Raw genomic sequence first — 102,982 nt, forward strand, 5'->3', positions numbered from 1 at the left:
TTTGTTGGAGAAACAAAACGGAACGAGGTACCTTTGAATATATTTGGTGGAGCTGTAAAATGATTGTTTATACTTGGAAAATTGTATTTGCTATGATTTCAGAACTTATAGATATTGACATTATACCTATCCCGCAAAGGCCTTCATTTGGATTTAGATTAGCCTATCTTTTAATAAGAAAGCGTTAGCAGTTCAATGCTTAATAGCCATGAAGATTGTTATCGCTAGGACATGGCTTCAATGTGAGACTATAAAAATCGAGCATGTTAGAAACCAGATAGGACAGCAAGTTGAGATCTCATAAATTTCACTAAAGTTGGAAGCCGTGGCTGGGGAAATATAGTACATTACTTTAAACAGGTCCGATTTAATAACTGTACAGCAACGTAGATTTAAGCTCCTCCGTAAGTATGAAAGGGTGGGATGAATGGTATGAATGCCACTTGCTAGTTTCTGTTGAATTGAATCGGGATCTATCCAAGTGGATTTTCTTGTTTGTATTTATTTAATTTGTTATTTAGTCCTTTTGTTCTTTTTTTTGATCAAATGTTCCATGTATGCACTCTTGTTTTTTTATGTTAATAAAAATTGCGTAATCAAGAGACCAGTAAATTTGACCAGCAGGGGGCAGACTGGCACTACTAATTCTAGTATTCCCACAGCCTTTCCACAGAATGAAAAGGTCAGTAACTGTAATTCATTATTTTCTTATTTTGTAGAAGAGCAGTCAAGTTTACAAATTATTAGATAGAAACATTTAAATACTTAAAGGTAATAAACATGACAAATAAAGAGAGTTTATTTAAAAGGAGAAATACTACCACAGCAAGAGGACATAGCCTTAAACTAGAGGGGGAAAGGTTTAAAAGTATCATCAGGAAATATTAAAGGGGATTACTTTTACTGAAAGAGTGGATGCATGGAATGGCAGATGCTAATACAGCGGAGGAGTTTAAGCAAACATGGGGTAGGCATAAGCTTGATATAAGATAAGGCCAGGGACTAAAGAAAGTATTCAAAGGTTGGGCAGACTGGATGGGCCGAATGATTCTTATCTACAGCCATTTTTATGTTTCTATGCTTCTATTATTGAAAAATGATTTTTAAGGGACAGTCATAGTTGAAAAAACAAAATTTAAGAAATGTTAAAAGCTCCTTTACAGATAAAGAATCTTCAAAAGTTTGAAGGAGGTTATCTTCGGGGGAAAATGGCGGAGCTTACATGTACACCCTCTCCACTGATCCTCCAGATTATCTTTAGGCAAAATGGAGATGTGGATGAAGAGAAGGTAGGGAGATATTCAGAAAGAAAGAATGAGAATGAGAGTGTGTGAGAACATGAATGAAAGTGCAAGAGAGAATGAGCCTACAAATTTGAATTAAAATATGAAGCATTTTGCTTAAGTTTGTATTTAGTGTGTCAGGAACCATGGGACTTGAACCTGCAACCCTGAGCCTGGAAGACAGTGTGTCAAGTGTGTGTCAGGATCCTGTCACACCTATGACGTGTCGGGCAATTAAGGGCCTTAATAATCACGGTTGCTCCCAGGGTTCCTTACTGAAGCATTGAATATCCTGGCTCCACTGTGAGTTTACCTGTGTTTCCTGGTTTTGACCTGTGGCTTTGTACTTGCACCTTGTTACTGTTTGGCCAGTGTTCCTCACCTGATTTTGGCTTGGACTGTGACTATTCATTTGATCATCCTTTTGATCACCGTTTTAAAAAAAGGTTTCTCCAGGTTACGGAAGGTCAAAGAGGTGCAGCAGTGGAAGTGGTAGGGCACAGACACTGGCAGATGCTAGGCACAGCAGGACTGATTTTCCACCACAATATTATATTTTTTTAAAAAAGGTTCTCCTAGAGTAAGAATGGTCAAAGAGGTGCAACAGCAGCAAGATTAGAGCATTGGGCCTGGGCAGGCAGACACTGGCAGATGATGGGCACATGCAGCCCTGTGGAGGAAGACTGAATTTCCCCAATATTATATATTATACTGCCCCCAATATTTATTTATAAATGCAGAATAAAAGATTATATGATCCAATCCACTCCACAACAGTACATTTTCTGCACTAAAATAAACTATTGCAGTATAGTAGGTGAGCAATGATCATTTATCTCAGCCTCTGCTAAGCTGTCACTGTCTAGTGCCCCAACTCTCATCAGTCTGTAAATGCTGCTACTGACAAGTTAAAATGGTGTCAGTATACTTGAATAATGCTTATCCCCTTCTTGTAAGGGCTGATTGGCCAGAGGGAAAAAAATAAGAAAAAACTCCCACAGGTTGTTTTACCAATCATTCACAGCCATTACCATCCACCCGTTTCCTTTGGCAACTTCTAACTATCGGTCATTGATATGTATCCTCCTATACATAATCCCTCTAATTTTACCTCATCAAGGAGCACCAAAATGGCGCAAATTCAGATTTAATTAGTTTCATCAGAGACGGCCCTCATTTTGTATGAACGCAAAAAACAGGCAATTTACATTAAAAATAAAGTTTGAACAAAAATGAGTGCACAATATGAATGTCTAATATGCATGCATGTGTGTGTCTGTATGTGTATATGCATTTGTGTGTGTATATATATAATATGTGTGTGTGTGTGTGTATAAATGGGTTGGGGCAGAATAGAGGTTAGAAAGATGGAAAAAGTAAAAGGCAGACATGATAGAAGGAAGTAGAGGAAAAAAGGGGAAAACAGCTTGCTAAGGGCAGAATCCAGAGAAGCACCCTCTCTGTATAATTGATCCAAGGCTCCTTAATCAGATCTTGCTTGAAGGTACCAGGTAGTAAGTACAGCCAAACTTGTGGTTGCATATAATTACATAGTAAGTTTGAAAGACAGACATGTGGGTTTACTCACTGTCAAGTGGTCAGTCAAGTTGATCAGACTCCACTGAGGTTGCATGCTCTCTCACACTAACTTTCACAAAACAAATTGCATATTCACTAATATACAACTTGTAAGCACTTGTGGATTTAGGTTTTTAGAGATTCAAGGAAAGGGCATGTGAGTCCCTCTACAAGACTGTATAGGGTGTTTTAGTAAATTTATTAGTAACCGGGTTGAGACCCTTAATAAGAACCATTTATACCTACCCCCCCCAGAGAACTCTGTATTTAAGGAGAAACCAGGAGAATGTGTGCGTGACAGAGTCGGCTCTCTATTATTACATATATACAGTATATATATATATATACAGTATATATATATTGTAACAAGGTGCAGGGTGTTGTTGCGTATAGCGTATACACCCCCCTCGATTTTTCAGGGTTTTGTATTAGGGAGTATGTATTGTGCCGTTTCTATATGGGCCTCTGGGGTGGAACATAGGGAGAGTAGGGCGGGCTGGTGCCCCCCCCCCGCAGTTTACATACACCTGGACTGACACCGGATCCAGGCCAGGAGTTTAGGCTGACTCCAATGTACTGGTCAGCTGCAAGTAATTAGCTGCACTTACTGCAATAAAGCCTTACCTGTTGGACAGAGGGGGAGAGAGAGTTTTGTTTGGAAGCAGCAGGGCTTGCTATGTACAAAAGAGACCATCAAAAAAGGTTGGTGAGATTACGTTCTGTTTAGTTGAAACCCGGATTAGTGAGGGACTTCTATGTTAGTAAGTGCTCAGACGAGGTAGGCTTTTGTTTATAGGGAATTTGTGTTCTGTATAATTCTGTTAATATCTGCATACATGGATTACAAATAAATTGTGGTTGATTACCTCACCAAGACTGTGGCTTTAATACCCTACAGCAGGGGTAGGCAATCTTCGGCTCTCCAGGTGTTGTAAACTACATTTCCCTTGATGCTTTGCCAGCATCAGGAGAGCTGAAGATTGCCTACCCCTGCCCTAGAGGACCGTGCTGTTTGCAAGGACTTGGTACCCTGTGTGGGTGCAGGATCACAATATATATATATATACATACATACATACATACATACACTATATGGACAAACGTATTGGGGGATGCCTCTTAACTATTGAATTCAGGTATTTCAATCAGATCCATTGCTACATGTGAATAAAATCAAGCACCTAGCCGTGCATTTACACACATTTGTCAAAAAATGTGTTGTCAAATTGAAGCGTGATGTCACCTTTGTAATAAATCAGTTGGTATAATTTTATCCTTGCTAAATGTTCCATGGTCAACTGTAAATGGTATTATCGGATTATTCTAAGCATTTAGAAACAGCAGCAAATCAGCCACAAAACAGAAGACCAGATTAAGTCACAGAGTGCTTAAGCGCATAGTACATAAAAGTTGTCAATGTACTGCTAATTTCTTAGCTGAAGAGTTCCAAACTTCCACTGGCATTAATATCGGCACAAAAAATATGTGGTGACAGCTTAATAAAATTGGTTTCTGTGCCCACGAACAACACCAAGTACAATGCCAAGCACTGGATTGAGTGGTGTAAAGCATACTGCAACTGGACTCTGGAGCAGTATAAACAAATTCTGTGGAGTGATGACTCACACGTCACTGTTTAGCAGTTTTCTGGGTGAGTCTGGGTTTGGCAAATGCCAGGAGAATATTACCCAGTGCACAAAGCAAGGTCCCTAAAGACATGGATGGATGATTTTGTGTGGAAGAACTTGAGTGGTCCACACGGAGCCCTGATCTCAACCACATCAAACACTTTTGGGATGAGCTGGAATGGAGATTGTGAGCCAGGCCTTCTTATCCAACATCAGTGCCTGGCCTCACAAATGCTCTACTGGATGAATGGGCAATAATTTCCACAGAAACACTTCAATATCTTGTGGAAAGCCTTTCAAGAAGAGTGGACGCTGTTATAGTTGCAAAGTGGGGACAAACTACATATTAATGTCTATGTATTTAGAATGCGATGTCATAAAAGTCCTATATATATACGGTCATATCCCCATGCATCAATAGCCATGATGAGCCGTGATGAGGGAGCAGTAAAGCGAGTGACAGACCTCCCACCAAAGGATGGAGGAAGAGGTAAGAGATGGGGAGAAAGGGCAGTGTATGTATGTGTGTGTGTGTGTATGGGCAGGTGTGTGTGTGAGAGCATTATAGGTATTTGTAAGTTGGTGTGTAAGTGCAGTGTATGTGTATGTGTGTGTGTAAGGGCAGTGTGTGTGTAAAGGCAGGTGTGTGTAAGGGCAATGTATGTGTGTGTAAGGGCAGTGTACGTGTATATGTGTGTATGTATATGTTTATGGGCAGTTGTGTGTAAAGGCAGTGTGTAAGAGTACTGGAAGGGAGGCTAATATTAGCCTTTTTTTTAATTAAAATAAAATCTCTGCTGCTGTTGACTACTCTTCCACTGATACTCAGCCAGCAACATGGTGGACACTTGCTGGCTGAGGATCATGGGAATTGTAGTTCACAGCTAGCATCTGCAGCTTTACTGTTAACAGCACTTCCCATGATACTCAGCCAGCATCATAGAAGTAGTATGTCTGGCTGAGCCTCATGTGAACTGTAGTTAGCAGCAGATGATGTGACAGGTGTTATTTGTGAATTACAACTCCCACAATGCCTAGTCATGGTGGACACCTGGCTGGCTGAGCCTCATGGGAATTCAATTCAATGGGTTATTTTTAATATGCATGACTGTGCTGATACAAATGAAGCATGTTTTAAGCATTGTAAAGAGCATTGGTGAGTCCCTCTTTCACATTTTGAAATGTTGGGAGATATGCATAGGTCTCATACATAAATTCGTTAGTATGATTTTAATTCTTTTATTCTTCTTTTTTGGTTTTCTTTTCCCCTTTTCTCTTACTCTCTTCTTTCTGTTCATATACTATTTCTTTATAAAATTCATGTAAATCATACCCATTGTATTAAATAATAACATAAAACAATTAATTATTGCCAAAAAAAACAAAACAAAAAAAAAACCAGTATGTTCAGGTGCGTCTATCTAAGGAATCTTAATATGTATAGCTTGGAGGGAAGATGTAACAGAAACTTAAAGGGATTTAACAAAGTACAGGAGGGAAGCTTATTTGAATGGAGGAGAAATGTCGGTACAAAAGGTCATTTTTTCAGGGTTTTCTTTACTCTAAGATAAATGGAACAGTCTCCCAGCAGAAGTGGTGGAGCCTAATACAGTGAGGCGATTTAAACATGTACAGGATAGGCTATGGGACCAAACTAGATGGGCTGAATGATTTTTATATGCCGCCAAATCCTATGTTTCTATTTGAAGAAATTAGTAGTAATTGTAGAAGGAGGCAAAATGCTGTTTTAATTCTAGGATAACTACAGTGAGATGGTGGCATGAGATGACAAGGGCATGAATGTGCGCTGCTTTCATGCATTGAGACAAGTTAGTGGGAAAAAAGGAAGTAGGCGAGTCTATTAAGAGAATTATGTTGGGGGAATAAAACATTCGTTGTCTATGTACAGTGTCATGTAACTAGCTGTTTAAAAAGTAATCGGGGTTTTAGGTCTCCCCATTCTGGGATATGTCCCCTTGTGGTGTTCCATTTTGGGGTCTGTCCAGATATTAAAGCCCCCTCCCAGGATCAGGTTGCCCTAGGTAAACTGTAGGTAAATGTACCTAAAGCAAAACTACAAAAATTTGCCAAACCTTCTAGGGATAAAAAAGTGTCAAATTAATACAATGGGTTAAATGAGGGCAACTAGGCTCAGTAATAGGTAATCCCCAGCTAGCAAGTTCATAATCATTTTCAGTAAATGCATTGTTTCACAGTTTCACCTATGTATACTGGTAGCTGAATAAATAAGTTTCTTATTGTGAAATCTAAAAGTTTAATAAAGGTTGAATTTTTTCTGACACTCGGTAGTTTTTTTTTTCTGCTTTATGCAATCTGATGTCATTCAAGTGGGAGAGCTGGATTTTTTTTTCTCTATGTGGACTCGTTCTTGACGTTCAGGAAAACCACAAGGGGTGTTTCTTATGTAAATGACTCTCTTTTACTTTACCTGCTCCAAGCATGGAAAGTGTAAGATATACACAGATGTCATTAGCGTACATACACTGAAAATTCTGATCCAGGTTGTTAAAAACTTAGTTCAACGTTGGATAATCAAGACAGATATATTAAAGAAGAAAACAACTTTAAGGTAAGATATATATGCCATGTGTAATGTGCCTGTTACTGGATATCCTACACTGAGGTTTCACAACGTAAATAACTCTAGATATTTAATTCTTACCTGTTTGAAATGGAAATAACTATGTACAAAGAATAGCAATTCAATAATTTAATTGATCTCACACAAATATTTACTAAACAAGCGGTTGTTTCACATCTCCCATTGCTGCCTGTGTTCCTGCACGATGTTAAACTATTTTCTATGAGTATTTTCTGTGGGTATTGAGATTTAGGAAGAAACATAATGGCGAACAAAGCTCACTTCCCCACAATTGTTTGCGTAGCCAACTTAATTTTCTAGTTTCCTTTATGGTCTTATTCCAAGTCTGATAGAAATATGTTCGCACCTATTTACAAAGAAAAATTGTCATAAAGCATGAGGCCAGAGTCTGGATGTTCCCAGGTATGGATAAGGAGTACCAAGCTAAATAAGTAAGGTATTCAACATACTCTGACACATCATAACGGTACCCAAACAAAGCAGGAACCCTCCAATCCCAGCACACTGCATACAATGTAACCAATTCATTTTACGTAAAGGCTCCCAGCACTGCACAGATCTATCTGCTCTTTCAGTCTGCCCCTGTTTGTAGTTTACAGGGATACTCCAACCTTCATATGCACTTTAATACATATGATAGCTGTCTGGTCCTTTTTCATTTTATGTGATTTGTTTTGCAAACGCATGAATCCCCTCAAACACATTTAGCCCTTTCCACACCTCCCTACAGTTACATAGTTACATAGTTAATAAGGTTGAAAAAAGACCTAAGCCCATCAAGTTCAACCCTTCTACCTAACCTACCTATTCTTAATTAAGCTACTTCGAATTCTGCCACCAGAGGAAAACAATTCTTTCTTGACTCCAAGAGGCAATCGGATTTCTCCTTGGATCAAGAAGTTCTAAAATATTAATTCTATTTATAGCCCTGTATGTCATGCCTTTCTAAAAAAAATATCCAGACCCCTTTTGAAGACATCTAGTGTATTTGATAACACCACCTTCCTTTGCAGTGAATTCCATACCTTTATTATCCTTACTGTAAAGAATTCCTTCCTTGTCTATGAAATCTCTGCTCTTCCAGTCTCAGAGGGTAACCTCTTGTTCTTTGTACATTTCTGTTAATGAACAGGTCACTGAAGAGCTCGTTATATTGAGATACAGTTGAGATACTCTCCTCCGTTCAGCTCCAGCTCTAGTTCGGGGAAAGCTGCAGGCGTGTGCCTCTTTGGACCCCCTTGCGTGTGTGTGGAAAGTCACCCCATTGATTTCAATGAGAATTTCCCTGCCACTGATAGACTGCTTCAAGCAACCAATCAATGGCAAGAATAGTTGAACCATGGAGAAGGGCAGCTGATCATTGAAATGATCAGTTCTTGGTTAAAATGGGAACAACATAAGCTGGAATGAGTGGCTAACATACCCATGCCCAGCAATCATTCTGACTTCTTAGTAAAGAAGAACACCAGTGGCGGGATAGAAGGATTTGGGTTAAAATGTGGGACTGTCCCTCCTAAAGAGGTACAGTTTGAAGTATGCTCCGGCGTTACGGGAAATCTGACACTGGTGGCACGTGGTGCACATAATGTGCTAGTACACTTCAAATGTAAATTTAGATGGGATTATATACTAGCTATCATCAGTAGGATTTCTACTTTTTTTTGTTTGTTCAGAAAAAGTAATTATTTTAAGCATTTGTAGTCCTGGACTCTGATAACCCTCTTCCCCTGCGTTATGCTAAGTGTTAAGAAATACCTGCTATTTTGAACTTGATAATTAAAATTCATGTGTTGTGTATTTGTCATTAGGCAAAGTGAAAGTATTTTATAGAGATGTTGCATTAACTAAACAACATAGAAGTATTCTTTTTTCCCCTCAGTAATTTAGTCTTGGTATTTGAACACTTAAATATGCAATATAAATTTTCTTTGTACTTACTTTTGGTAACCATGTGTCAGTTCATAAACTTTCATCCCTGCTAGATATTCCACAGTCAACTGTAAGTGATATTATTAAAAGGTGGAAGCACTTAGGAACAGCAGCAACTCGGTCATTAAGACTGAGCCACAGAGCGTGGTGCATAAAAATTGCCAATGCTCTGTTGATTCCATAGCTGAAGAGTTCCAAACTTCCGCTGGCATTGATATCAGCTCAAAAACTGTTCAGGACAGGCTTCATGGAATGGGTTTCCATTGCTGAGCAGCTTCATGCAAGCATCACATCACCAAGTACAATGTCAAGAGTCGGATCAAGTGAAGAAAAGCATGCTGCCACTGGACTCTGGAGCACTGGAAATTATGAAGGATCATGCTTCTCTGTTTGGCAGTCTAATGGTCTAGGTTTGGCGGATGCCAGGAGAATGTTGCCTGTCTGACCGCATTGTGCAAACTGTAAAGTTTATTAGAGGAGATTTAATGGTATGAGGCTGTTTTCAGGGGTTGGGCCCCTTACCTCTAGTGAAGAGAAGTCTTCACGCTTCAGCATACCAAGGCACTTTGGGCAATGCTATGCTTCTAACTTTGTGGGAAATTTTTGGGGAAGCGTTTTATGTATTTCAGCATGACTGTACCCCAGGGCACAAAGCCAGGTCCATAAAGACATGGTTGGATGAGTCTGGTGTGGAAGAACTTGACTGGGTCGCACGGAGACCGGTGGTGAGCTAAGCATACATTATATATATATATACTGTTAAGGTTTCGAGGCTGAGGTTTGGCAACTCGAACCTTCAGCTCCCTCCACAGATTTTTAGGATTAAGGTCTGGAAACTGGCTAGGCCGCTACAGGACCTTAATGAGCTTCTTCTTGAGCCACTCTTTTGTTGCCTTGGCCGTGTGTTTTGGGTCATTGTCATGCTGGAATACCCATCTACGACCCATTTTCAATGCCCTGGCGGAGGGAAGGAGGTTCTCACCCAAGATTTGACGGTACATGGCCTCATTCATCATCCCTTTGATGCGGTGAAGTTGTCCTGTCCCCTTAGCAGAAAAACATCCCCAAAGCATAATGTTTCCACCTACATGTTTGATAGTGGGGATGGTGTTTTTGGGGTCATAGGCAGCATTCCTCCTCCCCCAAACACGGCGAGTTGAGTTGATGCCAAATAGCTAACTTTTGGTCTAATCTGACCACAACACTTTCACCCAGTTCTCCTCTGAATCATTCAGATGTTGATTGGAAAAATTCAGACGGGCCTGTACATTTCTTGAGCAGGGGGACCTTGTGGGCACTGGATGATTTCAGTCCTTCACGGCATAGTGTGTTACCAATTGTTTTCTTGGTGACTATGGTCCCAGCTGCCTTGAGATCATTGACAAGATCTTCCCGTGTAGTTCTGGGCTGTTTCCTCACCATTCTCATGACCATTGAAACTCCACAAGGTGAGATCTTGCGTGGAGTCCTAGACCGAGGGAGATTGACAGTTATTTCGTGTTTCTTCCATTTGCAAATAATCGCACCACCTGTTGTCACCTTCTCACCAAGTTGCTTGATGATGGTCTTGTAGCCCATTCCAGCCTTGTGTAGGTCTATAATCTTGTCCCTGACATCCTTGGAAAGCTCTTTGGTCTTGGCCATGGTGGAGAATTTGGAATCTGATTGATTGATTGCTTTTGTGGACAGGTGTCTTTTATACAGGTAATAAACTGAGATTAGGAGCGCTCCCTTTAAGAGAGTGCTCCTAATCTCAGCTCGTTACCTGTATACAAGACACCTGGGAGCCAGACATCTTGCTGATTTATATGGGATCAAATACTTATTTCACTGAGTAAAATGCAAATCAATTCATAATTTATTTGAAATGCGTTTGAGCTGTATAACAAGTTTAACATACCTTTCCAAAGCAAGTACATACATGCATTTATTTTTAAAATTGGCCCCTTGGAGTTTTCATATTGCAATTTTCCTTTTACCGCAATTCAGAAATCACCAGAATATAAAATGCTCTAGAAACATTGCACTGGGCAGACTCAACTTCAACTTAAATAAATAATGACCAAAAAAGGTCCATCTTTCACTAGGCCTCCATAAATAGATTAGGCCGATATGATCAGCTTGGCCAATAGGCACTATATACCATCAGAAGGCTCTGCTCAGAAGAAATAAAAAATGAAAGAATTTAAGTAGCCTACATCATCAGTTCTTTACTGGTTATGTGGCACACATTGTATAAAGCGTGATGTCAAATCCCTTTTGAAAGATATACATGCCATCTTCCAGAATGATGTCATCAGGTTCAAATGCAACTTAAACATATTCTCTTTGCACATAATATGTACTCAAGATGTCTAAATTTGCAAGGTCCTGTGACGACATGGAAAGACTTAATTGTACAGCAGCAATACCAAATGACATGCCAAATAGATGAACAGAAATAATGTAGTGTAGCGTAGCATGATTACTACACTATATAATAAATCTATTTACCTTCCACTAACTAAAAAATACAGGAAATTATGACGGAAGGCCTATTTTGGGTTTGCAAGCCGACCACCTGTTGCAGCTGTGATTGTAAAACTCAACACCAATCATGTAAAGATCCAAGAACCTTTTATCTTTTTTGTCTTCCACCCAACTTATCTTGCACCATTATTGAGTGCAGGAGACCCATGTGGGTTCTTTTATACAATGTGAGATTCAAATGGGGGGCTCACAGACCTCCGTCTCTAGGTATTGACAATTTTGCACACAGTGGGCCTTCTTACATAATTTACATGCCCCCTCCGACAACTCAAAGGAAAAGAATCACAGCCTGCTGGAATATCCCACACTTGTACTGCTCATCACCCCAAAAACTAAAGTTATGCAGTCAAACTTGCTCCTTACTTTACTCTTTCTTCACAGTTTGTGTGACAGGGCCATGCTAGGTTACACCATATTTGAAAGTTCAGTTGGATTCTTGAAATTAGGTTTTCCCAATTGCAATTGTAGAAAATTGAATTAGACTTCTAAAATACTTTTTGTGATCTGTCATTTTACAATTTGGGATCTGGCATCCCATTCACTCATCCATGCGCCTATATCCACTATAATATGATCACTGTACATCTTTACTGTAGTTATCTCATTATGTTCATCAATCCGTCTCTGCAAGGAATAGCATGGCCTTCTGATACAGGACACCCACTTTTTTTAGCCATATTAGTTTCTTATTACTGAGGTCTTTTTTATGTTGCTTTACTCCATTCTTTCTTCTTCTGTCATTTTCATATTAGGTTCATATTGTAAAAGCAAACACCACAAACTTGTCATTAAGACTGGATAACACTTTGTACTTCCACAGCAAAAAAATCTCTTCCACACGCTTGATTTGTTATTTTCCCTGGCTTAGTCAATATCTCTTTGCACAGAAAAATACCCCTTGATCTTAATTGCCCTCCTCAAACCCATTTAGCCCTCTTCCTTAGCCTTAGTCCTCCTGAGACGTAATTCCTTTTAGTAAACATAAATCTCCCCTTTTCTTTCCCAGCTAAAATTTCTGTTTGCTAATCATAATGCCCCTTATTTCCGATTCCTATAATTCCTGTTCATTAACCTTAATTTATATATGATGCCAATGTACACTTATTCCCTGCATGAAGATGGGGATTTATTTCAATGGACCAGATATATAGGTCTCCACTGATAATCTGTCAGAACTCGTATGCAGTCCCAAGCGCTACATGTGGACTTGGAATTAGAGAAATCATACAGAACTCTGCATGTGTATATGGACAAATAGAAGTTTTACATTTGTTATGGTCCATATCTAAAGACAGGTGCTAATGGTAATTTGCACCCTGTTTGCTTTGCCAAGATGTTTAGTTATCTGAGATTTGTGTCCCTCTCACAAAGCCTTAATAAGACGAAGAGCTTCAGGTAACCTACCTTGGGAATTTCCCAGCATGGCCAGCCCTACCATGGGTTTGGTTGGGTCTATTGAACCCAGGAGGCACTTAGTGGGCAGCAGCACATTGGCGGATCCAGGGAGTGCACCTCCCTCCACTGAGAGCCGGAACATTCCCGGAATAAAGAGATAAATCCAGAGTCCAGCTTATGTCATGTTACTATAAAATGGATCCTTGAAGAAGTGCAATATTTGTGAATTGTGATTGAGGCAGCCTTGGTTTTCTATATATTCACTTGACTATAATACATCTGCTGAGAAAGTTAGAAGTCTGATGAAAACTGTGGAGGAATTGAATATACTGATATTACATCTTGTTTTTTTATGAGGACTTTGCTGCTACTATCTGCTTCATTTATTTTTGCTGTGTAAGTGCAATACTGTTTCCAAGTTATGGTTTGTGTGGTTTTACACTATGGAGTTTTGTGTCGCTCTCCTTTTTTGTGTGTTTGCTGCAATCTGGGAATCTGAATCTAATCACTGTAGAATCAACAAAGAACTCAATGAGCACTTAAGTATTCTATGTTTGTGTGTTTTTTTACACATCTATTATTAGTACACTATAAGATTTATTAAATACCACACCGATTTTCTTTCCCTCCCTGTAGAGTCCTGCATCTTCAAGTGTATGGCATACCCAGAGTAGTATAGAATAGAGGCTGCAATCCAAGGGGGGAGTAATTTAATTTTTTTATATAATTTTCACAGTGAGCACTAATTCACAACATTTTTTATATTTTCGTGTGTGTGTCTGGGTATGTTAGCTTGTGCATGTTGGAGGGGTTTGGGAATCGTTCTGGTGGATTTTGTGCTTTTTTTGTTTAGGGGAGCTTCAGTTAAATCTTGGTCCCAGGCAGCATAATGTCTTGGGCAAGCCATGGTTCCAGGGAAATCCAATATCATATAGAATAAAATATTTTTTGATACACATTTGTCCTTGCCCCTAAGCAATAGTATTTGGTTTCACTATATCTTAATGTTCAATGGAAATATATATGCCGTGATAATGTTCTAAGGTATTTTATATATATATATATATATATATATTATACCTTAGAACATTATCACGGTGGTAAAAAAAAATACCACAGTAATAAATCTACTATGTCTGGCCAAGGGGAGGCAACTGTTGTATTTAGTTTCCTCAGGAAACAAATGCAGCCACAACTTTTTTTCAGCTTTTGTTTCATTGCCTTTTTTGCATATTATAAATGATACAAATTTTTTGTTTGTTTTTGATTATTGCATAAAGAGCAATTGTGGGTAGTTCTAAAATCCTTTTACTTTTGCTGCATTGCAAAGCAGTTTATTTTTTATGTGCAGCCACCAATGCATTGTATTATTTCTTTTTGGATTTTAGTTTTAGCCATTTACTATTTTCGTCTTGATGTATCATGCAAAATCTCATTCCTCAGAACTGTCCAGAATTTACACAGGACAGCCTGGATTTTGCATTCTCAAGAAGCAGCATTCATTCCAACAATATAAGAGCATTCAGTACTAATCCACCTGTGAGGGAAGGTAGGAGCAAGTGAGAAGTTGTTTTTGGAGGGAGAGTTAAGTACAATTAGGAAGCAGATGTAGTGGATGAAGGGCTAAGAGGAAGTTGAAAATTTAGGTTAAACAGTCACATTTCCCAATCCTTCAATACAGTGGCGACTCTAGAAACAATATATAGGGGGGGGCACACAAGATACCACAGTCAAACTGGGGGGGCATTAATAATTTCCACCATTAAATCATACCACTGAAAAAACATATATATATATATATATATATATATATATATATTGCCAAAAGTAATGTGCTATGGAATGATACTTTTGTTATTGGACAATACAATACTTGATCATTCAACGTGGGAAGCCTGAAGCCACAATTTAGTACGACTAATCCTTGAAATCCTTTAAACAACACAATACCTTAACTTTTGCACTAAATGATTTCAGGGCCTAATATTAGATCCTGCTGCTGATATATATATATTAGCCCCTATTGCCCATATATATTAATATTAGCCCCAGTTGCTGATATATATTAATATTAGTCCCTGCTGACGATATATATATATATATATATAAATATATATATATAAATATTAGACCATGCTGCCGATAGCAGGTATAGATCAACACATTAATACACAAACCCAGCTTTGCATGTATAGATCAATTTAAATTCACTTGTGATCTCAGCACTGAAGGTATATATCAAATAAACAGAATCAGACAAATAAATCCTGTATTTGCAGGTATACAATAATAATATATGAAACGTAGCATCGCAGGTATAGATCAAATAAATACATGGAAACAGCATTGCAGATATTAATCAACTGAACAAGACATACAAACCCTGTATTTGCAGGTACACATAAATAATGTATGGAAACATAGCATAGCAGATATGGATCTACAGAATAACACAGAAACCCAGCTTTGCAGGTACAGGTCAATTGGAATTCACATAAAAACACGGCATTAAAGGTATATTTAAAACCCTCTAAATTACAGGCATAGATCACAGGTTGCACACCCCAAAGCAAGCCCTGGCGTCCACACTGCCCACATAGAACCTGGCCAGCACCCAGATAACACACATACGATTTGCCATCTTTGTCCCATATACACCCGGCCTGTGCCATCTCGGTCCCCAAGGCTCAAACATCCTGCTAGTGCCATCTTTGCCCTTCCACAATTATACATCTATGATACACACAAACACATTAACTCGTGCTCTCCCTCATTCAGACAATTCATCCACACATTAACTCATGCTCTCCCTCATTCAGACAATTCATCCATTTTAAGAAACTATGCCCCTTGGAGCTTCAAATGAGGGGCTACATGTATTTCTAGGACAAAAGTTGAGTGCACAAATAATGATGGAATATGTCGCTTTGGCTAGAAAATATGTTTTTTTCTATCCATAGCGACATGTTCATTTGTGTCTAGCACACTCCAGGTTTGTACTAGAAACACATACAGCCCCTCATTTGATGCGCCAAGGGGTGTAGTTCTTGCAAATGTGTACTTTTTGTGCCATAATTTAACTTCCTACATGAGCAGTAATGCCACGTCAAGGCTTCAACCCTAATTACTGATCATTCACACGCCTTTCATATCTCCATTCACTCGCAGAAGCACACACCATACTTTCCATACATTCATTCACAGAAGCACACACCATTCTTTCCCCTTACAATCCCAAAGAAATGATGGTAAAGGGAGAAAAAATAAGTTTTGCAGTAAAAATGCAAGGCGCTCCAGGGATGATATGGTTACTCACGTACTGCACAGGCTAAATGGCTTATTTTAATAATATTTGCAGTTCATCAGGATTTCAAAAATTGCCTCCCTCTACCGTTGGCTAAATTTAACCCCATGATCAAAGGGATCATGGGATTAAAAATTAGTTTCGGCCATTTTTAAAAAGGGAATGTGACTTTTTATAGCTATATGATCGCTGTGGTAACATTGGCTACCACAGTGATCATTTAGCTAGAATACTTAAACTTTTTTATTTTTTATTAAGTTTAACTACTTTATGTTTAAATCATTTTTTTAAAATTTTTCCAACTGTATATGTTGGAGGTCTGTAGCTGCTTAGATGCCTGAGATACAGGCATCTAAGCAGCATGCCCCCATACAGCTTTAACTGACAATTGTCAGTTATTCATAAAGTTGCGCGGTGACGTCATCGCGTCATTGCGCGTGCCGTCACCGGACGGATCGGGTGGCCCCGGTGATGCCCTTCAGTGTGAGGGGCAGATCGCCGGGGTAGGTGGTGATGGGGGTCCAGAGACCTCCATCAAGGTAAGGTAGTGCTAGTGACGGCATGGTGCCGTCGTTAGCAGTCAATGGGACTGTCCTGGGTGGCTCCAAATTCGGCGGGGGGGCAACAGGGGCAATTGCCCCCCCTTGCCCCCCTCTAGCGATGCCACTGCTTCAATATCACTGATGTTATTTAGCAATATAAATATTATTTAGTAATATCCAATATCATAAATTGCCTGGTGGATTTTCCTAACATAATTCATTGTGGTAAACAACTTGAATAATATTTAAAGTTGTTTTATGCTTGATATGACTTCAGTGACAAATAGAAACTGAGGAAAGAAGTTTCAAATCGGTGAAAAGGTTGGACTTTTTTTCTATACTTCCTTGACACACCACACATTTTCATTTATTCATTCCAGACAATTCTGATACGATGTATCAAGGACACTTTATTTTGTAAATTTTGATTATTTAAAAATGTAGTTTCCCTTTGACAAACGCATGTTATTGTAAACCAGGAAGTGCTAAAGCATGTGGGACATTATGTTTAGTTTTTTTTTTTTTACCTATAAGCCTTCCTGGGCTGTAACATAAGCTTACGTGTACATTTTAGAAGTGGTTTTGGGGAAACCCGTCCATCTTTACAAATGAGTATCTATGTGCCATATTGCATTGAAATTAAGATTTAACAAAAAGGTGCTTTGTAATGCCATGTATCTCATCGGAAATGTGTTTAAAGTGTGTGTTCAGGTTGGTAAGAAGACATTAGTTTGCTCAGTTAATTGTTATAATAACAAGTCAATTTAATGAACCAGCGCAGCAATTATACCAGAAAATGGCAAAACTGTCTTTTTAACTAAACTGAACTCAGTGTTGCAACAGAGTATTGGTTGTGTAACTAGTTGTGATGCAGGGGATGTTGCTGCAAAAGTGACACTAGCACCTATTGAGCCAGCTATTCCACACACCATGCTAGAGATGTATGGGATTGTGCATACACATCCTAACGTGGAAACATCAGTATGAATATTCCATATGTTCCATGCATTTATACTGGTCACAGGCTCTGCCCGGGCTCCCTAGAGTGGATGAAGCGGTCGCAGTTGTGACCCCGGCAACTGCGGTTGCTGCGGGCACAAGCAGCAGCTGCTATGGGCCCCCCAGGAATGACTTGGCTCGGGGGAGCGGCCCCTTTTGCCCTGCATTTAAGGCATCCTAGTTCTAGTTCGTTTTCTGTTTTTCCCCATTTACGGTAACATAGCTCTAAAAAGACAGAGAGGGACACTGAAACACTTAGCTAATCTAATCTATAGCTAATAAATATTGCTAATTTATGGGCTCCTTGTCGTAAACCTGATTATGTTCTTTAGTTTGCCTTCCAAAAAAAAAGTAACTCCTCTATTCCGACTAATTTTTTTCCAGTATGGCTCAGTGGAGTCAGGTCCAACAACTCGAACAGAGATTTCTGGAGCAAGTTGACCAGTTTTACGATGACACATTTCCTATGGAGGTACGACATCAGCTGGCAGGATGGATAGAGAGTCAGGATTGGCAAGTATTTTTATCTAAATTAAGTTGTACCTAATCTATATCTACATTATACTTCCAGGTCTGGTTGGTTCCACTTGCAGTTTGAAAGTAAATCTATGCTGCTTAAAAAGACAATCCAACCATTTTATTCACTGTTGCCCAGTTAAATAACAGTGAATAAAATGGGGTCTTAAAACAAACTAAAAATAACACAAGTTATCACAAAATCAGTTTCGAGTTACTGTGCAGGGTTAGGTTTCCCACTAGAGAGAGATTAACGATGGGTCAAGATAGCCATCAGGATTATATAAACATTTTAATTGAGATACTGCCTCTAAGATTCTAAAGAAAAATATTAACTTATCCAGTCGTGTGAAAAAGAAAGTATGCCATTTTTAAATTCTATGGTTTTACATATCAGGACGTAACAATTATCTGCAGGTCTAAACATTAGAGGAACACAGCAACACATGACATATTACACCGTGTCATGATTTATTCAAGAAAAATAAAGCCAAAATGGAAAAGCTCTGTGTGAAAAACTAAGTACATCCTTGTTGCTTCCATTGAAATGTAGATGCTAAGTAGGAGGTGTTCCTAATCAAATGCCCTGGATAAAATGATACTGCAAGTGTGATCACCTCTACAAAAGCTGACAGATTGTTATTATTATGTCCTGATATGTAAAACTATAGAGTTCAAAGAGAGTGTACTTTCTTTTTTAAATAACTGTAACAATAGTGTATAGTTTAAATATTATTCATATCATGTGCCTCATTGTGAGGCACATTATGTGTAGGTGCGATAAACACAGGGGAGCTCCTTCTTCATTTGTAAAGCAAATGTCACTGTCTGTTTCCCCAAGTTCAAAGTATCATTGCAGTGTGAAAATTTTGGTAAATTCTGCAGTTCGTACAAAGCCCTGAAAACGAGGCCAGACCTCCCCACGACGAAACCCCCCCACAAATGTCATAATTTTCTAACACCATTCGTGGGTCCACTGTCACTCTCTCACTCACTCTCTGCCATCACTTCCGCTTCTGCTGACCACTTCCCCTTGCAGATCTTCTTCTGCATCTTCATCTTCTATCATTTCTATTCTATCTTCAATCCTTAATCATAACAGTTTACATGAGAGAAAAATAACAGCGGTTGCAGTGACGTCCTCTCCTCTGATTGGATGATCAAGGAGGACATCGCCGCAGCACCGCCATTTTGGCAGAAGTTGCCAGCTTATGTCTGCCGAGATGCAGATGAAGAAAGAAGATGTGGAAGTGGTCAGAAGAGAAGGCAGGGAAACATTTAGAGAGCAGGAGAGAAGTAGTGAACGAGGGTGTGAGAGAGTGAGTAACAGTGTGAGAGAGTGAATGTGGACACTGGGCAAAGAATTTCTTCCCAAATTAAAAATGCCACCGAAATTTCGGCCGAACCGAATGACCAGGGAAAGACTTTTGTTGCACGAAAAAGAATGGGCCAAAAAACGAACCGGAGAATTTGTCAATCGTTTTTTGGCTCATTTAGACATGTCTAGTTGATATATACATAATTACATCTGTTGAGATAATACATAGTATTTGATTCACTGTGGTTAATTAATGCGTGATCATTACCGTTATTGTATGTTCTATATGTTGGAGTATTGATGTTGTTGACTATTTTAGGTGCTTTGATGATTGGCCAAAATATTCATATAGCTTTTTCTAATCTGAATATACCACATGAAACACCTTAATGAGAAAGAGCGTGGGTGCTCCAGATATTATATGTACTTTAATGTATGCGATAGCTAAGAGGTACATACAAATTCATCCAGTGTCCCTATCACAAATATATGAAGGAATTCTGCAGAATCTCCATATGCATTTGCCCCTTTCCGCAACCACCAGCTATTTACTTACTGCCATTAACGTGGCATGTGGAATGTTTTCGCATTGATTTTAATTGGAATGTTTTCCTGCCACTGAATGGCTGCTTCGAGCAACCAATCAGTGGAGAGACCTTTCAGACCATGGGGGAGGGGAGCTGCGGCTCTGCATTGATTTTATTAATTTAAAATACTTTAATAAGCATTATTTTTGGCAATGCTGTCTGTAATTTTTATAATAGCAACAATGTATGTACTCAGAATTGGGAAAAGAGTAATTATCTATAATTTTAGCATGGCATATAAATAGGATATGTAATATGGTGCTTTTCTTTCTTGTTGATATTTTCTATAGGGATGCTGCGTCTAACAGTGATTCATTGGCTGCTATTCTCCTCCAGAACCTTATGATTCAGATTGAAGACCAATTAAACCATGTTTCCCAGGAGAAAAATTTACTGTTAAGGCACAATCTTAAGAGAATCAAGCAACTACTTTTGGTAAGATTGGTACAATAATGTAAATAGGGAATGCTTGAGCTTGTCATTAACTGTATGACCAATGCTAAAATGGCAGAAAACAAAATACTCCAGAGAAGAAAAGAAGTGAAGTTAAACCAGGTTTCCCAGGATAAAATGTCTATATCCTGCATATTATTGGGACGTGCTGGGAGTGTAGATCAGCATGGAGAGCTAGGAGGCCAGCAGGTATTCATAGGAGTTGGAAAAGGTAAGGGCCAAAGGCAAAAGCGAAAGTCAGGTAGGTGATCAGGACAGGCGGCAGAGGTGCAAAATGGGTAACGAGCGGGGTCAGTATAGGGGATATACACAAAGTCCAGTAAACAAGCCAAGGTCGGATGACAGGAAGGACTTCAAGCAGAGTAAGTAGATCACAGGAGGAATTGGGACTGAGCAGAATAAAACCAGCTAGTCAGCTCAATAACTATAGGGGCTCAATAACTTATAGGGGCTGTCAGGTAAAGCCCTAGATTCTAGATTCAGAGTGATCCCGCCTCCTCCATACTAAACTATGCCATCCCCTAAGAGATTGCTAGCCTCTTTCCCTGCCTCCCCCGCATCTACCAATGCTGCAGCATCTACGGATGTCAGGACACGCCCCCTGCCGTCACTAACATGGAGGTGATCACGGATAGCGGCACTCGTGTTACTAGAGGCCGGGGACGCAGCCTAACTCGCGATGGAGCGGCAGCATGGAGTGTGGCTGAAGCAGCAAGGGGAACCACGGAAGATCGGTTACTCCGGAGAATTCACGGAGAAGGCCTGGGAGCCTGACACATATTGAAGCAATTTTAATTGTTTGTTTGCCCATTGAGTAGTTTAAGAAAATATAACAAAGTGTGGGTGTTCTGCCAACGCATGTAAAGTCCAATCCAATACTCCCATATGAAACATAATTATGCTTAGTGATATCTAACAAACATAAGCAGGTCTAGCATAAATGCATAGAAAACAACAATAGTACGTTCAGCATCATTTTGATGATTTTTTTTTCAAATTTTACGTAATTTCTTTATTTTTGAGTTTATGTAGACAATCATATCTTCTATATAAAAAAAACTTTCATGAAAGCGACAGAAGTGATAACTTGCTTAAACAGTTTTGAGCTGAGCTCTGACTATGTGTGAGAAACCTTTTCCATAATCCTTCAAAAGCAACTGATATTGCCTGATTATTCATGATTTACTCTGAAATCTCATGTCTAATACTCAAGCATTGGGGTTTATTCATTAACGTGGCAGTATTAATTTCAACTTTTTGATATGATTATGTATTATATTATTTTTCTCAAATACAAAATGCCATTACTGGTACTTCTTCATAAAGCTTTGCTGAAAATGTAGTTCTAAATTAAGCTTTCTAAAAAGACAGCTTAACAGCAGTATAAAAACGTAACATCATGCTTTGAAGCAGGGATATACTCCTGTTGATTACTGTTTATAAAGGGGCTCTTCCTGGAGTCAGTTTGTATAGCATTATATAATTTGGACTGCTTGATTTACATATCCTTTATTTTATTACTTCCTGAATCATTGTTTATTTTGTCATTATGTGGTGTGTTTTAAAACATATTTGGTACAATTCTATTCTGTTTCTAATTATGATACATAATAATGCATTTTCAAGTGGCAGGAGATAACAAAAAATGTCTAAAATGTGAAATGTGCCTGAACACAAATTAAGCAACTTTCCAAATACCGGTATATTATGTGATGAACACATAGTGGCATAGTACTTCCAATACAATAAGTGAAAACACCTTGGCAGACCTACTAACTTTGTTGACCAGCCACCTACTCCATGTTTTTGTACTTGAGCGCAGAGCTTTTTTAAATGCGAATTCAGAAATTATTTGAGTTATTTACCATTAGAATACAAGGTGCCAATTTAGAACATTCACTAATATCCTGTTCAAGAACAAAGAAAAGGAATCCCAGCACTCCAAACAGCTTCCAATCTTTAGGATACTTTATTTAGAGAAAGCAAAAAAAAAAGCAATGTTTCGGCCAAACAGGGCCTTTGTCAAGCTGCTGTCTGTACCAGTCTTTGTATCTTCTCCTGAATTAATGGGATGCAGAAGTTCTGACAGTGTGACTTCAGGTGGGCAATTCAAAGGCATACAATATAGATAACACTATTCTTATTTGTCCTGGTTTTTGCTTGATCAACCTTGATCGCTTAGGCCCATTAGCCATAAACATCCCACTACCCTAAAACCCAACACGATAATCCTCACTCAATAACAGCACAAAAGATATTTGTGGGAAGGCTTCGTGCATAGCTTTATTCAGGCCCGGACTGGCCATCGGGCACACCGGGCATTTGCCCGGTGGGCCGGGCCACGGCAGGGCCGCATTGACTTAGGGGCTGATGGAGCTGCAGCTCCAGGCCCCTACCCTATCGGGTTTTTGCCGCATTAACCGCCGCAAAAACCCGATGTTTTAATTTAAAACCTGTGCGCCCGCAGACCCCTAATGCCGGCCATGGTGGGGGCTTCCCGGCCCCTTAGAGCAGGGCCGGCCTTTGGGGTGTGCGATCGCACAGGGCGCCACACTCCAGGGGGGGGGGGCGGTCCGCACCGGGTGCCGCTCATCAGGGGGTGCCAACTTGCGGCACCCGGCACCCCTCCAGAGACGGACAGTAATGTCCGCCGCTGGAGGAGCAGACTCGCAAGGGAGGGGTATCGGAGGTCTTTAATAGACCTCCGGTTCCCTTGAGTGATTTTAAGCCGGGTTCAACCAGGCTTAAAATCACTCAAGGGAGCCGGAGGTCTGTTAAAGACCTCCGATACCGCTCCCTTGCGATCCGCGCGGCAACAGCTGCTGTGCGCCGGGGTTTGTTGTGAGATCCCGGCGCACAACACTGAAGCCGCGCCCACCGCTGTCCGTGCCCTCTGACCCGGAAGAAGACAGAGAAGACAGAAGACCTGAAGAAGAGGAGGAAAAGGAGCTGTAAGGAGAAAAAAGGAAAGGTAGGAAAACACTCAGTGAGAGTGGATTGGTATATGTGTGGCTTAGTATATATGTGGCTTAGTATATATGTGTGGATTGGTGTATACGTGTGGATTGGTGTATACGTGTGGATTGGTGTATGTGTGTGGATTGGTGTATACGTGTGGATTGGTGTATACGTGTGGATTGGTGTATACGTGTGGATTGGTCTATGTGTGTGGATTGGTATATGTGTGCATTCGTAAGTGCGTGAGAGTGATGGGTGTTATGCTGTACCATTTCCAATGTCTTTTTCATGATCTAATTATGCTCTAAAAGTACATCATAACTCCCATCACTCTATACTGTTCCATACAGTGGCAGAGCTGGGAGGCAGAGGCCTTGCACCCCCACCGCAGGACTCCTGAAAGGTAAGTGAACTTCAAAGAGGGAGAGGGTAGATAGTTAGGAGGGGGTAGTTGCGGCGGGCTTCAGGGGCTCTGCGTTAATGCAGCCATATAGGACCAGTCAGTCCGGTCCTGACTGGGCCTATTTTAAGGTGGGGGCCTGGAGCTGCAGCTCCATCAGCCCCTAAGTCAATCCTGCCCTGCCACAGGTGCGGTCACAGTTGCTGCTTGCTCCGGCAACAAGGTAAGTAGGGTGAGGGAGGGGGGTGCAGTGAGAAGGGGCAGAGGGGGGGTTAGATAGTGAGAAAGGGGGAGAGGGGATAGAGGCGGTACATATTGAGAAGTGGGGAAGGGGGTTACATAGTGAAAAGGGGGAACATAGTGAGAAGAGACAGATAAGATGAAGAGAGGAGGTAGTGTGAATGCGTATGAGAATGAATGAATAAATGTGTGGATGAATTGTGTGAATGCGTATGACAATTAATGAATTCATGTGAGGATGAATTGTGTGAATGATTTGTGAGACTGCATTAATGAATGTGTTAATGATTTACATGATGGTACATGTAAAGATGGTACATGAAGGGTGGGCTTTAACAATAAATAAATAAATATGGGCTGCTCAGGCTTAAATGCCCGGGCCTATTTTTTGTCCCAGTCCGGGCCTGGCTTTATTATACACCACCAGCCAATACAACCATGGACCAGCAGCCAGGGGGACCCGACAGGCAGATACACCGAACATAACCAAGAGCTTTTGTTCTGGGTACCATCAGCCTCCTCATAACTTGTCTCCCCAAGCCTTTTCAAGGCACCGGATCTTCCAATGAGAAGGGGCTGGCAACGAATATCTGCTGTGACTGAAAAAGAGGCATGCTGTCTGGAGGCAGTCCAGTCAGCACAGGTAGTGAATATGTATGAGGTATCGCCTTTAGGCATGCAAATCAGTGCTGACATAAAGAAAAAATGGTGGATGCTCTCTCTAGTTCCAGTGTATAAAGAGACAGTAGGATGATTGTGGCCACATGGCTGACCCTTTGAATCTCTGCCTTTTCACAATTTGAAGGTCTCACCGCTTGGTGTAGTCCCTAAAAAAGACCCAGGCAAATTTAGGATGATCCATCATCTATAATTCCTATTTGGATCATCTGTAAATGATGAAATTGCAAGAGAAGAGAGCAGAATTCACTACGCTTCATTTGACAGGGTGATAGAGGTAAAGCCCTGTATGTTACAGATGAAAACTACATAAAAAATGTATTTAAGGTGAAAAGTTGTGAGCTAGGGTTAAATTATACAGCAACCCAAAATACTCTAAAATGGAAAATATTAGTATAATAAAAATGTTTTATATTCAATTTTATATTAATATAAAATAGACCACAATTGAGAAATAGAAGATATACTAAAGTCTCAAAAAATATACGGTATATACCATAGACCAGATTTGTAGAACCAGGAGTATGTATTTGGTGGAATGAATATGATATAGATATCAATAATAAAGGATATATACAGTATATAGGTTGGCGGTGTTATGTGTGCTGGGTGGGTTGGAACCACTAAATAGTTATGTTCTGAATAGTGATAGTGTGTGGTGGGTAAGGAGGCACATAAAAGGAAGAAAAAGAGGAGATGAGAGGTGGAAAAGAAAGAAGGAAAGAAAGATATAATGGGAGAAAGAAGAAAAAGAGAGGAGTTCAAAGTATAGAAAGGGGTGGAAAAGAAGGGACAGAAAAGAAGGAGATGGGGCAGAGAACTAAGAAATCGAGGAGAAAAAAAGGGCCAAAAAAGGATCGAGGGAGGGATAAAAAAAAAGAGAGATGAGGAGATAAAAAAGAGAGTGGAAGAGAAATGAAGAGAAGAAAGAGTGTGAGAGAAAAAAGAGACGCAGAGATGAAGAGAGAGGATAGAGAGAGGAAACGGATGACAGAAGAAAGGAAGAAAGGGGGACAGGGAGAGAAGAAAAGGTGCATGTCATTTTTATGATTTGCATATACGCTAGCGTATGTGTGTGTGTGTGTGTATATATATATATATATATATATATATATATATATATATATATATATAATATACATATACTGTCACTCAAGCTGGGTGAGGCTTAATGCCAATGACTTACTGCACTATGATTGTACCTGTGTCTCTCAGCGTTCCAGCTCCCAGCTTTTGTTCTTTCTCCATGAGGCAAAGACTACGATAACCTGGCTAGAACATAAGCATATGCCATGCTTTTAATAAACACAAAACTCTCAATCCTATGGTTGTTTTAATATAGGCTATTGGAGTTGATCATGGCCAGTTGTACGGCTTATTAAAATGTGGTATATTGTTAGCAAAGTAGTATGAGCCTGTGATAAAGAAACGGTAGAAACATTAGCGTCATGGACTTCAGAGCGTTCTGGATATATATGTGTGTTAGTTATTAGTTTATTAGCATACTGACCTGTCATTAAAAAGACGTGCCAAAATAAGGTTTCAGAGAGCAGAAAACATGGTCTGAATGGGGGACTGTCCTTAAAACAAGAACATCATGTCATCCTGGTAACATATAAAAACTTTCTAAATCTTTCTAAATTCTAAATTTTTAATGACATCACAGAAAAGCCTACTCTTTGTCTTGCTGCTTTTCGTAACTGTAATTTCAAGAAAAAGAAAAATTGATAACAAACAAAAATAAGATGACTAACAATTTTCCCGAAAGGTCATAATGTTAACTTGTTTAGAATATAGTAAATATGGATGGCACCTACATTTCCAGACACAGATCTATAATATGAGAAATGACGGAACTTGTTTGTGGAAAAAAAAAACATGATGTCACTGTGTGTTTGTTATTAGTCTGCGGAATTTCCACATTTCTGAGATAGTAGGTACAGTCCCTTTTTACCAGTCGTATTTAGACTACATTGACACATGAAACACTTTTACTGTTATTGGCATATCTATAACTTGAGCTGCTTATTGTGTAATGATAAGATCCATCTCTTATGGAACTAACAAAAACGAAGTGCAAAAAAATCTTCATGGTTAGTCCATTCATCTCCAAGTGTAGCAGCCACCATTACAAGCTGTTTTTGCACCATTACAAGCCGCTTTGGGCTCATTGATGAGGTAAAGTAGGAGGGACTGTGTGTAGGAGGGTGCATATTAATGACTGATAGATAGACGTAGCCAAAAAAAGAAGTGGTCTCATTGAGTGATATGGTTGTGATTGGCCATTTATGCTACTAGCCAAACCTGTAATTTGTGTTTTTTATTATCTATCATATCTATTATTCTTCATTGATTAATACACATTGCTGGCAATAAGTATTGGTGACAATATAATATACTGTATAATATCGGGGAAATTCAGTCCAGCTCCGCTGGGATGCATGTGCCTTTCATTCTACTACTACTGCTGCTGCCGCGCCTCTTTGACCGTTCTAACTCTGGGAGAACCTTTTTTCCATTTCTATAATGAAAGGTGACTCCAGAAGGTGTCAGGGACCTCAGAATTTCATCCAAGCCGAATTGGCAGGAATTGGCAGCCTGTCCTTGTGTGTGTGTGTGTTTGGGTGTAGCTGTGGCAGAGCCTGTCCTGGTGTCTGTGTGTTTGGCTGTCTGTGTGGCAGAGCCTGTCCTGGTGTGTGTGTGTGTGTGTGTTTGGGTGTCGGTGTGGCAGAGCCTGTCCTGGTGTCTGTGTGTTTGTGTAAGGTACCTACCTTAAACAAGTCCCGGACGTCCTCTTCTCCTTCCCGGCAGAAACGCCGGCACTGCTCACTAGCACATGAAGCAGCGCGCGCGGCCGCTTCATGAATATTTATGAGGCTGACCGCCGACTGGATTCCGCTCCGTGTTTCAAGTTCTATATCCTGTTTATCCGGTATCTGACCCTGGTCTGCTTAACGGTTCTCTTGTACTTCTGGCATCCTGACTCTGGCTATTCTACGACTCTGTGTATCTCTGGCATCCCGGCTATCCCAACGACTCCATGTACTTCTGGCATCCTGACCCTGGCTATCCTTAACGACTCTGTGTACCTCTGGCTTCCTGACCCCGGCTATCTCAACGGCTCCTGCGTATCTCCGGCATCCCGACCCTGGTCTGCTAAACGGCTACATCCTGACCACCCGTGCTTACAGCTACACTGCCAAGCGCCCTGTTACCCTTACCAGGCCCTTTGTGCGTGTTCTGTACTGAGCAAGTGTGTTCCATTCCTGCATTCCGGATTCCTCCTGGTAAGACGAACCTCACAGGTTGTCTGTGTGGTAGGGCCTGTTCTGGTGTGTGTGTTTGACTGTATGTGTGGCAGGGCCTGTCCTGGTGTGTGTGTTTGGGTGTCGGTGTGGCAGAGCCTGTCCTGGTGTGTGTGTCTGGGTATTGGTGTGGTAGAGCCTGTCCTGGTGTGTGTGTTTGGGTGTTGGTGTTGCAGAGCTTGTACTGGTGTCAGGGTGGGCTGTTTGGGGACAAAATTGGCTCACGCTGGGCTGTTTGGGGACAACGGGCCACTTGACCAGACTTGCCCCCCAGGCCTTAGGCTGCCAGCCCTCCCCTGACTGCAGTGGTGGGAGCGTGAGTTGTCTGTCTCGGGTACTGGAGCTTCACGCTGAACGCCGGCATATGACGTCGTATGCCGGCGCTCAGCAGTGAAGCCGCGCGCACCGCGGCAGAGCTGTGAGACAGACGCCTCGCGGCCCCACCACAGGACTGCCGGGGGGGTAGGGAGAGGGTAGATAGTGAGAAGGGGGGGTAGGGAGATGGTAGATAGTGAGAAGGGGGGAGAGGGAGAGGTTAGATAGCCTGAGAAGGGGGTAGATGGGTTGGGGGTGTGGGGGGGCCCTAAACAGATTCTCGCACCAGGGCCCTGAGGCTTCTAGTTATGCCCCTGCCAAAGGGGGTAAGCAACATAATGCACGTATGTAAGGTGTGCAGGCGAGCATGACATCACTCATTCACTGGTTTAGGCGACCTCTGTATTTAATTACTGTGGAAGAATAATATTTTATTTCTATAGACTATTACTATGTTTCTCAATGTTCATTTACATACCAGCGCTAATTGTAATGCAAATGCCACTTTAACCACAGGTTAACATTGCTGCTTTTCTTGTGGTCAGTTTTATGTAGGTCACGAGAATGCATTTTTTTTTCTTGAAAAAGTGTGTCACACTTGGTCATTCAAAAATAAATACTCCATCAATTAAGTGTAAAGAAAATCTTAAATGTCAAAATGCTTCCTTAAATGTGATATATAGGTTAGATGTTAGCATATAAAATGTTAGACACAGACCATGTGGACCAGAATCTTAGGAATATATATATATATATTATATATTATATATTATATATATATATATATATTACACTGAGAAATAGAAGTGCTTATCTTTAATATTTATGACTGTTGAGGACAAAAGATCATAAATTTTTTTGTAAAGTAACATACTAAAAAAAGGTTTTCTTCTGTACTATTGGAAGGACACACTAAATGTGTATTCACTATTCAATGTTGTGTGTGTTTGTTACTTTTTAATATTTATGGAATTTAAACCTCTCAAGCAGGATCGTGCCAATTTTTAGATCCCAGATCCCACTCCTTCTAAACTTCAGCCTCAAATTCTGTAGCGCTGTACAATGGGTGGACAGGACATAACAAGTAGTACGTAACATAACAATTTGACAGAGACAACAGGTGAGGAGGGCCCTGCTCAAACGATTTTACAATCTAGAGGGATTAAGGGTGTATTACACAATAGGTAAAAGTGCCGTCGTTAGGGATGGTCCAACCACATAATAGTAAAAGTATTGCAGGAGAGGGACTAGGTAAGGTGAGCTAAAGGAATATGGGACGGTGTTAATGTGCTATGTTGTAAGCGTCCTTAAAGAAGTGGGTCTTGCGGGATTTTTTGAAGGACCGAAGGCAGATATGTTGGTAGGGAATGTGTAAGCAATGTCCTGAATAATGTAATCAATCGTATGCGAATGTGTAGGTGCCTTTTATAATTATTTGTCATGCAGCAAATAACCCCTCAGGTGCGAGAACCCTTCAAACACACCTACAACAATCAATGCAAAAAAGTGCGGGCGCACAAAGGTAGAGCCTATTACACCAAGGCTTATAAATATCAGGAAATGAAAGGGGCATGATTACAAATCCGGATTTTGGCAGAGCTATCTCCTGCGACTTGGGTGAAACAATGTCAGGAACGTTAGAAGCGAAAAAAAGGAGAAAGGATACCCAATATTAAATAACATGTTCGTTTTTACTAAAAATACATTAAAAGTAGTTACAACCCTGGAAAACTTAGCAGACTAGGAGCAGTCTCATCAGGTTCAAGATCCTTCAAGTAGCATGTCTTCAACGAAGTGTGTGGCATACTTTGTGTTTCTTCATTTGGCTCCTTCCACCCATGTTCTCACATTCCCATGTTAACGCGTTTCTCTACATGAGCTTCATCAATGGATTTTTAAGCTATGGTGTAGATTGATAGCTATTTACCACCACTATTAAAATCCAACAATTCCATATAAAGAATAAATCGTCTATATGGCGACGGTATGCCACTATATGATCCTTTCATTCCAGTTTCTCGTATGTATATACATCTATTCCTAATTTGACATAAAACATTTGCGTAACTTGGTGCTACTTTAGTGCCCATTGCTGTACCACTAGATTGCACATAGAAGCTGTCTAGAAACCAGAAATAGTTGTTTTCCGACACAAATCTTAAGCCTGCCAAAACATACTGTATCAGGTCTTCAGACATTCTTGCTTGTTTTATTAAAGAACATTGAATTGCTTGTATACCGTTTTCATGTTCTAAATTTATATATAATGACGTCGCTTGTGACTAAAATACAGTCTTGTTGCCACTGGACACATTCTAAAGCCTCTAGGATGATAAGAGAATCCTTCAGCTATGAAGGGCATTATTTTACATAGGAATACGAAATATAGTTTTCTTCGTGTGATATTATAAAGTGTTAAAAGGAAATAGCAAGTTAACAATAAGCTTATTTTTCGAATCGGTTGTTCTCAAATATGTAAAGAAGAAAAAAGAAAACAAAGGAAAGTCATAGTGTATGTATACTGTGTTTAAAGGTGTGCTCTAGGCTATGTTTTGTGGTTGCACAAAATGGTTCCTTGTAATCACATCCATGTGTTTGGAATCAAGTGTTTGGAGGAATATGGTCAACTTATTTTTCTCAGGGTGTAAGGAAATAATCATAACGTACACTGTGTATTCGGATATACTTTGTGGTATATTTGAAATTTCACTCACAATAAAAAAATGCAAAAAAAAGTAATATTGCAGATGCTTGGCACAGTCCTCTTACAGGTAGTATATGTTTTTGCCAAGGATTTGTTTTTGTTTAGTTGTCATCACTTAAAAATTAAGATTCAGTCCCTTATAGTGTGTCGCCCGCAGCGGCTTCCTCAGAGTGTTACACATTTGAGAACGAGAAATTAGGTTATTGTAAACTTGCTATTTCCTTTTAACACTTTTTTATACTAAGCCAACATGGACAATTTTGTATTTTGTATTTATTTGTATTTTTCAAGTGTGTTGATTGTGGGGAATTGCAGACTAGTCCTGATAGCAGCTGGTGTATTTCACTGGGTGCTGGGTTTTCACAATGTCTATTTCTCTGATTCTTTTATATAGGACTGAAGTAAAATATTAAGGTATTTTGATAATGGTGATAAAATGGAATTTAAGACTATTGGTCTACCAGATGGTTTGGATGGATTTTTGTGTAGTTTCGGATTATATAAAACATGTGATATTATATCACATGTGTTATCGGGTGTTGGATCTCCAAATAATGAATCTTTTTATAATTTAAGGACCTGTCTATATCCATAATAACTACACCTCAACCTTTATCAGCTATTTTGATTACTACACTATTGTCCTCTGAGATCAATAAGGGCTTGTTGTTTCACTCATTTAAGTTTTGTTTGAATGTATTTATATTTAGGACCTTGTTTATATCTTTCAAACTAATTTCCAAAGGCTCCCTTGGAGAAGTTTAGGGTAGAATTTAGATTTTTCTTTTAAGTTAATGAATGTATTTTGATGAAGTAGTGGAAATTACTTGTTTATTAGTGGGATCTATTAGAAAATATGTTTTAAGACATGGTGAGCATGTGAACCTATTTATATCTATCTATGCTATAGGATGATTGGTGAGTATTTTAAAACCTTATTTAAAAGACTCATTTGTGATGTCCGGAATAATGAAAAATCAGGAATGTGCATATTAGTTACAGGTTGTATATACATAGCCATTAGTTATTTTGCCACTTGAAGTGTTTGATACTGTATTCATTTCATATTCATTACAAATACAGAAAATACAAATATCAATATATATTTTAATAATGCTTTGGAAAACAATATGTTCTAATTGCTGCTTCGGTTTTTTAAAATATTTTTTCAATGTTAAACCAAATACATCTAAAAGTAAGACAATATCTTTCAGTAGCAGTCTTTCGAAATGTTTCAAGTGATCAAAAGTAAAACATTGTATGTGAGATTTATGCATGAGTGGAAATCAAAAGATGCAATCACCACCAGTGAGAGTGTGATAAACTGTGGGTAAGAGCAAGTGAAAATGAAAAAGCATCGGGATGGAAACAAAAATGATGATGATGGAGGATGTCACAACATCCTCCATAGGCTAGGCACTGCTGCAGTGCACATGGATGAAGCTTTTACTTTAGCAGGGAGGGGATGTCTTCATGACATCACTGGATGTCGTGTCAGTGGGTGTAATGGAGAGTGAGTGACAAAGTGCATGGCCAAAGCCTATGGCTGGGTGGTTGGCACTTCTCAGCTTAACCTGTGGATGACAGCTCAGCCTCTAGTTGGCTGGTTGGCAGCCTCCGGTTGGCAGGTACCGGCTCAGGCTCTAGTTGGTGGGTAGGAGCTCAGCCTCTGGTTGGCTGGTTGGCAGCTAATCCTCTAGTTGATTTTACATGTTAGCGGCTGGCTGCTTCAGAGCTGCACTGACCCACCAACCTCTGTGTGTTGAGGCCAAAATATTATTTGAGTAAATGTCCCAATAAACAATAAATAAAATTATAACAATAAACAAATATTGAGTAGCCTGTATTTGGAATAAAATTTTACTTTTGGTATACTTGCCAAATTACCTGGTTTTTTTTTTTGTGGGCCAGTCCCAATTTTGTGCAATCATAAGACCTTTTAGTAACAGCATCTGTCATAATAATAATAATAATAATAATAATAATAATAATAATAAAAATATATATTTATTTAGTCTCAAGCATAACTTTGATGCAATGTAGTCATGAAAGTAGGTGAGAAAGTTAGTGTCTCTTAATTGCAGTGAGGAAATGTGGTCAGCTTGTTGTGACCTTTTTGATTCTTACAAATGTTACATTTTTTAAATTTCCTTCATGGTAAGACTTAAGATGTTGTGAGATTGGTGTATCAAAAACGGTAGTCCCTGAACAGATGAAAGTGTGCTCCATAGTTCAATGTTTGAAAGGTCTAAAAGTATTCCCTATCCACTGTAGACCTCAGGAACATGCTAACATGTCGTGGGGCTGCAATTAATGAATGATTTAATTTCAGAAACCTGAGATTTAAATACCTTGGTAAGGGTAATATACTTGCATGCCTTACAGTATCCATATACATAAATACCTGACATTGATATTCTAGAGCTAGAATTCTTAGAACGTCTGTAGGTGACATTGGCCGCATGAGAAATTGTATTGGCCAGCACCAGTGTCTCTGATTTTAACATAGGCCAATGCTTCTCAAAGTCTACATACAGAGGAAAGTGCAGTCATTCTTTTTTGCCCTTTTTTGTTTTCAGTGCATTTTGTAATATTTTTCTCAATAGCCCCATATCGTTTTGTAGGGTCACTTGAAAGTATAGTGTATACCTTTAGGATTGTTCAGATGATCCATTTCTCTATCCATAACCTTTGTCACTTTGTTTAACTATTATATCAGATCTCGTTCTTAAATATTCTAATGCTGCCCGTTTGGAGGGAGTCAAGTTATTTAAACAGGTAATATCATATGTATAAATTATTTCCTGAGCAACCAGCCTCACAAAGGTTTCTATACTGGGCAAATAGTCAATGGAGGGGTAAATTGACTAGCCGTTTCAACTTTACTGATTTGTCTTCTCTTCTGGATCATCTAAAAGGTCCACTAGTGTTTGTAGCAAATGATTGAAAGAGGGTCTAGGTAGAAATGATAATTCCTTAGATAACAAAGAAATGTGGTTAATTTTCATAGGTTCAAAACCTAATTACTGTCAATTAATGTATGGCTCTTTTGTTGTATGACCGTTTTGTGCGTTTGCAAAGACCACAACATTCGATTGTGTTTCCACCCATACTTTAATCTAAAAAAAGTCACAATGCATTTCTTGGAGTGAAGGATGAAAGAGATTGTGGATGGGAATCTATTTCCGAGCTTGCTTGGTTAGTGTCAGATAACTCTGAGATAGATCTAGATGTAGCAGATCAACTCTTAAACTCCTTTAAACCAACTTATGTTTTTTATATAGGAAGACAAGTGTGGTTTCCTTTCAAAGGAAATTATGTCTTTCTTGCTTATTGATGAAATGTGTTTTTGAATAATTTCTTGGAAAGCAATACACTTGTGTTTTTGTGGTTTGCTTATGTATATGTTCTAGAGATCAACACTTTTTGATTTTACGGTTTTGTAAATGTCTTGTTAACATTAAAATTGAATAACTGGGAAGATTGCAGATTAGCTTTAATATTCCCAATGCATAGACAAATTAAGGAGTGAACTGTTGTAGTCATGCCATTTTGTTGCTTACTGAAAGATAAGGGATATATTTGGTCTATCATCTAAGATGTAGAGTGATTTGTTGACAAGCTAATCAATTTCGTTTGTGCCTTCGAACACATTACTCCTTTTTAGTGCATTTATTTGATGACTTAATACCTTGTGTTTCTAGGTATGTGTTTTTATGTATAAAATAGAATACAGCCACCTCATAATAGCTAAGTAACTCTTTTACTGACATGAGGCAGATTTTTGTGTGCTTTATGTTAAATACAGCACAAATGCTTAATCTTAAACTAAAAATTTGCAGTTTTGATTGCTGGTAATGTGTGGGATTTAAGTGGGTACTGCAATGTCCCAGGCATCATACTGGACAATAATACATATTAAAGTGCTTTGTAAGTTCCTTAATATGCATTCATCATACATATAAAAAAAATAAAGCACCAATGGTGCAGTGGATATTTGACACCTCTTATTGGCTGCAGGGAATTATGCCAACTGAAATAACTCGGAATGCATTCTGCTCGTGCACAAAAAGGGGTCTCATAAGACTCCTTCACAAATCTTCTTTTATGGAATTGCTGGAGGTGATACCTGGTTTTCGCCAGAGAACTAAAGAAGCGGCCCGTCTACGGTCCTTTGGTTCCACACCCAAATCCTCCGAGTCACGGGAGCAGGGTCTTGACATGCCCCACCCCCAGCCATTGCCCCTTAAAATAGGGGGGTCCCGAGACATCAGCGACATCCTGCCAGATATTGTGATAGGTATATCACTTGGCAGGAGATGTGTTAAGCCATCTACTACACAGCAATCAACTAGGGAACATGGAACAGGGCAACCCAAAAATTTAAAGGGACCATTCAGCTATAATATGTCTTAAAGTGTATGATGACTGGAGTATCTCATTAGCATCCTTGTTATACACTATAGCAGAAGTGTCCAACTATTAGCCACTTCAATAGCTGCCTCCATTTTGTCCCATCTTAACTGCTGTCTATAGATTATACGAAGTGTAGGTCAGCTAGAAGTATAATAAAAAGGCAAGAGGACAGCCTTCTTTCTACTGGACATTGCTTTTGTGCCTCTATAGAGAAGAATGCATATGAACATTTTTCAACCAGAAATGATTTCAAATGTTTAATGTTTCTTACAGGGGAAGTACCATGGAAATCCCATGCATATGGCAATGGTGGTTTCCAACTGCCTACGTGAAGAGAGGAGGATTTTGGCAGCAGCCAGTATGCCTATGCAGGTATTGTGATATATATGAATGCAAAAGATGTATTAATGTGGTGATAACAAAAAGAATGGAATTTATTAATACTCATCACAAATACTTACATGTGTTTTGTGTGTCCTAGAAAAAAAATTGTATATTACATTTAGTAAAATTGGTGCTGTCACTTGGCTATACTTTTCATGTTATATACGTGTCTGTGTGTGTGTGTATGTGTATATATATATATATATATATATATATATACACATTTTTTTTTTTAATATGGATTTTTCTTAAGGAGAGTTAACTCTTCCTTTAGTAAATAAACCCCAACGACATTAGTTGTTTCACCTATACCACACCTCAGGAATATTTATTCTGGAGTTCCCCTTATTAATTATAATAATACGTTTCTATTTTGCACAGTGTGATTGTCAGCATTGTTTAATATTCCATTTGAATTGGTGGGGGGGCTATGCAAATCAAAAGAGCAGGTAGTCCACGCGGTGGGTTCTAATACATATATATATTGCTTATTTTAATCTGTAAATACCAGTGCATTGTTTATTTAATGTACTGAAATATAGGATTTTAAAACTTAACAAATACACATTTGTCATGAAAGCCCCCCAAACAGCCGGGGAACCTACCTGCCAGCTCTCCCTGTTAACGCCGAAAGCTATGAGTTCAAAGACAGAACTAACTCATTTATTTTTAATCTGAGTGTGTCACAGTTCTTTTATAAAAAAAAAGTTCCACACACACAAATACACTGCCCTTACACAGACACATACATGTACACTGCCCTTAAACACACACATACATATACACGTACACTGCCCTTATACACACGCATACACGTACATATACATTGCCTTTACACACACACATATACACTGCTCTTACACACATGTACACTGCTCTTACACACGTACACTGCCCTTACATGCACATGTACACAGCCCTTACACACACACACATGTACACTGCCCTTACACACACATGTACACTGCCCTTACACACACTCATACATGTACACTGCCCTTACACACACACATACATGTACACAGCCCTTACACACACATATACACTGCCCTTACACACACACACACATATACATGTACACTGCCCTTACACACACACACACATATACTTGTACACTGCTCTTACACACACACACACACATCCACTGCCCTTACACCCCTTTCTCCCCATCTCTTACCTTTTCCTCCATCCTTTTTCCTCCCGCCTGTATCCTGCACCCTGTGGTGGAAGCGCGAGGTCTGTTACTGCTCCCACTACACTACGCGCTGGCTATTGCGGGATGACGTCATATCCCCGCGCTCGGCATTATTATGTTGAGCCGACTAGAGGGAGATCGTGATCTCCCAACTAGTCTGCAAGGTGAGTGTTGCTCTCGACTCACCCTTCCTCTGCCACTGCAAAGCGGGACAGAGGAAGGGAGAGTGGGACAGAGACAGGGGGAAATGGGGACTGTCCCGCCTAAATCAGGGCAGTTGGGAGGCATGTATTTGTCAAATCATAATTGTGAAAGATACTAGGTGCTGTCCCCCGTGTGACCCCAGTGCCTAGTCCGTAAAATTGTATGGCACCTAGGATAGGACATATGTAGCCTTTGAAGATGCCCTACTTGGATGCTCTTCCTGTTCCAGTAACTTTATAGTGAGGTCTGGCCAGGTGTCCAGATAATGGTATGATGTGAAAGTGATTAAATGACTACACTCAGTCTAACAAACCAGCAGGGGCATAACCACTGGGCCCTGGTGCAAAAATTGCCCTGGGGCCCAACTTCACCAAGCAACATGTCCCACAGTGCAAACCTTTGCCCCACAAACAGCTTGTGAGTACCTAATTTGCCCCCACAAATCCTGTGAGTTCCATCATTGCCCCAAGCAGCTTATCAGTGCCCCCAAAGAGCCTGCCTCTACAATCTTTGTTCCAGCTTACCAGTGCCCCCAAAAAACAGTGTACCTGTGCCATCTACGCCCCTAAACAGCTTGTCTGTGCCATACAAAATGCATCCATACTCGCACCTCTTTACCTCTCCTGCAGATTGCAGTCCTCGCAAGCAGCCTTGGTTTTACTGTGGAGGTAACATGACGTTATGTCTTACTCCATGCCAGCACGGTCCGTGCCAGAAGGAGCCTTTCTGAACAGTTTTCAAGCGTTACAGGGAGAGACAGTTACAAGTGTTCACAGGGGTTGCCTCGGCCCGCTATAGAAGCGGGCCAGGTAGGGTGACCACATATCCCGGATTGTTCCGCAACTTTAAGTCCTGGTTCCCGGGCAGCCTCAGTCCGGGCCAATGCATTGTCCCGGAATTGAAGTGCCGTCTTTTATTCTTTTTTGATGCGGAGGAGAGAGGTTTTCGCTCATGAAGTTTTCAGCAACCGCTCGGTGCCCCCTCAGTCTCCTCCGCGAGGCCTCTAGCTCGGTTGCGGTGCCGGCATATTCCGGGGCTCAGCAGTGAAGCAGCGCGCACCGCGACAGAGCAGAGAGACAGAGGCCTTGCGCTCTCACCACAGGACTTCTGGAAGGTAAGTGAACTACAAAGGGGGGAAGAGTAGATAATAGGGATGGAGGGAGAGGGGGGTAGATTGTGACAAGGGAGGGAGAGGGGGTATATAGTGAGAGAGGGGGGGAGAGGGGGTAGATAGTGAGAAAGAGGGACGAGGGGGCAAGATAATGATAAAAGGGAGAGAGGGGGCTAGATAGTGAGAAAGGGGAGAGAGGGGGCTAGATAGTGAGAGAGGGGGGCGAGAGTGAGAAAAGGGGGTAGTAAGAGTATTGAAATAAATAAAGAGTGAGATTGAGTGAGAGAATAAATGAATTAGTGTGTGGATGAATTGTCTGAGGGAGAGAATAAATGATTATGTGAATGAATTATGTGAATGAAAGTATGAATTAGTGAGTGACTGTAAAAGTGTTCTGTGTGTATCATAGATGTATAATTGATTTGTGGAAAGGCAAAGATGGCACAAGCAGGGTGCTTGAGCCTTGGGGACCAAGATGGCGCAGGCAGGGTGTTTGTCTGATTCTATGCCTTCAGCGCTGAGTTCACATATACACATACACTGCCTTTACACATACACATATACACTGCCATTACACACACACACTTATACACTGCCCTTACACACACATACATGTACACACACATACACGTACGTGTATGTGTGTGTGTAAGGGTGGTGTAGACATACATGTACACTACCCTTACACACACACATACACGTACATATACACTGCCCTTACACACACATGTACACTGCCCTTATACACACATGTACACTGCCCTTACACACACACATATACACTTCCCTTACACACACATATACATGTACACTGCCCTTACATGCACATATACATGTACACTGCCCTTACACGCACATATACACTGCCCTTACACACAATGCTATGTTTCCATACATTATTATTATTATATACCTGCAAATACAGGATTTGTTTGTCTGATTCTATGCCTTCAGCGCTGAGTTCACATGTGAATTTCAGTTGATCTATACATGCAAAGCTGGGTTTTTGTGTTAATGTGTTGCTCTATCCCTGCTATGCTATGTTTCCATACATCATGTATGTAGGTTTGCCTTACAGAATCCATATATGCCACTCTGTCTCCCTGACATGTACTTTAACCCCCTATTTGCCAATCCCCCAGGTATTCCTTATACCTCCTATATACCACTCTGCCTCCCTGATATGCCTTTTAACCCCCTATATGCCACTCTTCTTTCAGAAAACCATTGAACCCCCCCATGCTACTCTTAACCCCCATATCACTCTTAGCCCCCTCGACTTACCAGTGCATCCCTTTACTTGTGACCATTCTTTGGACTCCCTGGTGTCTAGTGGGGCAGCTGGTGGAGGTCTGTGCGATGCAGACCTCCGCTGCTGGTGGCCAATACTTCCGCCGGGGCTTCTATGACTGAGCGCTGGCATCACATTAACCGACTGCGGGATGCGCACAGACAACCTCCGCTGCTGGTGGCGGGTACTTCCGCCAAGGCTTCTATGGTGGAGCACCGGAAGGTCATGTGATGCTGGCGCTCCATCATAGATGCCCCCAAATGAAGTGCTGGCATATATATACATACACATCTGTGTGTGTGATCTCATGGGCTTCATAGTGTGTCCCTGAATGGCAGAAATAAAATGTGGTCACCCTAGGGCCAGGTTGCAGTTGCGACCGCTGTGACCCCTGTAGTTACACCACTGCAGATCAGGAAGCAATAGTGTATAACATACTTTTGTATTAGTTATTTATATAGTGGCATCCACAATTCTTTTTACTAATTCACCATCTAAGTGTTACATGAATCCTAACCAATACGTGTACCTAGTTATACTAACCAAACAGTCACACTTTAAGATTCATCAATCTGTTTGAATGGTTTGGGTACACTAACAGCTTTATGGTTCTATTTTGTAGAATAGCTCATTGCTTCAAAATGTGCTCTTTCTTCACATGAAGCTTTACTATTTTCGAGGCTGTGTTTTTGCTGGACATGTGCAGACTCTTTATTATTGTTTTAGACAGACTAGCAACAGAAGAAATAATCACAGGGAGTATGACTCACTTTATGAGGTTTTAATGCCTTTAGTTCAGGATCCTGTTTACTTAGTTATGTTCTGTAGAACTGGTTCCCCAAAATCAGATTAGCAAGGAGACAGGCATATAGATTCTGTAGAATCCAACCATGCATTTGCAAATAGAACACGGTGAAATTGTAAAGGAACCATGCAGCTATTATATGCATTAACATGCAGATGATGGATGGTGCACCCCTTGTAGTCCCTTGATGTAGTTACATCTCTTACACAATACTGTTTTACTTATGCTCCCATAATAGGTTCCACAAATAGATGGAGCATACATAGTGTGTTGGATACATCTCTTCATAAATTAATTATGAAATTATTATGAGTGTTGTTCATTACAACATTGTTTAAAGGGGTTACTAAGAAAAATGGATTTTTTTAAAAATAGGTTTGTTACTTTTAGGGGCCATTTGAGAAGTCGTTACAAGGTAATGCAGTTTCAGAAAGGCAGAGAGCAGTAGAAAGCAAAGTGGCAGCAATCAAGAACAGTGCACAGGTAAGTCCATAATAAAGTGGTTTAAATAAAGAAAGTTCAACTCCAACATATGTATCCTATTCATTAATTTTATTATTATTATAGGTTAATGTGAATGTCTATACTTGTTTTCCTCAACTTGCAATAGATGGAACCTGAAAGCACTCACATGGAAGAGTCAAAGCAATGCACTTTACAAATCATTTTAAAATAAATGATTATCCTTTGCACAAATGTCACATCTCATATGAAATGTGACTCAATGGAGAGACACAATAACATCTATGAATAATATATAAAGAAAACAAAAAGTATACATTTTCCAGCATTAACCCCAAATACATATGTAGTCATATATAAACATAGTCATAAAAGGCCAATTTGCTTCAATTCCTTGGTTCAGCACTGAGGTTTTTTTATTTTGTTTTATTTTATTTTTTATTTTTGTAGTATTTTTTTTATTATTTTTGTTGTTTTTCTCTTGCAATTTCTCAAAAATATTTGTAATATTGAAGCTGCAGAGCACTGCCTTCTGTTATGTTCAGGGTGGAAAACTAGAGTCATTGCTTATCTATGTGTGGTACTAAGTAAAAAGACTATAGAACTTTTATATGGTTAGGAGATGGAACATCTTTGAAATATATAACTAAAGGAAGTCTTTACTAGGAAAACGAGTTAAATGAAGCAAATGTATTCTTTCTTTTCTGAGAAAACCATTAGACTGTTTAATTTAAATATTTCCCATGACAAACACCCAAGCATATTTTGACTATCCATTCTACCAGTTATTTCCCTTTTGTAGAGTATATAATTTAACGTCCTTCGTGAGTAATATTACTTAATCATAAGCACACTTTACCAATGTCAAGTAAATTTAGCAGCTCTACTCAAAATGCTCTATCAGATAAATAATGTTTTAACAGTTTAATATAATGCTGATTAATTGTAATAATTGTTATTCTTGTTAATAACAGGTAACAGAGCAAGATGTGAAATATTTGGAGGATCTGCAAGATGAATTTGACTTCAGGTTTAAAACACTACAAAGTAAAGGTATAACATATCTATAGCGTCCAAAACAATGGGCATCTGGCTGGCAGTGGTAAGGCTGGGGCACAATAAAAATGCGTAGTTCCCTTTTGTAGGACCAAAGGTGAGTATTTACAAAGTGGAATTATGCAGAATTTAACACATTTGGAACTAAATAGAACATTATAAACACTACTCTTAGTACTGTTGAATGGATAAACCTCTCCCAGAAATAGCTTTGATCATGTAAAATTTAGCTCCATTCATAATTTCTGCCAGGATCACTTGTTATGTGACAAAAAAGCAGGTAGAGATAGGCTATTGCTGTTGGAACACATATTAAACGTTGGTTGCGTTGTTTTTATATGGTTAAACCTTAATTGGAAATAATAAAAATGAATGAATGCATGAATTTGCTTAACGTACTAGAGAGTGCAATTATTTTTTTTTGTTTAAGTACAACAGCACATTTAAGGAATGAGAAAGACTAGAAAGAAAAACAAAAACAAAAGATAAAGAAAAATGAATGTCTGAAAATGGATACGAGCAAATGAAACCTGGCTTTCATTTCCCCTGGAAAAAAATTATATGACATATCATGTGCACAGTTGAACTTCTCAAAGTATATCTTATTCACAAATGTATTCCCCAAAAGACATACTAGTCATGTGTATAGAGTGTGTATTTATTTAGAGATTACAGAAGAAGCAAAGGGCAGGAACTTAACCGTAACTGTTCCTACTCCAAACTTCCTCCAGCATTTTGATTTTTATGACACACTTGACATGTTATCAGTGAAGTACAATTTGCCTCTTGTAGTCATTTTTTTATGTGTTATTCCTATTTTAATAATTTAAGAGTCAAAGGGCCACTGTCATAGCTCAATCCAACCATAACTTATTGCGCTGGTCTGTTATTGTCTACCTAGTAAAGCAGGGCACCAAAATCACCTATTCACCCAAAAATATTCACTTGCCAACATTGGCTAACTTTTTCATTTAAAGATATACTAATACATCCAAAGCAAATAATCAAGGTAGGGCCTGTGACCTATATATTAATTCCATGCTAGAGTAACAAGCTATTAGTTTCCCTTTTTATATTTTAATCACAGTGATGACTTTTTTAGTTGATATTTAGTTTGTTTACTTTTAAACTCTATCTGAGCCTTTAGTGTTAAATAGACTCTGCAACATTGTTTTTTCTCTGTAAAGCTATTGTCACAAATAGGAGGGGGCAGCAGCCTAAAACATATAGCACAGAGGCAAGATGGCAGCTCCCACATACAGCATGAAACTAAACCCAGAGTTAATCTCTATAGTACTACTTAAGCAAAATGGAAAGACAACTTGATTAATATGGTGTTTGTAGGGGTAAGAATTCAGATCAGGAATAATCTGATAAGAGAAATGTTCTTATTGATGTTCTTTCATAACAGATATATGTGACAAGAATAATACTCTCATAGAACAAGAAAGTTTTACACTGCAACAAATGCTCAATACATTGGACCAAAAGAGGAAGGTCAGTAGATATTTTTTTGACCAAGAAACCAAAAAATATTGTGAGTTATTCATTATAAAAGTTTTGTGTATGTAACTCCATGCCTTTGCTTTTTACCAATCATCTCACTGGCCAGATGTGTTCCTCCGTCCTGCTTAACCAAACCCATCTGTCAGGCTTCATGTTTTGTAAGCACCGCCAGTAGGCATCCTGTACCCTGTATGTCTGTGCCTTGGTCTGTGTTCTCAGTTTCTAGTATTTATTCTGCTTCACCATGTACCTCTGGTTTCTGCTTGCTACAGGTAAGCACCTTGGTTCTGTTTCCCCTGTTTTAGTTTTTGTGTTCTGTTTTTTAGTTTAGGGCTAGTGTTAGGACATGCCTAATGTGAAGTACCATGGAGTGATGGCAAGCTTCCATCTTTTGGTCATACCATTAACTATATTTTCACGTGTTTCACATTAGTGCTCGGCCCTAGGACTAGACAGTATGTTTCTTTTCTATTTTTGTGTTATGCTTTCTGGATCCCTGTTCTTCCATTTGGTTTGTCAAGCTAAGGATCTTGTAGGTATTGCATGCACTTATCTTTGCTTTTGTACTGGATGCCTACTAACCCGTCTGCATACTGGACTCCCACTCACAACTTCCGACCACCCATGTGTCCTTACACGATCACTGATTGTTAGTATCTTTTATTTATTTAGCGCCAACGTAGCGCTTCATACAATACATATATTCAAGGGGTATGACAAAACTAGAATTGACAGACGAAGACAAACCGAAACATTAGGTGGAGACAGCCCTGCTCGCAAACTTACAAACTTGCATTATATCATTAATCTAATGTTGCCTGGCCCTCTCCCTTTGGTTACCAATTGTATTTATGCCTCCACTTATGGACAACACGGATTTAGGCCTCATGGTGTCACAAAAATACTATAATTTCCTAACATACATAGATTTCTGATTTAACAATTACAATTTTAAAAAAATCTCTCTGCATTCCCAATTGTTTACTTCCCCATATGTTTGACCAATCATCTCAGTCTGTTATTTGTTTTTTTTTTATGTTTGCACAGAATACATTTTAACTAGATTATCTTTATGTTGGTTTGATTACACCTATAAATTAGACACTGTAAAAAGATTTGAAATGACTATAAATTTAGAATGTTTTCGTTACAGGAAGCGCTTCGGAAAATAACACAGATTGTAAATGAAATTGATACTTTGATGAGTAATAAGTTGATGGAAGAACTGAGGGACTGGAAGAGGAGACAACAAATTGCATGCATTGGAGGGCCGCTGCACAGCAGTCTTGATCAGTTTCAGAACTGGTAAATACATACCTAAATACATATCAAAACTACAATCTATCAAAATCAGAACTTCATTTTTTAACTAAGGATTTGGCTTTATATTTCGAATATTTAGGATAGGAAGCTCTGTGTTGCTATCTAGGCGATTTCCTATTAAATATGAATCGGTGAAGGTGATGGTACCAAACCTTTTTAATTAGGTGCTTTTGAAACGTGATTCGTCAGCAAGGGGCCCTTGATGTTGAACAATGATTCTTACTTAGATGTTTTTATTTTGTTTTAAGGTTCACACTTCTAGCAGAAAGTTTATTCCAATTACGAAGACAAATTCAGAAACTTGACGAGCTGTGGACAAAGGTTACATATGATGGTGATCCAATCCCCCAGCAGAAGCAATATTTGATGGAACGTGTGATTTTCCTACTCTTGAGCCTTTTTCAAAGGTACATGTACCACTGTCTAACTACTCCTAAGTGTTGGCTTAGATCCAAAAATTACATTCACTAAATTCTGTACCATGTACTTTGATCTTTATATAAACGTGTTCTGCATGACTTGGGCATTAAAGCCTGCATACAGCTCGACAGCCAGTTGCATAGCATTAATATTAATGTAACAGTGACAACATAGTAGATTGTGAGGGCAAATAATTAAATAAATACCATATTTTTTAATCTTTTTATCTGTTTCACTCATTCTCTTTTCAGAAAAGTTTATAGAACCTCTTTAAACTTTAAAATAATACACTGTGTTATTGTTTTACAGCGCATTTATTGTGGAGAGGCAGCCATGCATGCCCACTCACCCACAGCGCCCTCTGGTGCTAAAAACTGAAATACAATTCACTGTTAAGTTAAGGTATGTGTAAACGCTAGCATGTATGTAAGCATGTAAGTACTTTTTTGGCTCTTAGCATTTTATTGCCCAGACATTCATAATATATGTCTCAGTGATATATGTCTCAACCTTTAAGATAATTGGCATTAAGCAGGTATTAAAAGCAGGTGCATATCACACGTCTTTCTATATCTGGTATTTGATTATATTAAGTATTTGATTAATTACTGTAATTAGAAATGTTATTCCATTACAATAGATTGCCTAGGTATTCATGATGTCACCAGCACTTTTATCAGCCATATTTGACTTAATTTAAAGGTTCAATAATCTATGTCATAATGCAATAATAAAACTTAATTAATCACAGATTTATTTTTACATCAGCATCAACAAGACAATATGATTGATGCTTTATACATAAAGATGATAATTTATTTAAATACAACCCTGTGTAAATGGCAGGGGAGTCCTGGTTGAAAGACCATACAATGTAAACCAACCCATAATTCATAAAATAAGATGCAATCTCATACAATTTCAATATAAATTTAACCTTAATTTACAGGCTCCTAGTAAAACTCCCAGAGCTGAATTATCAGTTGCGTGTTAAAGCAACCATTGACAAGTAAGTAGTTATTTGTAAACAATCTGATGACCCTATCTAGTCTTGTTACATGTCAATTTAAATGTGTAAAGACAACAGGGATACGCAGATTCCGTTTCGCATGTATATAATAAATTTGTTTGTGAATATAATACATTTGTGTGCTCATTCCTGTTTTTCTAACAACATATGCTGACACACACACACTCATGCTAACTTCATACACTAACATATACATATTCTAACACCAAGCGCTGATACATACACATGCTAACACCATATGCTCAGACACACGTGATAACAGCACGTACTAACACTATGCACACTCTACACCATACTGTGATACACACTCGCTTACCACCATACAAATGCACTCTGCAAACCATTCACTAACACACTCACTCACTCTAAAACCAAACACTTACACAAATTATCAATGTATACGAAATATGAATTATTATGTCTGAAAACAATTGGACCAAAAACTAAACAAAATATTTGTTCTACTCATTCTTGGTTCATTTGCACACAATATAGAGTACATACAGTATATTTGCCTGATATATATCTATAAGGACCTTATGTATATGTATATATACATGTACCTATGTATATATGTACCTATTATATGTAAAAAATGAAGCAGAATTTGTTTAATTTCATTGTTAATATTTTCTTTTATTTTTATTGTATGCTTCTTAAAATGATATATGTTATTTTTTTTTACCTAGGGATCCATCACAAAATTTAAGGTAAGGTATTGTAATTCTATTACCAGCATAAATAAATAAAAACATAAAATACACCTGTTTATAAAATATATATTGTGTTTCATTGCAGCAATCGTAAATTTTATCTCTTTGGAACACCTATCAAAGTTATGAGCATTGAAGAGTCTGCAAATGGAAGTCTTTCTGTGGAAATGAGACATTTGGTAGGTCCATTAACACATACTGAGCTTAGATAACATTCTCTGGGTACTCTTTATTAAGTTGCAGACAGTGTTGTATTCTGGCCAAAGCTGTAATTTTCATGGTGGTGACAGGCCCTCTGCTGCAAAACCAGGGTTCCTGGCATGGCACTGCTCCATGGGCTGGTTAGTCTCCATAGTTACTCAGTCCTGCTTGTCTTTAAAATTCAGTGTGGCGGGATATGTCTTATCATAGTGCTCAGCATAGAGTGTCAACCATTTTACAGAAGTTCATGGGCGGTCATCTTCGGGCAAAATGGCGGGGCACCTCTGGGCATCCCCCTTTTCCCAATCCTCCAATCAGGGAAGAGGATATTACTGGAAGTTCACCAGGAGGTCATGTCCACGGAGATGGGGACAGAAAACATAGGTGATAGACACATAAGAAGTTTCCAGAGAAAGTAGGGAGACATTCAGAGAGCGTGAGAGAGAGTGTAAATGAAAATGTTAGAAAATGTGAATGATAGTGTGAATGAATGAGCCCACAAAATGTAATGAAAATTAAGAGCTTTTTACTTAATTTTCATTCATTTTGTGGGGGTCCTGCCTCATTTTTAGGGATTCGTACGAATTTACAAAAAATGCAAATTGTTACATTTGCTCTTCGAATGAATCAGAATGCACACATCTACAAATGATGCTGCAAAGTATTTTGAACTACTTTTCACTGTAGTAAAGGAACCACACAGGTTATTCTCTTTCCATTACATGGCCTTGGTGGCCCCAAGGGGAAAGCGCCTGTTTGTGTTGTCAAAGGTAGAGCATAACTGCCAGTGAGTTCCTATTGTCTTTCATTCCATATTATCCTCCCTCTAAGGGCTGCATCAATATCAGAAATTACATTTATACTGATGATGTTCATTGAAAACAAAATTAAGCAAACACTGAAAATTACTAGCCATTATTTTTATTTACTTATGTGTGTTTTTTTTACATAGAAACCAAAAGAAAGCAAGTCAAGCAGTGGAAATAAAAGCCACGAGGTATGACAACCATGTTTTTACTCCTACATCTATGTTAATTGAGATGCATAATACATTGTTTTGGCTCCATGTATTGAAAAAGCAAAACAACATGGTGCTTTACGTTGTTCTTGAGCTTGCTGTACATATGTTTTTATTTACCTGGATAGTGAAATTTAAATCAGTGTGTATTAGTGTGTTTTTTCAGCTATACAGATTAGTCTTTTAAAAAAATGGAAACGTTTCTTGCACTTATTAGAGCGGTGGAGTAGGTTTTCGGCATGTTGCATATTCACATACTACACATTTACATAATATTACATAATATGTAGTACTTGTACCTACTGAAAAAAGTCAGTTTTCACCTAGGGAATGGATTCTTGTGATTGAGTAGCTTAAGGAAAAGTGTACCTTGCCATGCACAATGCAAAGCTGTTTAATAGCATATTGCTTCTGTATTAATCGAACTTCATATTTTATGTAACCTTAATATAGATAGATGGTAAGTTACTGTTGTTGACATTGGCTGAAGAAATGTATCTCAGCTGTTATTTCTTTAACATTTTATAACTAGCTAAGACCCTCTTTATTCTGTGGCTTTTTAAAATTGGAATTAGTGTCTGTGGATAAATAGTCAATTTTGTTAGCTCTCACGTGGATGCACTGAGCAGGCTAGATACTGAGCCATGAGGAGAGGATATAAAAGGATATAAAAAAATCTAAAGCCTTGAAAATGCCAGTCAATACTGTTCAATCACTTAATAAGAAGTGAAGAATTTGGGGATCTCTTAAAAGCAAGCCAAGGTCAAGTAGACCAAGAAAGATTTCAGCTACAACTGCCAGAAGAATTGAACAGAAAACCCCACAGGTAACCTCAGGAGAAATACAGACAGTGTGGTTGTTTCAAGAAGAACAATACGACGATACTTGAACAAAAATGAGCTGCATGGCCGAGTTGCCAGAAAGAAGCATTTACTGTGTGTAGGGAACAGCTCACGCATGGGGCGGCAATGACAGTCTTCACACCGGTTTCAAACGTGAAGCGGGTTTATTTAGATGCTGTAGGCACAGAGCACCGTATAAACAAAACAAACTCTAAGCCTGTCCGGCTCTAACTAAACATCCGGATACCTCTCTACAAGCCAAGGTCTGGCACAAAGCAAAATAACAGGTTTTGCATGGGTAAAGCTTCATACCTGGTGGGCTGCAGCGCTGGCTGTAGCTGCTCTTTCACTCAGTTTCTCCTCTCTCTCTGCAAACCTAACAGCCCTCTCTTTTAAGGCTTCCTCCCCAGTAACGAGCTTAGGAAGCCTCACCTGAGAGCACCTGGGTTTGCTACCATGCCTGGCTGAGGTAACCAGGTGAGATATATATCCCATCAACCACTCTCCCATACACTTTACCACATATCCCCCCCGTCGACTCCAGACCAGAGGTCTGGACAGCATCAGCAACCATACAGTACACCCTGGACAACGCATCCGCATTCCCATGTAACTTCCCTGGTCTATGCTCCACTGTAAATCTAAAATTTTGCAAGGAGAGAAACCATCTGGTCACTCTTGCATTCCTCTCCTTATTCTGTTTCATCCATGCCAGAGGAGCATGGTCAGTCACCAACACGAATTCCCTGCCCAGGAGATAATATCTCAGGGACTCCAACGCCCACTTGATGGCGAGACACTCCCTTTCCACTATGGCATAATTTTCCTCGGCTGGGGTCAGTTTCCTACTCAAGTACAGCACTGGGTGTTCTTCCCCATTAACCACTTGCGACAGAACTGCTCCCAAACCTGTAGCAGACGCGTCTGTCTGAACCAGAAATGGTTTCCTAAAATCTGGGGAAACGAGCACTGGCTGGTCACATAGGGCAGACTTCAGACTCTGAAAAGCCTTCTCTGCCTCGGGGTTCCACTTTACCATCACTGACTTATCACCCTTCGTTAAGTCTGTCAATGGTGTTGCCATTGAGGCAAAGTTGGGCACGAACCGACGGTAGTACCCGGTTATGCCAAGGAAAGCCCTCACTTGTTTCTTAGTTACTGGCCTAGGCCAGTTCTGTATCGCCTCAATCTTATTGATCTGGGGTTTAACCAGCCCCCTACCAATGATATAACCCAGGTACACTAGATCCCCATTCATGGCAAAATGTGGAAATTTCTGGTCAGCTTCGGGTTCCTGTGGTACCCCATTTACTACGGTAACATTTGACCGTGCAGTTCCCAGAGTGGGGTCTCTCACTTGCTCGGTCCCGAAGTTACCCCGAGACATTTCTAAATCTAAGACCTGTTGGCCGGGTAGGGAAGTTTCTTCTTCTTCCTCCCCAGCTAACACCTGGAAGGGGAAAGAACCTTCACTATACATTTCAGGTGGGCCTACATCCTTCTCATCATGCCCCTTACTGGTATCATTGTTTCCAATGGCCGTCTCACATGACCCATTATTTACAGGGAAGGGTACAGACTCTGCCGGAGTTTGTTCCCCAGCTGCAGAAACGTTCCCCCTTTTCCACAACTCCCAGAACAAGGGGAAATCGCGGCCTAATATAACCGGATGCATAAGTCTTTTTACAACTCCGACCTCGTAGGTCACAGTTCCAGATGGGGTCACCAACTTAATGGGGGCCACAGGGTAAGCGACAATATCCCCGTGGATGCATTGCACTCTTATGTGCTTGTTCGGCACGTAGTCCATAGCCACAAGGCCGGCCCGAACCAAAGTCACCAGGCTACCCGAGTCCAAAAGTGCCTTCACGGAGCAGTCATTTATTGTCACCATACAAAAATGTGGCTCAGTCTCTGACTCTGGAATGGCTGCACAAACAGGTTCTGCAAATAGGGACTGACGCCGACTAGCGTCACACACCATGGGTTCTGAGTTAAGAGGGCAATAGGCGGCTATGTGTCCCCACTCCTGGCACCTCCAGCACTGGGGGGTCCCTGGCCTCTTTAGTAGGGAGCCCTTTCTAGGACTGTGGGGCCCCAGGGGTTCAGGATCAGTCTTTTGCCCTCGCCCAAACTCTAGAGCCCTGCTCTCGCTCACATTTTTCCATACACCTCCAGCTGGAACTCTCTTACCCAAAGATGTCGCGGGTCTGACGGTCTTGGAAGGTGTTGGTGCTGCAGGGACCTCACGGAGGAAGTCCTCGGTTGCTATGAACCTTTCCACCATGTTGACAAGCTGCTCAGCAGTTCTGGGGTCTCCATGCCCAACCCACCGTTGTAGCTCTGCCGGGAGGGCGCGGAAGTAGTGGTCCACTACCACCTTTTCCACCATCTGGGCTGGTGTAGTGGATTCTGGTTCCAGCCACTTACGTACAAGATGAATAAGATCATACATTTGGGACCTGGCAGGCTTGTCCATGGTGTATTTCCAACAGTGGACTCTCTTGGCCCGAACAGCGGGCGTAACACCCAGGCGAGCAAGGATCTCCATTTTTAGTTTTGTAAAGTCCCGGACATCCTGCTCCCCGAGGTCATAGTAGGCCTTTTGCGGTTCACCAGTCAGAAAGGGTGCAATCACTTCTGCCCACTCTGCAACTGGCAGTCTCTCTCTCTCCGCCACTCTCTCAAATACGGTGAGGTAGGCCTCGACGTCATCGTCGGGCGTCATTTTTTGTAAGCCCCGCTGAACGGCCCTCCTCACATCCACAGTCTCAAGGGGGCTTGCCTCCACTCGTTGGGGCTGAGCCACAACAGTCTCTCTGAGCGCAGCAATCTGCTCCATTAACAGGCGATTCGTTTCCTGTTGTTGGGCCATAGTCTGCTGTTGCGCATGTTGCTGGGCTTCAAAAGCCTGCTCATGTCTCAGGTTAGCCTGTATCAGCTGCTTTATCACCTCCTCCATTGTGCCGGATGGGCCGTACAGTGCTGCAGCTTTCACTCAGGACATATGCTTCCGGCCCTTTAAATGTCCACAAATTTCAGATGCAGTGTTTTGTCATGCCGTTGCTCCTAGCACCACTATGCCCGCATTCTCCACCAATTGTAGGGAACAGCTCACGCATGGGGCGGCAATGACAGTCTTCACACCGGTTTCAAACGTGAAGCGGGTTTATTTAGATGCTGTAGGCACAGAGCACCGTATAAACAAAACAAACTCTAAGCCTGTCCGGCTCTAACTAAACATCCGGATACCTCTCTACAAGCCAAGGTCTGGCACAAAGCAAAATAACAGGTTTTGCATGGGTAAAGCTTCATACCTGGTGGGCTGCAGCGCTGGCTGTAGCTGCTCTTTCACTCAGTTTCTCCTCTCTCTCTGCAAACCTAACAGCCCTCTCTTTTAAGGCTTCCTCCCCAGTAACGAGCTTAGGAAGCCTCACCTGAGAGCACCTGGGTTTGCTACCATGCCTGGCTGAGGTAACCAGGTGAGATATATATCCCATCAACCACTCTCCCATACACTTTACCACATGTGCCAACGCCACAAAAAAAAGCTTGGTTACAATATGCCCGACAGCATCTTGACATCCCTCACAGCTTCTGGCACACTGTAATTTGGAGTGACGAGACCAAAATAAAGCTTTATGGTCACAACCAGAAACTCTGTGTTTAGAGAGGGGTCAACAAGGCCTATAGCAAAAAGAATACCATCCCCACTGTGAAACATGGTGGTGGCTCACTGATGTTTTTGGGGGGGTGAGCTCTAAAGTATGTTATCAGAAAACACTGGCAGACAATTTGCATTCTTCTGCATGAAAGCTGCGCATGGGACACTCTTGGACTTTCCCGCATTACAGTGACCCTAAGCACAAGGCCAAGTTGACCCTCCAGTGGTTACAGCAGAAAAAGGTGAAGGTTCTGGAGTGGCCATCACAGTCTCCTGACCTTAATATCATCGAGCCACTCTGGGGAGATCTCAAACGTGGGGTTCATGCAAGACAACCAAAGACTTTTCATGACCTGGAGGCATTTTGCCATGACAAATGGGCAGCTATACCACCTGCAAGAATGTGGGGCCTCATAGACAACCATTACAAATGACTGCACTCTGTCATTGATACTAAAGGGGGCAATACACAATATTAAAAGCTAAGAGTATGCAGACTTTTGAACAAGGGTCATTTAATTTTTTTCTTTGTTGACACATTTTGTTTTATGATTGTCGCATTCTGTTATAACCTACAGTTGAATATGAGTCCCATAAGAAATAAAAGAAACATGTTCTGCCTGCTCGGTTATGTTTTCTTTAAAAATGCTACATATATTAATAATTGGGTATGCAAACTTTTGATCACAATTGTGGGTGGGATAGGGTTTTGTATTCTTGTAGATTATCATTTAATTAAAAAGTACATTTTCTCTAGGGCTCTCACATGGTAACAGAAGAACTACATTCAATAAGTTTTGAAACTCAAGTATGCTTGTATGGATTAACTATGGATTTAGAAGTAAGTATTTATAGTAATTTTTAGTTCAGTTGACAAGACATTTCTAATTGATTAATGTTTTCTTATATTGCTTTTTATTATAGTATAATTTGTGGTATTTATACATACTTTCATTTGTGCAATGGTATATTGCTAACATGGTTGTTTTTTTTTTAATTGTGGTATTTGTGCATAAACAGATGGTGGCCCCACATGTGTAATAATTCCCACTCACTTCTTATTACATTTTACCAATAGTCCACAATCTCTTGTGGTTTAACATGTAAATTGCCTTGAATTGTAAAGATGTCTTCAGCTCTAACTGGCAGAACTAGTAATATCCCTATAGCCAGTACAACAAGCCACCACGGAAGCAGAGGGTGCCCTTGGATACATATTGCTGTACTCCCTTATGTTCAGCCACCATGAAGAAGTGGGTAAGACATGCATAATGAATGCCTGGTAGCAACTTCACCTCTTCTGACCCCACTGTTGCTCTTTTTGTTGAGTAAAAGTTTGGAGTTGCTGACTAAATACATGTCTTGTCTGCATATAGTTAGGAGATTTGTGCTGAGACTTATCAAAGTCCTAAGTGTTACTATTTGTTTCTTTGTTTGCTTGAATAATAGCTAAGGTCTGATTTCTTTCCCTTTGTTTGAATAGACCAACTCACTGCCTGTGGTGATGATTTCCAATGTAAGTCAGTTACCAAGTGCATGGGCTTCTATTATTTGGTACAACCTTTTTACAGCTGAGCCTCATATGTGGACACCAACACAACCTGTAAGTAGATTTCTCTGTGAAAACATGGTCTCCATCCACGGTACAATAAAAGTCGCTTAAAAAACAAGTCGCTATGTCTTAAAGGCACCTGACACCTTTTAAGAAGTCTATGGAGGCTATGGTGAGCTGACGGAGCTTCCATGGTGTAAATAGGCCAGTTAGGGAGACCTATGACCTTCCCTGAAACTGTCCCATTGAGGAACAACACACCGGGGGGCTTGATTGCGTGAGAGGGTGATCTGCCCCATAATCAGGCCAGGATACATCACTGCCCTAAAGTACAATGGCATAAACTCATTGTTTCAGTTGAAAGAAATGCAGCTGTACACCACTGCCATGCACATAGCAGTTAAAGCTACTGTACATGACACCTAATGAGAACAATAGGGAGGCTATCTAGAATGTGGTGCAGTCACCATAGTAACCCATAGAATTATACTGCTGTTTGCCTCATTATCATGACTTTGCCCTAGATTTGCTCTCTCTATGTATATATACCCCTACTGTTGTGGAAATACAGTTATGATAATGCAAATATCACTTTAATATTATTATTCATATATTGTATGCTTTTTTTAACCACTTTATCCATAATATCAAATTCAATTGTGGTAGCCCAGTGAGATTTTAAATCATCACAGTAGCTAGTCTCAGATTGTAATTTCCTGCTCAGTGGACCAAATGTAGTTTTGTTACTCTTGGGTAAAGTAGGCTGAGCCGAAACAAGGGTACAGGGGTAGGGGGACACTAGATCCTCTCAAAAGCCATGCCCCGCACCATTTCCTGCCTTCCTCTACTTCCAGAAGTGGATGTGATGTACCAAGAACCCTAGTTATGGCCCTGATAATAGGAATTTACTAGAAAATAGTCAATTGTTTTAGGTAGCATTACCTATATAAAACAGCTCTCAGCTATATTGTTATTATTATTAGCATTAGCATTATTACATTTTCTGAGGATCAAATGTATATACGTACAGAAATATACTACTGTTCCAATGATGTTTAACTTGTGGAAATGTATACATAATCAACTTATCTCCCAGTTACATCTTAGACTGTAGCAGAAGCATTATAGAGTAAACATTTTCATAGCCAATAGAATTGAATGATTAAAGAAAATAATTTTACTCTAAAAGCCCCCGTTCTTTATTTCCAGATGCACACACATTTATGTTTATATATTGGGTGTTATTTGTGTTTTCAGCAGAATCTTTCTTTCTTCGCTAACCCACCTTCAACCAATTTGAACCAGCTCCTGGAAGTGTTAAGCTGGCAGTTTTCATCTTATGTAGGACGGGGACTAAATTCTGAACAACTCGGCATGCTGGGAGAAAAACTTGTTGGTAAAAAGCCACTGAGCTGTAAAATGTTTAAGTTGTTACTTAATGGAACAACACAAAAAAGAAAGAAAAACACACCTAATACCACTCCATATTTTAAAAACAAATAAATGTACCCTAATGTCTACCTATGTTTTTCTGATAGTCCGTGCTTCAATATTTAGGCAGGTAAGACATTATATATACTGCCCTTTGTCACGAAGAGCAGAAGATCTTAGCAAAATCATGAGTTACTTTCAGACTCAATAAAGCTAACTAACTTCTCTATGTTCTTTTTTAGCTAGGGATTACCCTAATCCTTCATAAAGAGTGAGGTCTCAAATATGCTTAAAGCAGAACATTATAAAATATTTGGTCAAATTTTACAGTAAGATTTGTCAGAAAAGAAAGACAAACAAGGCCATATATACCACTGAAAATCACAGACGTTATCAGAGCTTTACTTACTTCTTGATTGGCAAAGGTAGATGTAAAACAAACAAAATTGAGAAATTGGCCTCTGAAGTTTCTGCAAAGGCTGTCTGAACCAATCAAGAAAAATGTGCATTTTAATCAAAAGAGAGCGATTACAAAACTAGAAATCTTGATAGGTGGTTTTGTGGTTAAAAACAATAGGCTTTTAGTGAACTGACATATGTTTTTTTTCTTACAGGACAGCCATTGAACAAAACTGACAATCAAATTTCCTGGGCTAGATTCTGTAAGGTATGCATTTCCATTGTATTACTAGTAAGTTCATTATGAGCGAATCACGAGCGGGGGCTCCGGGCTGCATAAAGGATCAATATATATATATATATATATATATATATATATATATATATATATATATATATGTGTGTGTGTGTGTGTATATATATATATATATATATATATATATATATAATTATTTTTTTATTGGGAAAAACTGCATAGCTTCTGTCGTTAGGCAACCATTGACAGGGGTGCAGCATAACACCTATCACTATATACTGAGGCACACATTGACTGGGGTACAGCATAACACCTATCACTATATACTGAGGCACACATTGACGGTGATGCAGCATAACTGCTATCATTATATACTGAGGCAAATATTGACAGTGGTGCAGCATAACTGTTATTATATACTGAGGCACTCATTGATGATGGTACAGCATAACTGCTATCATTATATATTGAGCCAGACATTGCCAATAATGTAGCATAACCCCTTTCACTATATACTAAGCGAAACATTGATGTGGTGTAGGCCTACCGCTAACAGCAATCACACTCCTATCATGCCCAGGCATCCAGTACATGCTGGAACCTGGGCATCATATTAATGTGATTACAGCCTCCCTATGCCATGCTACCCCCCCCACTTACACATCCATGCTATCACACACTCATTCACAAACATTAAGCATAAACTACAGCATAACACCCATCACTCTCACACACTTACTAATCCACTCTCACTTAATGTTTTCCTACCTTTCCTCTGTTAGTTACTTTTCCTCCTCCTCTTCGTTTTTCCTCTTGCCTCTTCTTCTTCTGTGTCCTGTCCTTCCGGTACAGTAAAGACGAAGTACTGAGGGAAGGGTATGAAAATGATGGAGAAATAATGCTGGGTGGGTATGGAGTTAATGAGAAGTTATGTAAGGGGGTATAAAGATAGAGGGGATGATTTTGATGCAATGTGGAGTGTAGGGGATAGAAGTTTTTGTGGTTGGAGGATAATGATTGTGGTAGGGGCAGTGCATGAATTATGTTAGGGGTCCTAAGCACAGTCTTCTAGGGCAATCAGAGTCAGAAACACCGGCTTGTAGCAAAAACAGTGCTTTATTTTAAACTGCTCAAACACAAAACCCCAAAACCAAATCATAAAAAGAAAAAACCTAGCTCCCAATTGGAGCTATGCTGGTCCAGACTGACCAGCCTAAACACCCACTAACCTGATATTCCAGCCAGACCCAGCTAAGCCAGGCTCTGGAAAACCTCCCCCAGACAGCACACAAAAGGTCCAGATAGGTGATGCCTCACCTGGCTCAGGGATGGTCTTCCTCAGGGCCTCTCCTTTCCCTTCTTCTTCCCCCAACAGTCTCTCTGATTATCAGGCTCCATAGGAATCCCGGACCGGATGCTGCAGACTTCTAGCCTCTTGGAAAAGCTGGCATGGCTTTTCCACAGAGTGGGGGAACGGAGCATTGGCCCACCCTGCTCTCCAATTGCTCCAGGGACCCATATGTATGATATGCATAGCACCTGCGCCCAAATGCCATGCTAATCATCTCCCTGGGGTTTACAGCCTCGCATTACATACATACACGTGTGCTTACTCCAACACACACTTATAACATACACATACAGGCATACTTAACCCCTTAAGGACAATGGGCGTTCCCTAAACCCATTGAAAAACAGTACATTTTGAGCCCGTACATGTACAGGTTTTGTCATTAAGGGGTTAAACATACAGCCACTGTAACATGCATTTACATTAAAGTTAATGGACATTGGGGGAACCTTCCTTGATGTTTTATTTAATGGAACAACAATCTGAACAAAGTAGATCAAACTTCAAAGTATAGAAGAAAGTCCTAACTAAATATGTAACCCCCCCCCAAAGTACACCACTGCATGAGTGAGAGACTGTTTCAAAATTATCTTGAAACAATTTCAGGTCTACATTTGTACAACAACATTCCTATACCTTTCTTAAGTGTCAACCAATTATGATTCTGAACTGTTTGTGCATCTGTGATAATCCAACTGTTTAAATCCTAGTTATCTGTTTTGCCAATGTACTTAACCAGGCTTTTTATGCTTTAGCATATCCTTAAGGATATGCACACATCTTTTCACCTGTTACAAACAAGGGAAAATCAAACATTTTGGGATAGACATAAAATAAAATCGACAATTGAGACCCATTTTGTATTTCAGATTAGGCAAGATTGATTGTCTGAATGGTTTTCTAACATCTATTTTTTCAGCGAAATATTTCTGATCCATTGCTGTTATTATTTGCAGGAACACTTACCTGGAAAGACATTTTCATTTTGGGCATGGCTTGAAGCAATACTAGAACTGATCAAGAAACACCTTCTTGCAATTTGGATTGATGGGTAGTTTTTTCCTCAGAAGATTACTCACTTGTGCACGGGAAAACACATTGTATCCTGGGGGAATTTACTTATTGCTATAGTAAATGTATCTGCTTTACGTTTGCATGAATAGATGTTCTTTAAGTATTAGTTTATTTTCAAACAGAATGGGAAACTGACGCAAACACAATTTTTGCTTTATTTTACTTATTTGTGCCTTTGATAATAGTTTGTATTATGTTCAAGTTAACTACGTGAATTCATAATTGGACTTGCAAGCATAAATGACATTTAATTATATATCACCAGTAGATTCCATAGTATAAAACGTTTTTATAAGCTATTCTGTTCTCTGTTTCAGGTTCATTATTGGATTTGTAAGCAAAGAGAGAGAGAGAATCTTATTAAAGGACAAGATGCCTGGGACTTTTCTTCTGAGATTCAGTGAAAGTCATCTAGGGAGTATTACATTTACATGGGTATTTCATTCGGAAAGTGGTGAGTGTAAACTTAAATCATTATATTTCTAATCATTATGGACAACATGCTTTTACTAAAGGCAGTCCACTCCCCACTCTCGCCTGCTGAAGTTGTACCACATCCCTCAACTCCTCACATTTCATGTCAGATTGGACTGCTATAAGCGACCAGTCATTAGCAGGAAAGTGCTACTGTTGAAATAAACATAAGCACTTTCTGTTCATATTGGTCTCATTAGAACCCCTGGAAATTATACACGAGCCACCTGTACAGGAATAACATATTACAGTGTCATGATTTATACAACTAAAATAAAGCCAACATGGAGAAGCCATGTGTGAAAAACTATACCTTATGATTCAATAACTTGTTGAACCATCTTTAGCAGCAATAACTTGAAGGTATTAATTTTCTGTACGACTTTCAGTCTCTCGCATTGTTGTGGAGGAATGTTGTCCCACTCTTCTTTACAACGTTGCTTCAGTTCATTGGGGTTTGTGGCCATTTGTTTATGCACTTCTTTATTATGGTCCCGCCACAGCATTTCAAGGTCTGGACTTTGACAGGGTAACACCTTGATTCTTTTAATTTCAGCCATTCTGTTGTAGATTTGCTGGTGTGCTTGGGATCATTGTCCTGTTGCATGACCCAAGCTTTAGCTGCAGGACAGATGGCCTCACATTTGACTCTAGAATACTTTGGTCAACTCAATGACTGCAAGGTTCCCAGGTCCTTTGGCTGCAAAACAAGATGGACAGCAACAATCGCTTCTCTAAAAGCATTGCTGGTGTCTTTCATGCTTGGCATTGTGTTAACACACACCTGAATGCTCCAGCCCAGCAAACTGCTAAAACTTCTGCTTTTATAGAGGTGGTCACACTTGCTAATGATCAAATAATCAAGGGCATTTAATTAGCAGCACCCGTCTGCTACTTAGCACACATGGCCTCTCTGTTTTGGCTTTTTATTTTGTTGAATAAATCATGGCATGGTGTAATATGTCATGTGTTGTTGTTCGTCTGAGATTGTATTCACCTAATTTTTAGACCTACTAAGGAACAGATTATTGTTATTATGTCCTGGTATGTAAAAACTTAAAGAGGGTGTGCTTTTCTTTTTCACACAACTTTATGTCCTGAAAGGACATCATCCATAGCTAAAGCCTAAACCAAAAACAAATCATCAAATCCATGTTCATGGTTCTATGTTTGGTGCGATTTGTATATTTACTTTCTCTTTTGTTTACATAACAGAAGTAAGATTCCACTCAGTGGAACCATACAATAAAGGACGATTAAATGCTCTTCCTTTTGCGGATATCCTCCGAAATTACAAAGTCATAGAGGCTGAGAATGCTCCTGAAAACCCACTGAAATATCTGTATCCAGACATCCCAAAAGACAAAGCTTTTGGAAAACATTACAATAGCCAGGAGACTGAAGGTAGGTCACTAAGGATATATATATACAAGCTCCCGAAAGCTTGTCATTCCAAAATTCTGTTAGTCCAATAAAAAAGGTATTATCACAAGATACTTAATCCATCTGTTATTTGATATTGATACCACTGGACTAGTACGGCTACAACCTCTACACTCTATATATATATATTGGTTATATAGTGGTAACTTGTTAAGGGGTTTATTTCTCTAATATCCACCATTTAAATAATTATTAGGGCCCTTTATCTTCTTCTGACTGGTTGGTAGCAGTGGCGGAACTACCGGGATCGCAGGGGTCGCGACTGCGACCGGGCCCTGGAGTTCTGCCAGTCAGGGGGGCCCAAGGGGTGCCAAGTGGTCGTTTTCAGCAACCGCTCGGCGCCCCTCTGTCTCCTCTGCTCCCTGCCGCCGCCTGCCTCAGTGCTCCCCCGACTGCAGTGGTGGGAGCGTGAGGTGTCTGTCTCGGGTGCCGGCGCTTCACGTCATATGCCGGCCCTCAGCAGTGAAGCAATGCGCACCTCGGCAGAGCAGCGAGACAGAGGCCTTGCGCCCCCACCACAGAACTGCATGGTAAGTGACCTACAAAGGGGGGTAAGGAGAGGGTAGATGGTGAGAAGGGGGAGGAGAGGGTAGATAGTGACAAGGGTGGGAGGGTAGATAGTGAGAAGGAGGGGAGAGGGTAGATAGTGAGAAGGGAGTAGGGAAAGGGTAGATAGTGAGAAGGGGGATAGGGAGATGGTAGATAGTGAGAAGGTGGATAGGGAGAGGGTAGATCGTGAGAAGGGGTAGGGAGAGGGTAGATCGTGAAAAGGGGGTAGGGAAAGGTTAGATAGTGAAAAGGGGGGTAGGGAGAGGGTAGATAGTGAAAGGGGGGTAGGAGAGGGTAGATAGTGAAAAGGGGGGTAGGGATAGGGTAGATAGTGAAAGGGGGGTAGGGAGAGGGTAGATAGTGAGAAGGGGGTAGGGAGAGGGTAGATGGTGAGAAGGGGGTAGGGAGAGGGTAGATGGTGAGAAAGGGGGTAGGGAGAGGGTAGATTGTGAGAAGGGGGATAGGGAGAGGGTAGATGGTGAGAAGGGGGATAGGGAGAGGGTAGATGGTGAGAAGGGGGGTAGGGAGAGGGTAGATGGTGAAAAGGGGGGGTGGGGAGAGGGTAGATAGTGAGGAGGGGGAGAGAGGGTAGATAGCCTGAGATGGGTTGGAGGCAGATGGGGTAGGGGGGCCCTTGACAGATTCTCGCACCGGGGGCCCTGAGGCTTCTAGTTACGCCCCTGGTTGGTAGGATTTTGGTCAATTGTAAATATATAAATTCTTGTATTGAAACTTAATGTACTTATTTTCTTTTGCTCCTAGCATCAAGACCCACAGAAAATAGAGACAAAGGTTATGTTCCATCAGTTTTCGTTCCTATGTCCACACTGTAAGTGAATAGCACCCGCTCATAACATGTATAAACATGTCTGTACTTCATATTAGGAACAAAAGGCATTCTGATTCAAATATGCCAGATTAATTGTCAGAGTATATATTTTTTATTTGTGGTTTATTATAGAAACATCTATGTATAACACGTGTTTCTAGTGCAATGTAAGAATAGTCTTATTAACCAATGTATTCTCTACCTAGATTCAAGGGTGCAGCAGTCCTTCTGCTGCAAAACCAGGGGGAAGATCACCCTCTTGGGCAATCAGCCCCTCTAGCGTGTTAATGCTCAATAGGCCTTGTGGTGACATAAGTATTGTTGTCAATGTTTTTGCCAGTTGAACTCTTCCTGTATCACATGTCTTTTGATATGTTAACGAGGGCACACCTACAGTGATTCAATATGCCTGTTGAATGCAAAATCTTAGTTCAGTCTCTCTCTGCCCATCATCCTGCATGGATGGGGTAATCGGTGGTGTGCTGGGTTATGTTGGACCTTTAGGTTGCAGGTTAGTCTTGGAATTTGTATGTTGTTGCATTGTATGTTGGGCTGTCACTCATTTATTGTATGTTACTGTGTTTTTGTCTCTTATTAAATATCTGTTAAAGTAGACGAACTTTTGTGAGATATATTTTTTATATTTGGTTTAAACACCACAGGCCTGTTACAGGGGTGATCTCTGATCAGAGCCAGCACCAGCCTCTGTAGTCTGTATTCAAAGATGTGGCACACCTTTGAGACACAAAGTGCCAGGATATGATTTCATATCCAGTAGCTCGATAGTAAGGATGGTGGTTACTAAGGGGGCTTAGAACAACCCCAGAGGTAAATGTATTTCTGTTATCACCATAGCAAAATATTGCATAATGTTCTGGTAATATGTCCCTTACATTAGTAGTTATGGTGATGTGACTCATTTTTCAGCAGAATAACTGCCATAGTACCAGAAATGTACCACCAGCTGGGCTGCCTCATTAGGCTTAGTTTCCACTTGTGAACATCTGTGTTGTCCAATTCCATCGCTTCTTTCATATCTAAATCTGCCCTCTTCCTTTTATTCCTTCTGTTCCCCTTGCCCTGCTTTGCACTGGCTACCTGGAAAATAGGCGTTGCATGGACATGAACTCCATGGGACACCCTTACTTGAGCCTGTAAAATCCACAGGCTTGGCCATATGTGTTATCTCTTGTTGTGACACCCGTCTTAATAATGCAATCTCTTGCAACGGGACCATTTCACCCTGTGGGATCCCAGGCAAAATGACCAGCTAATGGAGTCCTCATGGATGCTTTATTGGTTTATTGGTTTTGCTTTTATGTAGTGCCAGCTGCCATTTCTATGGAGATCCCTGTTCTGCCCCAATTTCCAAGCCATCATTGCTCCTTACTTCTTCAGTCCAACAAGATTTTGTGATACCTACCAAACGACTACAGTCGGTTCCAAGAAGTACTAAGTGTCTGCATATCTTTGTTTATTGTTATGCCATCTGTTACTTTCATCCGACCATGCATGTATGTTCTGCCCCTTTTTAAACATCTGTGAATCAACAACAACAAGCATTTATATAACTTTTCTCCCTGTGGGACTCAAAGCGCTTTACAGGGGTAAACATATCTATTAACTTTATGTAGTTATATAATTGGACATTAATGGGGAACAATACAAGTGAATTAGCTGAATGCATGGGAGATGAGTCTTAAGTCTTTTATTTAAAAGTTTCTAAAGTTGAGTCCTCTCTGACGGAATGTGGAAGAGAGTTCTGAAATGTTGAAGCAGCATGACAGAATGTGCTGGAGCTTGATTTTGTTCACTAAAAGAAGAGTGTAGAAAGAAGGGGCCGGTTTGGGGTGTAGGGTGATAAAGTTGAGGCCTCTCTCACTAAAACAAGAGACAGATGTGTAGAAAGAAGGGGCCGAGTTGGGATGTAGGGTGATAATAGCTATTTATTGCTTTAAATGCCAACAAGCCTATCTTAAAATATATTCTTCATTTAAGAGAACAGAGAATAGGTGTGATATGGCATAAGCAAGGCTGATTTGTTAATAGTCTGGCTGTTGCATTTTGGGCCATCTGTAGGTGATAAAATGCTTTATCCTGACTATGATTCTCAGGTGAAAGAAGGAAGATTTTGTTTAAGTGACAAACCACTGTCATGCACCACTCCAAGGTTTCGGATTAAATATGATTGGCCAAGTTATCCTTTTTCCTCCTTTTTACACCAGGACTTCTGTCTTGTCAGGGTTTACTTTTGCCCATCTCCTAAGCATCTGTTGATTAGAGATGTTGAATCCTTAGTTCCTGGTGCAAAGGAAAGATAATGTTTCATATCATCTGCATAATCCACATAGCAGTGATATCTTAAACAGTGACTAATTATGTCCCCCCAGCGGCAGTATGTATATGGAAAATAGAGTGGGAGATAGAATAGATCCCTGTGGTATTCCACACGTTAGTAGTGTGGGAGCTGAAGAGCATATTCCTGACGACACGCTGTTATCTCCCTGTAAGGAATAATTTACAACATTAGAACTGTACCTCCCAGACTGCATAGGCATCTGATGATTAATGGTGTAAAATGTAGATCTTAAAGAATTAGTATGAAGTAATCACTTTTGTCTCTTGCCATCAGGAGATCATTTAGAACATGTTTCAACATGATTGGGAAGATGTTGTTTCTTGAGAGATGGGCCTCAAGTTGAATTAACACACATTTTTCAATTATTTTTCCCACAAAAGGGAGGTTGGAGAAAGGCCTAAATTTCAAGAATACAGTCTGGGTCTAAGGAAGGCTTTTTAGAAGACGTCTCACCTCTGCATCACACTTCAATTTTGTCTTGTGTGTATCATATGTTAGTGTTTAGATACTTTGTCTTTCTCTTTTGATCTACACCCTAACTCACCTTGTTCCTTTTGGAGGGTGTGTGTAAGAAATCATTTGCATAATTTCTTTGGGTCTTGGCTCCATACTCCTTCCCTTGTTGCGTCTTCCTTGTTCAACCTGCCTTTTTGTATTTATTCTCTTTGGCTCTAACTATGTTCCTGTAAGTTCATCTGAGTAACCAGCTCCTCATTGCTTCCATAGTTTTGTCTTGTTTGTTTATTTGTCAAGGATTTGTGGTCTAGCGCCCTTCTTGAGGATGTTGTTTGTTCTTGTTCTTCACTCAGGACTACCTTATTTAGTCCATGCATGTTTCTTACTTCACCAGAGGTTGCTATTAAGAGGCTGGCACTGTCAGTGCAATTCTACTTTTGCCAATCACCGGTGTACATGCATGCAAACTGTGGTAGACAGGGTGTCGTTGTTCCTGCAGTGCTCCCATTCTATGGAGCCAAAGTATCATGTGTTCAGAGACCTTGGTGCTCCACCCTGTGGTTGCCTTGTCCCAGGCCATCTCAATATCTGAGCCTCACTTTCGAATCCCTGACACATAAACAGTACAGCTTTGCTGAAAATTATATCATAACTATATTATGTATACTCATATTTTACTTTTTTATGCTGACATACAGAAAAGCAGCTTTGTGTGTCATCACCAGAATATTATATGGGGCATTTCAATACCAGGTTCCTTTGAATCATTTTTTTCACCTCATTAGGCTTCCTTTCATTCTTCAGTCCTGTGTTGTCTTTTTACTTGCTAGTTTTAGGCTTACATTACATACGTACACCAAGGTTCTTAAACACAGTATAGAATGAATACGGATTATAACATTATTTTTGTTTACCATTTCCCAGCCCATCAAGTGGTACATCTCCACCTCCTTCTCCACTGGACCTTCCTATGTCTCCAAGCGTATTAGCAGCCCTACATGAGCATCTCACCCCAAAAGAAATAGAAATGGCTGTAAGTTAAGCCTTCTGACTTTGTTACTATAAAAAATTGTTTTCCACAATGTACATACCTGTGACAGAAAGGATGCCATTTTTGTTTTGACCATTCCTGGATTCCTATTGCAAAGCATTTCCTTGTCCCTACTTTCAACACACCTTCAACCCCTCCCATTTCTCCACATTCTGTAGTCTGTTATTTTTCCCTTCATGTACAATTAAATGGCTCAGCTCATTTATCTGCCCTTGAAGCTGCTCGACAACAACAGTTCTGCTATAAGCAAAGTTTCAAGGTGGACCCCCTTTGATCTTTTTTCCCTTGTACTGGCCACTTATGTTCAATAATGCATTGCTATTTACCAAGACTCCATAGAAGACAAATGAAAGCACAGAGATGATTTTTTTGGTGACTGGCATTTTACCGTAGTAAAAGCACGATGCACTTATAGTTCCCTGAATAGGTCAACTTGGGCAAAATTCACAATCAACAGTCATTTGACTGTCAACAGCTAGAGTACAGAGACTCAGCCGAGAAGATGCAGTATAGGGAATCAATCATTTCCACCAAGCTGTGAGTTGTAGTTGACTTATGATGAATTAAAACTACACACCTCATGTGCTTAATTAGTTATGTCTTTGCCAAGTTGCCCCTGCATAATCTGTAGAGTTTGATTCTTAGTAGAGTGCCAGATCAGCCTTTCATTATAAATAGAAATTGGTGAAAATAATTCACCTCAACTCATTGGTTTAGTAAATAAGTCATGTGGTAAAATATACCATACAATCTTAGTTATAGCACATATCCAGGAAAATTTTACATCCTCATATTTTTGTACATGTGCATAATATATACATACATATAGCAAGTAACACTGTAAGTCCTAGGGCAATGATTTGTTTGGATTTTCTGCATTGGTACTGTACAAATCATGTATATGGGTCCCTGATGTAAAGCAACTGGAGAGCAGGGTGCTCCATTCCCCTTGACATCGAAAAGTCCACGCCAAATTTTGAATGTCCAGTCTGGGATTTTCACAAGGAATGCAACAGATGCAGGACATGGACATTTAAACCCATTGAAGCCTCACAATCAGGGAGACTGTTTAGGGCAGAGGAAGTTCTCCTGTGCTCTCAGGGCAGGGAGAGGAGCTGAAGAAAGATCCACAAGATAAGTGTGGTATTACCTGCGTGGATTTGAGACTGCTGTCTGGGGAAAGTTCTCCAGACCCTGGTTTAGCTGGGTCTAGTAGGGAGAATAAGAGAGTTTTTAGTCTGGTCAGCTTGGACCAGCAAAATATGGGTGAGAGAGGGCTCCGACTGGGAGCTAGGTTTTCATTTGATTATTTTGCTGTAATTATGTTCCTAAGCCTTATTGCCCTAGAAGACCCTGCTCAAGATCCTTGGAAGTGACATTTATGGCCCTTAGCTATAGCATTCTACACAATTTATATTGTAGTTTTTTATTAGACTACTGCGGGTACATCTAAATATTTCTTTGGAGTTTACAAATTGTGTACCACCACTTACAAAATAGAATGCAAACATATAAAAATATCATATAAGAGCTTAGATGTCCGTGCGTTATTGTTTTGAAAATGAATTTGTATGCTTTAAAACATAATAATCCTATACTGACAGATGCGTGTCTTGGAGTAATATCTGTTTTCCTTAATATGACAGATTTCTTTTTCATTTGCATTCTAGATGAATTCATCCTGATCAGCTGATGGCAGAATTTCAAACTCTACAGAAGCAGAACTTTACATTATCAACACCTAAACGCTTCCTAATTCTTGTAAATATCGTATCCTGCCAGCCACATTTGATATATATATATATATATATATATATATATATATATATATATATATAATGTTTTTGTTGTACAAAACAGCAGTGTTTATTAAAATATTTTTTTTATTTTAGATATATTTGCTGTTGTACTTATGTAATTGTCATATAAAATGAGAATTTGTACAGATAGGCATATTGCAGCAATTACCACCCAACTTGGCTCTCAAGCCTTGCCAATTTTAACTAATGTCCAACTTTGCGTGTCCTACTTTAGCACAATTTAATTGGAAAGCATATCTTCCCACAGCTTAAACATACATTGATGTGTGTATTTCTGTAGAGCTGATACTCACACAAAAACAAATATCGAACCTCCTAGGAAATGAGGATGCTGGGGGATTCAAGTGCCAAAGAAGAATACGTGGAATGCATAATCTGTGATCTCAGAACTGGAATAATAAAATAAGGGGCTGACAAGAAATTACAATGTGATATATATATATATTACTTAATATATCATAATCTACATGGAAAATATCATACAAATACTGTATGTCAATGGTAGTATCTGGTTAAAACGGTGGTACTGATGGAAAGCCAATTGAATGCATAAAAAAGAGAATAATGTCCATAAGAAAGATGAATAGATAATGTTCTGCTAACATGAAGAAGAACATTTCTTATTTCAAGTAATGCTATTTGAAATTATTATTATTATTATTACTGTTATTTATAGTTCCATATAGCAGCATAATATTCTGCAACCCAGTACAGTGGGTAAATAGTGCATAACAAGTAGTGCATCACATAAAAATGTAAACTTGCAGTAAACAAGCTTACAGTCTAGAAAATTCTGGCTCAGTTATTGAAAGGACTCATTATACTCCTTGAATCCTTTTGGGGAGTATTAATCCAGGGATTTGAGACCATAAAACAAAATTGATGTTTTTGTGGTTGTCTTTTTATTTTGCTTTTTTTTAAAAAAAGGGGCAATTAATAACAGTCTCCACCCAGGTTCTTTTAGGAATCTGATGGGACAGTGATTTTAAGATTTTTGTTTGTATAATTACACTCACATTTACATAGATAGAATATTCGAAAAATATAAAATTAGTAATATGTACCTGTTATTATAGGTTTTGAACAATCCAAAGGGCTTCCCTTGTAACCTAAGGTTCCATTATCTCAACTACTAGTAGTAAAATAGGTCACTTTACTATCAGTAAAATGTAACTTATTTACAAAGCAGTAATGGCAACTTCATTTAAAACCTCACCATGCTTCACTTTTATTTGAATTACCGTATTTGCTCAATTATAAGACGACCCACAAAAATTTGAATATTAATTTAGGAAAAAAAGAAAAAGCCTGAATATAAGACTACCCTATAGGAAACAAAGTTTTTACTACTAAATATTAATTCACATGTAAACTATTTTTTCATATTTAATAAAAACTATGATTGATAAAAAATATATTTTTTATTTCTTTTTATTTGCCACTCTGTCCCAGTTATGCACATCTGTCCCCCAGATATGCCTTATACCCCCTTATATGTCACTCAGCCTCCCTTATAAGCCACTCTGACCCAGATATGCCTTTTAACCCCCTATTTGCCACTCTGCCCCAGATATGCCTTATACACCCATATATACCACTCTGCCTCCCTGACAAGCCTTTTAACCCCCTATTTGCCACCCCCCCGATATGCTTTTTAACCCCCTATGTGCCACTCTGCCTCCAGAAAATCATTATACCCCCCATGCCACTCTTACCCCCCCCCAATTTACCAGTGCATCCCTAGACTTGTCCCCCGTGCTTCAGACTCCCTGGAATTGCAGGCAGCAGTGGAGGTTGTCTGCGCGAAGAGAAGGCGTTTGCTCTGTCCAACTCCGCTACTGCGCAATAACTCCTGAACTCCATCTTTGGGTGCTCTGGGTCATTACAGTCGTCTGTATGGACCCAGTTCCTGACATGCAGCTTGATCCTTCTCCCTCCTAGCAGATTCAGAACTGGCTTAATCCAGCTAGAGCCCCTCCTACAGCTCCTGGCTGCCATGTGAGTGCAAACTCAGGAACATTCCCTTTGCTGGTTACTCACAGTGCACCGTTGTGGACCAGGTGTACAGATTGTCGGTAAGGCATGGTGATTAATCAGCAGTCATAGTCCACATTGGTACTAAGGACAAACTCTGTGGCAGGTGGGGGGGTCTTAGGGCATTGGGTGGCAAACTTGAGGAAAGGACCTCCAAGGTAATATTTTCAGAAACCACATGCTACACTAGGGAGGTGTTGAGAGTTTAGGAAGATAAATGTGTGGCTGCAAAAGTACTGTAGGAAGGAGGGATATGGGTTTTTAGAGAACTGGGAAGACCTTGGCATTAAAGACTTTGGGAAATTGGGAAATGAATGGTGGGATCAGCTTACAGTAAAAGCTGAATCACAACATGTACAACAGGTTTTAAAAAGGTAGTTTGAGAGTGATGTGTACAAATTCCCACAGTTTAGGGAATAAAATCCCTGCAATTACTGCATTGGTAAATGATAAGCAAATGGTTGGGGTGCAGGTACATGTAAGGGAAGAAAATAAATATACAGTGTAAAGAGTATAAATTATAATGGAATAAATGATGTTGTGGTTGCACTCACAAACGGATGAGATGCTTCAGGCCCTTCAGAATATGTTGAAAAAATCTTTAATGAGTCTTCGTACAGAATCTATAAAATGAGACTGAAAATAGTGCAGTATCTTCAATAAAACGGTTGGGGTTAAATAAAATGAGACTGAAAATAGTGCAGTTCATCCATGCACGAAGTGCATGTAAAAGCATAAGGTTAAAGTCCGCCAAAAAACTCGATCAAAGGGATGTCCCTTTGCAGAACATATTCTGAAGGGCCTACCGGGGTCTCAGGGGTTGCGACTGCGACCGGGCACCCTGGATGCCGGTGCTTCACGCTGAACGCCGGCATCCAGGGCCCGGTCGCAGTCGCGACCCCGGTAGTTCCGCCACTGCCCCCTGATATGCCACTCTGCGCCTCAGATATGCTTTATACCGTCATAGAAGTCCCAGCGGAAGTGCCTGGACCCTGCGCTAAACCCCAATTATAGGCCACATCCCTACTTTAAAGACTTAAATTAGGGGGAAAAGGGCCTATAATGGGGCCAATAGGTATTAACAAAACTACAGGAGTTAACCTTCCCAATGGTAGCGAGATCAAATCCACCAGAGATTGTATCCATACCTCCTGAGGTGCTGGATGAAGTCCTTGCAGAGGTGTGGGCCACCAGAGACCCGGGGCTTGCCCAATCAGGGCAGCCAGTGGTAACCTCAAACAAGGGAGTTGCCTGGTACAGGTTAAACAATACTCTAAAGCCCTAAAGTATCTAAATGATGGAGTTTTGGTCCTTTGTCAATCACCCTTTACTATACCTATATACTATTATATATACTCGACTAAGACTCTGTATAGTCAAAAATCACATGACTATGAAGTGCTCCCAGCAAAAATTATGAATTAGGCCAAATTTTACTCGATTGAAGAATTATTAACGGGGGTGTTTGTGAATTGACCCCAATTCTGTATTTATTTACAAACGTGTTAAATTCAATAGCACCTTGAAATCATTATATTAGTCATATTCTGCAAAGAATCACTTGTAGGTTTGGTTGACAAACATATGCTATTTCATAAAATACTTAATTGTATTGGTTTTTTTTAACCTGAAATGTACATTATAACAGTAACTATACAAACTGCTGATTGTATAGTCAACCCTCTAGGCTTGCCTGTACAGCCCTCTGCTTTAACTTTCGGTTTAGATTTCCTATCAATGCTTTGCAAGTTCATGAAGCTGATTTCCCAGAAACCACGTGTTATGGGCTCTTCTCACAGCTGTCCTCTACTCCCTCTGTATATTAGCTGACATGCTTTCCATTAAGGGAGAGCTGCAGAGCTGCAGCAGCTGCATCAGCTGCATCAGCTGCATCAGCTGCATCATTATGACAACCGTATATATGATTTTCTTTTCTTTTAACAGCCTTTTCTGATTTTTTTCTTTTCTTTTTTTTTCTTCCAAATATTAATATATAAAGCGGTGCTGCATTGGATGACTACAAAATAATGCAGGCATATGAAAATAAAAGAGCCCATACAGAATATGAGAATGAGTGAGGAACATGAATTAATGTTATTTATTGAAAATCCCTGGACTTTTTTCCCCAGCATTGTGCCAATTCACAAGTACCTCCAGTGAACTACTGCATACCTCCCAACAATTCCAGTTTTAACAGGGCAGTCCTGCTGTTGTGGGTAGCTGCCCCACTATTTTGATTATTTATGAGTAATCATATCGTACAGCACTACTGAATATGTTAGGACTAACTGAATAATCATAATAGTAATAAGAATATTGCTTGATTGAAAGGGTAATAGCAATTGTTTTTGCGATACTGTATATAGTGTATTACAAAGTGCAAAGTGTTCGCTCATTTTATGTGTTTTATATGTATGTAAATCATAAATTATGCCCTGTTTAGTTAAACATGAATAAATGTTAAATTAGCATTATTTCATTTTAGCCCTTAAATATATTACTCTTCATTATTAGGAACACATTGTACCTTATCGAAAAATATCTTAATTTGTCTTTAAAACAACATACATAGTTAAAACACATACCTTGTTCCTATGTTTGTAAATGGCTTCCTTACATAAATATAAAATACTCTTCAAATCAGAAATAATGTGCTAATGTTATCTAATGTTTCTTTCTAAAACTGTGTTACAGAGCTGTAGCTAGCTTTTTTGCGCCCAAGGCAAGAAAATTACACAGGGAACATGCTGCAGCTCTGAAGTGTTAACATAATAGAAATCTCTGCTCTTACACACACCTGCCCATACAAACACACATATACTGTATATATATATATATATATATATATATATATATATATATATATATAAAGCACTCTCAAAGGATGGTCAGCACTCCAGGTCTTTAAGTTAACAACTTCTCTGGAGTGCTGACCATCCTTTGAGAGTGCTTTGTATGGAAACTGCTGGTTACTAGCACCAGGCTTGGAATATTTGGAATGGTGTGCAATGGACTTTGTGAGTAAATATATATTTATATATATATATATATATATATATACCTACACTCCCCTTTCTCCACAATCTCATCTTCCATCCTCCATCCTATAACCTATAATGGGAGCACGAGGTCTATCATTTCAGACCTCTGCTAATCACTATGCGCCGGCTATTGATGCAGAGTGTGGGGATGATGTCAAATCCCGGCACGTAGTGATTAGGGAGCACGGAAGCCGGGATCTGAAGTGACAGGCCTCACGCTCCCTAATGCTGGGCCGGTTAGAGGGAGGTTGTGATCTCCCTAACCAGCCCTGCAGGCTGCTGATCGGGCGGCTGTGCGCCCCTTGGAGCTGCGCCCAAGGCGAGTGCCTTTCTCGCCTAACCCTTCCTACGGTCCTGCTATGTTATAATTAATTTAAGTAATTAATGTTGGGAATGTACAGTGCAGTTTAGCCTGTAAAGAAGGGGTTGACTACATTAATCCTTTGACCACAATGGCCCTGAAAATATTAGGTGCTTTCCATTCTTCATGTGTAGCCACCATTCCTCTGCACTGACATTACATTACATTTTACTTGTACAGTATGTCAAAGACAAACAAATTATGTTTTATTATTTAGCTTTGTACTCTGGGAGATATCAATTGATTTTTGTTCATTTTTTATGCACACATTGGATTGGAATATTTGGATCTCTATGCTTTGTAGGGTGTGATTCAACCGTGTTAGGGATCGATAGGACTTGCCAAAATTGGGGTTCTATGACACAGTGACAGACTAAGCAATATATTACTATATAATGTGAAGGAATACCTATATTTATGCCTGAGATAGTTGCCTCTAAATAGTGTTTGCTGGGAGTGTGCTAATTCCTTGCTTTGATTTAATTCTATGGCACCTTAGACCTTGAACATAACATTTACAGTGGATGTTACAAAAAGTATGTCCAACCTTTTAGAACAGAACCACTGTCAACAGTCCAAAATATACTGGGACAGTCCTGTCAATTGAGCTTATGTTAGGATGTCGGTTGTCCTGTCATCAGTGTCCCATTGACTGGGATTGCTGACAAGTTTGTATGCACAATGACAATTACATATATGATGTCCTGACTGTCTCCCATTTATTGTGGGCAGACACATGCATGACATCATACATGATGGGATGTGCCTGCACCACGATCTGAAGTTAGTAAATATGGAATTGAGTTCCTACTAACATTTTATAATTTTTCTGGAAGGATACACATAAATGTATTGGCATTAGCGCAGACATGCTTACTATATAGATCTTCTTAAGCATTGGCTTATGAGATGAAAATTAAATAGCTCCTCTATTACGATACAATATGAGATGAAATAACAAAAACAAGTACCAAATAAAAGTGGGAATTGATATAAAAAATCACATAGTTAAGTTAAAGCATTATATGCTTCCAATGGTTTTTAGTATTGTAAAATATATTCATGAATGTATATACAAAATTAAAATACATGTCAAAGGGATTGTTCCACCTACTTATAACTCAAGGCACCACTAAATTGTCAGTCCAAGTGTCATCAAATGCCCAATCCCTTTTAGGAATAATTGCCTAATCATGTCAAATTTAGTCTTGTTCATAATTCATTAGAGACATAAGTAAGTTTCTTTGGCGCCCCTATTGGCAAGCGTGGCCACACCCTCATGTCATGAAAACCACCCCTTCTGTTCCCACCTATTTCTGTTAATGTCCCTCCACTTCCGGGTTATACCCGTCCCTTCCTGTTTATAAATAATGCAAAAACATTACCAGCCCAAAGTTTTCAGGGAAAATGCAGAGAGTCCCCAGGTATGCACATGGGGTAGGCTTATGGCTTCTGAATCTAAGACAAGACCAAGGACTAATTAATGTTTGAGCCATGGAAATCGGGCAGACTAGATGGGCAGAATAGGTCTTATCTTCTAGGTTTTTATGTTTCTTGGGATTAAACCCTACAGGCACCTGTCCATGTTCAGTAGGCTAATGTGCCGTCAAGTAAGAATAGACTGTTAAAATACACACACATATACACATCCACTGCTCTTACAAATGCCCTCCCATAAACACATACCGTACCCTAAAAGTTTGGTGCTTTTTTAAAGAAAAAGTTTTTTCTTTAGAAAAGCACCAAAAACACATGCTGCCACTCTGTCTCCCTCCCCCTGAGATATGCTGCCACCCCCCCCTGAGATATGCTGCCACTGTCCCCCCCCGAGATATGCTGCCACTGCCCCCCCCCCCCCGAGATATGCTGCCACTGTCCTCTCTTTATTGATTGCTTAATGAAGATACATTAGTTTATTGGTTTATTTGTTCTGGTGCTTGATTTGAGCAATAAATAGTGTGCTTTATTTAGTCTTAAAGAAGCCTTTAGCCTTTCCACGCTAGTCTTTCATTTCAGAGCATCACAATATTTTTCTATGAAATTAGTAATAAAATTATTTGATTGGACTTCCCTTTTCAGTATGGTAGCAGCTACAGCTGAAGAAAGAAGGGAATAATGCAAATTAAACAGAAGTCTAATTTTATAACTTTGAGATGGGCCCCAAGGCAACTACTTAAGCCGTTATAACGCCACCTCTGTTATATGACATACATTTTATTTTTGTTTTTATTCCCTTTATTTATTTTTCATGATTTCTTTTGTTGCATGCTACTCCTACCTATAGTTTTGATAATAAATAGATAATACATAAATAAACAGATGCAATACTCTCCCAAAAGGCCTTATCTGTAATTATAACTTTTTCTTTTTAATGCAATTTGCTCAATAACTGTAAATGTGTTTATAATAAATAATAGTGAATACATTGATCTGCCCATCTATACCTAAGTTTTTAATATAAAGTCACTCTGTATTCTCTGATTATATTATATATCGGTGTCATATATGACTAAGTAATGTTTTTATTCAAGACAGGAGGGGATTGTGGCTTTGTATTTTAGTGATTGGATTCATGGGTTAATTCAAATTATTAAGAATGCATCATTGCTTATTTCTGGGATACATGAGAAACTAGACTATATTTCCTAGAAAATCCAATGTATCCCCTTTGACCCAGTTACAAAGAAAGATATGTACTGACAGTTCTATAGGGTTATATAAAAATGTATTTATTTTTCTGAATATTATTCACGTTTTCAAATATTTCTCTTCTGGCAGCCGCAATGCAAATAACCCCAGGGCTGCATTGAATAGCATTGTTATTTCCCTCTATAACGCTAAATCTGACTTGTGTGTCGCTTTAAAAATGCAGCGGAGGGGGGGAGACCACTAAATGTAACAGCGGACTCCCTATTGATTGGCTGATAGGGCGGTTGCTCTTGTGAATTACGAAAACTGATTGGCTGTCCAGTGAGACGCTGTATTCTTTATTTGTCAGCAGAGTTTCGCTTTTGATTGCATTCGGTTCAGAACCAGGAAGAGGCTCTGGAAGAATACATTACATTTATCCCATCGTTACACGTCAAATTACCTCTCAGCCAGCAGGTGAGCAGGACTTAATGACACAATAAAATAACACGTTTTATTATATAAAAGAATATATATATATATATATATATATATATATATATATATATATATATATATATATATATATGTATAGTTCTTATACTAACAGATGTGATCCGATCCATTACAGAAGGGGTTCTTTGCCTGCATGATGTACGTCTACCTGCCTCTATGTTCACTATTTCTAAAGCAAAAAAAAAAATTATGTAAATATGGTTCTATTTGTTAAATTGCCCTGATGATGATGATGAGCTTGATGTGATATGATGTTTTGAAAACATATTAATATTTACCATTCATATATCACCATAAATAGTGATCTCTTTCATAACTGAACTAAATTAACTTTCTTGCTGTATTCACAGCTGTCATTCACTAACCCTTTACTGAAAGATTTATGGTTTTTGGTACCCTCTTATCAATATGCATTATGAAGCTTAATTTAGGATTTTAACCCATCCTACTCCATAGTGTTATCATGGTGATTAAACATTTTCCTATCCTGCAAACTTATTAGTAAAATAAGGGTTTGCAACATCCTGGGGCACATCTAGTGCTATAGATAAAGACACAATAATCATCTAGTTTGAGAATATGCTGTGCAGAAATATTTATTATTAAACAGTGCATTCCCTGATCTGTAGATCTTTAGAGGTATACACACTTCGCCCGTGTATAAAAGAAGCACAAAGTTCCCTAAAATGCCACAAGCAGAAGGAAAAAATAGAAAATGGAGAAGTGAAGATGTGCTCTAAAAATTATGCTCAATAAATAATGTTCAATGATAAATGATAATATAAAGTAGGCACTCCAATCTTTATCTCAGCTTGTGTACCAAGATCAGTTCTTCTATATAAAGGATCAGGATTTCTAGGCAGATATTAGTAAAAGTATTGTAGCATCAAGTCAACAGAATGTATTATATAAAAGAAGTACCTAAAGTACCTTAGGATTTAAAAAAGTTAGGATACCCAGATCCCAACACCCAAGTCCTTCAAACCACCTCTGTATAGAAAACGTGGCTGTTCAATTTAGGATAGACTGTCCTTAATGTAGTGTGGAGAAGATTAAAGTTTGGGCAGCGTCATTACTGGGTCATTTAGCTGGACTTGTTCCATGTGCTGAATGTTATAAGTCTTAACCTGAACACACTCATTTTTTATATCAATAGCAAACTAATTATCGTTTTGTAATAATACTAAGGATGGCTCAGTGGTATGAGCTGCAACAGATTGACAACAAGTTTCTTGAACAAGTCCACCAGCTGTATGATGACAGCTTCCCAATGGAAATCCGGCAGTACCTGGCTCAGTGGATAGAAGCAAAAGACTGGTAAGAGACTATTATCACCTCTGTAGGGGTCAGTAAGTTACAGGGTGTAGTTGGTGCTTCTTAAATTCCTATATAAAAACGGTATAAAATATCTATTTTATAGTATTGCAGGCACACCATCAAACCCATTGCTTTATATATTTCAGCGTATTGACTTAACCTCATTAATAAAGATTACGACATGATGAAGCATTAACAGCGTTAATGTTTGGTTGCATAATCATTGCCTCACCAAAATAACATTGCAAGAGCATTTGCCCCAAAATGAATACGGGGGTGCATGAAGAACACATTAAATTGGTTAAACATATGTGTTTTGGCACCCAAGAACTGCTAGATAAACCAAGGGTCCTGTGATGTACGAGATTATGTACACTGCTTACTTTTCAAATTACTCTTATTAACCTGTATAACCAGACATAACAAAAAATTGGAAACATCAAGTAAGTTTATCTCATGTTTAGAGGTTATTTTCCATATTATATTTGAACAGCCCCTTCTAAGATCTTGGGTGACCCCCTACAGAGCCTTGCCAATGAAAAAGCAAATAAGTAAAACAATGAATACTACATAACATTAGTTTTAAAAAGTGATAAAATAAATACTTAAAAATAAAATGTATGTAAGACAAACTACACAAAATCTTGCACCTGGGACCAAAAATCCTTGAACCGGCCCAGAAAGTGTATAGAATGTGAGAAGACGTGAGAATTCCGGTTGGTTGTGCCCCTAACAAAGAGTTGCCCTACGAACACCAGATTAATGCATTAGGATGCCTCTGTTTGGTTATTTAAGTACTGCAAAAGTAAATAGCAAATTTGCACTGGAATATTTATTTTTTTTTCGCTCTCAAAAATGTTATAAAGATTATAAAAAAAATGGGGCAATTACCCCCGGGCCCCTGATGTCAAGGGCCCCCACTTGCAGGACAATTTGCATATTAACCTGCGCTTCAGAGCATGCATACAGTACTTGTGCTAGGAAAAAGAAAAAAAAGAAGCGTGAAAAGGGAGATTGAATGATTCGTTTAATGAATAGATTTACATCTTTGCCAGTAGCTGACATACTAGTAGTATGCGCTCACATCATGCTTACTGTTTGAGGCAAACATCGTCATATCATGCTCCTTACATTGCAAATCTCAAAAAGTATAACTTTAAACAAGCTTTATTTAAGACCGATGTCTCTGTTAATTATTTTGTTTTGTTATGTTGTTCTTTTATATCTTAGGGATCATGCTAGTAACAGTGCCTCGCTGGCCACAGTATTGTTCCATGAACTGCTTGCTCAGCTGGATGATCAGTATAGTAGATTTTCCTCTGAGTCCAACGTCTTACTGCAGCATAATATCCGTAAAAGCAAACGTAACTTCCAGGTAATTTTTCTTACTGGCGTATATTTTGACAATGATATGAAAAACAAAAAGGAGCTGCAAGCAACCAAATAAATGTGACATTCCTAGGTGTGATGAGAGGTGCCAAGTCACCAAATCAGTGAAATTTTGTTTACTGATGAGTATGTTGTGCAAAAAACTATCATGGTCCTCAGTGATGTTATGTGATTGTGCTACAGTCGTGGAAACACTAATGTGTCCTTTAGCTCTACCCGCTTTTACAAACTAGAAATATGTCGCAAAGTCTCGATAAAGCCCCCACCTGCTAGAAACACCCCCTAAAACCAAAATTAAAATGTATGAAGGTACGTGATACTCCTGTAACTTTCTTGTGAAACTGATAAATTGATAAAATTGTGAGAATTTGCGGAACTGGGTATGGGCAGAACGTCGATAGTGACTGGGCCCAACCGGTTCCTCATCTAGAGATCAAACATACTAACTGTAACCAGGTCAGCACTTATTTCCAGAGCCCCCAGCCAAGTCTACAGAGTTTCCAGGTGTGCTGCTGTATTTTATTATTATAAACAGTTTTATTTGCTCTAAATGATGTCTTGTTTTCTAGGAAAATTTTCAGGAAGACCCTCTAAAAATGGCAATGATAATAAACAACTGCTTAAAAGATGAACGTAAAATACTGGCCACTGCCAAGTTACATAATACGGTATGATCGTTTAGTTCTACAATGAGTCTCAAATTAAACGGACTGCTTTTTGTCTTCACCCTTCTGTTTCTGTCTTGGGCCTTTTTTATGTTCTGTCATCTTCTTCTTTATGGACAGTACTAAATTCTGCATTGTATTGACAAAAATACAATAAAACCACAAATTAGGTTACAATATGGAAGTTGCAATGAAGCAATCTCCTTTTAATAAAAATATATCCCACCAACCATTAAGAATGTGTACGCTCACATATGCACAAATAAATATGTGCGTGTATACACACAAAAACATGGATGGATATATATAGATATATAGATATATAGATATATAGATATAACAAGATTGTGAGCTTGCGAGCATTGCTCTCTCCACCTAATGTACTCCACCGGTTTGTCTTAGTCTGTCAATTCTCGTCTTGTCATAACCCTTGAATATTTGTATTAAGCTCTGCGTAAATTGTTGGCACTATATAAATAAAAGATAATATATATATATATATATACGTGCCCATGTACATATAGAAGGTTGTAAGTTTATTCTAAAAAAGTTTTGATACCAAAATTATTATTACTACCAATAAGATATAAAGTTCCTCAAATATCCATGTGGCCTCTATTCTATCTAATTTATTGATAAAACTCCAACCTTTCCAGTCTGGTTCAATCTTATCAATTATTAAAAATATTGGCTAGAATTATGGTATGATTTGAAATGACTTTATGAACACTATATGAATTGGCTCCCAGTTTTATATACCTAATAAGTTCAAATTAATCTATTCTTAAAATATCTTTTAGTGTGTCAAATATATTTCTTGCCGCAAGGGCACTCTAAAAGATAGATAAACCCTCTAGGTGAACAGTCCAGGGGATGGCAGATATGATCTTTGTGATCTGCAAACAGATTGTGTGAATTTCAGAAGAGAAGGATTATTATGGCGACCAACACAGTCCCTGCAACTATTAAATTCATTCTGCAAAAAAAGATTTTGAGACTGATACAACAAGTGCTTTACGCACAGTGGGACTATCGAATAGCTCGAATAGCAGAAATCAATCCATAGACTGATAGTACTAAAGAGGTCTGTGACCTCTAATCGTGATTAATAGATTAGGATTTCTACATTGGCCTGATCGCAACATTACCACCTCCTACTTTAAAAACGAACCAGTTCTCAGTGTCGGAGAGCTGATGTTAGACACAGGTTTACCTTTAAGTTATCGATGCAAGTGTCCCCTAGCATGGGTAAAGCACAATTGCACCTTACAATGGTCAATGCAAGATTCATGAGAAATGGCTACCTGAATGTTCTCATTGTTGTGCGATGCTCTAATCGGATGATAGCATGGAAGCACAAAAAAAAAATGGATCCTGAAAATAAACCTATTGTAAGTAAAGCTATCGGAATGAATGTGATGTCTCTAAACCAATGATCGCTGGTAAAAACCATAACAAGCATACTTTCAGAGACCTTCTCAGTGTGTGCCAAATGGAAACAGTTAGAGTTCAACACTATTTAACCTAAACTATTATCTTGTAGCTTAATGTCCTCCTTTGCTCATATAATTTATTTCCTAGCCTTAGAAGATCAAGGGAATTGACACTTCTAATTTGTAATTCCGTTGCAGAATCAAGTGGGCACCACCCAAACTAACATGATGTTGGACAAGCAGAAGGAGCTGGATAAAAGAGTGTCAGATGTGAAGAACAAGGCACTTGTAAGTATTGGCCTGTGATGTGTAAGTTTTATATAGGTATTGAGGCAATACTGGAGCAATTTGAGGTGAAATGGTAAATTTGTAGTGATAACAGCAGGAACCAGTGGAAAGATTCTGCATTAGTGTTATTAACTTTGTACACTAAACATTTTCTAAGGTTTGTGCTTTATGGCTACTCGTCTAGCCCTTTATGGTGCACTCAGTGCTTAAGAAAAATGGTCTCTATTGGAGAGCAAGGACAGAATGAGAAGAACCATGGTAAGGGTTTAATTTGTCTGTAGTATGACAGCAGACATATAATGGGGGGTATTGAGTGAGAGGTTGCCAACATATTTTTAAGGTCCCACTTCAACAGTGAACAACTGGCAGTCAGGGCAATTGAATAGGTCTACCTTATGTGAAATCCTGTCCTTTTTATTAAAACAAAGCTAAAACACACTCAGAAATAAAAAATAAAAAAATACATGTAATTTATTTTTCTCTGTTTTTACCATAGTGATTTAGTTTTAGGTACAGTTGCTGCCAGGTATATATACACTGGATATGTGTGCCATCTGGAAAGAATCCTGGTGGCTTTCAATGTTTTTTTTATTAATAGAAGTAGATAGAGAGAGGTCTATGCAAAGCAGGTACAGCCAAGAGATGGGAAGGGAGTGGGGGATTCTGAAAGACTAAAGTAGACACTATTGGCTAGACATTACTAGATTCTAAATAAGGTGAGGCTAGACTACACATCATACCGGATCACGTGACCATAGGTTAATGACATAGGGCAGGCGCGTATAGTTCACAGACTAGAGGCTAAAGTATATATCAGAAACTCCATTTGGGGATACCAATTGAAACACTCAGGACTTTAGCCCCCTCCCCATGACCCCCTTCTTTTGAATCATCTTGGACTGTTTTTAAAATCTTATACAAGGATAGTCTAGATTATTAGTACAAGGCACAGGCAAAATCAGTGGGCAACTCAAGTCAGCGAATCTCTTAGAGCCTTATCATACTGTGAATTCTCTTCTGCAGTGTTTATAACTTGATATGCATAGGCACTCTTAAAAGGAATCCACTGACATACCCATTTATATTCAATTTCATTCAATGTCATTTAGGGAATAGAAAAAGACATGAAAAGCTTGGAGGATCTGCAGGACGAATATGACTTCAAATACAAAACAGTGCTGAACAGAGGTGAGAGACATCCTGGTCCTAATGACAATGGCTTGTAGTGATTTCTTACTAGCGATAGTAGATTGTGATAATTAAAAATATATATTGAATTCTATACTGGTAATTAAACCAATACTTTTTTTAACCCCTTAAGGACAATGGGCGGTCCCTAAACCCATTGAAAACAATGCATTTTGAGCCCATACATGTACAGGCTTTGTCATTAAAGGGTTAAACAAACAATGTTTTGTATTTTGGTTTAAAAAAGGGCAGTAAGACTTGTAGTCCACGAACCACTGCTAGGCTTTCAGTATTTGAAAATTGGAAAATGTATTTGCTTATTAACATGTGGAATATACATTTTATATATATATATATATATATATATATATATATATATATATATATATATAAATAAATACTAGAAATCTTACGATATCATTCTAACCACCATTTTACAGAAAATGAATGTAATGGCATAGCACAGAAAGAACTTCAGCAAGAAAAGATGATTGTAACGACTATGTACATGAAGGTGGGGATAAAAAGGAAGGTACGTCTATATCTAGAAGTTACCATTGCCTAAAACTCATGCCAGCTATTAATTAAATATTAATTACCGTATTTGCTTGATTATAAGACGACCCCCCAAAATCTGAATATTAATTTAGGAAAAAAAGAAAAAGCCTGAATATAAGACGACCCTATAGGAAAAAAGTTTTACCGGTAAATGTTAATTCATGTAAACTATGTGAACAATTGTTTGTTAATAAAAGCTATGATTGTGAAAAATATTTAGTTTTTATTTCCTTTTTTTTCAGACTGCCCCCCTAGTTATGCACATTTGCCCCCAGGCTTGCCACTCTGCCCCAGAAATGCCTTATACCCCCTATATGCCACTGTGCCCCATGATATGTCTTTTAACCCTCTAAATGCCACTGTGCCCCATGATATGCCTTTTGATCCCCTATGTGCCACTCTGGCATTTAGGGGGTTAAAAGGCATATTACGGGGCAGAGTGGCATATAGGGAGGTATAAGGCATTTCAGGAGGCAGAGTGGCATTAAGGGGGTTAAAAGGCATTTCACAGAGCACTCTGCCTCCAGAAATGCCTTATGCCCCCCCCGTTAAACACTCCCTCCCCCTCCCTCCTCCAAATTTACCAGACTCAGAAGCACCGGTAAGTTGGGGGGGGCATAACACAGGAGGATCCAGGTCCTCTGCAGCGCTGCGGGGGATCTGGATCTTAGTCTCATAGTCAGACCTATTTGAGGTCTGATTATAAGACGACCCCGATTATAAGACGAGGGGTATTTTTCAGAGAATTCTAAACGAGCAAATACGGTATAAATACTTAAATTGGTCTTATCATCCACATGTGACATTTTTCTTTTGTGTGCGTATAATAATATTGATTAATTTGTTACGTTTTTGGCAGATCCATATTTCCAAATGTAAATAGAAATGATATTGTTGGATGTGTATATACATTCCTGCTAAAACATGGTGCGGCTTCAGTACCATAGATTCAGGTTTTAAAAAACGTTAATCCTGAAAGCAGATTACTTAAATCTGCAAGATTAATTTCTCAATTTTTCTCCCAAGGAAATTGTGCACCAAATTGCAGATTTCTTCAAAGCCGTAGAATTTACTCAAGGTGTCCTTATTAATGAAGAGCTGGTTGAATGGAAACACAGACAGCAGATAGCTTGCATTGGAGGTCCACCAAATGCTTGCCTTGACCAACTACAGGCCTGGTAAGGATTTCACAAAAGCACAGGGGTTTTCTGAACTACTGAGCAAAAACAGTAGATGTTTACATCTTGGAGATGCGTGAAATTTCAACATATTTATCTAGTTATATTGAAGCTCTGAGCAGAGCCGGCCTTAGGTGTTCTGGCGCCCTGTGCGGACTACTCGTCTGGCGCCCCCCCATCCCAAAAAAAGAAACTCAAAACTTGTAACAAAACCCCAATCACTATATACTACGCCAAACATTGATGTGGTGTAGGCCTACCACTTCATTGTCTGGCTTAGTAGTAGGGATGCACCGAAACGAATTCTGGACTGAAACCAAAAGTGCAGCATTTACCTGGCCGAAACCGAATATGACCCCCCCCCACACCATAACACATAACAAAACAATTAAATAACAATATTTATAGATATATATATATATGATTAACAGCAATCACATTCTTATCATGCCCGCAGATTCCAGGATGTACTCGTAGACTACTTGGCATGATAGGAGTATGATTGCCCTATGTACCCCGTCTCACTCCATTCTCCCTATCTACCCCCTCCTAACTATCTACCCTCTCCCTCTTTGAAGTTCACTTACCTTTCAGGAGTCCTGCGGTGGGGGTGCAAGGCCTCTGCCTCCCAGCTCTGCCACTGTATGGAACAGTATAGAGTGATGGGAGTTATGATGTACTTTAGAGCATAATTATATAATGAAAAATACATTGGAAATGGTACAGCATAACGCCCATCACTCTCACACATTTACCAATCCACACGTATACCAATCCACACATATACACCAATCCACACATATATACCAATCCACACACATACACCAATCCACACACATACACCAATCCACACATATACACCAATCCACACATATACACCAATCCACTCCACACATATACACCAATCCACACATATACACCAATCCACACACACATATACACCAATCCACATATATACACCAATCCACACACACATATACACCAATCCACACATATACACCAATCCACTCCACACATATACACCAATCCACATATATACACCAATCCACACATATACCAATCCACACATATACCAAACCACACATATACCAATCCACACATATACACCAATCCACACATATATACCAATCCACACATATACACCAATCCACACGCATACCAATCCACACACGTATACACCAATCCACACATATACACCAATCCACACATATATACCAATCCACACGCATACCAATCCACACATATACACCAATCCACACATATATACCAATCCACACATATACACCAATCCACACATACACCAATCCACACATATACACCAATCCACACATATACACCAAACCACACATATATACTAATCCACACATATACCAAACCACACATATATACCAAACCACACATATATACTAATCCACACATATACACCAATCCACTCTCACTGTCACTCTATGCTTTCCTACCTTTCCTCTTTCAGTTTCTTTGCCTCCTCTTCGCTCTTCTTCTTTGTTCTTCTGTCTTCTCTTCTTCCGGGTCAGAGGGCACGGAGACCGGTGGGCGCGGCTTCAGTGCTGTGCGCCGGGATCTGACAGCAAACCCCGGCGCACAACAGCTGTTGCCGCGGGGATCACAAGGGAGCGGTATCGGAGGTGTTTAACAGACCTCCGATACTGCTCCCTTGCGAGCCTGCTCCTCCAGCGGCGGACATTACTGTCCGTCTCTGGAGGGGTGCCGGGTGCCCCCATACTGGCGGCAGCGGACCCCGCGGCGGCAGGGGCGTCGGACCGCGCTGCGGCGGACCCCGCGTCGGCAGGGGCGTCGGACCGCGCTGCGGCGGCGTCGGACCCCGCGGCGGCGCCCCCTGGAGTGTGGCGCCCTGTGCGGTCGCACAGGTCGCACACCCCAAAGGCCGGCCCTGGCTCTGAGGCTGTGACATTAAGGAGATTATGTTGGTTAGGAAAAGACACACCTAAGGATTTTTAATTTGGACTGTGTTATTTTTCAGATTTTGAGCTCTCAAATCCTGTCCTTATATTAGCCCTTTATTGTGGTATATTTCCCATTTGGATTTCCATGATTTAAACCTCTTGCCAGACAGATGAACATGGAATTCGTGTTTTGGTCTATTATTTTTTCATTCAGTTACATTCACTATTATTCAATTTAAGGTGTTTTTCCATGGGATATACACTCATTGGCCGTTAATACTAAATGTTGATGATGATGATGATAATGTCTTTCTCGTCCTGACAGGTTTACCTCTATTGCCAAAGGTTTGCAGCAGGTTCTACAACAACTAAAGAAATTGGAGGAATTGGAACAGAAGTTGACTTATGAAGGCGATCCCATCACAAACAGCAAACAATTCTTTCAAGAACGCACTCAGAGTCTTTTTAAGCAGCTAATACAAAGGTATTGTACTACTGACTAGTGATTTCTAAAGGCTCCATGTTTGCATGCACTATAGGAGGATATGTACCAGCCTGTGGCAAATTATATGGATAACAGTTGTTAGTATGTAGAGCACTTAAGCATCTTGCTGCAAACTAGTGGGTCATGATGTAGGTACAATGGTCATTGTGTACAGAGTCTGTGATCTTGACTCTCATTGACCAACATAGACGAAGATACCAAAATGTATACTTCTCATTAAAGATATTCACTTATTTTCTCTACAGCTCCTTTGTAGTTGAAAGACAACCATGCATGCCAACCCATCCTCAGAGACCCTTGGTTTTAAAGACTGGAGTCCAGTTTACTGTGAAGCTAAGGTACAGTAGTTTTCCAGTAATTAAAACTGGTATTGGCTGCCAATTACGCTACACTACAACATAAGACAAGAATGGGCAAAAGTATTTACTATGCTAAACATCTATGTTCATATGAAGAATCTGAAAATTGATTGGATTCACTTGGCTGTTTCTAGTGACACTTTGGCAAGCAAGAATGGCTCATATATGGATAGTCGCAAAAACTGTTCTTGCTTCTTTTTTTTTTGCTTCTATTTCACAAACAAAAGGCGACTAATCCAGTTAAAGTCATAATATCATAAAGAATAATTTGTGACTGAAGAGAGGAATCTGAAATATTGCTGAACTGCCTCCCTTTTTTTCTGAGCACCATTTCCACCTCCACTGTCCTAGACTTGGCTCGATTCCCTTTTCTTAAACTTGAATAAATTATACTCATACTGAAATTTTCATTCATGTATAACAAACACCTATGCTCATACATACTGACGCAGACACCCATGTAACGGCATATAGCTACTAAGACATGTACACACACTGACATTTATAACTATCATCAACATCATCAAAATCATCAACATAGGCACAAGAAAACAAACACACCTATGCACACACTACCAACACTGACACAAACACACACTTTCATACATTTTCTATTGTAAAGGTTGATGCCCCCATTCATTTACTTACATTGGTGGTTAAGGGGCAGGAGCCATTGCCAACAAGGCTCTCTTTTTGCACCTGGTGGAACCTACTGAGGCAGAGAGCGATGAGATATAATATCACATTTTATTGTTCTTTATTCCTGTACATCCTGACCCACTGCATCACCTGTTGTCTCTGTAAGTCAAATTGTTATGTTACATACGACTTGTTGTGTCCTGTCCACCCATTGTACAGCGCTACGGATTTTGATGGCGCTATATAAAACAACAAATAATAATACTAATAATAATAAAAATAATCACGAGAGAGTGATCTAGACCAGTAATGGCACAGGTAGCTTGCCTGGCACCTCTCATTTACTATTAAGCTGTGAGGGCTCCCTGATTAAATTAGATATTTTAACCCATGAACATAATAGCAAATCCAGCCTCTGCTTTCCAAAACTAACAGAATATTCTTTTAAGTACTTCACATTTCTTCAACTGCCATTATATTTCTATCGTTCTCTAACAGGGAGAAAATGAATGTAATAATTACATTTTGTAACTGCGTGTAGATGAAAGTTGTCATTTAGAGAGCTCGAAAACATCTGGTAACTTTCTACCAAATATCCCCTCTAACAACACATAAACATGTTTTTTCCCCTAATGAATCCATTAACTTTTTAAAGGGCAACATTTACATCTTCACAGCAGTTCTAGGTTTGTACTGCATATGTGCAAAATATGGTTTATATCACCAGCATCACTATTTTATTTATTTTTTTGCAGACTTTTGGTTAGTCTACAGGAATTTAATTATCAGCTAAAGGTCAAAGCTGTGTTTGATAAGTAAGTATTGCTCTGTTAAGAAAACTTCTACAAATATTATATTACTAGTGGAGGAATTTAATAAAACCAAACATATCTTTATTATGGTCCATAGACTAAACAAAATCAAAAACGTTCAATAGCGCATATTATGCAGATAACCATGGAGATGCATCACTGTATGACGCATTTTGCACATTTAGTGGTTTCTCAAAAGCCGATCCCTGGTGGTATTCACAAACCTTAGTAGAGATATAAATGGAGGCCCACAACTGCTGGCCTCAAGGGTTCTTTTCGAGACAGTTTGTTCCACAAACTAGAGCTGAGCAAAAGTTATGTCACAGACAAAAAAAACATCTTCAGGTTTTACTTTTTTTATACCAGAAGTTGAACTTTGATCATGATGTGCAACACTGGAGATTACTTTTTTTTTTTAAATAAAATAGACCTCACTGAAACAATATTACAATTGTAATATATACCTTTTGGAACTTATTCAAATTATTAGCTATCTAACTAAATATTGAGTTTAACAATAATGAACAAAAAAGTCCAAAATAAATCAAGTCCATATAATTATATTGGTTCCAAAATCTCCAGATGCCTTATAGCCAGGAACCTGAGATGCAAATCTTATGTCCTTACTAAAAATACAGTGTGCATTCTCTACTTTTCCTTCCCCATTCTGAAACATATCCTATACGGAGAGTGTGAGTCTTATTCTTCTGGACCTCTGTACAATTATATGGACTTGGGGACTTAGATCACAGTTTTGTTTGTTCAATATTTCAAGCATATAACTAAGCACCAGGATTAATTGTATATATATATTACGTATCTTCACGTGATTTACAAGGACAAATAGATTTAAAAAAAGTTAAGATTATAAATGCACAGGCAAAAAGTTTATATGAGTAGTCAATGTAAATAGATAGTATAATATTTTTTATTCATATATATAAACCTATTTCTCTTTTCATAAACGTTGTGTTTTAGAGATGTCAATGAAAAGAATACAGTGAAAGGGTAAGTCTGATCTGTGTACAGTGGGTGTAGTGTTCATTTGGGTTGGGTGGATGAGAGATGGAAGTTTTGTTATTCTGTTCTCATATTCACATCATTGGAATCAGATCATGAAACCTGTTATTGGCACTAATGGGACTAATGTGAATCTTGACTGGTTTTACATGATTATGGAAGGTAATGTTCTTCAGTTTATCTGCCTCTCCCAAACGTACATTCAGGCTGTCTTTCTGATGGCCTTAGTACATGTCCATTTCTTAAATAATCTTTTAGTCAAGCACCATAAAGTATTTGACTATCTAGTTTGCCTGTTATAAGAAAACGTCCATGACTTTGTCTTGAAAGGAGGCACAGACGGAGAAATACCAACATGAGCAGTAGGAACATTGCTCATATAAAAGAAAGAAACGTTTTTGCTTTTTCATATAGCCAAGGATGGTGATGGACACGGTGTCATGGAATGTCTTGTGGGAGTTGAGCAAACAGAAGCCAGTTTAAGTTTATTTATTGGATTGTTGGTTTTTTTTATTCTTTTTCCTTGCAGATTCCGTAAATTTAACATTTTAGGAACAAATACAAAAGTAATGAACATGGAAGAGTCTATAAATGGATCCTTAGCCGCTGAATTCAGACATCTGGTAAAAGCATCTTTGTTGTTTACACAAAATTGTAGAAAAAGTAAAATATTTGAAAAAAGAGCACACAATGCCAGATAACTAAGAAAAGTAAGTGTTCAAAAGACTTCTGAAGCTGTGTATGCAGACTGTAGCTGCCATTTTTTGTAGTTGTGAAGGGTATATACACTTTTGTTAATCAAAGTGATATAAAGTGATGATTAAGTTGTTATGATTATGGCCGTTGTGGTCTTATCTTCCATGAATAGTTTACACAATTTAGTGCAATCCCAAGGGCTAGTTTGCCTTCTATTATGTTGCCTTCTATTATGTTATTATTATTAGGACAATGGGCGGTCCCTAAACCCATTGAAAACAATGCATTTTGAGCCCGTACATGTACGGGCTTTGTCATTAAGGGGTTAATTGAATGTTAAGGCCCTGGTCTGTCATTTTAAAGTAAGCCCTTAGAAACAACTTGTTCCCTTCAGATCATCCACCTGCTGATCAACCACTTGTGTCTTTCTTTCAGCAACTAAAGGAGCAGAAGAATGCTGGAAGCAGAACTAATGAGGTGAGGAGTTATCTTTGTACATATGGGGGAAGCGATGGATTTCAGTATAGTTTAACAGACATATTTTTAATAGAAAGATGTTTAATGTTCTTTACATCCACATTTATTAGAAACCATAAACATTAACGACTCCACTCTACTGGAGGACATGAACAATATGATATTGTAAATCCAAACACTTTTGTTATTTGTAAGTTATACAGTAATCTACATTTTTTTTCATTTAGGGTCCTCTAATTGTCACAGAAGAGCTTCATTCCCTAAGTTTCGAGACGCAGCTTTGCCAGCCAGGCTTAGTGGTGGATTTGGAGGTGGGTCTCATTTCAAAGCCTTTGTGTACATTGCATATATGTATTGTGTGAGTATACGTTGTCTGAACCTGTGCTTTCTTTGAATCTGTCTTATATTTTGAATATATATATATATTAGTTTAATTGTTATATAACACTGGATTTTTACATATAATTCCGTATTTTAATACAAATGTGTGTTTGTGCCAGCCAGCACTACTTCAATGTGGCTTTAAGCATGAATGTAATATGACATCTTAATATGTGCTTTAAAAAATTCCAACAGACTGCATCCCTTCCCATTGTGGTTATTTCCAATGTAAGCCAGCTTCCGAGCGGATGGGCCTCTATTTTGTGGTACAACATGTTGACATCTGAGACAAAGGTATGTTAACAGTCTAAAATAGTTTGCTTTTTAACAGCAGTGTGTGATAAAAGTAGTAGTTCCTGTGGTTTGCCTAGAGATGTCTGTGTACCGTGCCACTGTGTAGAGGTGTAAGAATGCCACACAAGGTTAGGAAGGTTAACACCTACCATGTAGGCCACCTAGAGCTTAAGTTCTTTGCTATGTTGACAAATGTACATTCCTGGTTGGGATGGAACTGATCACATATTTTTCCTGTGAAAATCTGAAGTTTGAGGCTTTAATGACCATTTGAATCACTGACTTATTATTGAGGGCTGATTACAGCACATATTCTCTGCATGCATTTTATTTTCTTTCAATTAAATAAAACACCCCTCAGAATGATATTTAGGTAATTCTGTGTTTACTTTCAAATTGCTGTTGTAGAAACCTAATATAAAACAAGAAGGTAGGTAATAAAATCATTGAAGGGTTATTGTAGAAATGTATTTTTACTGAAAATCAGCTTTTCTTTGTATTTTCTTTATCTTTTAATTCAAGCTGCTATATTGGGACTTGAGTCTAACAGAAATATTCCTATATTATTGTATTAAATAAAAATGTTTTATTTAAAGCATTTCGTTAATAAAAAATATATAAATTGTAGTATGCCACAATTGTAGGGCCCGCTTCTAGCTGGCTAATGTGGGCATATCTCCTCTGGCTTTAGTCCTGAACATTGGTATTTTAGCATAGATGCAGCAACAAGGTGAGGGGAACCAGTCTTACAAAGATTACTCTGGAAAGAGCCAGTAGATGGAAACCTAACACATTACAGCTTAAAATTGTTAGAAGAAAAGTCTTTACACACATGTTTTTATACTTCTGAGGAAGCCATTGCCCTGAGCCACAGGATGTAAAGCAAGCTATAACCAAAAAGGTGTTATTTATCTTTTGGGGTACCTTTTATACTAATAACAATTTAAATAAATTATGATTATAAATGTAAATGTTAAACGTGTTATTATATTAAACTGTATATTGGATTTTGAATTAAAATTGAATGCATCTCTATCTGCTAACATTTCAAAGCTATTAAGGACTTTTCTAGGTAAAACCTTTTTAAAAATCACGATAGCCATAAATTCAAAAGGGGTTAGAACTCTCTAGACCGCTGCCACCATTTCTGTTTAATATTGTGTGGCGGAACCATGAAGGTGTTTGGTAGCTGCCCAGTACATTGTCTTTATTTAAGAGAACCAGTAGAGTTATTGTATTATTAAATGATGGAGGAAAATACATTAGAATTTGGGGGGTTCCTACAGTCTTGCCTTTTCAGAGATTATCATAATTACAAAGAGGCAGGGAACCCTCGTACTAGCCTATCATTCCAAAATTTGTTAGAATCACGTTCCTGAGCCAGCATCTTTCTTGGCCGTTGTATTAATAAATTTGTTTTGTACTTTTTCCAGAATCTTTCTTTTTTCTTGAACCCGCCTGCTGCCAGATGGGCACAGTTGGCTGATGTGCTGAGTTGGCAGTTCTCTTCAGTAACCAAAAGAGGACTCAGTGCAGATCAGCTGAGCATGTTAGAAGAGAAGCTTTTAGGTAAAAAAAAAGGGGTATCGGTGCATTCTGATACTACACATCCTTCAAGCACTTTCTTTTTGGTGTTTATTATGGATAGTGTGCAATGAACACAGTGTGTTACGTTAGTGCCCAATGAACACAGTGGTTCTTCATTAAAGCGTTGGTCTGGCAGAGACAAAGAAGAGGTACAAATAAGGATCAACACTCACTGGGACTGAACAAATAAAGAGTTAGTGAGGTGCCCTATAGGTCCCTTCCGTCTAGTTAGAGCGCTAAACTGAAAACTCTCCATGCTCTCTTGTTGACTTCCCCATCTCACATACGCTCAGCAATCACTAAGAGACAGGTATATTAGCAGTGGTTCTCCTGTGACGTCAAACACTAATAATGTTTTACTTTTAATTGTGTCCCTATATGTATTTTAATAAACTATTTTTATTCATTGACCAGGTCCAGGTCCAAATAGTGTAGACGACCTTATCCCATGGACTAAATTCTGCAAGGTAAACATTAATGGATTATGAATATAATAGAATCTGTCTACAGTATGAAACATTTAATCTACAGATACATCATATAACTTGTTCTTTAATTAAAAAAAATCCCTCAGAGATTATGTTGTTTTGAAGGCAGAGTGGTCACGCCGAATATTGATTTGATTTAGATTTTTCTTGTGTTAACTTTGCATTTTGTTAACTGCTAAAAATAAACTATTAAATCTATTTCTGAAAGCATTCTTACTTTACAGCTTTTTTTTACACCTGTCTTTTGCGCAGCACTGTATATCTGAGAAATGGGGTAGGAAAAAATAATAAATACATATACAATTGGGTAATATATTCATAGTTGGTCTAGGAGCATGTCAGTAGCAGATTGGAGAAACTCAAGCTTAACAGAAGTATTTAAAAAAGTGAAGTATTATTTTGCGGACTATAATTCATAAGTATCTCCATAAAGTTTATGCTTAGAAACACATTTCTATGAAAATATGTGTTATTCTTATTTTATTACTTTTAGGAAAATATGAATGACAAGAATTTTCCATTTTGGCTTTGGATTGAAGGCATCTTAGAGCTGATTAAAAAACATCTTTTGTTTCTGTGGAATGATGGGTGAGGACTGTTTTTTGGTTTTTTTTTCTTTTTTTTTCTCTTCAGAAAGGAAGGATGGTAAGAAAGGAGGGAACTGTATGTTTGTAAAATAAAAATTTACTAACATTTAGTAAAAATTATACATTTAATGGATAACTGGGAAGATGATATTTACCGCCAGCTTTCTGGACACCAAGGTCCCAGTATGCCTGAATATCAAACCTCAGTGTATTGGAAGCTCGTGCATCCTTTACTAAAGTGTGGTTTCAACTCCCTTAATTCCAAGTGCAGAATATAAGGACATTCCTTGCAAATGTCTGTGTAAAAATGAGCTAGTTCTGCACAGTGAATATCAGTTCAATCAGTGAGGTGATCTTGTTAAAACCCTCGCGTATTTAGATATGCCTTATACAGGGTCATCCAAGCTATACAGCAGAAGTTCATTGATGTTCTACTTTAGTAAAAAAAAATATAAATGTTATTCCCAAAGGCAATTTTTTTTTCTTTGCTTTTGTTACAAAAGGTCCACCTGTGCTTATATGAAGAGTTAGAAAACGCAACATTATTTGTGGAATGGTCTTTAAAGATAAAAACTCTGGACTCCACAGCTGTGGGTGAGATCTATTCTCTCCGCATGAGCCTAGGTGGTTCATTTTGTGCAGATGGTTCTATCAAAATGGGGGGGGGGGGGCATTGACTTGACCATATACACTTTTATGTGGTTATCCAGAGATTTTGTTCTTTTTAGGGACTATTTGATAAAAACGTGATAAAAACTTCCAAAATTCTGTATTATGTGAAAAAAAATATCACTGAACACAATATTTCTCCTCACTACTATAAACAGGTGCATTTTGGGCTTCATTAGCAAAGAAAAAGAGCGGGTCCTGCTAAAGGAGAAAGAAACCGGGACATTTTTATTGAGATTTAGTGAAAGCAGCAAAGAAGGGGCCATCACGTTCACTTGGGTGGAGGGACCTCAATATGGTAAGGAAAATACTTATATTGTACTGAGCAAATGTCTCAAATGTAAATGGTGAAACTGTAGCTAAAAGACATCCTGTAAGGCCCATTTTTGCCACATAAGTTGGTAGACGCACTGCGATAATACATATTCAGAATTCCACACAAACTCAAACAGTATGATGTAGTATAATCTGAGGATTTACAATTCCCAGAAATGAAGGTTGACATTTCATGAACCAGAGAGCTGCAATAGCAGTCAATCCACAGCCTCCTGCTTCTAAATAAATAATATCTGTCTGCCTGTCTAGTTTGTGTGAGGAAACATCAGAAGTAAAGCAAGTTCCGAGTTCATCTTTATCTATCTATCTATTATCTATCTATGTATCTATGTATCTTTATATTCTGCAGAGCCTCAGTTTCATTCAGTTGAACCATATACGAAGAGAGAGCTCACGGCGGTATCGTTTCCTGACATTATCCGCAGTTATAAAGTGATGGCCGCTGAAAATATTCCCGATAACCCACTACGGTTCTTGTACCCCGACACTCCAAAAGACATGGCATTTGGGAAATACTACTCCAGACCAAAAGACGGTAAATGTCTGCTAATCTAATTTAAACAGAATGCAATACAATTAAATGTAGAATGCAACTGCACTCTTATGCCCCTTCCCGCACCCTTAAGTCCTTTCCCGCACCCTTATGCCCCTTTCCGCACCCTTATGCCCCTTTCTGCTGTTTTCCATGCTGGTCAAACACATCTCCATGTATGTGATATAATTGCCTCCAGTCAGCGCCAGCTCTGGCTTGGCAAATGCTGTAGGCCTCAATGGGCACCAGACCCCCATGCAAGTGTGTGGTAATGACCCCCATTAATTTAAATAGGACTGCTTTCCTGCCACGCATTGGCTGCTTCAATATCCGGTAATTCTACATTATAAAAATACTAACAGGGTACTTGAATATGAATTCTTCTTTAGTGGGGATTCCAGGGACAATAAACATTAACCACGCTTTATTTATTTATTATCTTCAGCACCAGAACCAATGGACGTCGAGGGGCCAAAATCAACAGGATATATTAAAACGGAGCTAATCTCTGTCTCTGAAGTGTGAGTACTGCTAGTTTTTGTTAAAAATTTTTTGTTATTTTTATTTATTTTGGTCTTTCCCATTGATAAATAAGTCTGGATATACAAGGAGATAATCTTATCCCTCCAAAGGGGAATTTTGCCTGTCCAAGCTAATCTCTGTCTTGTATCGTTGTAGACATCCATCCAGACTTCAGAGTGCAGACTCCCTTCTACCAATGTCACCGGATGAGTTTGCTGACCTGGCAGAATTAGTAGGACCTGCTGAATTTGATACCGTGGTAGGTAGTGTGGAAAAGGTACAACATTTACAATACAAAATTTATGCAGCAGAGGGTCTGCCAACTCCCCTCAGGTCAGCTGCTTAAGGTTTATTTGGATTAGGCTAGAATACACTGCTGATGATCAGGGTAGTCAACTATCATTGAAACACTGTATCATTTGATACCAAGTTTAATTACATTTTAACATACTGTATATGTAAACATTTTTTCAACAGATGGCTTCCTATTAACGGCTAAAAATCTGCAGCTGAACGAACATAGCATTTCTACATCGGGTACAAGCTTAAAACTGCTCATCGTGATGCTCCAGAAACTGATGAACCATTGAAGACACATATTTAGGGGTTTAAATGATTATCTTCATAGTTTGTTGCATGTCCCAAAGTGATACAGACATCTACTGGAGAAAAATGTAACTTGGAACTGGTCTAGAACCACATAGTGAAACACATCACCTTTTTGTTATAAATTACTAATTAGCACCACATAGCGACCAATAATTGTTGCAGTGTTTATATGAATGTACATCTAACATACAGTAATATACCGTAGATAGCACTTTGTGTAATGTTACTGAGACAGGCACCTTCTATAATGTTTTGTTCCATACACTTTTAGTATATGTATGGAAGTACACGTTTATATCTTTGTTTCAAAATACCTTGTACCAAACAGCTGTATAAACACCAATATCCCTACCATCTTATAACAGGCACCTTGCACATGCTTAGTAGTAAATCATTACAAAGTACTTAGTGTTAGTTTCAAAGGGTGCATATGTCTTACCTGAGGCCTCGTGAAGCCTGAAAGGCATTTGGTGGACATTTAACAATACTTGCTAAAAGCATAGAAAGTCCATGACCACATGGATAATGCCTAAAGCTCTGTTCTTCTCAGCAACATTGTTTTTTTCCAGATTACAAACAAAACATGCAAAAAGAAATGCCAATGGCCCAAAATCTTCAAGTTAGAATGGCCCAGGGTGGCATTGGCCATCTGGTAGCCCTTTGCTTTACAATTCCATGCCCTGCCTGTTTTCACGTTGAGTGTATACTAAAGCACATTTTACATGCGTTGTGAAGGGGCGCCTCTGGCAATTTCCACCAGCAAGAAGGGCTGAGGTAGCCTTCCATAATGCATAGTTCAGATGGGTGACTTCACACTAGAGCTGACAAGGATACACAGCCTGCCCTACTGGATTTGAAGATGATGATGGCACTACTAGAACCTTTCCTTGTGGTTACCATTCTACAAGTAGCCGGCTGGACAGCTGGTTGGTGTGTACTCACTGGGTTGTCTGACAACTGTGCTTTGGGACACTATATGACTTAGGGCCATGTCACTAAACTTGCCCTCCCAGGCTCCCACGGGAAGCTTATTAGGATTTTAATATATATCCCTGTATACATGTCAGTAAAACGTTAAATTATTAATTGTGACTGTCTTTTCTAAAGAAATACAGAGCAACACAAACTCCTCCACCCCCATAGATTTATGTATAAATGTGATATAAGTGGTCTTTTCACTACAGCAACCAATGGTATAGTCCAGTCAGCGGTTGTTTCATTGCTTACTATGGTGATAAGTCCCCTTTTAATAAAGTCCATAACTATAAAATGTATTTAAAATGTATTTTTTAGGATGGCCTACTGTGTAAGCATTAATGTCTCTACTGCAACATTTTTGTATCCTGATGACAATTTTGCTACATGACGGATATTAAACATTTGTGTTCTGTATTACCACAACGGAATTATGATTTCTTTTTTTGTTGTGTGTGTTTTTTGAAAGGTACTCACTGTGATTTAAAGACTGTGCTTTTTGAAAACATTATATGATGTCTCAGCACTTAAAAACAAATCTCATTGACGATGAAGGCACAGCAGACATTAGCAAAGTGTGAAACACAATTAATCCTACTTTTTTACCCATGAATAACTCTGTTCAAACACCACAGATGGTTCCAGGAATGTGATTCCAAAATGGATCTGTTCCAAATGATTTAACTGGCTTGGTGCTACAGGGGTGGCCAATGTACCAAAAACAACTTAAAGGGATAAATCACAAACACATATGTTGATTTTGAACAGTTTTATTGTGCGTGTTGTAAAGTCAAAAATTCATCTTACATTGTCATTGCCCTGTTCTCCTTGTGTTTAGATTGTGGTGGAAGTTAAGCAAGTACATTCAGTACACCTTCAAGTACAGAACACCTTCAGAAAATTCAGCCATTGACTCCGCTGAACTTCAACATAACAATATGGGGAATTAAAACAATGCAATTTAAGCAGAATACACAATGTCTATAAGAAACATTGAAATCTGTTTACCATATTACCAATTACCATATTATTAACTATTAATATTTAATAATTAATAAATGCTGCCTAATAAAAGCAGTGTACTTGTAGATCTTCAAGTGTAAAAAAAACTTGCCGGTAATTGAGTAGAATAAAACACAAATGAGGGTTTTTTGCTTCCTGGTCTGATCAGTATAGCCATTTTACCAATTATCTCACACCAATCGGTATCTATACTTAACCCCTTGCTTTTAATTTGAATTTCATATGGTGAAATGTGGTACCCCCATGGCAAACGGTTAAAATAAATAGACCCCATTACAATATTAACTTCTTGCCCGTAAAACCACATTATGTCCTAGCCATTTATCCTAGCGATTTTCATATGGTTACATTCTACCACTAAGACATAACTGTTACAAGCAGCGTTGAATGGGTCAATCACTTGACTTAGTTAATGACCTTGAAATGCGTTATTGGCATAAATAGATTTAAAAATACACTAAGGCTTTAAATATAGAAAATGAAAAATTTTTATGCTCTCAGTTCTTAAATTCAACTGAAATGTGATGCTTAAAATGTGGGGCAAAATGCACACTAATAATCAATTTTTGCATATTACAAATAATAAAAATATGAAATCTGGTAAGCATTGTTGTAAAATCATAGTGATGATCAGATGTCTTCAAGATAGATTTTTTGACTACTTCCAGAAATGTCATACGGTCAGGAATGCAGTGGACTGGTTGACATATATTATTTATAATGTCCAACTGTGATCGTATGCCTGTAATCATTAGGTCTCTAGATTCGATAATACATTCTACATATATAAAGATTGTAGAAGAGCACCTGTCATTTATATTATCTATAGTTTATTAAGTAGTGTTGTAGCTCGGCTACAGGAAATTTATCACACCTATTATTATTATCATCAACTATTTTTGATAAATGAAAACTATAACAATTAGCAATATATAACTTACAAATATTGATAGTCTGTTTACCACTGACATATTCAAAATAGTCTACTGCAGGGCAAAGATATGAAGGGTTTATTTAGTGGCAGACAAAGTAATTGGCTACATATGTGGCTGGTTAACTCCCATGCTTTGTGACAATTTGTATTATCATGATTATGACTGCTTTACTGAGTGGCTTTGAGCTACATGCCCAGTTGAAGGAAGATAGAACCTGGGCACGACCGATCTGACGAGTCATTGGATCTGCTCTCAAAGAATTAATATTGACTTCATCATGAAGTCACAATAGTCACTCATTGTGCTGTACCATTAAAACAAACAAGGTGAAGGATCATTTGTAGCCTATATTGGTATTATATTACTTATAATCAAGTTTTTTTTAAAGTGACCAAATGTACAATTTACTGATGAGCAAATATAATTTGTTAATCTGCGTCTAACAATTTAGTCAATCATCTAGGCTACTTACTAAATAAATCCCTTTGTGACAGCCAATGCATACACAATACTAAAACTAACATCACCACAGTACTCCTCTAGCAATGTTTTTAAATCTTTTGAAGACTTTTTCCAAGGTATCTGTGCCTAAATACAATTTGTGAACGTATAGATTATATGTACTATTACAATCTTGCGAGTTTTAATCTCATCCATTTGGTGTATAAATAAAAAGGACAAGATACGTAAATCAAGAAGTCATCTGAGAATATTCCTCTTTATAATATTTAAAATATGAAATAAAAATATATACTTATAATAGTGCATTAATTTTAAAAAGACTATTGTACTTTGGTTATCCATCTTCCCTGGTAATAATGAAATTGCAACATATCTCACTGGTTGTGCTAATTAAATGTAGGGAACAAGCACAACAGATACATTCAGCAATTGTTACAATATGGTATGTTAGGAAGTAGCAAATCTTATTACATTGCGTCTTGGGTATTGGACCTTTTCTGAAGCACTGTGTATTTCTTTTGTCCTGTGTACCTGGTACGAGTTATTGTTATTACTTCTGCATCATCCAGTTTGGTGTGGTGACTTGAAGTAGCGGCATAGACATTACTTAAGGAAACTGATTTTGTTCTAAAAAACACTCTGGACCGATAGATATATACTAATAAAAACGTGATCTGGTACATTGCACATTCACAAGCACAGCACATTCATTCACTTACTAAGCACAATATAATACACACTAGGAATGCTTTGCTGTGAGCCAGCTGCTACAACAACCCTGACTTGGATAGCGATCCAGTAACTAAAGAAAGAGCTGCCCTGTAAATTAAGGGGATGATAACAGAATCAGGAAAGTAAGTGATAGCCTTAGTTAAATATACACTTTAAGCTATACATTATTAACGGCGTCATTGGTCATCTCTACATATTTAATGCTGAGCAGCATTCTACACTGCACACATGAAGAAAAACGGCAGAGTAATTCTCAAACTGGAGGATTCTCCAGGTTTGGCTGGTGATTACCATTCCTCCGGGGCTGCCCTTTGATCTTTATGCAGGAGAACCATGCTTAGCTCCTACCAGTATCTTCCTGCATTTTTTCTCCCAAACAAAGCAAGTGACATTCATGGGTGGCTAGCCTGACCAAGCGAGCAGGAAGAAATACCTGGGAAGGTTTGAAGGTATGATAACCCGGCAGAAAGGGACTGTTCTGTAATAAAAAAAAGCTTAAGAAGCAATTTTAAGTACCAGCACAGTAACACACTGCACTGTCCTCTGGCCTTTGAAGAAATGGGAAAACATGTGGTTTCACCTACAGCTGAGTTTCGCAACATCTGTCCTTAAGTCCCCCTAACGGGACAGGATTTCTGGGAATTATTCTCTTAATTTTGTGTGACCAAAATTAAGATGGACAGAGTGGAACAAAAATATGCATCATTCACACGTCCACATTCTGTCCAGACAGATGAGGACAACATGCCGACAACTATGTTGAAGCTGCTTACATAATTGCATAAACATATCCCGGATTTTGGATAAACACAGCTAGTCAGCGTACTTACTTAAATTAGCAAGTACCAAAGACACAGTCATGTATTGCCCACAATGTGCTCATCTTTGGAGAGCCACAAAGCCTGCACTTTTTGTGGGCCCCAAATATATTGTTAGTAAACCCTGCCCTGTGAAATAACGCTTGGTGTTTAGCATTTGTCCTCAGTTATAGCTTCATAAAAAGCCCTAGAGCAAACTTGTAATGCAAAAAAGAGACATTCTATGCATCTGTCCGCTTTAGTTCTGGTACAGACAAGTCGAAAACCTTTAAATTCTGCCCAGAATATATAAATAATCAGTCAAACTCCTGAAGATCAAAGTGACATTCGGTGTTACTTGCCTAGAGTATAACACTATATATCAGCATGCTGATTATTGCCAAAATGAAGCAATTCGAGGGGAAAATGCTACAATGGAGCAACCACCATAGAAGTGAATGGAATGTTTCTGCTGATTGCTCAAGATGTAGTATTTTGCAACAAAATTGCAACAGTATTTTCTTGATAAATATGATCACCTCTTCTGTAGCCCATGGAAGGAAAAATTAAATACTGTGAACGCTAGCGCTGAAATTTGATCAACATAAAACATAAATACTATATTCACACACTCACCAAAGCTATATAAGATATTGTTGCTCAATACAGTACACAAGTCATCATAAGCATCGACACTGAACAAAACAACTGGTCTCCCAACCTCGATAATCAAATAGCTCTTTTAGAGTCTGATACCATCTTGGATACAGGCGGATCTGTTAAGAATACTAGGAAAGCAGTTTACAGGACTGGCTTTCCCACTAGTCATGATGGACATGTTCCTATGGCACCATCTTTTTAGATGCTACGCGAAGGATGAAGTGGTGGGGTAAACTGTAACCTCACTAGGCCTATTCAAGTTTCTGCCTACTTTTAGACGGATGAGCCAGTCATCTATAGGTCTTTGGGCACATTAAGTGCAAAGCTGTCTATAAAGCATACTTTTGACTTTAGTATTATGCTATTGCACATTGTTGATCCAGTAAACCATTATG

At 39.0% G+C, this 102,982-nt stretch overlaps 2 protein-coding genes across 2 annotated transcripts; both read left to right on the plus strand.

Annotated features, from left to right (window-relative positions):
• The first annotated feature begins 6,964 nt into the window (after nucleotides 1-6,964).
• Nucleotides 6,965-67,928, plus strand: STAT4 (signal transducer and activator of transcription 4). The gene is made up of 24 exons (XM_053471851.1): nucleotides 6,965-7,079; nucleotides 18,195-18,323; nucleotides 20,522-20,666; nucleotides 35,974-36,072; nucleotides 41,081-41,173; nucleotides 42,127-42,205; nucleotides 43,620-43,705; nucleotides 44,868-45,019; nucleotides 45,286-45,444; nucleotides 45,767-45,859; nucleotides 46,407-46,466; nucleotides 47,177-47,197; nucleotides 47,286-47,379; nucleotides 48,354-48,398; nucleotides 53,683-53,766; nucleotides 54,409-54,528; nucleotides 55,735-55,873; nucleotides 56,523-56,575; nucleotides 58,871-58,965; nucleotides 59,306-59,442; nucleotides 60,678-60,866; nucleotides 62,217-62,283; nucleotides 66,023-66,131; nucleotides 67,820-67,928. Exons 2-24 carry the CDS (start codon nucleotides 18,196-18,198, stop codon nucleotides 67,832-67,834), a joined length of 2,262 nt encoding a protein of 753 aa, XP_053327826.1. The 5' UTR covers nucleotides 6,965-7,079; nucleotide 18,195; the 3' UTR covers nucleotides 67,835-67,928.
• Nucleotides 67,929-76,440: 8,512 nt separating this feature from the next.
• Nucleotides 76,441-97,314, plus strand: STAT1 (signal transducer and activator of transcription 1). Its single transcript, XM_053471850.1, has 24 exons — nucleotides 76,441-76,510; nucleotides 77,706-77,866; nucleotides 79,097-79,241; nucleotides 79,825-79,923; nucleotides 81,552-81,641; nucleotides 82,751-82,829; nucleotides 83,270-83,361; nucleotides 84,414-84,565; nucleotides 86,816-86,974; nucleotides 87,241-87,333; nucleotides 88,749-88,808; nucleotides 89,784-89,813; nucleotides 90,355-90,448; nucleotides 90,957-90,998; nucleotides 91,226-91,309; nucleotides 91,575-91,673; nucleotides 93,107-93,242; nucleotides 93,675-93,727; nucleotides 94,242-94,336; nucleotides 95,163-95,302; nucleotides 95,690-95,875; nucleotides 96,318-96,393; nucleotides 96,551-96,653; nucleotides 96,872-97,314. Exons 2-24 carry the CDS (start codon nucleotides 77,739-77,741, stop codon nucleotides 96,884-96,886), a joined length of 2,250 nt encoding a protein of 749 aa, XP_053327825.1. The 5' UTR covers nucleotides 76,441-76,510; nucleotides 77,706-77,738; the 3' UTR covers nucleotides 96,887-97,314.
• Nucleotides 97,315-102,982: the final 5,668 nt, after the last annotated feature.

This window comes from Spea bombifrons, chromosome 7 (assembly GCF_027358695.1).
Source record: "Spea bombifrons isolate aSpeBom1 chromosome 7, aSpeBom1.2.pri, whole genome shotgun sequence".
Classification (NCBI taxonomy): domain Eukaryota; kingdom Metazoa; phylum Chordata; class Amphibia; order Anura; family Pelobatidae; genus Spea; species Spea bombifrons.

Excerpts from the sequence above, each read along its gene's own strand:
- STAT4 (XM_053471851.1), top strand. The coding sequence starts at position 18,196 with ATGGCTCAGTGGAGTCAGGTCCAACAACTCGAACAGAGATTTCTGGAG. Across the intron at positions 45,020-45,285 it reads CTTGATCAGTTTCAGAACTG|GTTCACACTTCTAGCAGAAA; the intron begins GTAAATACATAC and ends TTTTGTTTTAAG. Across the intron at positions 59,443-60,677 it reads GGTATTTCATTCGGAAAGTG|AAGTAAGATTCCACTCAGTG; the intron begins GTGAGTGTAAAC and ends TTTACATAACAG.
- STAT1 (XM_053471850.1), top strand. The coding sequence starts at position 77,739 with ATGGCTCAGTGGTATGAGCTGCAACAGATTGACAACAAGTTTCTTGAA. Across the intron at positions 87,334-88,748 it reads CAGTTTACTGTGAAGCTAAG|ACTTTTGGTTAGTCTACAGG; the intron begins GTACAGTAGTTT and ends ATTTTTTTGCAG. Across the intron at positions 93,243-93,674 it reads GTTAGAAGAGAAGCTTTTAG|GTCCAGGTCCAAATAGTGTA; the intron begins GTAAAAAAAAAG and ends TTCATTGACCAG.